Genomic DNA, 141,959 nt, shown 5'->3' with positions numbered 1-141,959 from the left:
ATTCAAGAGGTCACTGGATTTTATAAACACCCAAGATGTTCCCTTACTCCTGCCAGAGTCTAGAAATCGAAAGTTTTTCTAGACTCAAAATGTCAAGTGGTCAGATTGGGTTCATCCCGCCCATGTACCGCAGGATCGTATCTCAGCGCTGGGGCCACTTCCTCCTCGTGGATGACCCCTTCCTCCTCGCCCACAGACATGGCCGCCGTGGGGGCCCCAAATGGTGGTGAAGGACACGAGTGCCCAGGACACTCATCGTTGAACTTCTGCCTGGAAGCACAGAAGGCCGGCCCTCATCATGCAGAACCCGGTGGGTTCACCGAGACAACCCCAGAACGCTGCCTCAGGCAACTGGAGAGAGCTAGACATTGTGGCCTTCCCGCCCAGGGATCCGCAATTACCAAACAACATGGAAGTCGTTCCATGAATAGTTCAGTTAGGACACTCTCAGCGAGGCCAGAATTCATTCTCAAATCTTGCTTCTACTAGTAAGTGGTGTTAGGTAAGGAATATTCCGGTAATTTGGGGACTGGTTTCTTTCTTGTCTCTTCATTCACCTTCTGCAGTCAACCTCACCTGAAGACCGACCTTCCAGCAGCTCCTGGCCTTTTTCCTTCCCATCCAACAAAAACAGGGGCGTCTTTGTTTTAGCATTTCCGGCCAAAGGCTTGCTCTTCACTCCGATTGGCTGCTTAAAGTGCATGGTCACCCCCAAGCCAATCACTGTGCCCAGAGGGATGGAGTGCACTGATTGGGCCAGCCAGGTCCAGTGCTCAACATCGGGAGCTGGGAAGGAGGATCTACTTCCTCTGACCCAGGTGCCCCCCCACAGGGAGCAGCAGGGGTGGATGCCCGGAGCCACACAGGTGCTCATCACGTTCACTCTGCTCTGTGTGCCCGACACATTGGTCAGCAGCTCTATGAAGGCACCGGTCATCCTTTTCGATATTTTATTTTCGTGTCGGTGCCTCCCCAGAAAACTCCATGGGATCAGAGACTGTCTGCCTCAGATTGCGGTCTCATGAAGCAGTTCATATAGTTAGTGCTTAATAAAGTTTTGTTGATGTGAATTACGTTTTTAAAAAGGAAATGAAGAAAAAAAACTTGTTCTCATACTTTTAAATTCCCAAAGGGTCCAATTACGTTGTTTTCTGTACATTGTTTAATCCCTTCTCCAGTAAGCAAGGCTAATCTTGGGCCGAATCAAAGGCGGTCACGTGCAGTAACCTGAGACGGCTAGAACATTTTAGTCATTTATAAGCGGAGTCCGAGGCCCACTGCATTTTTGGTTAGTGAATGTGTGGATAGTTATAAATAGACACAGACAAACAGGAGGGCTGTGTGAGCCCGGTTGGCAGGGCCCCTGGCTTTGGGCCCCCCAAATATAGCCTGCTGACAATCTGCCACCGGCATTTTTTGCGCACAGTTCATCATTTCAAGCATTCTGAGCAGCCATTCCGGGTATTTGTTCAGCAGGACATTTTTTCCACTTTGCCTGTTGGCCAAATGTGTGGTATTTTTCTTTAAAAGAGAGATGAGAATCTCAGGCACAGATAAATATATCCCCTGGCACTTGACCGTAACAGAATTCTCTACAGAACTTCCGTCCCAGGTCCGAGGGATTGGCTGAAGTCTGGAAGCCCTGCAAGTCTCCCACACCCTCCCATCGCTCGAGCCAGTGGCGGGAACCCTGAGGAGAAGGCCCAGGCGTGGGCCACACACACTGTTTCCATCGAACAGAGACAGACAGAAGAGGGAGGGTCCGGGGAGTCTCTTGACAAGAGGTGGGGCTGTGGGAAGCCTTCACCTTTGAGCTGCCTGTTGACTGCATGTAGCTAGCCACGCGTACCGGAGCCCCCTACCGCCCCCCCCCCCCCCATCGGCGCCACACTGTTGTGCTGCCTGTGTTCCTCTCCCTTCCTCTCCAGGTCTTCAAACTCCTCCCAGCAGTCCCAGTCCACCCTCACTGCCGGGCTGGACGTGCCTGATTCGGTTGATCCAGACATTCTCCAACATGGCGTTGGTCCATGCCCAAAAGGTCAGCTGGACACAGAGTTCAAGGTCGGAGCAGACTTTCCCGTGGGCACCATGTAATCAGTGAGGGTTGAGACCCCTAGGCCAGACCACAGAAACCCATGCCACCCAGATGTGCTAGCGATATCCCGGGTGAGATATCACGTGGGGGTCAGCTTTCAAAAGAAAATAGTGTCGAGCGTCTTCAGTTAGCCCTTCGCCTTTGGCCTTGGCCTCCTCCTCCTGTCTCAGGTTTGGGGGGCAGAGGATGCTTAGAGGTGAGAACAAAGCACGGTGAGAACAAAGGCCACATCGTCCTGAGTAGCTGGAACAGTCCGAGGCTGTCTGCTTCCCTCTTTACAAACAGAAAAAGGAAAAAGAGCCCTCACCGATTTGGCTCCGTGGATAGAGCATCGGACTGAGGGTCCTGGGTTCGATTCTGGTCAAAGGCACATACCACCGTTGCAGGCTCCTAGGCCCTGATCGGGGGCATGTGGGAAGCAACCCATCGATGTGTCTCTCTCACATGGGTGTTTCTCTGTTTCTCCCTCTTCCTTCCACCCTCTCTAAAAATCAATGGAAAAAATATCCTTGGGTAAGGATTAAAATAATAATAATAATAATGATAATGAAAAAAGAAAAGGAAAAAAACAAACCTGTTTGAATAATTGACTACAGGCAGGTTTCTGCTGAGTATAGCAGAGCCCAGTCCTAGCCCGATTCCTGACGGTTATTTTTGTAGCTTCACGGGTATTGGCTTCTGATTGTAAATAACTTGGGGCAGAGGCTGCTTGATGACCCAGAGGCCACTGCTCAACCTTGCTGCTCTGCTGTCCCTGTTGTCATGCCCGCAGCGAGGATGGGTTGGGAGGGGGGCAATGGGAGCACCTGACTCTGGGAGACTGGAAGCAGGGCAAGGCGCACGCTCCTTTTTTGAAATGGGCACAAACGATAAAACCAGCCCCAGTTGGGCCACGGTCCTGGCTCTCGGCTCTGGGGTAATCCCAGCCCACCAGGCCAAGGCACTCCACTCGCCATTTTCTTTCTTCCAGGAGCTGGGAGCAGCCTGAGGCCACACCCGCTCTCCTGACTCAGCTCCACCCACCCTCCCTCTGCTCCGACGGGAGGAGCCTGGTGCTCCCGTGGCTTCAGCCAGGCCCAGGGCTCCACTAAACCACCCGGTCCAGAGGCGGCCAGGGCAGGGGGGGATCTGCTCGGGGAAGGGGCTCCCAGGGGCTCTGCGGAGCCTCGCGCCCCAGCACTGAGAACTGTGCTGTATCTGGTCACAGGGCTTCGGCTTTCAGCAGCTCGGGGCTTTGCAACAAAGGACAGTGGCTTTGCCAGGGACCCCAGCCTGAGTCACCGCTCTGGTGCTGGAGAGGAGACGGATCCGAGGCGACCTACGGGCAGGAACAACCTGGATTACTTTTATGATCTTTAATAATAGAGTGACGATCACACTTTCCCCCAAGAGCGTCTCCCCCCCGTATTAGCTCATTTAATGCTCACTCTGCCCTCTGAACCAGGAAAGGCTGGGGGTTATGTTCTCATGTAACGGAGGCTCAGGAAGCCCTGCTGACTTGTAGGATCGCACAGGAAGTCAGACATGGCTCTCCCACTAAAAGCAACACCGGCAGCAGCCCTGTCATCCGGGCCTGCAGCAGGAAACACGCTCCCACAGAGCTGAGTCACCGAGGATAAACCAACTGCTTACAGAGGTCTGCACAGCGTGGAGGGGGATCGGGATGCGGGAGGGAAGCATCCTGGGGCCGCAAGAGCCGGAAAGGGCCTGTGCCCACCGGCCCAGAGGGGCAGAGAGAGGAGCAGTTCCTGCAATCGGCTGAGAGCTGTGTCCACGGGAGAGGGCCACCACGCAGGAGCCACTGCCACCCCCAAGCCACGGACACCCCATGGCCGTTTCCTCCCGCCCCTCCCACTTCCTGCTGGGGCCTCGCATTGGCCAAGCCCACCTGGGAGCCAGAGGGTGTGCAGCGGTGAGGTCAGCTTCCCACATCTGAGAGCAGGTGGAGAAAAGTGGAGAGCGGATCTGGTGGGAAATGGAAAACGTCCAGCCATGATCTGCTGGGCACGTACCACGGGGCAGAAACTAGACCCGGTTGCGGGCTGGATCCCCCCACAGGGGGCCGTGCAGGAGGCAGCAGATCCATGTTCCACTCTCACATGGATGTTTCTCTCTCTCTCCCCTCCGCTTTATCTAAAAATCAATAGAAAATCTTTAAAAAAGAGCCTAAATATCACTAACTCCAGAGATTCTCAGGTTCACCCTGGCGAAATGGGGAATCAATGAGGAGAGTGTAGTGTCTTTTTCCAAAATCTGAACACATGCAGCTTAATCCCTGTCATTCTGGCTGGGAGTGGGTGCTGCTTCTTCACCCCTCCCCCCCTTTTCTTTATCTGTTGTCCAAATACCCTTTATGAAATAATGGGGAGGGTGCATTGAGTGTTGCCACGGGCTGGGCATAGTGCTAAAAGCTTTGCACAGTTTCTCTCATTTACCTTAAAAGGTAGATGCTATTATTAACCTAATTTTACTTCCAAAGAAACTAAGACGTAGAGACCCAGCTGGCACCGGTGCTGTCGGGCGGGCCACGGAGTCAGGACGGTAGGGCGCCATCTGACTTCATCACGCACCTGCCCCTGCAGAGCGAGGGCAGTTCATACATGTTTACGTCCCTGTCCCACAAAATTAACGTCTGGCAGCCTAGGTTGGGGCTTCATGCTTTAAAAAAAAACTAAAAAAAATAACCTGTGCCCAGCCAGCGTGGTTCAGTGGTTGAGCGTTGACCTATGAACCAGGAGGTCACGATTTGATTCCTGCTCAGGGCACATGCCTGGGTTTGGGCTCCATCCCCAGGGTGGGGCGTGCAGGAGGCAGCCAATCCAGGATTCCCTCTCATCATTGCTATTCCTCTCTCTCTCCCTCTCCCTTCCTCCCTGAAATCAATACAAATAAAAAATACAGCTTGTCCTGGTCTGGAGACCCAGGCCATTGAGATGCCCCCCTGCCCTGTTTGGCAGGTGCCAGGAGCGGCTGTGAGTCCCCCCAGGCCCCCCAGCAGGTGGGAAGCAAACTCAGACAAGGAGAGGGCTGGCCTGGCAGATTTCCAGCATTTGTGGGGCATGAAAACGTGAGCATTTCCTCCGGCCCGGACAATGGCGGCTTAGAGAAAGGGCCGCTGCCAGAAATACCTGCAGAAAACCATTCTTCCAGCCTCTGCTTCTCCAGGACATCCTGGCCTTGACACTGAGCTCTGCGGGCACCTCCGGGAATGCCTCCACATTCCTGAGCAGAGGGGCATTTCCAGGCCCGGCTGGCTGCTCCGGAGGCTGCCTCTCGGCAACAAAGGAGTATCTGGGGGCACTTCCTCCCCCTCCCCCTGCAGGTACCTCCTCCCACTCAAGGAGCTGCCTGCCAGTTGGCTGTCTCCTTGGTGAAGGTGAGATGGTTTCCATGGCAACAGCAAAGGAGCGCTTGCTGGTTTCCTCGGTGATGATGAGGAAGGTGAGGCAGTCAGGCTCATAGGGTCTGTCCCTGACCCCAGCTCCCACCCTGCAGAGGTCTCCCCCTGAGTGGCCTCCTGGGTTCGGGCCTTGTCTGACAACAATGACAGTTTTACAAGTGAGAGACTCTATCCAGGACAGTAGAGCAGTGCTCTGCGGAGGCTCTGGGTCCACAATGACTTGGTTTGGCCACATTATTTCACACTGTGGCTCCCCGTTTCCTCATCTGTAAAATGGGTCGAATAAGAAGCTCAACCTCTTATAGTTGTGAAGAAATAAATGAGAGTGGCAGTAAAGTGTCACTGTTATTAGTAGCCTAGAGGCCCGGTGCACAAAATTTGTGCACGGGTAGGGTCCCTAGGCCTGGCCAGCGATCAGGGCTGATCTGTGGGGCAACCAGAGGGGCAATCGGAGGGGGCCCCCACTGGCACCTGCCTTGGCCAGCCTGGCACTGCCTGCTCGCTGGCTCCGCCCCCCCACTGCTGCCACCGGCTGGGGGGAGCCCCCCCGCTGGCACCCACCTTGGCTGGCCTGGGGCCTGCAGGCTGGGGGCAGCTCCTGCATTGAGTGTCTGCCCCCTGGTGGTCAGTGCGCATCATAGTGACCAGTCATTCGCCATGTAGTCGATTTACATATTAGGCTTTCATTATAGTAGTATAGGATGGGAACTTGCATGATCACACACTGATTAGCCATTATTATTCCGGTGCAGAGAGAGAGGTAAGCAGGATTTATTAAGACCATTTTAGAGATGAGGAAGCTGGAGCGCAGTGAGTGACTGTCGGCGTGAGTCCCAGCATTGCGAAGAGGCAGGGCTGGAGCGAGACAGCAGATACTGGGACTCCCAGCTCTACTCCACTATCCCGTCCTCTTGCGCGGTAGACACCCACCACTTCCCTTGTTTCCCTGCTCAATCAAAGACCCTGAGCGCTAAGTAGCTCCTCCTTCCCCATGTCACCCTTGGTTTGTACCGTAAGCCTAGACCAAGTCAACACAAGCATGGTGGTCAGAGCAATTGATAAGCACAAGACAGGAATAGTGAATTAATTTAGTGAGGTCTTCCCACCCCATAAATGGCTGGGATCAGTCTAGCCAGGGGTGGGCAAACTTTTTGACTTGAGAGCCACAATGGCTTCTTAAACTGGACCGGAGGCCGGAACAAAAGCATGGATGGAGTGTTTGTGTGAACTAATATAAATTCAAAGTAAACATCATTACATAAAAGGGTACGGTCTTTTTTTTTTTTTTTTTAGTTTTATTCATTTCAAATGGGCCGGATCCCGCCCGCGGGCCGTAGTTTGCCCACGGCTGGTCTAGACTGAAGTCTGGAATGCTTCGGTTTCATTGACTGGTTTTGGCATCATGTAGCCTCTGATGGCATTCCTGAGTCATGCAATTAATGAATTACTGAGGTGTTACTCGTGTGATCTATCAGTCATTTAGGAGACAAAACACCTTTCTGGAAACATACTGCTGTAGAACCAACCAGTCTTGGAATCAAATCTTAAATTGCATTACAAACTAGCAAGGGGATTTTGCAGGGAGTTAATTAATCTCACCGAGCATCAGTTTTCAGGTCTGTAAAATGGACATATAATAATGTCTCCTGCAAAATTTGTTGTGAAGTTTAGAGATAAAGTGCCTGGTACATAAAAGTCATTTGACAACCGGTAGCCTCTCTTATTAAACACAGATGGTCGCCTCCCATTTCACAGTTCATTGTATTTTCACCTCTCGGTGGTCCTCTGTTGGGATGTATGATCCGTGAAGGCAAGACTGCACCCAGGTGAGCTCAGGAAACGTGTGCAGATGTCAGCAGAGGCTCTCGGTTGCCTCATTTGTGTTGCAGGGGTCCACGGGGGCCCCAGGATTTTAACCTGCAGCAGCACCATCGCTGCCTCTGTCGGGGAGCGCAGTGAGCTGCCTCGTTGGAATCTGCCACCGGGGGGTCTGCAAGGCTGGCTGGCAGTGCCCACTTCAGGGCTGTCCATCAGATCCACAGGGCGGGTCCTGGCTGCAGGCTTGCACTGCATGGTCATCCCCAGCATTCATGCCTAATTGCATCAGAGGTTAATATCCCACTAAAACCCACCAATAAAATTGTATCCCCAGGAATTTAGGATTGAGTCCAAGAAAGAGTTCAGTCAGTATCTTGATATGCTTATACAAGAAAGCCTGGAATGGACAATTGGTTATTTGCCATCATGAGGCACTTGGTCTGGAGAAAGATACACACACATGCACATGCATGCAGAAGCACACACACATATGCACATACACATATGCACACATGGACGCACACACACATGCACACAGACTGATAGACTGATGCACAGATGTAGAATTCAGGGACAGAGGTCCCAGAACATGCGTCTGATCCCTTGCTGGGTCCTCGCAACATTTCCGACCTTAGGTTGGGGTAACACCTTAAAATAATCTCCCCCCCGCTCCCCCCGCCTTTTCTGGCTTCTGTTGTTCGACTAGGTCCAGTTCATTTCTGTCACTTGCAACCAAAGAATCCTAAGCCATGTGCTCCCTTTCAGCAGGAGGCACAGTGCGGCGGGCAAGGCGGATACTGTGATCCCCCTGCAGGAGTTCAGCTGACCAAGGTCCTAGTCCTCAGACTTTCACTAATAATAATAAAGTAACTCCCACCTGCTGAGCAGAAGGGCCATGACCTTTTTTCATCTCAGATCCTCCGCAGCAAGAACACCCTGCAGAGGCAAGCAGACACCAGCTCCTAAGAGCCCAGCAACTGCATTTACTTAGCTCTTGTCTCCAGCCGATGCCTGGTCAGCTCACTCCCCTCTGGGGGCAGGAAGACTTGGAAAGCAGATGATGAAGTGCAGCCATGGCCTGGTTTTTGGACTAAATTTGTTGCTGTGGGAGTCGTGAGCAGCGCGTCCCTCTGGGCCGGAAGCTGTCCGATGACGGCTCCACCATCCATGAGAAGGTCATAGGGGTTTGGGGGGCCACAGAAGACCCGCCACCCTCAGGAGCCCCAGGACTGCGAATTCAGAAGCCGCCGAGGGGATGGCTTGGTGGCTGCGCCCCCGAAGCCAGAGGCGCACCATGGAGGGTGCGGTGGAGCGCTGGGAGAAGGGTGCTGGGAGAACAGGGCCGGGCAGGGCCGCTGGTCCAGGCCCTGAGGCTGTGCGGAGGAGGGAGGAGGCCGTGGTGCTGGCGGGGGCTGGCCCAGGAAGCAGGCCTGGAGAAGGGTTTACGGACAGGCTGTTTGTTAAGAGGCGTCACTGCCAGCCCGGCCGGTGTGGCTCAGGGGTTGAGCATCAACCTGTGAACCAGGAGGCCACAGTTCCATTCCCAGTCAGGGCACATGCCCGGTTTGTGGGCTCGATCCCCAGTGTGGGGCGTGCAGGAGGCAGCTGATCAGTGATTCTCTTTCATCATTGATGTTTCTATTTCCCTCTCATTTCCTTTCAGAAATCAATTATATATATATATATATACATATATATATATGTATATATATATATATATATATATATATATATATATATATTAAAGTGTCACTGGTACCCTCCCCTGGGAGGGGAGAGGAAGGAGCAGGATTGGGCAGAGGGAGAGGGGGCCGCAATGACCTTCATGGTCGTCTCCCTGTGGACAGAGCTGACCACACCTTTGTTCCATCCCCATTGGACGCAGCCAGCCCAGAAGGGCAGGCTCTGAAGGGGGACAGCCGAGTGTGTCTGATGACAGCGTTCCCGGCCACGACCAAGGCGAGTCCTCTGGGGAAGGGGTCTGGGTGATGCTTAAGTGTCCACTAATGGTCCCCGTGCAGAAGGCAGGGCACAACCCAGTCAGAGGGTCACAGAAGCCTGTCTAGCACGCTGTGCAGCTGTGCAGGGTGCTGTGGGCTCCGCCGCTATCCCTCTGAACCCACAGTTATGAGGCACTCACCCGTGCCAGCCTCGCCGAGCCCTCCATGAATCCAGGCCCTGTTCTCCGAGTCCTCAGTCCAGCGATGCACACACAGCAGCAGGGTCTTACCCACCCAGGTGTGAGAGGCATCAGCCCACGGAGGCGGGGGAGCCTAGGGTTTAACTAAACTAAGAGATAACATTTTTTAAAATATATTTTTATTGATTTCAGAGAGGAAGGGAGAGGGAGAGAGAGATAGAAACATCAATGACGAGAGAGAATCATTGACTGCTGCCTCCTGCATGTGGGGCAATCGAGCCTGCAAGCCAGGAATGTGCCGTGACCGGGAATCAAACCGTGACCTCCTGGTTCATAATAGATTGACACTCAGCCATGGAGCCACACTGGTTGGGCTCAGAGATAAAATTTTAACGGGTAGAATTGCCATCAAAATGGGCTGAGCAACATTGGGAAAAAAGAGAAGAAAAAGAATGCTGGTGGAGGGGTCGGAAAACCTGGATTTGAACCAGGCCCTGCTGCGGTGTGAGCGTGGTGAAGTCTCCGAGCCTCTCTGAGCAGAATCTGAAAGTGGCAACCCCAACACCTACCTTACGGGGTTGCTGGGAGATTAGGAAGCTAACACGCAGGGCAGGCACTGCCCATGGCAAATAGCGAGGGTGTGGAGGAGGCGGGCTGGGAGGAGGCAGGCTGTTTTGTTTGGCTTTCTCTCCCTGATCGCCACTCAGCCACTGTGCGTGTCGTAAAAGTTACTGTTCCAACCAGAAGGGCCATAAACTCTGTTTACTCGGCCGACTGAAGCCAGGTGCCAGGTGGGGGCCCACAGGACCCACGCTCGGGCTGAAACCTTTGGAACACAGGGTTTTTCCGCGTCTGGTGACGGCTGTTACCCTGGGCCTAGGGCCCTGGACGACCTGCACGTGGGTTTCTGGAGCCCTGGTTCACAGCTGGCCACGACCTGTTGGCACTCAGTCACCCTGAGCGGCACTGGCCAGGCAGCAGCCTTGTGAAATCAGGTGAGCAGCTAAGACCTGAAGTCCCAGCACACACACACACACACACTCACACACGCACACACACGCACACACGCACACACACTCACACACTCACACACACACATGCACACACACTCACACACTCACACACGCACACACACACACACACACGAGTCTTCCAATGGACAGATTTTCACAGATAGCCACCTGCAAAACCGGCAGAGGCTCAGATTTAAAAAAACACATACACACATGTAAGTGCATGGCTATGCATAGTGTGTGTGTGTGTGTGTGTGTGTGTGTGGTGTTTAATAACCTGTCAGCCATCCACACTGGGTCTGGCGGTGAGGCCCCTGGAGTGAGCGCCCGAGGCTCAGTGTAGGTGAAGCAGCGTCCTCCCTGGGCTCCTCCAGAGCTGTCCTAGCAGCACAGGGACATCAAAGGCAAGGCCCTCCGTGAGTTACGCTGTCCCCGGCGACCTCTGTCTTTCTGGAAACACCCCACCAGCCTCCTCTGCTGGAACAGCGCCCCGGTCTTGGGGAAAAGTGTGGTGCAGGCCACGCTGCATCCCATAGCCCCGTGTCTCCCTAACGGGGACACTCAGAGGAGGTTTGGCGGAGCTTCATCCCAGGGAAATGTCAGGCTCTTGCAAATCAATTTGCATGCATCCTTTCGTCTGAAAAAAAAAAAAAGAAGAAGAAGAAAAGAAAACTGTGTAACCCAATACTACGTTCCTCCCTTAGTTTTAGCTGCCAGGAAATTTAGACCCTAACTCGGGACCCTTTTACTACTATAGTAACCAGCGTTCAGGGTCGGTGGGCTCCCGGATGTCAGAGTCCCGAGACTCCTTAGAGAACATGGGGTCCCATGCGTACCTACGGGAAATCGGGGTCCCCAGGAAGACACTGGGCTTCTCTCAGGTGACCAGTCACCCTGCCTCCCTGACACAGTTCATTCCTAAGTGTGTCCCTTCGCATCCTTGATACTGGAAAGCTCCTTGATGAGCCCAGCCGGTGTGGCTCAGTGGTTCAGTGGCGACCTATGAACCAGGAGGTCACGGCTCCATTCCGGGCTGTGGGCTCAGCCGAGCGATGATTCTCTCTCATCATTGATGTTTCTATCTCTCTCTCCCTCTCCCTTCCTCTCTGAAATCAATAAAAAATATATTTTTAAAAATAAAGTAACAATTAAAAAGAGAAAGAAGAAAGGAAAGCTCCTTGCTGTCTTGCGGGAAGCATCGGGTGAGCACCCATCCGAGCTGGACAGAACAGGAGCAAGAGGAGGCCTTCTAGCCGCCCGAGCCTCAGCAAGGTGAGCATCCCCGCTCCCTGCGGAGCGGAGCCAGCGGCTGTGGACACTGGGGAGAGGTGAGCCCTGAGAGTGAGGGAGCTGGGCGTCGGGGGAAGGGCCTGGTCTTGCCTCTTGACTTTGAGTCGAGGTGTATTTAGCCCAGGAGATGGTGCAACAGAGAAGCAAGGGACATGCCAGCAGGTTTGGTTCCTGGGGTTGAAATTTGGTGCCACCCTGACAACTGGTAAGCCATGATCTGGTCCTCCAACCCTTGGTCCCCAAATGCTAGGTCAGGGGGGCAACAAATTGAGAGGCAGGGGAAGGGGATGGTGGGAGTGGGGGGCTGAAGCACAATAGAAATAATCAGGATGCTATAGAGAGGTTTTAAAAAAATAACTCATTTGCTTTTTTTCCCACTGTGTGTTTTCTTTTTTGAGATATATTTGACCTATAACATATTAGTTTCAGGAGTACAACCTAATGATTCGATGTACGTATACCTTAGGAACTGGTCACCACAATATATCTAGTTAACGCCCATCACGCCATGTGGTTACAAAATGTTTTTCTCTTATGAGGAGACTTCTGGGATCTAGGCTCCCAGCAACGTTCACATGTACAACATGGTCTGCCGGGGCAAGAGGTTAACAGTAAAGAATTATCCTATATAATAAAACCGTAATATGCAAATTGACCGAATGGCAGAGCAACGCACACTGACCACCAAGGGGCAGACGCTCAACGCAGAAACTTCCCTCAGCCCGCAGGCCCCAGGCCAGCCAAGGCGGGTGCCAGCAGGAATCCCCCTGCCCCCGCCCTCATCTCGCGTGCAGCGGCAGTGGCAGGAGCCTCTCCCGCCTCCAAGGCAGTGCTAAGGACCCCTCGGGCCTAAGAAGGCAGGCTGACATCCCCCGAGGGGTCCCGGACTGCGAGAGGGCACAGGTCGGGCTGAGGGACTCCCCCTCCCGGTGCACGAATGTTGTGCACCGGGCCTCTAGTCATTAAATAAAACTGACTGGAGCTGAGCACTTTTCACATATTATCACTTATTTCTCTTCCTGACTAAGTAGCATTAGAAACCTGGGGCTGGAGAAGTAAAAGAACTGCCCAGTGTCTCGTGGGTAATAAGTGGCTCCACCCACAGGGGAGACAGACTGAATACCTGCAGCCCCACAAGGCCAAACACTGAGAACCTCCTCCCCAATGGGATGGTACCCGGAGGCGGGGCCTGTGGGAGTGATCAGGTGGGAGGGTGGAGCCCTCAGGAATGGGAATGTGCTTATGCAGGAGACCCCTGAGAGCTCTCTCACCCCTTCCGCCACCTGAGGACGCAGCGAGAGGAAGTCCCTCCAAGCACCCGGAGGCGGGGTCCCACCAGACACCGACTCTGCAGAGCACCTTGATCTCGGCCGGCCAGCCTCCAGGGTGTGAGGGGACATGTCTGTGGGTGTGCTACCCGCCCATGGTGCTGTTACAGCAGCAGAACAGACTAAGACGTGGAGGCTCCATCCGGCTCTGAAACCTGTTCTCACTTTATGTGTTTATTTTTTAAACATTTTTATTAATCTCAGAGAGGAAGGGAGAAGGAGAGAGAGATAGAAAATCCATGATGAGAGAGAATCATAGATGGGCTGCCTCCTGCACGCCCCACACTGGGGATCGAGCCAGCAACCCGGGCGTGTGCCCTGACCAGGAATCCAACTGTGACCTCCTGGTTCCTAGGTCAACACTCAACCACTGAGCCACGCTGGCCGGGCTCCGTCCACTTTAGAGGAGAAGGAGACAGCCTGGGGGCAGGCGGCCCCTGCCCGGGACCCACGAGCCCATCCCCGACTCTCCCCATCAGAGCATTGAGTTCCCAGAAGGTCCCATGACGGTTTTGGGAAGGACATTTATCACAGCCACGAGCTGTGACAACAAACGAGGCTATTTCAGACGCCCCAAGGCCTGGAAAAGGCAGAGGGAGGAGGGAAGCTGAGTTTAGCTGGTTTATTTCTGTGAATAGGAGACTGACAGCCATAGAAATATTGCTGGGAGTTCAGAGAGTCTTGGAAAGGGAAATATTTGTGCTTTATCATGCGACCCAGAAACTCCGGCAAAGCGCTAATCTTGGGTGGATTCTGTCTGCTTAATAGGCAAACTAATAATAAAAACAGTGGGGGTGGGGGTGGGGTGGGGAGCATTTCGCCCGTGACGAGTCACTGGGCCCAGCCCTGAGACCACGCCTGCCTGCAGGCGCCCTTTCTGGGTGGCTCCGAGCACCGAGGGTGGCGACACGTTTCGTGGATGTTTGCAACCTGGAGGGGAACATGCAGTTCCCCAGGGAAGCTGGTGACCAGGCTCCTCGGAATCAGAATGTGTGCGGAGCCCTCCCCAGGCCAAGGATCCATTTCTTACCGAATCTGCTCATTTCCTTAAATGTCTCCTTCGCTAAAAACTCTGAGCTTGGGCAACAATGGCATGTTCAGTCACCATTACTCACGCCTGCCAGGGGAGCCTGGGACAGGAGTCAACCTGAGGCGGGGCAGGGGTCAGGGGCGCCCCGGGGCCAGGTGCAGCTGGGCCTGGGATCTCAGAGGCCGGATCCCCACATGCCCTCCAGCTCCCGGGCCCTGGGGTCTCAGGGACTGGCCCTTCGTTTTCTAAAGCTTTGTGCTCAAACATTCTTTAGCACAAATGTCCTAAGTGTCCAGCCAGCTGCAGTGGGCTCTGCAGAGAATTGCAAACTTGATGCACTTTCCCCCCAAGCTGTCTGGTGTCAGAGGAGGTTGTATGGAGATCGGGTGGGGAGGGCGGGGAGGGGCTGAGAGGCAGGGGTCACGGGATGGCTGCTGAGGGGCTGCTGTTCACCCTCATTCTCCGCCTTGAGCCCTCATGGTTTCCTTCCCAAGTGGCTTCCCAGCCACCGCACCATCCGCCCTCGCGCTTCCTACCAGCCCTGTGCACAGAGCCTGGAGGCACCGGGCAGACACAGGCTCCCTGGGGGGGAAGCGCGGGTCTCTGAGAAAAACTCTGGACTTGATTTTCCTGAGGTTGGTTGTTTCTCTTTCTCAACACCTATATCACTTTTTAAAAAGGAGTTGTATGAGATATAATTCACCTACCAGCAAATGTGCCCGTCTAAAGTGAATAGCTCGCCCTGGCTGGTTTGGCTCAGTGGAAAGCGTGTTGGCCGTGGACTGAAGTGTCTCGGGTTCGATTCTGGTCAAGAGCACATACAAAGGTTGCAAGCTCAATCCCTGGCTCTGGTCAGGGGCATGCGGGAGGCAACCAATCGATGTGCCTCTCTCACATCCATGTTTCTCTCTCTGTGTCACTCCCCTCCCTTCCACTCTTTCTAGAAATCAATGAAAAAATATCCTCGGGGGAGGATTAACAACAAAAATAATAGTAAAATAAAGTGTGTACCTCGGGGTTCAATGTCACCAGAGCTGTAAAGCCATCACCACCATCTGATTCCACAATGTTTCATGACCCAACAAGCAGTGCCTACCTGTCAGCAGGCAGCACCCACCCGCCTCCCCGGGCAGCCTTTCTATGGTCCTACAGGGACCGTCCTCCTTAGCTCCCAATCTGAACTGCAGGGGTGTGGGGATGGGAGTGTGGAACCTGCTTCCCGAAGGTTCTAGGGAAACTGCTGAAATGGGGAGGGGCTCTCCATGGCTCCCAGGCGCCCACGGTGGGTGCTGATGCTGCGCCCGTTGGAGAACAAGGGGTCCGAGCTACCTGGCTGCACGAGGGGCCTGAAGGAAAGGCCTCTGGGCCAACGTCCCTCACTGGAGCCTGACCTGAGGCCCAGCGTCCCGCCCTCGCCTCCTCCAGCGCCGACATGGACGAGGGTCTTTTGATCACAGAGACAAAGTCTCACTCAAACTGGCTTCAGCAGAAAAAGGGTGTCACTGGAGGCAGAGCTGGGGGCTCTCTCCCCCTCTCCCCCCAAGTTTGCAGTCCAGCCTCAGACAGCAACGGTGACCTGAGGAGGCCCAGGGCTCCTCTTCTGTGTCCATGAGGCCTGTTGCTGCAGGGGGGTGGGGGGCAGGCTCGGGGGGGGGGGGGTGCTGGAGAGCTGGACTGCCTCTTACCTGCAAAGAAGCTGACCTGGTGCCTTCGAAGCGGGAGGAAGCCCAGAGCTCGCAGACATTGCCGCTGCTCCACGGCCTCGCCGTCCTCCTCCGCTGGCTCTGGCTGGGGCACCTTCCGTGCCCTCCGCAGCCCTCCCTCTCGGTGAGTGGGAGAAAGGAGTCCTCTCCCTGCCCGGAGCCCTGTGCCCGCCCGGAGCTCTGCACACGCTGAGGCCTGGCTTTGCCCACCCAGGGCTGGCCTGGGCTACAGTGTCAGGGAGGCACCCAGGACCGGCCTCACAGGGGCCTTTTCATCTTCGTCTCTCTACATAGCAGCTGCTAGATATTTTCATTTAAAAAATTGTTTTAATCCTAATAGGTCATTGGGTTACATAAATGCAAGCCCTAATAGAACATTCTGTTACACAAAGATACAGGGATATTTCAGGGGCCAAAGGGCCGAGAGTCCCGGAACTAGACAGAGGGAAGCTGTCAGAGCCGTCTCGCTGGGTCCTGGGGGCATCGCCTGACGGTTCAGCGTTTGTCCCGAGTTCCGTGGCTCTGTTTGCACGTGGCAGCGTAGCGCCCCGCGCCCGCCAGTACGGGCCGCCCATCCCAGGGCCCAGCAGAAGATGAGAGGCATCAGCTCTGAATCAAGAATAGAAACTTTGAGCCCAGTCGGTGTGGCTCGGTGGTTGAGCTTCAACCCAGGAACCAAGGGGTCCTGGTTCGATTCCCGGTCAGAGCACATGCACGGCTTGCGGGCTCCATCCCCAGTAGGGGGCGCAGGAGGCAGCCGATCCATGATTCTCTCTCATCATTCATGTTTCTGTCTCTCCCTCCCTCCCTCCCTCTCCCTCTCTGAAGTCAATCAACTATATATATATATATATATATATATATATATATATATATACATATATATATATATATGGAGAGAGAGAGAGAGAGAGAGAGTAAGACCCAGGCTGGTGACCAGTCTTAGAGAAGTCGCCGCTGCCAGCTTGGCACTGACCCTGCAAAGCCAGCCGTGAGCTCAGGGCCCTCGGGGCCAGGAGGAGGAGGAGGGAGCTTGCAGCTCTGCTAGGGGGAGGCGCCCAGCACTGGGCAGCTGCAGGCACCCCGGCCGGAGGCTGCACCCAGCCCGGGTCAAGAGCCAGGGGGCAGCACATCCACCCCCTTGGAGAGGCGCCGGGCGATTCACAGGTTGTCCCTGAGACATTAATGGCCTTCAGTGCTCGGCAGTGAGATGCGCCCCGTGGAGGCCCGGCCGGCATAAATAGGCCCTTTTATTTCCCTGCCTTCACGCTCCCGAGAAAGAACAGCAGAGCCGGGAAGACGGACATTCCAGGGATGCCACAGAGAGACCTCAAAACAGCACAGGGCCCGTCTGCCGGAGGAAGCACTTCATGAGAGAGACGGCTGCAGAGGAGAGGGAGGGCCAGCCAGACGGGGAGGGCCCGGCCAGCTCACAGAGGGCGCCCGGCCAGGCCGGGCAGGGCAGGGCGTCCCCCCCACCCCGCGCCAGTGTGCCCCCCCTACGCCGTGGTTTCTCTCCTCTAAAACAGTGGGCTTTTGCATCATGTGTCCTTAGGAGTGGATTCCAAAGATATCTGGTTGCTCGAAAATCCACGGGTGTGTGGCTGGGATTAGTTCTAAGCAGAATTCTTTTTGAGCAAATAGGGTGTCTCTCCCAGTACATCTAGGATTGAGCCCTGCTTCTCGCCGTAGACTTATTTACTTGGTAGAAAAAAGAAAACTCTTTTTGGTCCTAAGGCGCATGGAGACACCAAGTTGCAAAAGAGGAAAGAGAAGTCCCCCTGGAGTGGGAGGTGGTCAAGTCCTCCTAGCTGACTGGCATCTCCATGAGATTGGCATCTCCGTGTGATTGGCATCTCCGTGTGACTGGCATCTCCGTGTGACTGGCATCTCCGTGTGACTGGCATCTCGGTGTGATTGGCATCTCCGTGTGATTGGCATCTCCGTGTGGTGCCTTTGGTTTGAGAACACAAAGGTGAAAACTCTGCCGATAGACTTTTTTATTTCTTTTTTAAAAACATATTTTTATTGATTTTAGAGAAGAAGGGAGAGATAGAAACATCAATGATGAAAGAGAGCCATTGATCAGCTGCCTCGTGCATGCCCCCCTCTGGGGCTGGAGCCCGCAACCCGGGCATGTGCCCTGACCGGGAATCGAACCGTGACCTCCTGGTTCATGGACCAACGCTCAAGCACTGAGCCACACCGGCCGGGCAGACATTTTTCTTAATAACACTCTACACACACACGCACGTGCACAGCCCAACCGCTTACTGAGTTTCAGTGAGTGGTACTTTTTCAGCCTGTTTCTCACCAAGTGCTGGCACGGGGATGTGTGCCCGCCGACGTGACGGGGGCCAGGGCTGAGGTTGGGAACAGCTGCTCCGCTGCCCCGGCTTTGCTCCTTTCCAGTCTCAGAAAACAGGGTGGGAAGTGGGGGTTACTGTGACGCGGTGGAAGAGGGGGCCACAGCGTGTGTGGGCCCGTGTCGCCTATTTTGGGATTGGGACTTCTGAGTCACCCTCTAAATTAGACGCAGGTGTTCTTGGCAGAACAGAGAGCTGAGTGCTGTGGCCGAGGGTCCCCCCCCCCACCCCGCCCGGCTCTGCTGTGTGAGGGTCCCAGAGAGGAAGAGATGGGAGGAGAAGCTCACAGGCGCTCTTAAGATTAGTCAGCACCCGAGGGACGTCTTTTTGAATTTTATTTAATTTATAGATTTTAGAGAGAAAGAAACATCAATTTGTTGTTCCGCTTATTGATGCATTCATTGGTTGCTTTCTGTATGTGCCCTGACTGGGGATCGAACCCACAACCTTGGATTATCCAGATAACATTCTAACCACCTGAGCTACCCGGCCAGGGCCCAGTGACATCTTGGCAAGGAACACGTTGTGGCCATTCTTTGCCAAGGTCTGATTTCAAATCCTGGGCCAAAAGCTTCCACTCCCTGATATATGGGGCAGCTCACGTAGCTGAAGTTTGTAGCCTATAAGAGTACTAACTCACAAACTGTAAGGTCGTTATACACCTGAAAGATGGGGAGTATTAAGTGCCCCACACGTAGTAGGTGCTTAACAAGTGATACATACTACTATTGGCATTCATTCTTCTTTTTAAAAAATATTTTTTTATTGATTTCAGAGAGGAAGGGAGAGGGAGAAAGAGAGGAACATCAATGATGAAAGAGAATCATTGATTGGCTGCCTCCTGCATACCCCCCACCGGGGATCGAGCCTGCAACCCAGGCATGTGCCTTGACTGGAATCGAACCTGGAACCCCTCAGTCTGCAGGCTGACGCTCCATCCACTGAACCAAACCAGCTAGGGCTGGCCCTGTGTGTTAGTTCTGTCTTCCATCCCACAGACCCTCCAGCTAGGCTCTTGGAGGCCAAGGACTGATTAATTCATCTCTGAAATCCTTGCAGGTGGGCATGGAGGCAGCCATCTGCAAATCCCCTGAGCTAACTCCCCTGCAGTGGCTCCCGCTGCCACCCTGACCCCAGCCTGACACACACCATGGCCTGTGTTTCAGACATTCCTCCCGCATCACGGTGACGGCCAGCAGAGCAAGAGACAGATAGGAAGGAAGAAGCAGACCCCAAGGGAAGCCCAGCCTGTTCCAGTTTAGGCGCCAAAGGCGTCAATGAAGGGGCGGCCTGGGGACGGATTCCCAGGGAGGAGTCGGGTGAGAGCTGCAGGGGCTCTGGTTCCGCCTGGGCAGATGCCCCGCCAGGCCAGCGGGGGCTGTGGGGGTCCGGGTGCAAGTCAGGCTGAGGGCGTGGGAGATAAGATCATGCTCATTCATTCAGTGCTGGGAGGACCTACTATGTGCTGAGCACTGGCCGAGGTGCCACAGGATGTGATGGAGAATGAGACAGAGTCCAGTGGGGATTTAGGGGGAAAAAAAGTTCATCATCAAAATCGCTGGGACACTAGGAGTCAGAGCGAAACACCCTTGTAGCCACAGGAGGTCAGGGAAAGGCGCTGCGGACGCAATAACCAGCTGGAGTGAGGTCAGCTTGGAGTCTGGCCAGAGGAGGAAGGACATTCCTGACGGAGAGAAGGGCGCTGGGAAGGCGGGGACCCTGGGTTGGAGCAGGGGAGTGGATACTTAGGGAGCTGGGGCTGGAGGGGACCTGCCCTGGGCGCCATGGAGGGAGTCTCCTGGGAGGGAGGGAGTGCATCCTCCCTGGGGTGACAGACACGCAGCACCCAGCCAGGAGCGGGGGGGTGGGGGGGGCGAGAAATGGCCGCCTCCCAGGAGAATGGGGGGGACCGGAAGGAGCAGCTTCATCCCGGCCCGCTCGCCAGGCCTGTTCTGAACTTGGGGCTCATTAAGGAAGCCGAGCCCTTTGGCCGTCCCCATGGCAGCCAGAGGCCCAGACACCGCAGACAGAGGCCGCGCTGGCACCAGGGTCAGACTCAGGGTCAGGCTCCAGCACCAGTTGGAAATGCCCTCATTCCAGGCCCGGCCGGCGTGGCTCTGTGGCTGAGCATCGACCTATGAACCAGGAGGTTGGGGTTCAATTCCCGGTCAGGGCACATGCCCGGGTTGGGGGTTTGATCCTGAGTAGGGGGCGTGCAGAATGCGGCCAATCACTGATTCTCTCTCATCATGTTTCTATCTCTGTCTCCCTCTCCCTTCCTCTCTGAAATCAACAAAAATATATTAACAACAAAAACCAAAAACATCGAGCCAGTCAGAAGTCAGGCATGTGGACCAGAGGGCGGGGGGACAGAGACGATGTCTGAGAGACGGTGACGGAAGCCTCTTTTACTCTGTGGCCCTGGGCACCCCCACTGGGCAGCTCAGAGGCGAGGACACCCACTCGGGCCTCCGGCTGCCTGGCTCACTGGCGTCCAGACGAAAGCGGAAAAAAGCGCAGACGACGGGGTTCCTGTTGCTGTTTCCTTACACTGTGTGCGCCTGTTCACTCCCAGAGGCCCTCGGGGACGCGGCCAGGCTGTGTCCAGGGCCCGGCCCCAGCCCTCGGCCACCCTGCGAGATGCCACGGCGGTGGTGACTTGGAAATCTGTTGCACGTCCCGCTTGGTTCAATGGAGGAGCCCCGCGTCCTGAACCCACCGCCGTGCACGGGTCCTCCCCGCGCAGGAGCGGCCTGGGCTTTGGTCAAGGGTGAGGGCGGGCACCTGGACGTCATGAGAACCTTCCAACCAGAAACTGCCCGCTGTGCCCCCGCCAGCCTCTGCCCTGGGCAGTGAGGGTTCACACACACACACACACACACACACGCACACATGTGCGCACACATGCATGCACACGCGCACACACGCATGCACACACGTGCACACACACACACATGCACACACGTGGGCGCTCACACACGCCATTCACCTCATTGACACGGGACCGCATTCATTCACCTCCTTCGAAGGCGACAAATGGTTCCTTTCCCACAGCAGGGAGCCCCCTTTAATGAGCCCTCTTTTTCTTTTTCAAATCAGACAAACAAGCACCTCCAATCACAGGAGCGGAGCCTGCGGCGTCCCAGTTCCTGCCTCACGGGAGTCGAGGTGCGGTAAGCGGCCCGTCTATTTCGGTTTCCCAGGGAAGCCCCGCTTCCTTTTGACTTCCTGTAAACAAAGGACAGCGGTGAGCTCGGGGATTAGATAACCCGGCCTTTAAAGTCAGTGCAGTTTATCTGCGTGGAGATCTAAGAGATGACCACACTTTTTCCAAAATGGGACTCCTTAGCTGACAACGAGCATAACGGCGACATCGCTTTATTGAGTCTTTGCTACGTAACAGGCACTGACTAAGCACTTAGCAGACATGAGAAATAGTGTTGGCTGGCTGCATCTATTTCGCCCAGAAATCCCACTCCTGCGAATCTATTGCAAAGAAAGAACATTGTCTAACTAAGGGGTATGCGTGTGTGTGTGTGTGCGCGTGTGAGTGTGCGCGCGTGTGTGTTAGCATTGTTCACAGCGGCAAAAGCCAGACACAAAGTGAATATCAGTAAACATAGGACCAGGTGAAGAAAGTGTGTTATTTTCACATCACGACGTGTGCAGCCATGAAAATCAGAGCTTTACCGGACGAGTAGGGATGTCCAGAAGGTGTTGGGAGAGAAAAGTCGGATGCATAGCATTCTACATAAGAGGATCTCTTTTTACAAATGACCAAAAAGCCTTTTGTGTGATCACGGATATTCACTGAAGTGTTTGTATCGTGGGCTTGTCTTACTGTGGCCTCATGGAAAAAAATATGGATGCACGTTCTCTGATTATCAGCATGCTTATGTGGATGGGCCGTCTGCCTGGGTTTGGCAAGGAGCTGTGCCGTGAGAGAGCCGACTGGAGGGGAGGGAGGTCTTTAGAAATATTTGGGCAAGAGAATCTTGAAGACAGTCTTTCTTCTAATCTGGGTGGGAGGAGAGGGGGGGTCTGGGCATTAAGCTTTGGATAGTAAGGAAGGATGCCTTTATTTCGTCTACCAAGCTGGAGACATGAGAAATGTCAATGACATGGACGTAGATACACATATGCGAATTACAAATCTGCCCATGACAGGCCATGCTTAAATCCACCCCTGGCTTCCCTTGGGGTGAAGTCTGCCCTCCTGACCACAGACCAACCCCCCCCCCCCCCCCCCCCCCCAGCATCCTGGGCGACACTCTAACCACGGAGATACATCAGCTAGGGCACTTTTTACTTCTTAACAAAATAACGAGGAGTCCATAAAATTGTATAGCTCTTCATAGTTTACAAAGTCCTGTAAAAAAAACAAAAACGGAGGAGCGATGTCTTTGTGGTTAAGCACCTGCCAAGATCGCTGGGCTCCGGCCCCAGGCCACACTGAGTCTGCCTCTGCCTCCGTGCCCTTTGCAGGGCACAGCGTCTGCCTGCAGACCGCAGGCAGCACAGTAACATGGTCAAATATTGATTCTAGGCTCACTCGTGGCAGCACTCGCATTTCTAATCAATAGCATCACTTCCTACTTCTAAGAATGTTCAGAAGGCAGAGACCAGACTTGTCAAACCTTGACAGCAGGGAGCCGATAAGATCTGAGGCAGCCTAGCCCGCGGGGAGAATCAGAAGGTCCTGTGTGCACACACCTCAAGCTGTCAGTGACTCTACTTGTGCAACGCTGGCTCTTTCCGTGCCCTTAAAGGTGTGGCTGTGGGCCTGGCCGGGGAGCTCGGTTGGTTACAGCGTCCTTCTGATACGCCCAGGTTGCGGGTTTGACCCCGGTCAGGGCACGTACAAGAATCAACCAATTAGTGCATAAATAAGTGGAACAACGAATCGATGTTTCTCTCTCTCTCTCTCTCTCTCTCTCTCTCTCTCTATCTCTCTCTCCGTCTCTCAAGTCAATTTTTAAAAATGTGAGTGTGGACAAAATAAGCAAACCCCTAACACACTATGTCTGAACTTAATAAATATTTGCCACTGAATTAATGTGCCTCACGTTAAAAAATTCTCATATAGTGTTTCCGCATTAGCCAATATTTCCATAGTATGATTGTTTAAAAATTAAATGTGTTTTCTAAATAATAAGTCTATTCCTTCATGCTGTCATTCAATGAAGAATGAATGCCCACTAGATGCCAGACACGTGGTTCCCCCACGACACAGCAGTGGACAAAACAAACCACCCCCTAACCTCGGGGAGTTTACATTCCTTTGGGGCAGGAGAGAAGTAACCAGGCAATGAGTAACATGTTATATTAGGTGATAACTGGTATGAAGAAAAATATAGTAGGAAAGGAAGCTAAGCCCGGCTGGTGTGGCTCAGTGGTTGAGCATCGACCTGTAAACCAGGAGGTCACGGTTCGATTCCTGATTCCCAGTCAGGGCACATGCCCGGGTTGCGGGCTCTATCCCCAGTAGGGGGTGTGCAGGAGGCAACTGATTGATGGTTCTCTCTCATCATTGATGTTACTATCTCTCTCCTTCTCCCTTCCTCTCTGAAATCAAGAAAGATTTTTTTTTAAAGAAGAAAGGAAGCTAAGGGGTGAGTGGGCTGCAATTCAAACCCAGGTGTTCGGGGAGGTGACATTTGAACAAAGAACTGATAACAAGAATGAACTGTGAGGATACCTGGGGGAAATCTCAACCTTCTGAACGAACACATAATTTTAAGAAGAACAACTTCCCAGGTGGCCTGTGCACACCTTGCCGCCTTCTAGGAGAGGGTGTGGCTGGTCTCCCGGGGCCTTGGCGAGTGGCAGTGACTGTGACTACCCGTGCTGGGCTGCGGCGTCCGCAGGGGTGGGGACCGCTGAGGTCGGGAGACTGTTTGCCCTCCACCCAATGGCCCGAATCTGTCTTCCTGTCGCCCTGATCCCGTGTCGCCATCAGCTACTGCTTCCTGCTGACTCAGGCGGTGTCTCTGCACCGCCACCCACCTACCATCTGCCGTGTCCTTATGTCCCTGCTGCGCTGGGACTGGGCCCAGGAGAAAAAGACTTGAGCAGAAGCCGCACCTTCAGAGCCGGGGTTTAGGGCACCCGTCCTGCCAGCCAGGTGGGACCTGTCGTGTTTGCGTCCTTGCGCTCCGTGCGCTTCCTGGCTCTGAGTGGCAGGTAATGGAACCCCTCACTTGGGAAATATCGCCAGTGAATGCCTCGTTTTCTTTCCTTTCAGGGCTCAGAGCAATTTTCTTTCTGATTTCAACAGATTTTCTTGCTACGAGGCAAGTAGACGCAGAAGTCCCACCCATGTGACTGAGACAGACTTGATGGAGGAATGTCTGCAAGAAGGTTCCCAGACAAGGGGAGGGGACCCAGAAATACAGCAGACAGGGCTGCCTTTATTGTTTTAACCAGCATGCCTCTTGCACACTACCCATCGACGGTCCCTTTCGTCTCTCTCTCTCTCTCTCTCTCTCTCTCTCTCTCTCTTTCTCTCTCTCTCTCCCTTCCTTCCTCCCTTGTTTTCCCCTCCCTCTCTCCCAAATCAATGGGAAAATATATCCTGGGGTGAGGATTAACAACAACAGCAACAAGTGGGGCTGAGTGTTGTCAGAGACCAGCCCGAGGCGGCCTTATCTGGATGCTAGAAAGTTTGGGGTTTAGCCCACCAGGCAGCGTTCCCCAGAGCACATTGGGGCGCTGCCGTTCTGAGGGGCATCGCTTGGAGTTGCTAAGCAACCAAAGGCTTTGGAAACATGCTGGGTTCCATGAGCCTGAACGGGTCCCTCGCCTCCCGGGCCTCTGGAACGAGGAGGGGCAGAGCAGGCTGTGTTCTCCAAACCCAAGTGACGCCCGGTTTCTGAGGAGCATCTCACAGGACGGGTGTCTCCGGGGGACCCTGCGGTGGCTCAACAGGGGGTTTCGCCCACATTTTGAGCTGCAGAAGGACAGCGAAAACAGAGGAGCATTTTAGAACGACTGCTGCTCAGCTGTGTGGGGTGTGGCTCAGGGGCCGGGGCCTCCCTGGGGGACACCCACCAGGGGTGACGAGCCCTGTTCCCGGCTGCTCGGCGAGGCTGGCTCATGTCTAGTGAGCCCTTCACAGAGGCCCAGCTTGACGGCCGGCTGGCGGGGACGCCCTTTCATCTCCGGCCAAAGCCACACACAGGCCCAGCGCTGAGCAGCTGCCTGGGCTCGGCCCCTGCTCTCCGAGAGGCCACGCAGGGGACAGGGGTCAAGAGAGGCGGAGGCAAAGTGATGTCAGGAGGGAGAGGCTACTAGAGTCACCGATGGGTCTAACGCCTCTAGTTGACATATGGGGAAACTGAGGCCGGAGAATGCAGGGACCTGCCTAAGCTCACACAGCTGCCGCATTTCCAAATAACCCCATGTGCCTTACAGTGGTTTTGTAGTATTGTTCTTCCTGTTCATTTTTATCATTTTTCCAAGTCTTTTGCCTTCATACCTAGCATCGTTCTTGCTCAAGGACCATTAACATTGTTTTCTTGGATGTACATTTTTGCAATATACCCGATGCATGAAAATTTGTGCAAGAGTAGACCTTCCTCCCCCTGGCAGCCGGCACTGGCTTCCCTCCAGCACCCAGGACCCAGTTGGTTTCCCTCCGGCCCTGGCTTCGTCAGGAAGGATGTCCGGAAGGACGGCTGGTCTAATTAGCATATTACCCTTTTATTAATATAGATATATATAAATTGATTTCAGAGAGGAAGGCATGTGCCCCTGACTGCAAGCGAACCTGGGACCCTTCAGTCCATAGGCCAACGCTCTAGCCACTGAGCCAAACCAGCTAAAGCTGCTATATATATATTTTAAAAACTCACTTTCTTTTGATTATCTTGCCTTTGACTTTCCTGCAAACTAACAGACTGTTAAATGCAAGTCGGATAATGACAGGAACAAGCCCTTTGCCAAGATTTGAAACAGTGCCCGAAATAACTCTTACCAAATGGCTTCCTCCCCCGATGCCTTTTCCCTCATCCTAATTGGACAAGTGACTTTCAAAGAAAGGAACGGCGAGAGGAACGGGGCAGCTGCCACCAGGAGATGCAGACAGGGACCTGGTGGCGAGTCGGAGGGGGGAGCAGAGGAGACTGTAAGCCTGAAGAAGTCCAAAGTCTTCCCTTTACAACACCGATTCCTCAACCTGGCGTTCAAGGTCCCGGAAGTCCCCACAGGCCACTTCTGTTCCAATCAGGTGTTTATTCTTAGTCACCAGGATTGGCTGACCTCCCCCTCCTCCTCCCCGCAGCCTCTGCTCACCGGGATGTCCTGCTGTCCAGCTCACTCGGTGCTCACGTGCTGCCTCTGCCCTGAGTTCTGGCGCTCCGACTGCGTCTCTCCAGAATGTTCATCCCTGTCCAAGCTGGACGGCCTCTCAGGGGTGAACTCGGACCCTTTGGTTTTATAGGAGAAAAAAATAGAGGCACAGAATGGGAACCTGAGTTGCCTGAGATCACACAATTAACAAAGGTTGAGCATCAACCTATGAACCAGGAGGTCACAGTTTGATTCCTGGTCAGGGAACATGACTGGGTTGCAGGCTTGATCCCCAGTGGGGCGTGCAGGAGGCAGCTAGGATGCCAGCTCTACCTCCAGACTCCAGTCCTGTGCTTTCTCCTGTACCGGGCGGCGTGCTTGCGTTATGGCCTTATGTTCAATCATCATGTTCATGCATCTGGTCAACCCCTCATTCTGCTCTGGGAATTCCCACCACTTCCAGCAACAGCGAGTGGTGATACTAGTGTTTCCCTGCCAGAGTTTCCGCTCTGCGGGCCCCTCCCAGCTCCCGGCTCCCAGCTCCCTGCTCCCTGCTCCCTGCTCCCAGCTCCCGAGGGCTGTGCTGCTGGGGAGCAGAGGAAAGAGGGGCCTGCACCTTCCTTCACGTGTGGCTCACATTATCTCTGCATCGGGCAATACACGGCAAAGTGTGAGTGGCTTTCCTTTCACGTCCTGCTGGGCTATAGCGAACAATTCTTGTGTGTGAACAGCCCAGCCTTGTTGAAACGCCGTCGGTGAGAATGTCGACAAGGAATGGAGAGACTTGAGGGATGTGGTCACTGGCTTTCAGCTTCTAGTGGTGCCACAATATACTGTGTGTGTATGTATATAATTTTTTTTTCTGGAAAAGTGCAAAAAAATTACAAAGGACTATCCCTTCTGTTTTTTGTTGTTTTGTTTCTTAATGCATCCACTTTTATCTGTCTTAAGATACATGTACAGTATTCAGATCTTCGTTACGTCATTGGTGAAGCCAGCAAAACCTGGAGGTCATCTCAACATGTCCCCTTCCCTCCTCTCCCAGGCCCAGAAATGGAGCTGGGAACACAAGCAAGACTCCAGAGAAAAGACTGCATGGGCGCCAGGAGTCGGATGTGCGTAGCGCCTCACACACATTTCCTTGTCTTACCGAGACCCAGCTCCGTGGGCGGTTAGCTTTTACAGGCGAGGAAGTGGAGTGCAGCCAGGCGGTGACTTGCCCACGGACACCGAGCCCCTCAGTGGTGGCGCCGAAGCCTGACTCCAGGTCTCCTGGGTCCAACCTCCATGGTCTCCGGTGGGCGCGGCTGCTCCGGGGAAGGAGGAACATGGTGACCTCTTCCGCGGTGATCAGACGGGAACCTCACCACCAGGCGCCCTCAGGTTCACCTGCTTCCAGGAACCACTACAGAAGGACCTGGAAGAAGTGGCCACAATGTCAGGGACAGAATCAAACGCCCGAAACCCGATTGGGCCACATTGCAGGGCTCTGGGCGCCAGTGCTTCCTGCAGCCAGAGGGGCTCGCAGCTTCCGTTCCTGGCCAACCACCTGCAGGTGCTGGGCTACCGGCCTGCGCCTTATGAAATGCCCTCGTTTGCCTAAAAAGAAAGGTTTTTCTCCTTGACCTCAGCCTGGGCCACCCTCTTCTCCTTTGTCCCAGTTTTCCCAGCTCTATTCATCCTTTTAGATTCCACCAGAATCATTACTTTTTAAAAAATATATACATATTTAAATATATTTTTATTGATTTCAGAGAGGAAGGGAGAGGGAGAGAGAATCATTGATAGGCTGCCTCCTGCACGCCCCCTACTGGGGATCAAGCCTCCAACCCAGGCCTCTACCCTGATCAGGAATGGAACCATGACCTTCTGGTTCATAGACTGATGTTCGACCACTGAGCCACCCCAGCCAGGCCAGAATTATTTCTTTCTTATACACTTCCCCTGATCTCCATCCGGACGAAGTCTCCCGTTATAATTTGCTTAGCCTCTTCCAGATTCCTTTGTAGTACTCACCACATTGGTAATTTCTTATTTGTATATTATTTGTGTCATGTCCGCCCCCTCCATTAGCTCATGAGCCTGCTAAGGGCCCACAGCATTTGTTTCTCTGCCGGTGACTGCGTTACCAGCCCCTAGAGAGCTTTGTTGGATGAATAACTGACCAAGTGCAAGAAGCAATGCCCGAGATCCTGTCATTTCTCCCAGGGGAGAGGAACCAGCCTTTAGGGACCACCTGTTCAATATGCCCAATGCTGCCCAAGCCTTCTCTTATGTGCTCCTCACAGAAACTCTGAGAGAGAAACAGAAGCTCAGAGAGGTGAGTTCATTTGCCTGCGGCCACACAGCTAGACAGGCACAGAGCCAGGCTTGGAACGAGGCTCTGTGACTCCCTCCAGGGTCCTCCTCATGACCTCTTGCTGCCTGTCCAAAGACATCCACCACCTGATGGGCCTGCGCTTGGACACGCGGTGAGCCCGCCTCCTCTGCCTCCACTTCCTGAAGACCCTGACGCCACTTAGAGGTCAAAGTGGTGAATGGAATGTCACCAGGGTAACCTCAGCCTTCGAGGTGCCACGCTAACGGCCAGGAGGTGTAAAGTGGTTCCTCATTTCACAAGGCAGGTGTTTGTGAAAACTGAGCGTCATCCCTACTCTATTGACCAACCACTTAACTACAGTTTTCTTCTTTGCAAGCTAAGTTTGTTTTCTTAAAAATATATTTTTATTGATTTCAGAAAGGACGGGAGAGGGAGAGAGAGATAGACACATCAATGATGAGAATCACTGATTGGCTGCCTCCGGCACACCTCCTCACTGAGATCGTCGAGCCTGAAACCCGGGCATGTGTCCTGACTAGGTCATCTCCTGGTTCATGGCTCAACACCCAACCACTGAGCCACACCGGCTGGGCTGTACCACAGCTTTTTTATCCACTCATCTGCTGATGGGCACTTGGGCTGTTTCCAGATGTTAACTACTGTAAATAACGCTGCTATGAACATAGGGGTGAATATATTGTTTCTGATTTGTGTTTCAGGATTCTTAGGATACATTCCTAGAAGTGGGGTCACTGGGTCAAATGGCAGTTCTATATTTTAAAAAATATATTTTTATTGATTTCAGAGAGGAAGGGAGAGGGAGAGAGAGATAGAAACATCAATGATGAGAGAGAGTCATTGATTGGCTGCCTCCTGCACGCCCCCTACTGGGGATTGAGTCCACAACCCAGACATGTGCCCTTGACGGGAGTTGAACCTGGGACCCTTCAGTCCACAGGCCGATGCTCTATCCAGCTACGGCCCATTTTTTATTTTTTGAGGAAACTCCATATATGTATATATTTTTGGAGTGACTTACCATTTACTTCCACGTATATTTGTGAGCTGTGACCAGCTCTGTCTCCGCTGGGAACCTTTCATAGTATCCTGGTGAATAATTTGTCTCGGACGCACCCAGTATCTTTTCATCTGGAGATCTTAAGGAGCCTTAATGACAACCACGCTTCATTACTGCAGCTTTGTGTGTGAAGAACCTGACTCACAGAGGGACACAGCAATTGTCTCATTCGGGCTGGGAGTTATTACCAGGACCATGAATGAAACGTAGGACAGAACTCTATTTCATAAACCATGAAGCCTGCACCCTTTATAGTAGTGGAGTTTACAAAAATAATGACACCTTTGAATTGAGAGTGCCTTCCTTTATCCTGCTGTTAAATCTTGGCTTGTGCGGGGCAGGAGCATCTTGCTACACCACCAGCTTGAGTTGCTCTGCAATGGGAAAAGCTGGTGCGTGTGTGGGTGATGCCCAGACCATTCAGAGTTCATTGTTTTCATTCATTAATTCACGTCTTCATTCCATTATTATATATCCGAGTCCCTATTACATCACTGGAAAATGGGCATAGTACCATTAACATTTGCAAAAGGCTGTTTGGAGAAGTAAGATAATTTCCATAAAGCACACTGCCCAGCACATAGTAAACCCTTTTACGTCATAATTATTGTTGTCATTAAGCAAGTAATTGCAAGTACCACATAAAGAGACACACAAAAAAAGGTCCATGTACAGCCCTGTTTATGGGAGCAGAGGGCAAGGTGGCATGTGAAGGGTGGGTTCATTCCTGGGCGAGACGTAGATGCCACAAACTAAAAACTGGAACAGAGCAGGTGGGGGGCTCAGGTAGACTGGAGAGGGAGCCCCGTTCTTTCAGCTTAAACTGGAAGTGCCCCCACAGCTAGGAAGTTGTTGCTGGGTGGTCGCTGTTAAATCAACACCAACCACTTCGAGATGAGCTGGGAATACAGAGAAAAGAAACAGACACAATCCATAGGAAAGGGGGTGGCACTTGCGAGGCCTGCGGATCCAGCCAGTTATGTAGAATGAAAGCCTGAGACCCAGGCCGGCCAGCCAGGTCAAACGCCCTCCGTTCTCTGTGCTCACTTCTCCACCCCTCGTCCTGAGTATCGGACAAAGTTTTTTGTCGCATTCCCACCCACCCCACCCTTGCTCGGGACACAGAAGGGACAGTGTTGAAAAGGAAGCCACCCCCCTGGGACAGAGCCGCAGAGCCGCAGAGGGACGGTGCTGAGAGGGGCAAGCACAGGAGACCCTCTCTCTGTGGCTCGTTGGGGATGAGAAGAGTCGATAGTGTTAGGAAACTGCCATTTCCTGTTGCAGTGCCGGTCCTCTGTGTGTTCTAAAATCCGGGTTTAAAATCCTTCCCGATCCGGACGCGAACCCCAGAAGATGTGAAGGGAAATGTTGGTAGATTTGAATTCATAAAAGGTAAAAACGTTTGTGTGACAGACGGTGCTGAAAAACAATTAAATAACAAACAACAGACTGGAAGAAAAAAAAATACTGCCATCTATGACATATATTTTAACATTCTACTGTAATAATGAGGAATATTCATAATGGATAAAGAGCTCCTATAAATTAGTAAAAAAAGGGAAATCCAATGAACAAAAGGTATACACAGGTAATTTCAGAAGAAATAGAAACATGAAATGCTCATTGCCAGCAGTCATTAAGGGAATACAAGCGAAAACAAGGTGCCAGTTTGTTTGCCCATGAAACTGGCACAATTTAAAGATTTACAATATTTAATATTGGCAAAGCTAGAGGGAAATTGGCAGTTTCTCTACTGAGGGTGGGAATATAAACTGGTGTAGTCTTTTAAAGGATAGTTTGATAGTATCTGTAACTATTTAAAGTATGCTACCCCTTTGTTGCAACAATTTCACTTTTTAAACATTTATTATTTTTATTGGTTTCAGAGAGGAAGGTAGAAGGATAGAGAGATAGAAACATCAATGATGAGAGAGAATCATGGATCGGCTGCCTCCTGCACACCCCACACTGGGGATCGAACCTGCAACCTGGGCATGTGCCCTGACCAGGAATCGAACCCTGACCTCCTGGTTCGTAGGTCGATACTCAACCACTGAGCCACACCATCTGGGCACAATAATTTCACTTTTAGGAGCCAATACTATTTACATATGTCCACCTGAAGGCAAAAATACAAGGATGCCAACTGCAACAATGTTTGTGACAGTAAGAAAATATTAATAATAACTAATATTTATTGAGGGCCAGTACTATTCTAAGCACTTTAAAACAAACATTATGAGGAAACGGAAACACACAGAGCTAGTGTTTGGTGGTGACAGGATTTTAACCCAGACACTTTATCTCCAGAGTTGGTTCTTAACTACTATGCTCTCTAATAGAGAGTGAAGAAGCCTATGCTACCTCCGTACCACACAATATCATACAGAAGTTAAAAAGAATGAAAAGAATGAGGCAGATTTCTGTGTGCAGACACAAAGGCATCTTTAAGACATATTATTAATCAAGGGAGAAAAATCAAGTTGCAAAACACTATGATATGGTATATGCCATGTATGTGGGGAAAAGATATATATGTGGGTACACAAATACCTATGTATGGGAATGATAGAAGTCTTGAATGATAAGAGAATGTATTGTATGTGTGGGGCGATGTGGGAGAGTAATTTTTAAGGTATGTTCTATATATTGCTGGTTTGAACTTTTACAAGAATGCATTTGTGATTACTTTATTCAAACAAGAACTGTTTTACTGACCAAGAATGAAATAAAATAAAATAAAAAGCATTTAACTCCTATCAAGAGGTTAGTTTTTTTTTTCTTCCACATAGACAATGGTGAGGTCTTGGATTAAAAATATCTTCTACACGATGGCTCTTTCTAACCTATGTAAACGATCAGTACAAGGTGTCCATTAGCTGTATCTTGCTGATCACTATTTTTTTTTCTTTCTACATAAAATTTTCATGTCCAGTATTTGGGTCCATGGCTTCCTGTTAGGCCACCAAGTTCCATAAACACATATAGGCCGTCACTGAAAACATTAGTTTGGAACCTGAGAACCACATGGTGTCCCTTCTGCTTTGCATGTTACGTTGTCGTTAGGAAAAAGGATCTGTAATTGTGGATTATCTCATTATTTTGCCTCAGTGCCTAAGCAGGATGTAAGCTCACTCTCCTTTTGGTGTGGTCTGTGGAGGTATGAATGAGTCACTTGACATAAAGACCTAAAGGACGTACCTTTTTTTTTTTTTTTAATCCTCACTGGAGGATATTTTTCCATTGAGTTTTAGAGAGAGTGGAAGGAAGGGGGGAGAGAGAGAAAGAAAGAGAGAGAGAGAGAGAGAGAGAGAGAGAGAAGAGAGCGAAACATGGAAACATCCATGTGAGAGTCACATCGATCGGTTGCCTCCCACACGCCCCTGGCTGGGGCTGGGATTGAATCTGCAACCCAGGTGCGTGCCCTTGACTGGAACTGAACCCGTGACTCTCCGGTGCATGGGCTGACTGACGCTCTAACCACTGAGCTAACAGGCCAGGGCAGGGGGGAAAAAAAAGCTGTTTTGGATCCCGCCAGGGCCTCCTCCTGCCTAAGTCCCAGTGAGGGTGGCTTTAACACAACACAAATAGGAGGCGCCTGGAACGCGTACTGATTAAAATGTTACTTTGACAAGGTCTGGGTTTAGAACTAAGTTGCCAAGTGCGGACTTATCTCTGGCATGCCATTGAGAATGGCTCTTAAGATTCACTACTTAGTGGGTATCAGATTGTAGCCTTTTTGGAGAGGCCCATCTAAGTTAATACAGTTTTTCAGTTATTGAAGTTTTAATGTTCTCTTGAGCGTCTTTACAGGAAAAAACATCCCACTTAAAAAACAACTGTATCCCCCTTCTGTTCTTACAGCTGCTCGTCTTACACGGTTTTAAATAGTGCCTACATTTCAGCATTGCTTGTTTTATTGAATCTTACTTCCGACACATCTTTCCGAGAGCTTGCCAGCATATCATGAGCTTGCCATGCCTCCCGCATCCGTGCCAGGACCCTCTCTGCTCATGTGGCGGAGCTGGTTTGGATTCCTCCCCAGGGGCTGGACCCCTGGGTCCATTCTGGTTTGGGCCATTCTGAATAGCCCCGCTATAAACATCTTTATCCAGTCCCCCCTCCTCCCTCCTTTCCCCCTTGGATCATTTCCTTAGAAATGTACTTCCTTAAATGGGTTTACTGGGTCAAAAGGGTTCAATGAACAGTTTTATAGCTCTTGGCACATATTTTTCCGATTGCGCCCTGGGTGGACCTGGCCAGTGGCACGGGCCAGGAATGTGGAGGAGCGGCCCCTATAACCGCCCCTCTTCCGCCCCCCAAAAGTCAAGGACCTGCGGAGGCCTTGCAGAGGGAAAGCGTTTTTGTTTTTCTGCTGCCCTGCGGTCTTGTGATTAGGGGTGCAGCCCGGCCGGGAGAGGGCTGCAGGGCAGGCGCAGAGCGCTTCTCGGGCTTCCAGGACGGGTGCCCCGGGGCCAGGGGAACGCGGCCAGGCCCGCCTGCCCCGGGACCAGCATTCCAGCCGCCGGCCCTCTCTCTTCCCGTTTCCGACTCCCACTGCACCCTCCCAGCCCTCCCGGGGCGATCTTCCCGGCCCGGGCAGGCCCCTCGCGAGCGCCGAGCTCGGCAGCGACTAGCAGCCGCTATGATTTTGGCGCGGGTGATGCAAGACCCGCATAGCTGCGCGCTGAGTCAGCCGGGCCGGCGGGGGGTGGGGGGCGCGGACCCAACCCCGCCACCTCCCCGCCCCGGGAACAGCGGCTGCGGGCCGGGTCGGGTCGGGCCGGGTCGGGCCGGTGGGGGTGGGCGGGCCGGCCTCTGAGCCTGCGGGAAGCCCGTCCGGGCCGGGTCTGGCGGGAGCGGAGCGGCCGGCCGGTCCGAGTCCGGGGCGCGTTCTCCCCTCCCCCGCGCGGAACTCGGCGGGTCAAGGCGGGCGGTGACCCCACACCCGGCCTTCTACCCTCGGAGAACGCAAAAAAGGGGAGGAGGCAGCGGGGGAGAAGGGAGGCTCGAAATGGAGAAACGCTCCGCGGGGAAGACCCGAGAAAACGAAAAAAAAAAAAGGAGGAAAGGGGGCGAGAGGCGGCGGCGGCCCGCGGACCGGGGCGAGGCGCGCGCGCACGCGCAGGGCGGGGCAGGACGGGGCGCGCGCACGCGCGGGGCGGGGCGGGGCCAGCGGCGGCGCGCGCGGGGCGGGGCGGGGCTAGCGGGCGCGCGCCGGCGGCCGCGGGCCGAGGGGCTTGTGGGTAGCGGCTGCGCGCGGCCGGAGACGGGCGCCGCGCGGGAGTGTGAGGGGGCAGCGGGCTGGTGGGACCGAGGCGTCCGCGGTCATGGGCGCGGGCTGGCGGCAGCCGTAGCGGTCTGACCTGGGCTGCAGCCTCCCGGAGCCGCAGAGGGCGGGGCTCCCGGGCCCCGCGGTGGCGGCGCCGCTTCCCCGCTCGCGCTCTCGGAGCCGGAGGGTGCGAGCTCGCGGCGGACGAGCGGACCGGGCGGCGCGAATCCGACTGAGGGGCGGGGACGCCGCCGCCTGCTCCTCGCCGCTCGGGCTGGGCCGTACCGGCCCCTAGGACAGCCCCAGGCCCCGGACCGGCGCTGAGACCCGCAGCCGGAGCTCGAGGCGGCGGTGGGCCCGGGCGGAGCCCCGCCCGGAGCCGGCGGTTCGGGGGCGGCGCTAGGCCCTGAGGCGGCCGGGCCGAGCGCGGGGAGCGGGAGTGCGGGCCCGGCGGCGGCATGAGCCGGCCCCCGCCGACGGGGAAAATGCCCGGCGCCCCCGAGGACGTGCCGGGGGACGGGGCGGGCGCGAGCCGCCAGAGGAAGCTGGAGGCGCTGATCCGGGACCCGCGCTCGCCCATCAACGTGGAGAGCTTGCTGGTAGGTGGCCCGGAGCCCTGCCCGCGATGGCTCGGACCCCCGTCCTCCCTCCGTCCACCTCTCGGTGCCCACCCATCCGTGGGGGAGGTCTCGCCCCACCCTGCCCCGCTTCCGGCAGCCGGGCCGAGCCGGGCCTGCGACCCTGCGCTTTGGCGACCAGGTTCCGGGAGGGGAGCCCACCTGGGAGCCCTCCTCGGACCCCCGGAGCTGGTGTCAGACCCGGCTGCCCCTTTCTGGGAGCGCGGGGAGGAAACACCCTTTTTCTCCTTCCCTCCCACCCGCTCGGCGTGGGGAGGTGGGGCGGCGAGTCGCCGCCCTGCACCCCCAGACCAGTCCGTGTGAGAGGGTGTCGCGCGGCGCGGGCCTTGGGTCCCGGCGGCGGGGAGAGCCGGCGCTGCCCCCGGTGGGAGCGCCCACCTGCCCGGGGTGCACGACAAAGAGCTGCCCTCGCGCTCTCCGCCGGGTTGCCTGTTCTCAGTTGCCTTGGAACATTCATAGTTGCAATTTCGTGCATGTTAATGTCTGTAAATTAGGTTTCCCGTCAGCCGTTCTCAACCTGGGGGTCGCGACCCCTTTGGGGGTCGAACGACCCTTCCACAGGGGTCGCCGAAGACCATCGGAAAACACATATATCATTACATATTGTTTTTGTGATTAATCACTATGCTTTCATTATGTTCAATTTGTAACGATGAAATTGGGGGTCACCACCACATGAGGAACTGTGTTAAAGGGTCGTGGCATTAGGAAGGTTGAGAACCACTGCCTGAGATGCTAGCGCCAGAGCCAGAGAGTCAATCTGGATTTCAGAGCGGAGCGAATCTTTTTCACTGTATCTCTCTCCCCCCGGGCCTGTGACATCCAGATGGGCAGCTCCTGATGAAGAAAGGACCGTGTTTTTACAGATTAGAAACGCACGGAGAAAGCGTGCCCCGTTCTCATTCTCTGAGGGTAGGCGGCGGTGCTGCACGGACCGTGGGGACGGGGTGGGGGCTTTTCCCGGGGAGGATGCGCTGCCTGTTAAATGAGCGCTGGAGGACCTGGGTCCGGGTGGTGAGCCTTACGTTGTTTTTACACAGCCTCTCCCAGGACTCCTGCTCAGTCCTCCTCCGGCTGGGAGAAGCCCAGGACTATCTGATGAGAAAAAAGGCGTCCCTCCCTTTCCAGGGACGGACTTTTCTTCAGAAGCAGTTGCTTGTTCTCTGAGGTTTCTGGACTCGTTTGCAGAGTGACTCAGTGCTGTTTGGCCAAAGTGCAGGAACGGGCCGGAGGGCGCACACCCAGCGCGCAGACTGGGATGTGCTACTGTCTGCTGTCAGGGCGGCCGACGTCTTCTTTCACTGGTTTTCACACGAGTGTGTTGGTGGTGTGTTTTCCTGGGGTCGTGACACCCTGGACAGCCTGTAGGCGTCTTCCGTTGGGGGAAGGATTGGCCAAAGCAGAGACTGGGCTTCACTCCCAGCATGTTCACTGTGGTATTTTGCTAGCAAAACTTTGACCTAAGGCCAGAAAGTTCAGTTAAAAATAGTACAGCAAATCTCAAGTATTCATCAGGTTCAATCCCAGAAAGAAATTTTTTATACTTCATTTTTGGGGTCTTTAACTGATGTTAGTGATAATTATTAGGGTTATTCTGAGCTTGAACCTAAGCTGTTTGTACATATAATATACATTCTCTTTTATTAAAGTGTTTTCTAAATTATCAAAATTAAGGTGGTTTTTAAATGAAACATTACACATGCTCAGGAAACAATTTGGTCCATTCATTTGATGAGCAGTGATCAATATGTACAGCCAACACACTTTTCACTTTGGTTAGGTGACATAGTACTGGTATGAGAGTTGACATCAGACTTTGTCATTGCTGTTTCTAGTTGTTTACAGGGCAGGGCAAAAGCAGGCTTACAGTTGTATGGGAAATAATACTATAAGTAATAAATAATAATACAAGAGTAAGCTCTTTTGTGTACTCACAATGTAAACCTGTTTTTGCCCCACCCTGTATAGTCTCCTCACATAGAGATAGCCATTGTTTAAGTTAACATTTTGCTATAAATTTATGTCTAAAAAAATTAAAATGTAAGAAAAGTAAAATTACACTGTACACATGCTTTGTCATTTTTTTTTAAATACTTAATGAATAGTAGAAACTTTCATGTAGTCAAATTTATCAGTCTTCTCATAGAGCAGTGATGGTGAACCTATGACATGCGTGTCAGAGGTGACACTCGAACTCATTTTTTTTTTTTTCTTTTTTACAGAGAGGAAGGGAGAGGGATAGAGAGTTAGAAACATCGATGAGAGAGAAACATCGATCAGCTGCCTCCTGCACACTCCCCACTGGGGATGTGCCCACAACCAAGGTACATGCCCTTGACTGGAATCGAACCTGGGACCCTTTATTCCGCAGGCCAACACTCTATCCACTGAGCCAAACCGGTTAGGGCAACAAACTCATTTTTTGGTTGATTTTTCTTTGTTAAATGGCATTTAAATATATAAAATAAATATCAAAAATATAAGTCTTTGTTTTACTATGGTTGCAAATATCAAAAAGTTTCTATATGTGACACAGCACCAGAGTTAAGTTAGGGTTTTTCAAAATGCTGACATGCCGAGCTCAAAAGGTTCGCCATCACTGTCATAGAGTGATTTCTGACTTAGATGTCATACTTAGGACATTCTCCATGACCGAGATTATGATATCATATACCTGAATTTTCTTTTAGTACTATAATGGTTTGTTTATTAATTAATTAATTAATTAATTTAATATGTGTTTATTGATTTTAGAGAGGGAGGATGGGAAGTACGTGCCCTTGACTGGGAATAGAACCTGTGACCTTTGGTTCACCGGAAACACTTTGGGACTAGGCTCCAGTCAACACTGGCCAGGGCTGATGGAAAGTATGAAGCAGGGATACAGAAATTTTATCAGAAGATTTGACTAAGTATTAGTATTAGAAACATCAATGGGAACCTCTGTTTATAACTGTGTTCTTGTCATAAAAATTTCTTTTTGGAGAGTGGTGTTTGGGGGTGGGGGAGAGAAAGAGTAATGATTATGGATTTGGTCTCCATTGGGGCCTCTTTGAGTTTCTTCAGGAAATACTATTCTACAGCTATATTTAAAATCCTATTCTGTGCTGACATTAAAAAACATATATGAGCTGTTAGTGATAAGGGTTACTGATGAAGAGAATGTAAGTGACTCAGAGCAATTTTATTATAGCTTTTGGGAAAAAACACAAAGTAACATTTCGCATTGGTAGGTTAGCTTATATGAAGCTTAATATTTAAATTGATGTGAAATCATGGTGATATTTGGAATTCTACTAAGTCTCTTCTTATTTATCCTTGATTGGAGTCATTCTCCTGTCCTTTCATCTGTACTCCCCCGCTCCCCTCTTTAAAGTATGATTAACCTATAGAGACGTATTTGTGAATTCTGCAGTTGGTTGTCCCAAATGATCCTCACTTATTTTTGGGAAAGCATTTGGGTCACAGTGGTTAGCATTTATCTTCACACACGTGTTTGTGTGACAAAATGGAAATATTAAGATTATTATTGGCCCATCATTGATAATCTTTTGGGGAATGTTTCTAAGTCCAAGAGTGTTACATGGTTTGTTGGTTCATTTTGGTGAGATGTGGGTTGTTCAGATATCAAAGGGCTTTACAATTGTTTCTTATAGTTAATTGATCACTTAGTAGTCAATGTCTAATTTCCTTTATTATTTTAAAGAGATTATAGACTTGGAACTAATTTCTAACAATTCATTATTGGGGTTGTTTTTTATGCCATAGAAATGAATAGCAGAGCCTCCTCCTGAATGCTTTATGTAGATGGAAACAGAAAGCAGGGTTGGTTTCATCTTAATGACCTGGGTGATTGTGATGAGGAATGCTTAATATATTAAGTGTTGTCTTCTTATATACACACTTCTTGTTTTTCTTTTAGTTTGTTTAATGGGTTGAACACAGGCTCTTTTAGGAGATGTATCTTTTTTTGTCTTCCTATTGTTGTGTCCTGTAAATATTTGTTGAATGAACTAACAATTCTTTTTTAAGTAACAGGAGTTACCTGTAGAAATATATCCCTGCTTGAAGAGATATTTATGTACTTCCCAAATAAACATTTTGATCTATGTTCACTTATTTCTTACCTATAGGAAGACAGATAAGTAAACATCTGTATATACAGAGAGGGTAGGTTTGGGTGGTAGAATTAATTGGAGGTCAAGCAGGAAAAAAAATTGTGATTTGGATATTTTCTGGATTGTGCTGCAACAGTTTGTCTTGGGAAAGGATTTAAGCTAATTTTATTTAGTGTTATAGGTGAAGTAAAAACACCTTGTGTGGTGGACTGTATAGCCTTTATTGTTTATAATGTGTCATCTGCTCCCTCTACCCCCTAACTTTTCTTCTGGTTAAACATATCCAGTTCCTTATATACTTAGGTGATGTCTGTGTTGAAACCGTACTTCATGAGTAAGAGCAGATGAAATGCTGGTGGTGTAGTCACAGGATGAAATTCTTTAAAATGGCATATTGGCTGTTATTAATAATAAGGCAGTATTTCAAAGTAAAACCAACCCCAACGGACATGAGAGATTTTGATGAGAAGTCAAAAGTGTTATTATAAGTCAGTATGAATGAACTGTTTTGAAAATGTATCAGATATTATCAAGCATTCAGATTGTTAGCAGTTTGTTTTGTTTTAATCCTCACCTGAGGATTTGTTTTATTGATTTTAGAGAGAAAAGAAGGAAGGGGGGGGGGGCGGGGGAAGGAGGGAGGGAGCGAGAGTGACAGCGAGAGAGAAACATCAATGTGAGAGAGAAACATTGATGTAAGAGAAAAACATCGATTGGCCCGGGCACTAGCAGTTTTATTTAGCTTTAAAATGCAGTGGTGGGCAAAAGTAGGTTTTTATGGGTCATTTGAGCAGTGAGAGAAATTTTAGGACATAATTCCTTTAAAATTTAAGATGCCTAAATGTATTTAAAAACAACTAGAAACATTTTTGGTTGCAGTGATATTTATTTTTCTAAAAGGAACGTGCACTAGCACAGTTGTCATGAACTTTGAGGCCTGCAAAATCCAGTGGAATGTGTTTTTGTATGTGAAGCCTCTGCAGAAGTATTTAAAATATTAAATGTCTGAATATTAGTATGACTTTGAAAAATGTTTCACCATTTTGGAATAACGTTATTGTAAAGTTACATTTGTGGCACTTTGGACTTTTATACATTTGAAAATATGTAGCCATATTTTGTGTTACATAGTGAATTAAATTCAGGTTGAAGTTGAATGGTTAAAAATGACTAGTTTGCCTTTGTTGAAAGAATCAAGATTTAAAAATGTTTTCTTTGTATGAACCATTAGATTTCATCAAGTGCTAACAGGTCATACAATCAGCATCTATGGGAATTAGTACAGATTAGAGGAAAAATATATTAAAATAATGTTTTTCTTTCAAGAAAGTGAGATACCTAGTCAGAAACTGGGAAAAGAGATAATGCAAAATATAAAGTTAGTGTTAATAACAATATTGCAACTATTCTAAATTTAGAAACATTTGTTTGAATATTCAGAGTTGCTTTTAAATATCTAGAACAGGGACTTTGAATTTTTGAATTTTGGCTTCTTAATGATTATATTTCTTAAAATAGAATCACTGAAATTAATGTCAAATAAATAATGATGAACTTTTCTCTGAACTTTAGATGCATGCTATGATCCTATATTGCATTCAATAGGAAATATTTTTTTGGTCTTACATTCAAAAAAGGTAATTGTAAAGGCATTTTAATTGAGTAAATGCATTGAAAAAGTTTTCCTATTGGATTGAAATAAAAAGAACACTGTGTTTGTGTGTGTGTGTGTGTGTGTGTGTGTGTATGTGTGTGTTTAAAAACGTAATTTAATACCAATGTAGTTTATATCCTGGCTCTTTTTAAGTTAAGATTTTAAAAAATCTATATCTGCTAAATCCAGTAACTTAGGCAGTGATTTCCAAACTTTGGTATACATAGATCTCATCTGGAGATCTTTTAGAAATATTAAAGACTAGCTTTCACCCCCAGATATCCTATATAATAAAGAAATAATATGCAAATTGACTATCACACCCTCACAAGATGGCTGCCTACAACCAGGCCGTCAGGGATGTTAGTGAAGGACAACCAAATGACTGAACAAGCAGGCTGCGTGGGGCGACCAGGCCGGCAGGGTGGTTAGTGAGGGACGACCAAACGACTGAACAACAGGCTGCGTGGGGCGACCAGGCTGGCAGGGGGTGCAGTTGGGGGCGACCAGGCCTGCAGGGGCGGGCAGTTAGGGGCGACCAGGATGGCAGGGGGGTGGTTGGGGGTGATTAGGCTGGCAGGGGGAGCAGTGAGGGGCAACTAGGCCGGCGGGGGGGGGGGGCAGTTGGGGGTGACCAGGCCGGCGGGGGCGGGGGGGGCGTTAGGAGCAATCAGGCCAGCATGCAGAGGCAGTGAGGGGGTGGCGATCAGGCTGGCGGGGGGCGGGGAAGTTAGGGGCGACCAGGCCTGCAGAGGGGGGCAGTTGGGGCCATTAGGCTGGCAGGAGGGGCAGTGAGGGATGACTAGGATGGTGGGGGGGGGCAGTTGGGGGCGACCAGGCTGGCAGGGGGGGCAGTAAGGGGTGACCAGGCTGGGGGGGGGCAGTTAGGAGCAACCAGGCTGACAGGGAGGGGGGCAGTTGGGGGCGCCCTGGCCGGCAGCGGGGGCAGTTAGGGGCGACCAGGCTGGCAGGGAGGGCAGTTAGGGGCGACCAGGCCAGCATGCAGAGGCAGTGAGGTGTGATCAGGCCGGTGGGGGCGGGGGCAGTTAGGGGCGACCAGGCAGGAAGGCAGGTGAGCGATTAGGAGCCAACGGTCCAGGATTGTGAGAGGGATGTCCGACTGTCGGTTTAGGGCCTAAACCGGCAGTCAGACATCCCCCAAGGGGTCCCAGATTGGAGAGGTTGCGGGCTGGGCTGAGGGACACACTCCCCCCCCCCCCCCCCCCCCGCCCATGCACGAATTTTATGCACCGGGCCTCTAGTTCTAATATAATTGCTATGTGATGTGACCTGGGGATTAGGAGTTTTAAGATTTTCACAGGTGATTCTCAAGTGCATGAAAGTGTGGGAACCACTGAGCTGAGGGGTGCAATATTGTAATTCAAAGATTGGTGGTGGGGGCGGTGTGTGTCCCAAATGTATCTGAGAAAAGGAGAACACTCATTTTTTTCTTCCTTTATTTTTGTGGTACACTGAGGCTTGGATGAAGCCAGAAAGTCAGAATTATCTGATGGAAGCCAGAATCACACTTAGGATGCTTGGTGGAAATGGTGTCAGATCTTTTGATTTAGATGGTCTGTGGGGCCAGGAATTTGCATTTAAACAAGCATCTCAAATGATTCTGATGCAGTCATCTACAGGTCACAGTTTGGGAAACACTGTAGGTGTTGTTTCTTTCTTGTACTGACTGATTGATAAAACCAGAAACAAATACTAGTTAAGATCTCTTTGGCACACAGAATTATGTATGTGGAAAAGGCTAGCATATGGAGAGAGATGCAAGATTTTCTGAACTATCAAGGGTCATTACATTTTATATCTTCTTTTAGTGCTCAGTAGGAATCAGACCAAGGCTCTTTTTCTTATTTTAGGAGAAAATTTAATTTGACAAGCTTTTATGAAAAGAGAATCAGACAAGATATACACCAAATAGAAATGAAAAAACTTTTTTATTGTGGCAAAATACAATATACACTTTCAATATAGAAATGTTATTACATTTTATCCTTCTGTGAAAAATATAGTGTGCAGAGACTTATTGGCCTGGAAATATATAATTTTGTTGTTTCACATTTAATAAATGGCAATGGGAAAATAGTGATAGCTTGTTTAATCATTAACAGTTGATATAATTTAGAAAAGCATTGTCTTTCAGAGCATAGCATTTAAAGCAGGATGGTATGTGTATAAATGTTATTGTGCCTGTGTTTAAAAAATAATAAAATAATTCAAAAATTAAAAGTAAGCAAAAAATGTAAAATGTTCAAAACCCTTATATTAAACTATTTTGAAATTTTATTTTCAAAGCAGCTTTTAAGTTACTGTTACATTACATAATCATTAACATGCTACTGTTTAGATTTTTTAACATTCGTATTTTCTGCAATTATTTTTTCACATCATTTAAAATTAAGAGATGACCAAACGATTTATAGGCAATAAACTATTCATATTTTTCATCTTCTAAAGTATTTGTGTATCAGATTTTCTGCTCTTTGGCCATCTTAATTTTGGTGGTTAAGGGGTGTGCACATATTTCAGAAATTTGAAAATTAAAATTTACATTTATTAATTCTTGTGATAATAGTTATGAGTTGTAGTTTTTGTCTTTTTAAATATTTGATATATTTACCAACTCACTTTTTGAAGACCTTATCTTGTGGCTAATAAAATTGCATATACTGCCCTGACTGGTTTGGCTCAGTGGATAGAGCGTCGGCCTTTGGACTGAAAGGTCCCAGGTTCGGTTCCAGTCAAGGGCATGTACCTTGGTTGTGGGCACATCTCCAGTGTGGGGTGTGCAGGAAGCAGCTGATCGGTGTTTCTCTCTCATCAATGTTTCTAACTCTCTATCCTTCTCCCTTCCTCTCTGTAAAAAATCAATCAAATATATTTTTTAAAAATTGCATGTACTGTGGCCAATCAGTATTTATGATATAGTAAGAGGATCTTTATAGATTTGTGACAGTTTATCTTTTTAAATGTATCAATTCTTTCCAAATTATTGATGAATAGAAAAGTAACTAAAATGTGAAACATTTGAAACTAGGTGGCTCTTTTTTCAATGACTTAATAAACTTCTGCAGTTATCTTTAGAAGACTTTTACATGTTCTAACATTTCATTAGAAGTGCTTTTCTGATTTAGAAACATTTTACAGTCTGGTGATTAGAATCCCTATTCCATAACACTTCAATGTACAAGATGTGCCAGTATCCTATCTAATAGTAGACTAACATGGTAATTGACTGTACCTTTGCTACGCATACCATTGCTAACCAGCATGATATGCAAATTAACCGCCAACAAAGATGGCAGCTAATTTCCATACTGCAGGCAGGATGGGACAGCGCCATCCCGCCTGCCCCACCGCCATCCGGGCCTGCTATTTGCCACCTGAGGCGGTGGGGCGGGACAGTGCCATCCTGCCTGCCCTGCCGCCATCCGGGCCTGCTATCTGTGACCCGGGGTGTCCGGCGTCCCATGTGCGACCCCACCCGGGGTGGCCGGGCAGGGCAGCAGCGATCCGCCGGCCTGCCCGGGTGCCCCGTGTGCAACCCGGCCCGGGGCAGCCGGGCAGGGCAGCAAAGGCTTGAAGGCGGCTCTGGCCAGAGCGAAGGCCTGGGTCCCAGGTGCCGGAGGAAAACCGGTGCTGGCAGCCAGGGGAAGGGAAAATTTATTGCACGAATCTTTTCGTGCAACAGGCCTCTAGTTTTAAAATATTTGACCAAATGCAATTTAATCTGATACTTCATGATTTGTTATGGCATGTCCATACTAAAATATTCTAAGGAATTATTTCTGCCTATAGCTTAAATGGAATATATAATTCATGATTGCAACATTTAAAATTTGAGTATATGCTTTGTTAATGTTTAGGCTAAAGAAGAATTTAGTCATAAAAGAGAGATGATATGGTATAAAAGAATGAGAAAACGCACTGAAAGGATTTGCTGGTAGTTCTAAAACACAGTTTCTTCTGCAACCATATATTTTTGTAAATAGGGGAAACTGTAATATTACAAATTGAAGGCATTGCTGAAAACAGATTTCTTTTCCATATTTGAGACATTTCCATAATAGGAGAACAACGGATGATACAAATAAAAACTAAATTTAGAACTAATAAAAGGAAAGTCTAATACAAAATTAGCTTATGAAATTTCCCTTTGAGGAAAGTCATAATGTAAAACACTGAATAAATTTGTAAAAAGTTAATTACTAATTTTTTGAGGGGTGGATTGAGAAGAGGTGATTATTATAAGTTTTAGCATAGGGAAGTTTTGTCTTTCAAGATGATGTGGTGACTGTAACTTCCTAGTATAGTGTTTTACTGTGCTTTTTTTCCCTCTTATAAACAAAATTCTTTACTTTGGTTCAAGTTACAACACATCTACTAAATAAAAGTTTAAAAATTCGAACAATGGCTTGCTTATTTCAAATCATTTTTATAAATAAAATTCCATTAAAATAAGCCCAAATAGATCTTGTTTAAACTGTGTTAGTTAACGTGAAAATATAAGTTAATTATTTTTCTTAAAGATTTTTTGGGGGTGGGGGATAGTAAAGATGGATAAAAATGAAGGGAAATGACTTGATTATTTTCTAGAGTATTTTAAAAAGAGAAGCAGAGTAGTATAATGGAAAGAACAGTGACTTTGGAGTCAGAAGAGCTAAGACTGGTATTTAGTTGTATTAATTATCTTTTTGACTGTAAGTGACATCTTATAAGTCTATATGTGTCTGCCTCAAGATGTGGATTTGAATCCAGTGAGAAACTATACATGCTAGTGTTTTATAAACTGAACCGAACTTGAGCTTTTTGCATCCTGTTGAAGAATTACTTGTAAAACAGCACACGCTGCATATGCCTGTAAGTGCCTTTGAAAAGGTATCTGCAGACAGAATCAAGCTTCTGATGTTAACCTGCTTTTCCCTCAGAGAGGTAGCATGATGCTTGGCACATACTAGGTTCTCTAAAGTATAAAAGCAATGAATGAAAGTTAGTTGACATTTTTATTTTTTAGTTCACTGAGAATAATTAGTTGAATATTGGCTTATATTCATTTTTTGGATTAGTCTGTTACTTTCCAAACGTTACTTTTTCCTGGCTAAAGTTTATTCTTTTTGAGTTGTCATGATTTTCAACAATCAAAACAGAATCTGGTGTTCTTATTAATATAAAGTTTTAGGAATCCTAATATATAAATATAAGGAAAATTCACAATAGAATTTTTAAACCTTTGCATTCACTTGCAAAAATGTTAATCATGCTTCATATAAGGCTTGAAGGAGCTCTTGGGTTGTACCAACCGTTCTTATCTACGGCTGAATTAAGCAACTTTTGTCCTACATTTAGTAAGAAAGGTAAGTTTTGGAACAACTATGAAGAATAGTTTGGAAGATGCAAACTGCTTATGTTATGCTGTCTTACCTCTGATACAGATTTGGTCTTTAGGCATACCAGGATAATTGTAGTTTTATCGTGTAGAAAAATATATACAAATATTGTATGTGATATGATCGGTCTGCATTGATGGCCATTGCAGTGATCAGTAACTTTAGATTTTTTGGATCATGTAATTTTAAAGCTGATTTTAGAGTTTAGGATTTGGTAACAGAGCTGGGTCTTAAGTCTTTTGCCAACCATTTAATATTCTCATGGGATTAGAATTTGTACTTCTATAGGCTAGGAAAAACTGGATTAGTACCCAGTATAATTAATATGAATATGGGGAGAAGCCCATTGGTAGCCACTGTTACGGTGATACACACTTTTTCTGTTGTGGCGTTTATGAATTAAGAAATGCATTTTATCTACTACTATTTTTTTTTTTTTACTTTTTTAAAAAATTGTTTTATTGCTTAAAGTATTACAAAGAGTATTATATATGTCTCCTTTTTTTTTCTCCCCTTGACCTTCCCCTAGCCTCCCATACCCCCCAGTGTCTTGTGTCCATTGGTTATGCTTATATGCATGCATACAAGTCCTTCGGTTGATCTCTTACCCACCCCCCAACCCTCCCCAGCCTTCCCGCTGTAGTTTGACAGTCTGTTCGATGTTGCTCTGCCTCTGTATCTATTTTTGTTCATCAGTTTATAATGGTCTTAATTATCCATAAATGAGTGAGATCATGTGCTATTTTTCTTTCATTGACTGGCTTATTTCACTTAACATAATGTTCTCCAGTTCCATCCATGCTGTTGCAAATGGTAAGAATTCCTTCTTTTTTACAGCAGCATAGTATTCCATTGTGTAGATGTACCACAGTTTTCTAATCCATTCATCTACTGATGGGCACTTAGGCTGTTTCCAGATCTTAGCTATGGTAAATTGTGCTGCTATGAACATAGGGGTGCATATATCCTTTCTGATTGGTGTTTCTGTTTTCTTGGGATATATTCTTAGAAGTGGGATCACTGGGTCAAATGGGAGTTCCATTTTTAACTTTTTGAGGAAACTCCATACTGTCTTCCATAGTGGCTGCACCAGTCTGCATTCTCACCAGCAGTGCACAAGTGTTCCTTTTTCTCCACATCCTCTCCAGCACTTGTCGTTTGTTGATTTGTTGATGATGGCCATTCTGACAGGTGTGAGATGGTACCTCATTGTTGTTTTGATTTGCATCTCTAGGATGATTAGTGACTTTGAGCATGTTTTCATATGTCTCTTGGCTTTCTGAATGTCCTCTTTTGAAAAGTGTCTATTTAGGTCCTTTGCCCATTTTTTGATTGGATTGTTTATCTTCCATTTGTTAAGTTGTATGAGTTAGTTCCCTATAAATGTTGGAGATTAAACCCTTATCGGTGATAACATTGGCAAATAGGTTCTCACATGCAGTGGGCTTTCTTATTGTTTTGTTGATGGTTTCTTTTGCTGTGCAGAAGCTTTTTATTTTGATGTAGTCCCATTTGTTTATTTTCTCTTTAGTTTCCAATGCCCTAGGAGCTGTATCGGTGAAGAAATTGCTTCGGCATATGTCTGAGATGTTGTTGCCTTTGGATTCCTCTAGTATTTTTATGGTTTCCCGTGTTACATTTAAGTCCTTTATCCATTTTGAGTTTATTTTTGTGTAGGGTGTAAGTTGGTAGTCTAGTTTCATTTTTTTGCATGTATCTGTCCAATTTTCCCAACACCATTTATTGAAGAGACTGTCTTGACTCCATTGTATGTTCTTGCCTCCTTTGTCAAATATTAATTGAGCATATTGGTTCGGGTCGATTTCTGGGCTCTCTGTTCTATTCCATTGATCTATATGTCTGTTCTTGTGCCAGTACCAGGCAGTTTTGAGAACAGTGGCTTTGTAATACAGCTTGATATCTGGTATTGAGATCCCACCTACTTTGTTCTTCTTTCTCAGGATCGCTGCAGTTATCTACTATTCTTTAAAAGTGTATTTCAGTGGTTTTTAGAATAGAGACTTCAGTGGAGATTGCTTTCTCTTTTGTGGTTTGTCTATGCTTACATGCCTATCTCTCTGTCTCCTTCATTAGAAATAAAGGAAGGGGTTGGGTTTGTCTGGAAGACCCTTAAGATCACGAGAAAATATCAGGGCAAAGTCTTGGTGGGGTTTATGACTCGTGAATGATGGGCTTTGGGCTTCTTCAGAGATGTGAAAAGAAAGAGAGTAAGCAGGACCAGGGGTAGAGGCAAACATCCTTTGGCTTATAACTGAATACCATGTATCTTTGCTTTTATCTCTACCTGGAATGATCCCTCTCCTCTGCTTTGTCAGCTTACAAAAAACAAACTTCATGTTTTAAGTTACAAAAGTAATACATGACTATTTTAAAAATTGAAAGTTACAGAAATGTACATAACATATAAGTTCTCTTCTTAGCCTTCTCTTGATGTCAATCTTTGGCGACAACCACTTTGTAACCTGTAGTGTACCACTTTCCTTTTTCTATATAACAACATAATGATATACCCATTTTCATTGCATATAAAAAACACTAATATATGTAGGCTGTTTATTTAACCCTTTGCACTCCGAACCATTCTGGACATTGGCTACCAGCTACTCGACGCTACTTTGCGGCGGAAACGTGCATTTACAGACCCTCGTATTATTTAGTATAATTTTGGAACCAAGTAACGTATTATAATGATATTGGACTTATATGAATTGGGTGACATCGAGGAATGTATATTTGCAAAAAACCAATATTTTATTGTTTATAATTTTGTACAGTATGATAAGTTTTGTAACACTCCCCAATATGCATTGCAGGCTAATTAGTGCATGTTTGACAGTAATAAGTGGTTTGACGCCTGCCACCAGGTGTTTTCCTGTTAGAACACACAATGCAGTCCCGTTTTCTTTGTCCCACATCGGGAATATGTAGTTTATTGTTTAATCCGACACAAAACCCACTGACATTTCTTGTATATATCTTAGTAATTTACGATATTTTGATTTAATTTCTTGTGCCATTTCAAGATAAAACTTCAGGGAAACACGCATGTCTCAAAAAGTTGCGTTGAAATAACTCAATTCCCCATAATCACTAATAAACTGCAATGTCCCCTGAGAGGGGACAGCGGAGTGCAAAGGGTTAAATACCAAAATGCAAATATACCATATCTATTGTTCTGTATTTGCTTTTTTTTGTGTGTGTGTGTGTATTTGCTTTTTAAATTTATTTTTGAGGTCTAGTTAGACTTATTTCACCTACTTGTTTTTAAGGGCTGTGGAGTGTTCCATTATCTGGATTTACCATAATTTATTTTAATATAAGAATATTGATAGGCATTCAGGTTGTTTTCAGTTATAAACATTGCTGCAGTGAACATAATTGTAAATATTTTTGTGCGTATATGTGAATATTGTATTATGATTATTTACTTACTAGAGGCCCAGTGCACGAATTTGTGCATGGGTGGGGTCCCTCAGCCTGGCCAGCGATCTGGGCCGATGGGGGCTGTCTCACCCAGTCCCGATCAGGGCTGGCCGGCCGGGGGGAGGGAACGCAGGAGGTTGGCTATGGTAGTGCACTGACTACCAGGGGGCAGCTACTGCGTTGAGCATCTGCCCCCGGGTGGTCAGTGCGTCATAGCGACCGGTCGACTGGTCACTTAGGCTTTTATATATATAGATACTCTAGGAAGTCCTCTAGGGTTGTGAACATGTAGTATTCACTTTTAAAAACTTTTACATCTCAGTTAATTGTCAATATGGGGCCTAAACCTTCTAGGTTTTAGAGTAATGGGGCATAATGCTTTAAATATTATTTCTTTTTTTCTTTCAGTTTTATTGATATATAATGGATATATAGCATTGTATAAGTTTAAGGTCCACAGCATAATGACTTGAGTTACATATGTTGCAAAATGATTACCACAATAAGTTTAGTTAATATCCATCATCTCATGTAGTTATGTAGTAGTCATCTTTATATCTCTTCCCAGTATCTAGCACAGAGCCTATAACACTTAGTATGGGTTTAGGAAACTTTTCAAGTAGTTAGTCTGATTTCCAATTGGACATCTATATGTAAAGTTTGTTGCTTCCTCCTTTTTGGGGGAGGGAGAAGGTTGGCTCTTAACTTAATGGTAGTAGTTCTAGTTCTATCCTTTCATTTTACAAATGAGGAATCAAGTCTAAAAGAGGAATGTCTTATTTGGTTATGAGATGTTTTTATTTCTTTGCCACACCATATTAGGTGTTACAAAACATAGCAAAGTTCCAAATTGGGGTCACTTAGGGTCAAGAACAAATGTTGATTTCTACAATTTTAGGTAGAGGGTGAGCATTTTTTAGTTCTTAACAGACTAGGGCCAACAAGTGAGGCTTTTGCCGGGTGGCCTTAGCATGTAGACTTAAGCCAGCACAATTCATTCAAACTTCATTTGGCTCTTTCCAAAGAGGTATGAGTCTTCTAATCATAATTATCCCAGGCACTGGCTGACTCCTGAGAGGGCTGATGTCTTTTCTTCCAAAGAACTCTTGAAACCTATCCAGTAGCCACTTTCCCATGAAGTGACCTCACCAAATCTCATTTCATTGTTGCCTTTTCCTGCCCAAGATACAAGCCCTTAATGCACTTCTCATCTTACTCTTGTTCCCCACCTGTTCTTCCCCTCTTTTTCAAACATCTCTCACCCTTGTTCTAAGGTTAACATAATTGCATCTTCAAACTCTACTGAATGTTACTTTATATTTGCTTAAATAGCACCTATCTTTCTCCTGAGGGGAAGCCCTCTCTAGTGGAACTTGTACCGTCTTTTACTCTCTACATGCATATCTCAGTCTAGGAACGGCTAGCAGGGGGTTTCTTTCTTTCTTTGCACCATCATGCCTGTACTAGTAAAACCTTCCTGTTAAAATTCCTGTTGAGTCTCATGTAGTTGGAATATACGTCTCTTGCTGGTTGAAGACATGGCCTTCTGGCAGTGTGTTTCTTTCCATTCACGGTTATGCCACCATTCCAGGTGAATTCAGTGGTTATGTAAACAGAGTACCCAGGACCCTGGCTTCACAGTTTTCTCATTTCTAGTGGTTTTTATCTTCATTTACTTCCATGAAGCTACTCGGACCTCACCAAAAATCAGCTTTACCTTTGAGATTATTGAACAGTAGAGGCCCAGCGCACGAAATTGTATGGGTAGTATCCCTAGGGCCTAGCCTCCTGCAGTCAGGGCCATCTTCTGCCCGTTCGCCAGTCCCCAGGCCAAACGCTGCCTCTGCCGCCGGGCTGTCAGGCCATTGGGATTACCAGCTCATCCCCGGCTGCTCAGGGGCTCAGGGCTGTGGGAAAGCAGGTGCCGGCGAATTCACCTCCATGCATGTGCAGCAGGCTGGCCGCTGATGGAATGTGCTGCCCGCTCGGGCCGCTCACGCTGTCGCCGCTGCTGCTGCCACCGCTGCTGCTGGGGCTTGAGGTGCTGACAGAAGCTGCGGGGCGCACCCGTGACCTACCCGCCCTCGCGTGAGTAGCCCGAGTGGGCAGTGCATTCCATCAGTGGCCAGGCTGGCACACACGCATGGAGGTGAATTCGCTGGCACCTGCTTTCCCGCAGGCCTGAGCCCCTGAGCAGCCGGGGATGAGCTGGTGATCCCAATGGCCTGACAGCCAGCGCGATCCTCCTGCCACCCACCCCGATTCCCCGTTCACCATCGCTGATCCATTGGAACCTGTGGGCCAGGGGCAGGGACCAAGAGGTCAGCCGTTCAGCCAGCTTGCTAGTCCCTAGTCCCCAGTCCCCAGTCCCGCCCCGCCTCACTCGCGGGCGGGGAGAGTGGGGCGGGACCGAGAGGTGCTCAATGTACCTCATGGTGACCGGTTGCTTGGTTGTCACGGACACTGGCTTTTTATATATATAGATTCTGCTCCTGACACTATTCTTTTTTCTAAACCTATTCATTGATGCTTTTGAGATTTGTAGTTCTTTGACACCTCTGTCCACCAAATGCTTCCTGTGTAAATAGGTAAGAATTCCTTGTCCATCACTTCTTACCTCTTGCCAGACTTCTCTAGGCACTGGCTGACTCCTGAGAGTTTCCTTACCTTATTGAATTTCTATCATATGCATCTGGCAAAACCTAGATTTTGGATCAGTTTGTCTCTCTGGCCTACATAAGAGGAGCTTGTTGAGCACTAATGGAGAGAAATCACACAAGTACCCAGATTAGTGGTGCTTCAAACTCATGGTCTTCAGTTCTTGCATGAGCTGAAAGAATGTATACAATGCTATATATCCATTATTTCTATTGGGGCTATTTTAAACATTCTTTTCTTTCTTTAAACTTAACAAACAAAGTATTCTCCACAGATGGTATTTCTACTTCATGAGAAAATAGAAGCCATCAAAAAGAGATCCCTTAAATTTCCTGTTACTTGACTCACCAGTTTATTATCTCCTCTGTACCATTTGTTCTTCCTTTTCCTTCTGTTTTAGTGGATGAGATCCCATATTTTTGTCTCAGGCTGATTCTCCCACTGTGCTTTGTCTGTTTGTCTTTAATCTTTCCCTTAATTCTGATTCTTTCTCATCTTGCTAAACTTGTTCAAATGCCTCATCTAAAACAAAAACCAATAACCAAATTACCCCCAGAAAGAAATATCAATTCTTTCTAGCTTCTGCCCACTCCCCTTATCAGCAAAAATATAACAAGAATCATATGTTGTATATAACAGACACTTAGTGATTACAACCTGGTACCTTCTTCAGGTTGCAATCTGGTTGGCTACATTTCAGATACTCAACAGATGTGCTATTTCTGTGTTGTTCAATATGGTAGCCCTGAGTCACATGCGACTATTGAGCAATTGAATTAGCCATGTGTAGTTAACAGCTATCATATTGGGCAGAGGTATATTTCTATACATTCTGAGACAGCTCTCTTTTTAAAAAAAATTACTGAATACAACTACTCTCAACTGGTAACAAACTTAAAAACTTGAAAAAGTAGATAAGTACTGTAAAAGCAGAGAGAAAAAAAATACAACATATATCCAATATCAAAGGTTGGTGAGAAGGGAGGCAGTGGATAGGTTTTAAAGCTCAAGAAAATTCAGAATTTATACAGCATTTGTATATATAATATTACCAGTTTTAAATGGTTTTCCTTGTTAAATTTACATCCATACATTGTCACTAAATAAAAAAAGCATGCTAAATTTATAAAAGAATAAAAGTAGCATTGTGAAATTCTATAGCATAAGTGAACATGTGACCAACTGGGAATGGCAAATTCTTCCGTAGTATTTAATTTCCTGTACTCCAAAAAAAGGAAAGACTCGACAAACTACAAGGTTACACAAACAAGGACTTATTCTCAATGGTTCTGGCATCTGTCTCTCCCACCAGTGAATTTCTCTTTCAGGTATGCAATCAGTTCTGATTTCACATAAGAGATAACAGGTAAAACAGGTTCTAAAACACCCAGGGTTTAAAATTATTTTGCCATAACCGATTATAAAAATTAAATTTCTTCAAAAAGTAAATGTTTTATGTGATTATGTACTTTAAGTAATTCTTGGCACTCTCATGACCTAGGATGTGATGTTAGTCCTGTGACTGCTATTATGCCACTGTAAAACAGTAAGAGTAGGCTAAAACAAAATAATAAGAATAACCACCAAAAATACATCAAAATTTCTTAATGAATTAAGAGATTTAGAATTGACTAGAAGAATCAAGCTGTTTTCCTCAGATCCTAAGCACAACAAGTTAAAACTAATCATACCTAGTAACGGCCGGCGTGGCTCAGTGGTTGAGCATCGACCTATGATCCAGGAGGTCAACTGTTGGATTCCTTGTCAGGGTACATGCCTGGGTGGAAGGTTTGACCCCAGTGGGGGGCGTGCAGGAGGCAGCCAATCTATGGTTCTCTCTCATCATTGATGTTTCTATCTCTCCCTTTGCTGCTTCTCTGAAATCAATTAAAAAAATAAAGACAAATAAAGAACTAATTAATATCTAAAACTAAATCTTCAATTGATGAAGGACACTAGCATAGTTAAAAGACTTAAGGAAAGGCTAGGTTGAGGTCTTCAGTATAACCATCATTGATGGTTGTGTTGACCGTGAGCCTACAGTTAATGGTGGTTTTCAACTTTGCAGATTCAGAAGTTTAACTTCTCATTCTTCTTATTAATGAGCAAACAAAAATAAGTACCCTGAAACAATTACTTTAGTCACTTGTGTAGAGCACCTTCTAAGTAAAGAGATTAGTTTATCAATCAGAAGGTGTCTCAAGAATAAAGTTTTAAAACAAAGGTATTAGGAAAGTCATGGTTTAGTGAGAAAAGTGTGTGATTTGGAGTTAGAAAGACTTGAAATGGAATATGAACTCTACCACCACTACCAACTTACATAACTTCTTAACCTCAATAGGATCAGTAAACAGAAAATATTACAACATTGCAGGATTGTTACAAAAAAAGGCATGCTAGATTTATAAATGTTTGCTTATAGAAATCTCTTTTAAAATAATATTGCCTGTCATTTTGGTTACAGTTATGCAAGAAAGGAAGGTCAGTTGTATTATTTGGTGGCATAGGAGAAAAAAGCATTTATAAAATGAGATGCTACTGTTTGGCCACTTCATATGTAGAAACCGTAAGATCATTTTGCATACTTTTGGATTATACTTCTTTCTTAAATATGAACTATTTAGTATGTTTTCAGTACGTTTCTTGAGATCATTGTGGTTAGCTTTAACTATACTCTTGGTAGTTTTTCAAGGAAATGGGGTAGTAAAATATGAAACCTCGATTATATGTCCCTTGGTTTGCACCACCGACTTTATTTGAATTACTTTATCTTTTTTTCCTGGAGAAAATTTGCTTTCTCTGTGTATCTATATTTTTCAGTCAAGTCTGTTACAGTTAATTCCTATTTGTCAGCATTTGGATTGTTTCTACTGTATTTCTCACATGCTGTTTATAGATATTTTCTTGTTATATTAGCTGGCTGCAGTGTTACAGCATTACTTTCTGCTGGAAATAGGTTTGCTCACTAAGCTCCTTAGAGCCAGGAACATGAGCTCATTCATTTATGCTGGAGACATATTTGTTGGCCTGATTTCCCAGAGCTATCAGATTAACGGTAGAGTTCTTTTTACCTGTTTCAATATTCCCTTGCTATGATTGGAAAGTGAACTTATTTTGTAATTGTACCTTAAGTCCTTTGTGTTCCAAGTATTTTGTGTACATTGTCATTTAATAAATATTTATTTAGCACCTACCGCATGCCAGGCCCTGGCTCCAGCCCTGGATTAGGCCCTGGGAATGTATCAGTGAACCAGAATTCCCTGCCATCAGTTTACATTTTAATGGGGAGCTGGAGAATAATAAAAAATTAAGTTAATTGTATGTAAGATGATGATTTATGGTAAGGAGAAAAAAAGTAAAAAAGAAAGATATGACTCTAAACTTGAGAGTTCTCAACCTTTCTAATGCCGCGACCCTTTAATACAGTTCCTCATGTTGTGGTAACCCCCAACCATAAAAATATTTTCGTTGCTACTTCATAACTGTAATTTTGCTACTGTTATGAATCGTAATGTAAATACCTGATATGCAGGATGTATTTTCAGGGGTCGCGACCCACAGGTTGAGAACCGCTGCAAGGGGTTCACAGTTAAGATATTAAGGTATTCCTGAAAAGGTGACTTTTAAGTAAAGACCTGGTGGAAGTAGGAGAGCTAGCCATACAAATACATAGATGTGAGCATTTCAGACAGAAGGAAATAGCAAATTCAAAGGCCCTAAGTCAGGAACATACCTTGGTGTGATTTAAAAACAAAACCCAACTTTTTATTGGAAAGAATTTCAAATTTACAGAAAAGTTTTTTAAAAATTCTGTATACACTTTGCTTAAAGACCTCATTCAAGTTTTGTTAATTGCCCAAATAGCAACATTCTTTAGGTCAAAAATATCTAATCCAGGATCACCCATTGCATCCAGCTCTCATGTTTCTTTAATCTCCTTGGATTTTTCATGCTGTTCACAGTTTTGAAGATTACAAGCTACTCATTTTGTAGAATATCCCTCAGTTTGGGTTTGTTTAATGTTGCTTGATGATTAGACCCAAAATAATGTGGTTTTGGCTACAATTTCACAGACGTGATTTGTTCTTAATGAATCCTATTTGGTGGCATACAATTTACTTCATTAGGTAGTGTTAACTTTGATTACTTAATTAAAAGTGATGCCTACCAAGTTTCTATTATTCCTGCTATTCCTTTGTAATTAGTAAGTATTTTAGTGGGGAGTTTCTTTGAGACTATGTAAAATTGTGTTTCTATTTATATATTTACCCACTAGTTTAAGTATCCATTGATGTTTTTCAACTAAATTAATTTTTACCAAGATGGTTGACAAATACAGTGGGGCCTTGACTTATGAGTGTCCCGACTAACGAGTTTTTTGGTATACGAACCATCTCTCGGCCGATTTATTGCTTTGAGTTGCGAGCTAAAATTCGGGGTACGAGCCAGCTTCAGATACCCTACCGCTAGTTGGCGCAGCGAACGTCACAGTGAATGCCACAACATCAGCCCAGCATCACGTGTCTCACTCCTTCACTTTATGATTTGACATATGAGTAATTTGAGTTACGAGCTCCGTCACGGAACGAATTAAACTCGTAAGTCAAGGCTCCACTGTAGTGATATTTTGACTCAAATATTCCTTCTACATGTATTGGCATTTTACTGTAAGAAAGAGAATTAATTAACAAATTCATTTACATCAGGAATTCTTGTTTTATTCAATGGGTTATATTCCATTATTATCATTATTTATTTTAATACTCAAATTGTCCCAAATTTGCCACTGGGAGCCCTTTCAAGCTGGCTTATATGTCCTTTTGACATGTTGCCATCAACCTTTGTGTACTTCTTTACTTTTTAAGAAAACTTTTATCTTGGAATAATTATAAGTTCATAGGAAGTTGCAAAAATAATACAGAATAGTTCTGTGTATCCTTCCCCCAATTTCTCCCAATGCTTATATCTAACATATAGTACATAACCCAAATCAGGATATTGGCACTGATGCACTGTATATGTTTAGTTCTATGTCATTTTATCCCCCATGCACCTCCTTAACTTTGGGCACAAGATGCTATAGATTTTCCTGTTCAGTTCTGGAATTGGCCATTTCTCCAAGGAGCCCTAATTTCTTTTAGTGGAGAGTGCTATTTCAAAATCGCAATCTGGGTACTAGGTGGGTTCACTGCTGTTGGAGTGTCTCTGTACTTAAGACCCACACAGGCACCTACATCTGAATATCTATATCTTTATATATTGAAAACCATAAATTTAGACTGCTACCTCCAATTTCAGGCCAACACCATGTGTTCATTCTAGCTGCACTCACCCATATTTGTACTTCTCCCAGTAGTAAGAGCTGGCATCTGGTTATCATATAGTTACTAATTTGCTCAGTTCCTCCATATATAGCCAGCTCCCCACCCCATAGGACTGTGGTGCTGCTCAGATGTTCCTTCTTGTGAAGGCTGCAACTGAGTTACCTTTCTACTCCATTCCCACTTACTCCTTGTGTAGGCCCCCTGTTGAGATTTTAAAAGATTTGGAAGGCCAGTGTAGCTGGAGTAAAATGAATGAGAAAGAAAGTAATAGGGGTTGAGGTTTGACAGTTAATTAAGTGGACAAGGGCTGATCATAAAGAGCCTCATAGGTTATAGCTGGGGATTTCTGCTTCACTCTCAATGATGTAAAAGCCATTGGAGGTTTTGAACACAGGAGTGATGGGATCATCTCTGTTGCATTGAAAATAATCTGGAGGGGAAGGGAAGGGCTAAGCTGCAAGTAGGGAGACATGATAGTAGGCTTTTGCAGTAATTCAAGTAAAATGATGAAGTCTTAAACTAGGGTGGTGGTAGCGAGGGTAGTGAAAACTGGTGGAATTCTGAATTTATTTTTAAGATAATGCTGGCAGGATATGTAGGTGCTTGGATTTAGGTTCTTGAGGGAGAGAAAAAGTCAAGGTTGATACCAAAGATGTTGGCCTGAGTATTTGGAAGGGTGAAATTGGCATTAACAGAGATGTGGAAGACTGAAGGGTGAAGTGGTTGCCGTGGAAATGGATAGGGCACAGTTTTGGACATCAGCATTTGAAATATTTATTAGGCATTGAGATAAGCTGGATGGCACATAGGCAAGAGGAGATAAGGGTCTAGAATTCAGGATTTTAGGTATCTGGGATAGAGATAATGAATTTGGAAGCCATCAGCACTTAGAGGCAAGATGAGATTTCTCATGGAATGAGTGGATTTGAAAGAGAAGAGACCCAAGGACTGAGGAGAAAACCAGCAAAGAAGACTGAAAAAGGGCAAACCATGTGAATGCATTGTCATCACAGTCAACTGAAGAAAGATTTTCAAGAAGTAGATAGTGAAGGACTGATTGTTTATAGGTCAAGTAAAACGTGGACTGAGAAATAATCATTGGTTTCCCAGTGTGGAGGTCATTGGTAGACTTGAGAAGAACAGTTTAGATAGTTTGGTTATGGATGTGGTGGTGGGAAAGGGAGAAAACTGATTGGAGTTAGTTCCAATGAGATAGGAGGAGAAAAGCTAAAAACAGTATAAATAATCTCTTTCAAGGAATTTCCCTATCATAGGTTCTTGCAGTGGTTCTCAACCTTCCTAATGCCACGACCCTTTAATACAGTTCCGCATGTTGTGGTGACCCCCAACCAATAAAATTATTTTCATTGCTACTTCATAACTGTAATTTTGCTACTGTTATGAATCGTAATGTAAATATCTGATATGCAGGATGTATTTTCATTGTTCGTGACCCACAGGTTGAGAACCGCTGCAAGGGAAAGGGAGAAATGATATGATAGCTGTATGGGAAGTGGAATCAAAGGGATTTTATTTTTTTAAGGGTAAGAGAAATAACATGCCAGTGGCAGTAATCATGTAGAGAGAGAATAAGAGATGAGGAGATGATGGGATGGCTATGGTAGGGGACAGAAGAATTGCTGTAGTGTTGTCTTCTAGTAGGCAAGAGGGGAGGAGAGATTGTGCACAGGTGGAGAGATTGGTTGTGGCTAGCACTATAATAGGAGGAAAGAAAGTAAAATATATGGATACAGATGTAGGAATATAGACATTTGGTATGAGAACTTGTACAAGTTCTTAATGAGATAAGAAGTCGGGACTATAGCTGAGAATGAGATTAGGAGAGGAGATTTTTGAGGTTTGATGAAAAAAATTTGAGTAGAATGGGAGAGAAAATGGACCAGGGAAATAGTCTAGGATTGCCAGTCAGCTAAGAGTCACTTGAACATGGTTGTGTCCTTTTCTTAAGTCAGATTTAGCTCTAGGAAGTTCAAATACTAAGTAGAAAGATAATTGGATTTAACCAATGATGTGCTTTTTCAGAAGAGTATGATTAAATGAGAAGAACAAAAGAGTAAGTGCAGGGCAGTGATTATTATGATTGACTGGAATTTAAGTATATAAAGAGTCAAACAGTCTGGCCACTGTGGCTCAGTGGTTGAGCATCAACCCGGGAACCAAGAGGTCACTGGTTCATTTCCTGGTCAGGACACATACCTGAGTTGTCAGGGTACATGCCCAGGTTGTGGGCTCCATCTCCAGTAGAAGGTGTGCAGGAGGCAGCCAATGGATGTTTCTCTCTCATCGATATTTCTCTCTTTCTATCCTTCTCCCTTCCTGTCTAAAATCAGTAAAAACATATTTTTAAAAAAGAGTATAACATAGGAGGGGGTGGTAAAAGACAATGGAAAATGATAAGGTTTGGATTGAAGGTTCCTGGTGAGTCAAGAGATTGTTGGAGTTGAAGTATTAGAGTGAGCTGCAAATATAAGAAGGTGATGATCAATGAGTAGAATGTTTAAAATTGACATTATGCAGGTTGCAGTTATTGGACCACAGGAGTGAGTGTCCATAATATTAGAGATTAAGATATCACTGTTCTCTGTCTCCTACAAATCATGTGTTTCCCCCTCCTTTCTCCAGAGTTCTCAAGTAAATGTTGCTTCTGCCCAAAACTTAAATCTTTATTGCGATCTTTATAGGAATTTAAAATAGGATATGTTTCAGTAGAGATAAGGAGAGCTGTAAGTTCTACATGAAATGTTTTTAAAGTATGAATTTGTTAAGGTGTGTTCTCTAATACCTTAGATCTTGTTCACTTAGATTTTACTATATTTTTCAAGATTTTTAGGTTGCTTTGAATTTTTGCTCTTGTAAATAATGTTGCTCAAAATGCTTATGTGTTGTATGCAATCTCTCCCAGATTTTAATTTGCTGAAATAAAATTTCAAGCTATATAAAATTGAAGTAAGATTGAAAAGAGTTTTAAAAATTGATTACAATCTAAGTACATTTATAACAAAAGGAGGTAGCAACTAGTACTTTTCAGACTTACCTTTATTTAATTTGGCTTCATAAACAATACTTGATTAGTTGCCAGACTAGCACTGTGGTAAAGATATTGGGAATAAAAACTTAAAAAGTAAAATAGCTTGCTTGCTTGCTTGCTTTCTTTCTTTCTTTCTTTCTTTCTTTCTTTCTTTCTTTCTATTAAATCTTTATTGTTCAGATTATTATATTTGTTCCTCTTCCCCCCCCCCCATAACTCCCCTCCACCCAGTTCCCACCCCACCCTCTGCCCTCACTCCCCACCCACTGTCCTCTTTCATAGGTGCGTGATTTTTGTCCAGTCTCTTCCCGCATCCCCCACACCCCTTTCCCCCCCAAGAATAGTCAGTCCATTCCCTTTCTATGCCCCTGATTCTATTATAATCACCAGTTCATTCTGTTCATCAGATTATTTATTCACTTGATTTTTAGATTCACTTGTTGATAGATGTGTATTTGTTGTTCATAATTTGTATCTTTACCTTTTTCTTCTTCTTCCTCTTCTTAAAGGATACCTTTTAGCATTTCATATAATACTGGTTTGGTGGTGATGAACTCCTTTAGCTTTTTCTTATCTGTGAAGCTCTTTATCTGACCTTCAATTCTGAATGATAGCTTTGCTGGATAAAGTAATCTTGGTTGTAGGTTCTTGGCATTCATCACTTTGAATATTTCTTGCCACTCCCTTCTGGCCTGCAAAGTTTCTGTTGAGAAATCAGCTGACAGTCTTATGGGTACTCCCTTGTAGGTAACTGCCTTTCTTTCTCTTGCTGCTTTTAAGAGTCTCTCTTTGTCTTTTGCTCTTGGCATTTTAATTATGATGTGTCTTGGTGTGGTCCTCTTTGGATTCCTTTTGTTTGGGGTTCTCTGCGCTTCCTGGACTTGTAAGTCTATTTCTTTCACCAGGTAGGGGAAGTTTTCTGTCATTATTTCTTCAAATAGGTTTTCAATATTTTGCCCTCTCTCTTCTTCTGGCACCTCTATATTTTGGATGTGGGTACGCTTGAAGCTGTCCCAGAGGCTCCTTACACTACCTTTGTATTTTTGGATTCTTTTTTCATTTTGCTTTTCCAGTTGGGTGTTTTTTGCTTCTTCGTATTTCAAATCTTTGACTTGATTCTTGCGCTCCTCTGGTCTGCTGTTGGGAGTCTGTATAATATTCTTTATTTCAGTCAGTGTATGCTTAATTTCTAGTTGGTCCTTTATCACAACATCGAGGGTTTCACTAGATTTCTTGAGGATCTCACTACATTTATCGGCGGTTTCTAGAAAATTGTTGAAAAACCTTAAAAGTGTGGTTTTGAACTCTATATCCAGTATTTTGCTTTCCTCCGTTTCTGTCATTTGTGTCCTGTTTCTTTGTCTCCGCATTTTTTATGCTTCCTTGTGTTGATAAAGTGGTTTTCTGTGCTAAGTGTCCTCTGGGACCCAGTGGTTCAGCCTCCCCAATTACCTGAGGAGGACACTCTTGGTGCTCCCCCTTCTGGTCTTTGTGCACAGTCTTATAGTTAAGCCTTGATTGTTGTAAGTAACACTAGGAGGGATTGGCCTCCAGGCCAATTGGCTGTGAGAATCAGCTGTGTCTGCAGTGGGAGAACTTCTGTCCTGGAGCTCTAGGGAGGAGCTAAGCTAGCCTCTGCCTGAGGCTATCCAGCAAAACGCCTCTGTTCAAGGCTTGGGTGGGACGGGTCCCAAGGGATCAACAGGGCGGGCGGAGTGAGCAGTTATGGCTGATCTCAGTCCTGCCTTCAGAGGCCCCGCTTCTCAGTGTCCCAGAAATTGCTGCAAGTACCTCCGAGAGAAAGCTGCCCTCGAGTTCCGACCGATGCCAGACAGTCTCGCTTCTCCCGTATGAGTCTAGGTCCCCAGAGACTCTCCCGGAACTAGAGCTCAGAGCCTGAGACTCCCTCCGGATTGAAAAAGACAACCGCGCCCTCAGCCGCCAGCCCGTTCCGAGTGCGCCTCTGTACCTTAGTATTTTACTTCCGCACCGCACCTCCTCTGAGTCTTGGTATGCTTTTCTCTTTCCTTCTAGTTGTAGAATTTCCACTCAGCCAGCCTTCCTGTGGTTCTGGGTGATGTCCGTTCTGTCTTTTAGTTGTATTTTTGAAGTGGTTGTGCGAGGCAGCAAACTCCGGTGTTTACCTATGCCGCCATCTTGGTTTCCTCAATAGTTTTCTTTATGGAACACATTAAATTAGTGAGGAAATGGGTTTTGACTTAATCTGTTAGTATCAAAGATGTCCTGATAGATTTAGATGTTAAAGTTAAATTAAAAACCCTTTAAACTCTACATCTCTTTAATTACTTAATCCTTAAATGCAAAGTTTGTATTTAGGTAATATTGAAAATAATGGAAATAATAATAACCAACATTTGTTGAGTGATTGATCTTATTTGAGGGACTTTTTGTAGAAAAAAACTGAAATTTAACTTCACAACTTGTGGAAAATGGTTTTCTACAATTAGGTTCTGGTGGGTGGAAATCATATGGGCAGACTTCTAGTTATAAAATGAAAGAGAAGGTTCTGTTGGTTTAATGATCTGAACAATTGACTGGAAACTGGTTTGGAGGACTGTGTTTTGTAATGTTGTAGAAATGTAACCAAGTTGTTTTACCTTCTGTAAACAAAGCACTAGTAAATAAAACTTTGTTCATCTGTTTACTTTCAAAATTAAAAAAAGGCCGGACCAGCTCTATTGTCAAAGTGGCTTCCTCCCTCCCCACACACAGAGATAATAAGCAAATGTTGTTTTGTGTTGATGGTCGGCATCATCCTCAACATCCTTACTTACTAACAGACTTTTCAGTAAAAGCCATTTTTCTTTTTATTTCCCCCCCCCTCCCTTTGGCTCAAAATTTTTCTTTTAAGTAATCCAGTCTTCTCTGGAGTGCCTCTTTGATGGAGCACAGTATAAACAGACCTTGCCACCAGTGTCCTTAAAATATGGATGTTGAAACCACTTGGCTGAAGAAAATGATGCCGGTGAACTGTGTCATTATTGTAATATCAAAATACTGAGACCATGTAATTTTATTAATATTAATGCTTGTAATAATGGCTTATGCCTTATCAATTTAAATTTTTCTTCCTCTGGAGATTAATGGAGGCATAGAAGAATGCTTTTCACATGAAAGCACCTTTCTTTGATTTGAAAATTTAATACAGAGTATAAATATGGATATATCTAAAAATATAAATGTTTTGGATTTCACATTTAAAATGTTTTTAAAATATCAAAATGATACCACTAAAGATATATTGCTATTTGGTACTTAAAAATATCCTGGTATGATAAAATGCTGGAATCTTTGAAAAGCAGTTCAGCTGTTATGGAGATGGGAATTGTGGGCATCGGGTGGGAGATAGCCTCAAAATGAATTAACAATCTTAACTTGACTGGAAGTTGGATATTTATTACTTTTAATGTATTTTTCTTTCAGTTAAGGAGAATCTAGAGATTGTTTTATGTGTCTAAATCATTTTAATTGCAATTGAAAATATTTATAGTTTATTGTTAGTACCTTTGCCATTCTGTTTTTAAAGAATGTTTTTATAAAGTATTGACATTTTTTAAAGAATGAAAAATTTATGAAGTATAACTGAATGGTAAAATATACTATGTGCAGCCCTAGCCGGTTTGGCTCAGTGGATAGAGTGTCGGCCTGTGGACAGAAGGGTTCCAGGTTTGATTCCGGTCAAGAGCACATGTCCAGGTTGTGGCTTGATCCCCAGTAGGGAGCTTGCAGGAGGTAGCCGATCAGTGATTCTCTCTCATCATTGGTGTTTCTATCTTTCTCTTCCTCTCCCTTCCTCTCTGAAATCAATAAAAATAAATTAAAAAAATATATAGTATGTGCGATTCTTCTAGAACTAGTAACTTAAAGACCCGTTACCTTTCTAAGTTTTGCATGTGATTTTCCCCCAACCCAGACCCCTAAAAGGTCTCTTTATTGTTGTGTTGCTGTTTTTTCCTGCAATCCTCCAGCTTACTTCTTTACCCTTCCAAGCTCCCGTTGGTGTTAGTCAGGTCATTGAGACTAGGGAGATGAATTAAGTATATTGGACCTTTTAAGATTTAGGTACTATCCTGCCAGTCATTTCCTAATAGCATGATCTTGGGCAAGTCTAAGTCACTTAATCTAAGCCTTATTTTGTTTATTTTTAAAATGAATATATTTTATCCTGCCCTCCTCAGAGTTACTTGAGGATGAGACAATATATACGATAGTGCTTTAGAAACATGGTTTCCTACACAAGCACATCCACTGAGTAATTTGTTTCTTAGTTTTTTCACCCCCACCAAGTTATATGTATATGCTTTTTCCTATTTTGATTATAGATTTAATCTGTTTTAAAAAAATATTTTTATTGATTTCAGAGAGGATGGGAGAGGGGGAGAGAGATAGAAACATCAATGATGAGAGAGAATCATTGATTGGCTGCCTCCTGCATGCCCCACACTTTGGGTTGAGCCCGCAACCTGGGCATGTGCCCTGACAAGGAACCAAACCGTTTCTTCCTGGTTCATAGGTCAACACTCAACCACTGAGCCACGCTGATCGGGCAATTTAATGCATTCTTGTAGAAAGTCTGAAAAATATAGAAAACTTAAAGAAGAAAATAGAAATCTGAAAAATGCATCATCCCGTTTTCATATTTTTATGGGAAATTTAGTTTTGAGGCTGAGTTTCCTGAAGGTGAGGATAGTTGGTGTATTACTTATTTTTGAATTTTCTATTCTTTGCACTAGGCACAAAATTAATGATTGTTGAGTGAATGGCAACTTCCTTAATCTGGGTATATTTCTTAAAGTCAAAAGCTTGGTGAAATTTTACTGGGCATTTGAAGAGAAAAGACATCTAACCAACAAAAATAATAGTGGGTGCATATTTTAAAATAACTGTTTCTTTTGGCTAAAAGATCAAAGGAAAACATGTTAGGGTCAATCTTAATAGTCTTTGACCAAGTTAGGAAATCAGTTAAAGATATTAGATATTGATCCACTTTGCAGTTTTATATCAAAATGGGTTGACATTTATTCAGCGAGAATAACATATGATAAAATGTAAAGACCTTTTTTTTTAAATGCTTGGAAATTGTAACAATTTTCTTTTTCCTTTTTAAATTTTTTATTAAATAGGATGGCTTAAATTCCTTGGTCCTTGATTTGGATTTTCCTGCTTTGAGGAAAAACAAGAATATAGATAATTTCTTAAATAGATGTAAGTATGTTAAACTTCATATTTGATCCCGTGACTATACTTTGATGAGAGATTTATGTTTGATTAACATTATTAAAGTCCATATAAACTTACTGACTTATTAAACTTAAGTAATTTTTAGCTTGCCACTTTAATATACTTTTATTGATTTCAGAGAGGAAGTGGGAGAGAGAGAGAGAGAGAGAAAGAAACATCAATGATGAGAGAGAATCATTGATCGGCTGCCTCCTGCACACCCCACACTGAGAGTCGAGCCTGAAAGCTGGGCATGTGCCCTGACTGAGAATTGAACTGTGACCTCCTGGTTCATAGGTCGATGCTCAACCACTGAACCACACCGGCTGGGCTAAATACTAATATTCTTTATTTTCAAAGCAAAACTGCAGGACCAATTGTAGCATATAATGTAGGTAAAGTTCAAGATTTTGTATAAATTGTTAAGACTAGTGGTTTTCAGGACAGGTTATTTATGGCAGTTTCAAGAGAAGTTTTAAATTAATATTAACAACACTAAGACCTCTACATTATCCGGGAGACTTAATGAGCTTTATGTTTGCATAAATGTAGACATTTCAATCTAGTTAGTGAAAGATAATGTAATAATTATTGCCATATAAGTGGTAACTCTTAATATTTTGTTGGTATTGTTGTTGATGTGAAGGTGTAAATGAAGTTGAATTCTAAGAATAAGAAATTTTTAAAATAACTAATACATATGTTATATCAACACAGTAAGCTCTTTAATTTGGAATTGTCAGAGACTGGACTGTTTTCCTAATTCCACAATCTTGTCTATAGTTACCATATCTATAATATGTGGTTACTAAAGAAGCAGGCTTCCAAAAATTCATTGCTAAGATTAGCCCTGCAAGTAATTTTATAGCAACTTTCTTTCATGACTTAGAATGCACTCAGGATCGCTTGGGTCATTACTGTCTCAGCTGTCATCTAACTTGCCAAGCAACAGAGTCAGAAACAGAATAGCTTAACTGCTACTTTTTGGTAGTAGTGTTTGTTTATATATGTTAATAAACCATAGCGTTTTGATTCTTTGACGTGAAGTTAATGTGTATCTTAGATTTTTAAATAGCAACCTTTAAAAACTGACAGATATAGCTGAAAACTAAGCCAAATTTCTTGGAATAAAAATTTGTTTACAAATATGCTGATTATTTTAAAATATTCTTTATAAATGTGATTAACATTACAAATATGGTGACCTTTTTATTGTAGATGAGAAAATTGTGAAAAAAATCAGAGGTTTGCAGATGAAGGCAGAAGACTACGAGGTTGTAAAAGTTATTGGAAGAGGTGCTTTTGGCGAAGTCCAGTTGGTAAGAAAATATTAGTATTGTTCTTATTATTTTGACGACATAGTTTGTGAAGCATTATCAGTAGTCCTGGAGTAGATCTAATTTCTTTGCCCAGCCAGGCCAGAGTTAGCTTTCTGAGGTTGGTCAAGTCGTTTCATCTCTGAGAGCCTCAGTGTGTTCATCTATAAAAGGAGGCAGTCCTATATAATAAAAGCCTAATATGCAAATTGTTCGACCGGGAGTTTGGCCACTTGCTATGATATGCGCTGACCACCAGGGGGCGAAGCAGACCATGGCTGTTGTTGGCGACGTGGCACTGGCAATGGGCGGCAGTGGAAGTCACTGCCAGCCCCGATGGGCCCTGATGAGAGCGGGACTATGGCGGGATGGTGGAGTAGATGAGCGAGTGGCGCCAGGCAAAGGCGGGTGTGAGCGGGGGCCTGATCGCCCTGCTGATTGCCCCACAAATGGCAACCAGCGGTGGGGGGCAAGGCCGCCACCTGGCTCCCAGGTGCTGAGGGAGCTGGGCGGGGGGCCTGGCCCCGACCAATCATCCTGTAGGCAGGATGGCGGAGCAGGTGAGGCGGCAGCACCAGGCCACAGCGGGGTGCCAGGCGGGGCTGCGAGCCTGGAGGTATGAGCTGGGTCCCAATCCCCGCAGGCCACCCGAAGGGCCCCATCCGTGCACGAATTCGTGCACCGGGCCTCTAGTTGTGCTGTAAACACCAGGTCTCTTACCAGCTCTGAAACAATGAGATTTAGAAGAAGGCTTCACACATGATCTCCTAGTGAATATTCCACCAGAACTACTGTGTTTTATTTATATGGTCAGATTAATAGCATCTCTGCTTAATTAACTAAGGTTTATTCAGATATATGAGAAGCCCAGCAAAGACACTTTAATAACTGAAATTTATCTTTACAAGGCAAAGTGGTACCAACTAGAAATATTGTAAATGTTTGTAATAAATATTTCATTTATAGTATTAAATGAGAAACTATAATAATATTCCTGTTTCTATCACCTGTGTATGAAACTTCTCTGTGTCCTTACAGTTTAATTATGAACTCAAATTCTGTATTTTACTCAATAGTGTTTTATTCTTCTTGACTGAGCACTGAGAAAAGCTGTGATTACTATGTACCAGCCCAGGTTTCTCTAGGAACAAGTCATGACAGACTAATGTTTGTCTTTTCCTTCCCTTTTATTACCTCTTTCTTTGATATATTTATTGAATTTATAGATCAGAGTAGTGTAATAGCTGTAATATGTATCTGTAATAGATTTGAAAAAGTCTGACATACATGAGGATGTTAAGGAGAAATGTTAATAAGCATATGGGTAGGCAGCTTTATACTAATTTAATCTATATTCTAATGAGCCTGATGAAGACATGAATGGTACCTTGGACAGAGATCCCCAGGGACAGGTTCTAGGGTTCTCTACTCTCTTATTAAATATTTTATTAATAAATTTTATGGAGGCAGTGGTGGAATGTTGAATAATTTTGCAAATGAGCTAAACCTGAAATAATTTTAGATGATGAGCCCAAATCCAGAAGTCATCAGTTGGGGAGATAATTGGCTAGATAGAAGTGAAATTTAACCAGAGTAATGATCTATAGTGGGATTTGAAGAACTCAGGAATAGATTGCTTAATAGTAATTATGGATGAAAGAACAATTTTCCTTGAATGTTCAGACACAGTCACATTCTGAGGTACTGCAGGTTAGGCCTTCAAAATATGACCTTGGTGGTGGTGGTGGGGGGAAACAATACATAACTCATCCCATAAAAGCTATAGGTACTAGAGTCCCGGTGCATGAAATTCGTGCATGGGTAGGGTCCCTAGGCCTGGCTGGTGATCAGGGCTGATTGGGGCCTTCCTTCATTCCGCGCTGCCTCCTGGTGATCAGCGCACATCATAGCGAGCAATCAAACTCTCAGTCTCCCTGTGGAACTCCCAAGGGGACACTTTGCATATTAGCCTTTTATATATATAGATGTTGGGATGACCTTCAGTGACATCAACCCTTTTGACCACAGTATAAATGCTTCCTTGTTTGTTTTTTAGTTTTGTGGGTTTTTTTTTACTAATTTATCTTGGATATAACCCTCTTTACTTTGAAAAAGAAGGTTAGAAATTCTAGCCTTGTGAAGGTTTTCTTAAGGTAAATATGGCTTTCATATAGAATATACATTGTTCTTCAAATATTCCTTTGGTTAATTGATTAACATGTTTATTGAATGTCAGGTACCATTTTAAGTGCTAGCAGTACATTATATAGGTCAGTGATGGCGAATCTTTTGAGCTCGGCATGTCAGCATTTTGAAAAACCCTAAGTTAACTCTGGTGCCGTGTCACATAGAGAAATTTTTTGATATTTGCAACCATAGTAAAACAAAGACTTATATTTTTGATATTTATTTTATATATTTAAATGCCATTTAACGAAGAAAAATCAACCAAAAAAATGAGTTCACATGTCATAGGTTCGCCACCACTGATATAGGTGCTCACACAAGGCACCTGCATTCAAAGAGCTTTTATTTTGACCTGGTCAGTATAATAGTTTCAAAACGAAACTGTGGTCTAAGTTCTAAAAATAGTTCTAAATTAACCTTTTGAAAACATAATGCATAAATATTAGGAACTAAAGGCCCGATGCATGAAATTCGTGCAAGGGGCTGAGCCCTTGCAGCCTTGGCCGGCCCTCGCAGCCTCGGCTTCGTCTGGAATGTCATCCGGCTGTTCGGTCTAATTAGCATATTAGCTCTTTATTATATAGGATTACTTATATGATTGTTTATTTGGAGGTGGTATAAGAAAGTTTTCATGGTTAGCAGTAGAAATATTTTTAGCATTTTTATTTTTGAAGTCATATCTTATTTTTGGCATTTGGGAACCTTATATTTAGCTAGTTTTGTGATATTGCCTACTCCACTTGTTCTTCAGAAAAGTGTTAGGTGACATTAAATTTTTCCTGATGGTTGTTTTATTTAAAACTACACAAATTAGTATATGAATGCATTCTTACTCTCAACATTCTAAATTATTTAGGATTAGGTAGAATGCATTGATAATTGGAAACATTTGGGGATGTTGGAAAATTTGTGTCAAATTATTTTCAGTGGATATTTATATTTTATCCTAATTACTTTTACTTGAGGAAAGTTGAAACCTTTTCCTATTATTTAGAATGATTTCAAAAGCTTTTGTCTAAAAATGTTTCAGGAGATCTAGGTCACTTTAGGATTTTCCATGCATGTCTCTAGTTACATGTACGAATGTTTTACCTACTTAAAAAAAATTTTTTTTAAAGAAATACATATTAGCCCTAGCCGCTTTGGCTCAGTGAATAGAGTGTCGGCCTGTAGTCTGAAAGGTCCCAGGTTTGATTCCGGTAAAGGGCACATGCCCGGGTTGCAGCTTGATCCCCAGGTGTGCAGGAGGCAGCCAATCAATGATTATCATCATTGATGTTTCTGTCTCCCTCTCCCTTCCTCTCTGAAATCAATAAAAATATATTTTAAAAAAAGAAATACTTATTAGCTGTAGAAAATACAAATCACCCAGAATTCCATCAGCTGAGATGAAACCACTGTTAACTCTTTTTTTAGGGAGAGAAAGAAACATCAGTGATGAGAGAATCATGGATCGGCTGCCTCCTGCATGGGGATTGAGCCTGCAACCCGGGCATGTGTCCTTGACCAGATCGAACCTGGGACCCTTCAGTCCGCAGGCGGATGCTCTGTCCACTGAGCCAAACCAGCTAGGACAGTGGTCGCCAAACCGCGGCTTGCGAGCCACAGGCGGCTCCTTGGCCCCTTGAGTGTGACTCTTCCACAAAATACCATGTGCGGGTGCGCACGTACAGTGCGATTGAAACTTTGTGGCCCATGCGCAGAAGTCGGTTTTCAGAAAGGAGATAGACAAAACAAGTATACAAGACGAGTGTGGATGGGAGAGTTGGAAGGGGTCAACCTCAGCGAACGTACCTCAATCAGATGGAGGACATTTTTAGCAAAGGCCAGCTTAAGAGTACCCTAATTAAGTTAATAACAATGTACCTACCTATATAGTTTAAGTTTAAAAATTTGGCTCTCAAAAGAAATTTCAATCGTTGTACTGTTGATATTTGGCTCTGTTGACTAATGAGTTTGTTGACCACTGAGCTAGGACTACTGTTAACTCTTTTGGCCCTTGCCCTAGCTGGTTTGGCTCAGTGGATAGAGAGTCGGCCCTTGAACTGACCAGTCACTATGATGTGCACTGACCACCAGGGGGCAGTTGCTTCAACCGGTAGGTTAGCTTGCTGCTGGGGTCCGTCCTATCGTGACTGGGTGAGACGGGCTGGACATGCCCTGGAGCCCTCCTGTAGTACCTCCCTGGCCAGCCAACCTCCTGCGGTCCTTCCCCGGCTGGCCGGCCAACCTCCCACAGTCCCTCCCTGGCTGGCCGGCTGTGATTGCTGGCCCGGCCGAGGGACCCCACCTGTACACGAATAGTTATAAAATTATCCACTTTGAATGTTGATTTATGTTACCTTTGTAAAATCTGGAGCAATTACACAGATATCAACTGCATCATTATCAACCATGAGTTACTATAAGTGAACAACTCATAATGTTCTCCAAAACCACTATTATATTGCAATGTCATTATGGCATAAATAAAGGACTTTCAGCAATAGCCTGTGTGCCCTGGTATATATAGACCCCAAATATTCTTCTATATAATAAAGAGGTAATATGCAAATTGACCCTCACACCGTAACACCGTCACAAGATGGTGGCGTGCACAGCGGGGGCGGGGCCGGCGGCTGCTCCACGTGGCTTCCGCTGGGGTTCCTGCAGCCTCGCGGGGCTGCGAGGGTCCCAGCGGCCGCTTTGCACGGCTTCTGCTGGGGTTTCTGTGGCCCCGCGGCCACTCCACGCCTCCTGGAGGCGGGGCATCGGGCGGCACTCCAGGACTTGGGGCCATCCCTTGGTGCGGCAGCCAAACAGGGCAGGACTCTGGGACTCGGGGCAGTCCCATGGTGGGGGCGGGGGGTTTTGGGGGAGGGGTCCCAGGTCTCGTGTGATTTCATGTGACAGGTCACTAGTCCTATATAATAAAAGGCTAATATTCAAATCAACCGAACAGTGGAACAACCGGTCACTATGGCATGCACTGACCACCAGGGGGCAGATGCTCAACGCAGGAACTGCCCCTTGGTGATCAGTGCACTACCACAAGGGGAGCGCTGCTCAGCCAGAAGCCAGGCTCACAGCAGCAGCGGTGACGGGAGCCTCTCCCGCCTCCGCGGCAGCGCTAAGGATATCTGACTGCTGGCTTAGGCCCGCTTCCTGAGGGCTCCCAGACTGGGAGAGGGCGCAGGCTGGGCTGAGGGACTCCCCCCTCCATCCACCCCCCCCTCGAGTGCACGACTTTTGGGCACCAGGCCTCTAATTCACCTATAAAAGATTAAACATACCAATAGTTAACTATTTTTTAAATTAAATATTGTTGAAAGTATTACATATGTTCCCCTTTTTCCCCCATTGACTCCTTCTAGCCCACCCACACCCCCCGCCCCAGGCCTTCACCACTCTATTTCTGTGTCCATGGGTTATGCATATACCAGTATGCCTACAATTCTTTGGCTAATCTCTTCCTACCCATCCACCCTCTTCCGCCTTCCCTCTGAGATTCTGTCATCTATTCTATGCTTCTGTCTCTGGATCTGTTTTGTTCCTCAGTTTATTTTGTTCATTAGATTCCACATATAAGTGAGATCATGTGATACTTGTCTTTCTCTGGCTGGCTTATTTTGCTTAGCATAATGCTCTCCAGGCCCCTCCATGTTGTGTTAAAGGGTAAGGGATCCTTCTTTTTTATGGCTGCGTAATATTCCATGGGATAAATGTACCACAGCTTTTTTACCCACTCATCTACTGATGGGCACTTGGGCTGTTTCCAGATCTTAGTTATTGTAAATTGTGCTGCTGTGAACAAAGAGGTGCATACATCCTTTCTGATTGGTGTTTCAGGTTTCTTAGGATATCTTTCTAGAAGTGGGATCACTGGGTCAAATGGCAGTTCCATATTTAATTTTTTGAGGAAACTCCATACTGTTTTCCATAATGGCTGAACCAGTCTGCATTCCTACCAGCAGTGTACTGGAGTTCTTTTTTCTCTACATTCTTGCTAGCACTTGTCATTTGTTGATTTGTTGATGGTAGCCATTCTAGCGGGTGTGAGGTGATACTTCATTATCATTTTAATTTGCATTTCTCTGATAATCAGTGACTTTGAACATTTTTTCATATATCTCTTGGCCATCTGCATGTCCACTTTGAAGAAGTGTCTGTTTAGGTCCTTTGATGATTTTTTTTTTAATGTGCCTCAGTCATGAAACAGCTCTGGCTACCGACACAGGCATCAAGCTAGGATGAACTAAGGACTGTACATCTGCTTTGTCCCTGATTGATATAAGAGCAACACCACCAATCAGGTGTCTCCTTGCCCATCGCCAGGGGGTCCTTTGCCCATTTTTAAATTGGATTGTTTGTCTTCCTTTTGTTAATTTGTATGAGTTCCTTATATATTTTGGATATTAGCCCTTTATCAGATGTATCATTGCAAAATATGTTCTCCCATTCAGTGGGCTCCCTTTTCATTTTGTTGAGGTTTCTTTTGCTGTGTAGAAGCTTTTTGTTTTTAATTATTTTTTTTACCAGCTGACAAATACCTTTTAATTTCTGTTCATAACTGTACCTTACAGCAGAATTCTTAAAATTCTTTTATGGTCTGAGTCAAGCATAAATTAATTGATGGACTCAATGTTATATGGAATGCTTTTTCTAATGAAGTTAGGAAACACTCAAAATTTAGTTTGTAGTGAAGGGTTGAAGAGTGGCATAAATGTGGAAGAGGGAGTACCTTAGCAACCTTTTTAACATCATTTTAAATATTTTTTAAAACAACATATAACAGCAGTGCTGAAATGAGCATTTGCTTTGAGATAATTTGCTAATTCAACATAAATCAATTAAACATCTAGTCTATCTGCTGTGGAAGGTATTTCTAGTTTTAAGGCTAGGATCCTTTACCCCTTAATCTACCTACCCATGTTTTCATATTGCTTTCCCATGCATTTATTTTCAGCACTCTATAAATGTTATAACACTAAATCAAAGGAATTGTTATTCCAGTTTAATAAGTTAATATAGAAGATGGATGTAATCTTTGACCCTCATCATAATTTATTTGGCTCTTTGCATGTATGAGTCGATTCTTTTCATGTACAGTTACAGTATATCAAAGTAGTTCAAGGATAAGTGATATAACCTATTGATGTAATAACCTTTATACTTGTAATTTGATTAGGCAGTTTTCATTCTGCGGCTGTATTTTCTTTGTAGCCATATCAAAGTTTTGTTTACTTCTTATATCAAGTACTGAGGGGATATTAAAATTTCCAGTTGAAATCATGGATTTGTCTTTTTTGTTTTTCTTTAATTCTGTCAATTTTTGCTTCATGGATTTTCAAGCTCATTTATTAATGCATACATTTTTAGAATTTTTATGTCTTCCTGATGTGTTATACCAGTGATGGCGAACCTTTTGAGCTCGGTGTGTCAGCATTTTGAAAAACCCTAACTTAACTCTGGTGCTGTGTCACATATAGAAATTTTTTGATATTTGCAACCATAGTAAAACAAAGACTTATATTTTTGATATTTATTTTATATATTTAAATGCCCTTTAACAAAGAAAAATCAACCAAAAAAGTGACTTCGCGTGTCACCTCTGACACGCGTGTCATAGGTTCGCCATCACTGTGTTATACTCTTCTCTGAATTACCCTTTTATTCTCTTTGTTTTGAAGTCTACTTTGTGTGTTATTAATATTGCTCTGTCCACTTTATTTATTTACACACACACACACACACACACACACTAGAGGCCCAGTGCACGAAATTCTTGCACTTGGGGGAGGGGGTGGTCCCTCAGCCTGGCCTGTGCCACTCGCAGTGCAGAGAGCGGGCCTAAGCTGGCAGTTGGACATCTTTAGCGCTGCCACGAAGGCTGCTGCGGTTGCCAGCCGTGAGCATGGCTTCTGGCTGAGCTTCACTCCCCCTGTGAGACTGCACTGACCACCAGGGGGCAGCTCCTGCATTGAGTGGGATCGGGGTCAAAACAGGCTCTCTGACATCCCCCTAGGGGTCTCGGATTGCGAGAGGGTGCAGAGGGACCCCACCGATGCAGGATCACCGGGCCAGGGAGGGATGCAGGAGGTTGGCCAGCCGGGGAGGGACCACTGGAGGGCTCCAGGGCTCAGTCCTGATTGGCCAGACCCCAGCAGCAAGCTAACCTACCAGTTAGAGTGTCTTCCCCCTGGTGGTCAGTACATGTCATAGCAACTGATCGACTCTCTGCCCCCTGGTGGTCAGTGTATGTCATAGCAAGCAGTTGAGAGGCCTTAGCATATTACGCTTTGATTGGTTGAACGGACGACTGGACACAGCATATTAAGCTTTTATTATATAGGATTTTTAGTGATTGCAGAGAGGCAGGGAGAGGGAGAGAGAGATGGAAACATCAATGATGAGAGAAAATCATCAATCATCTGCCTCCTGCACGCCCCCTACTGGGGATCAAGCCCACAATCCAGGCATGTGCCCTTAATCGGAATTGAACCTGGGATCCTTCAGTCCATAGCCCAACGCTCTATCCACTGAGTCAAACCAGCTAGGGCTCTGTCTACTTTCTTTCTTTACTGTTTGCATGGTATATCTTTTTTCATCTTTTCATTTTCAACCTTCTTGGTCTTATATTTAAAATGTATAAGGTTAGGTTTTGCTTTTTAATTAATTCTTATAAATTTGGCTATGAATTGGAGTGTTTCGTCCATTTATATTGACACATATTTTAGATGGTTTTAAATGGCCTTGCAGGCCCCTGAATCTTTGTTTATTTTAATGTATTCGTTTTTCTCTTTATTCTTCAGATTGATTTGTGTTCATTGGTTCCTTCCATTTCCATTCTCTGTTTAGCCTTTCCAATGAATTTTCCATTTTAGTTTTTTTCAGTTATAGAATTTCCAGCTGGTTCTTTTTTTGTAGTTTTCATTTCTCTGTAGATATTTCCTTTTGTTCATTGAAGGCTATTTTTAAAATTTTTAAGTATTTGCTAGCTAAGTCCAACATCTATTGGGGTTTTCTATTAACTGCTTTTTTTTTTTTTTTTTTTTTGAGGATGAGTCTTTTCCTCTTTGCCTATCAAGTAATTTTTAAAGTTATATACTGGTCCTCGTCAATATGTGATGGAGACTTTGGATTTTTTTGTTTTTCTTTGATGTTTATTTTTATTCTAACAGGCTCTCCAGTTGCTGATCACCCTTACCTTGTGCAGGCGTAGTTTTATACTTTATACGTAAATGTAGATGTGTGAAAGACCAAGTTGTTTTCCACATTCTTTTCATTGGCAAGAGTGAACCTCTCAACTCTAATCCGCTTTTGTTCTTTTAGGGCATGGTATTATTAAGCTTTGTTAGGGAGTTCTAGAGTAGGCCTTGGTTTAGAGTATGGTTCCTCCTCCTAATTTTACCTGGATGTCCAAAAAAGGTTTCTCCACTCTTTGTGACTGGAAATCAAACGTCCCTCCAATGCTGTCTAAATTGTAGTGTCTCTGTTCTGCTACCAGCCCCGTAGCAGTTGCTATCTGTAAACCTTTGGTACTTTCTCTTTGGATAGTACCCTTAGCCAAGGACTCACATGGTATTTCTAGGGACCTCCCTCTGCATAACTCTTTACTTTCCTCTTTTCTTGCTAGCATAATCCTTGTGCCTCGCCTGTCTTGAACTCTGATCTCTGCTTCCTCAACTCAGCAGGACCACTATGCTTAGCTTAGGTGATCACTTGTATGCTGGTTGAGATAGTGTTTGGGTAATTATGGTGTTGACTTGGTGAATTTCTCTTCTCTCAGGAATTGTAGTCTTGTGCTGCCTATTTGACAAAGTCTGAAAGCAGTTGGTTCACATGTTTTACTGTTTGGATGGTTGCTTACAGTGGGAAGGCTAGCAGGTACTAGTTACTCTACCCTGGCCAGAAGTGCATGGTTCTGAGTGATAACATATTTGTATTTATTGTTTCATGCTAAGACCGTCTATCTCTTCTGTCAGTGATATGTTCAGGTCCATTCAACCAGTAACATTTCTTATGTAGGTTGAGGGAGTTCTCTTTACTAAAGAGGTACAGCACTGTATAATTTTCTAAAGTTTTATTGCATTTTATAAAGTATCAGATCTGTAAAATCTCATATCTTTGTTAGGGAGAACATAAGCATTCCTTTGGTTGACCTTATTTTAATCAATATAATAAAAATATTGATTCTGTATGTGGATAGTACTTAATGAAAAATAACTAGAAATATTACCTGTTACTTTCTTATAACTGGAAATTATTTAGAGTTTGGCCAATTATCAAATACAAAAATTTCCCCCAGACATTTATTTATTCATCAAATATTTAGTGAGAGTCTCTATTCTGTTATTAACCCTATAGCAGTCACTCTCTGGTAAATCTTTGGTACTTTCTGGAAATATTACCTATTGATTATTTTCTGATAACTGGAAATTCATAGTTTGGCCAGCAATATAATATAATTTTTTTCACAGACATTACTTTTTTCATTAAATATTTAGTGAGTGTCTATTTTAATTGCCAGTGATGACATTGTACTTGGCACTGAGAGTACAATGGAGAATAAAACAGGCATGAATAACCTTTACCTTCATTGAGCTTACATTCTAATATGGGAGACACAATAAATAAAAGGAAACAACATCAAAAAATTATTAAGTATGGTATCTGCTAGGAAGGAAACATGTAGAGTTCTAGGGTAGGGAACAATGAATTCCTACTTTGGATAGGGTGGTCATCCATTTGAGGGGTTTATATTTCAGCTGAGTGAAGAAGGGCACATGTGGGAGGCAACCAGTCGACATGTCTCTCTCACATCAATGTCTCTGTCTCTCTCTTTCCCCCCTCTCTTTCTCTCTTCTTCCCCCGTTCTACTCTAAAAATCAATGGAGCGGAACCGGTTTGGCTCAGTGGATAGAGCGTCGGCCTGTGGACTGGGGGGGTCCCGGGTTCGATTCCGGTCAAGGGCATGTACCTTGGTTGCGGGCACATCCCCAGTGGGGGGCGTGCAGGAGGCAGCTGATCGATGTTTCTAACTCTCTATCCCTCTCCCTTCTACTCTGTAAAAAATCAATAAAATAGCCAAAACCGGTTTGGCTCAGTGGATAGAGCATCGGCCTGCGGACTGAAAGGTCACAGGTTCGATTCCGGTCAAGGGCATGTACCTGGGTTGTGGGCACATCCCCAGTAGGAGATGTGCAGGAGGCAGCTGATCGATGTTTCTCTCTCATCGATGTTTCTAACTCTCTATCCCTCTCCCTTCCTCTCTGTAAAAAATCAATAAAATATAATTTAAAAAAAAACCAATAAAATATATTAAAAAAATAAAAATAAAATAAAAATCAATGGAAAAAATATCCTCAGGTGAGGAGTAGCAAAAGAAAGTTATGTCTTTACTTTTTATTAGTTAGCTGAGGATCATTTTGTTTTGTAACTAAAGTCTCTTAATAGCATTATAATGATTTGTTCACCTTTCTAGTAAAATTAAAATATTAATAATTTTTGTGTTTTAAAAAACAATAGGTTCGTCATAAAGCATCACAGAAGGTTTATGCTATGAAGCTTCTTAGTAAGTTTGAAATGATAAAAAGATCAGATTCTGCTTTTTTCTGGGAAGAAAGAGATATTATGGCCTTTGCCAACAGTCCCTGGGTGGTTCAGGTAAGCATACTAACTTTTATAAGTTTATTTACTTCTTTTATAAGTGCTTATCATTCTTAATTATTGATTTTGTGTGCTAAATATCTTACATTTCTTTTACATAGTGACAGTGCAGTTATTTTTAATAAGATCTGATTTAATACGCTTGTTTAATGTTCCTAAGTAGTATGTCATACAGACATGATATACAATACTTACATTTGTGTATGGAAGCAAGTATTACTTGCAACTTTTTCTTTTTTAATTCCTTTATAAAGAATTGTGTTGGGTTGATTAAAAGTATGCCTACTCTTTGTTGTGATTTATGTAATAAAAACAATAATCGGACTATCTTAAAGGAAAAAAAGACTTCATGCAACAAGGATTTTGAAAATTCTGTTTCTACAGTCCTTTATATATTACCTATAATGTAAGACAGTCTTGACGTTCCTAATTCAGCCTCATATTTGACTCTTAAGTAAGGAACAGATGTTCTATTTTATCTTCTTTTCAATTATATTCCTCACCAGCTTTGTTTGTCTAAAGATTTTTTATACTAATATCTAATTTTACAAACATTTTGAACAAATGTCATGAGTAAAGTTAGGTATATACCAATGCATGTTCAGAATGCTTAAATGATCTGGGAGTTTGATATCTTGCTTGTGGAAGGCAATTTGGATGTAAAAAATATTGCCACATTGATGAATATGTCATTTAAAAACTTATTATTATTGCTTTTTTAAACTATGTTGAGCCTCAACCCTTCTCCTTTTTTATTATATTCAGTGAATAGAAATTCTGATAATGTGCAGCTAAAACTGATATATGATTATAGCAAGTCATATATCATGGTAATTTACCTGACTAAGGAATAATTGTAATAAATTATTCCATTTTTAGCTTTAAATTGCTTTCATAGTATCAGAATTATTGACATTTCTAGTTTATAATTTTATAAATTGATATCTTTAATCTTTAATTCTGCTAAATGGACCTTTACAACGTGTTCACTGGTATTGTGTGCTTGTGGTTATTGGAATGTCAGTGCTCCTGGGCATTTTCAGTGGATTGAGTCTGTGTACACACACACACCGCTGTTTTTTTCTCTGTCCATTGTAGATATTGAAAATCATAAGTTCACATTGATGATTCTTAATCTAACTCCATAGGGTTCATTTTAGTTTTATTCCTCTTTGTATTTGTGACCTTTTTTCTCCGGTTGTGCGAAATGAGGCTTCCATTACCTTTAATACATTTAAATAGTTGATCAGTCCACCTGGTGCAACCTGCATAACCAGTGTCTATTTTTGCTGCCCCGATCTCCTCCATGAACCCCCACCCTCTTTTCTCTACTTGGGCTCTGATTCTTCCTTCCTGGATATCTCGTCCCTTCTCATCCCTTTTAGGCTCTCATATCCCATGTCAGACTGCCCCTCTGCCTGGATGTCTTCATCACCCTGCTTGGGCCTTAGTAACCCATGGCAGCCATCCTCATGCAGGAACAGTCCTCCTTACACTGTAGAGCTCTGATACCGATGTGCAGCTCATCTTTCGACTCCTTTAATAACATGTTTTGATGAATAGAAATGTATAACTCTGATGTAGTACAATTTTATAAAAGTTTTATGATGAATAACCTTTGGTGCATTTAAGAATTTTTTTAAAAATAAATATTTTATTGATTTTTTACAGAGAGGAAGGGAGAGGGATAGAGAGTTAGAAACATCGATGAGAGAGAAACATCGATCAGCTGTCTCCTGCACAGCCCCTACTGGGGATGTGCCGAAACCAAGGTACATGCCCTTGACCGGAATCGAACCTGGGACCTTTAATTTTGCAGGCCGACGCTCTATCCACTGAGCCAAACCGGTTACGGCAAGAACTTTTTTTATTATCTTGATAATATACTACCTTAAATTTGATGAAGATAATCTGTTATGTTATTTTGTTTTAACTTTTTAAATTGATTTCAGAGGGAAGGGGTGGGGGTGGAGGAGAGAGAGGGGGAAACAACAGTGATGAGAATCATTGATTGGCTGCCTCTTGCACGCCCCCCCTGGGGACTGAGCTCGCAACCTAGGCATGTGCCCTTGACTGGAATTGAACCCAGGACCCTTCAGTCCGCAGGCGAACGCTCTATCCACTGAGCCAAACCAGCTAGGGCTATGTTATCTTTTTGACTTTTTATTTTTTGCCTGTGATCACACCAGGATTAATTTTTTAAAATAGGGTGTTACATAAGGATTATGGGTGTGTGTTTTTGATGTTTGTTTTTTTAAGAGAGAGTGGAAGAGAGAAGGAAAGACAGAGAGAAACATCAGTGTGAGAGAAACACATCCATGGGTTGCCTCCTGCACAAGCCCTGAACAGGGCCCAGGCCAGGGAGGAGCCTGCAACTGAGGTACATGCCCTTGACTGGAATCGAACCCGGAACCCTTGGGTCCACAGGCCGACACTATCCACTGAGCCAAACTGGGTAGGGCAAGGATTATATTTTATTTGTTTCCTTGTGGATATCTAGTTGTTCCAACATCACATTGGGAAAAAAACAAAAACAATTTTCCTTTTCCTATTGGTATAGTTTGCCTCCTTTTGTAATACAATTGTCCATGTATGCATGGGTCTATATTGGGGTTTTCTGTTCCATTTAGTTGTTTTATTTGTCTATTCTTGCCACCAAGTACCACAGTATTTTAATTAGTTCTGTTTAAATTGTTTGATATTGATTGAGCTTTTTAGATCTATGGGCTTAGAGATTTCATAAAATTTGGAAAAATTTTGGCCATTATTTCTTCAAGTATTTTTTTTCTGTCTCAGCTCTATCATACATAACTCTCAGCCTCTTTCTCAGACTTGAGTTACACGTATATAATCTGCTTGGTGTTGCCCAGATAGTCTCTTTATTTGTTGTTGTTGTTTTTTCTCGTCTTTTGTTGTTGTTGCTCTGGTGTGCCTCATTTTGTATTATTTGTTTGAGCTATGTCTTTAAGTTAACTTATCTTTTCTGCTACAGTGTTCATTCTAACTTTAATCCCATCCTACCTGGCTTCTTCATTTAGCAAAATTGTTATTGAGATTTATCCATGATGCAGTATATCAGTAATTCACTCCTTTTTAATGCTAAATACTATTCCATTACATGATACATGGTCACTTGTTTATCCATTCGTCTGTTCAAGGGCATTTGAGTTGTTTCCAGTTTTGTCCCTTGTGAGTAAAGCTGCGTTAAGTTCCTTGCAGATCAACTCGTGTAATTCAGTGATGTTTTTAGGAAATTTGCAGTTGTACACCTATCACTGAAATCTGATTTTAAAACATTTTTACTATCTCCAGATGATAACTTGTACCCATTTAGAGTTATTTTCCATCTTCCTCCCAGCCCCAGGCAACCACTAATGTGCTTACTGTCTCTATAGATTTGCCTTTTCTGGACATTTCAGGTAAATGGAATCATACAGTAGTTGTCTTTTGGATCTGGTCTGTTTGCCTTTGCATACTGTTTTAAAGTTCATACATAGTGTAGTATGTGTTGTACTTCATTTCTTTTTAGTGCTAAATAATATTCCATTGTATGGTATGGAATAGTAAAGAATATATTCTCTTTGTCCCCAGTTCCTAACACAGAACTTTTAAAATTGCTTGAATTTCCAGAGTGATAGGAGTGTCTTTGTTATGTTAATGAGGCAACTCCTGGTAGCCTTTTGATAGCTTTGAGATGAGATTGGTTGCCAGGAAGTACAAGCTGCTCAACCTCCAGGGAGGGGAAGAGAGTTGAAGGTTGAGTTTAATCACATGGCAATGATTTATTTAATGATGCCTATGTAATGAGACCCTAATTAAAATTCTGGACATTGGCACTCAGTGGAGCTTCCTGATTGGTTAACACATTGATGTGCAGAGTGTGATGCACCCTAATTCCACAAGGAAAAGGCACAGAAGCTGTGTACTGTCTCCCAGACTTCACCCTATGTGCATCCTTGATAATAAACTGTGATCATAAGTATAGTGCTTCCCTCTAAGTTCTGTGAGTCATCCTGGTGAATTATTGAACTGTAGGGGGTTATGAAACTCCTGAATTTTTAGTCCTTTAGTCAGAAATGCAGGCCTGGGGACTCTGGAAGTATGACTAATGTTTGAAGTGAGGGCAGTCTTGTAGAAGACTGAGCTCTTGTGGGATCTGATGCTAACTCTAGGTGTTTAGCATCAGAATTGTATTGCAATATACCTGGTTGGATGGAAACACAGTATATGCATAATACTCAGTTTTGTTTGTCCCATTTACTGATTGATGGACATTTGAATTGTTTCAACTTTGGGACTGTTATAAATAGTGAACATTTGCATACAAGTCTTTCATGTCATTTGTCTAGACCAGTGATGGCGAACCTTTTGAGCTCGGCGTGCCAGCATTTTGAAAAACCCTAACTTAACTCTGGTGCCGTGTGTCACATATAGAAATTTTTTGATATTTGCAACTATAGTAAAACAAAGACTTACATTTTTGATATTTATTTTATATATTTAAATGCCATTTAACAAATAAAAATCAACCAAAAAAATGAGTTTGCGTGTCACCTCTGACACGCGTGTCATAGGTTCGCCGTCACTGGTCTAGACAGAGCATAAAAACTGCAAGATGAAGCATATCAGGGTTTAAAAAAACAACTAAAAGAAAACCCAGAGAGAATATCAGTTACCCTAGGACAACACCAAACAGATTATATATGTATAACTACAGTCTGAGAAAGGGACTGGGGCAGAAGCTGAGAGAGAAAAAAATAATTGAAGATATAGTGGCCAAAAGTTTTCCAAATTTGATGAAATCTATAAACCCGTAGATCTAAGAACCTTAATCAATATCAAGCAAGTTAAACAGAACTAATAAAAACACTGTGGTACCTGGTGGCAAGAATAAAAAAACAACAACAATTACATGGAATAGAAAACCCCAATATAGACTCATGCAAATATGGGCAATTTTGTTGTTTCTTGAATTGCTTTATCTGTATGTCATGGTATTGGTTTTTCTAAAATGTTGATTTCTTGGTTTTGTGCTCTTTGTGGAAACCTTTTCTGTTTGCAATTGCTTGCTTCTGGGTGGAGTGGAACATGTTTTAGGACAGAATATGGATAGCTTTCCTTCTGAATTTGTGATTTCTCTGTCTCTTGGAAGTTAGTAGCAACCTAGCTTGGTGTATTATTTCTCTGGTCCCAGTGTCACTATTTTAGTGTGGATGCAGGTAGCACTGCCACTTGCTGCTTATTATGAGCAAGAAGATGGAGAAGGGAAGAGAGGAGAAGGACCTGTCCCAAATGTGGCTACCAACTGCTCCCTCTCCCAGTGGAATGGAGCTCGCTCCCTCTTCTTGTGGCCATTGAATCTGGTATCTTTTAGGTTTTTCTAAACTGCGCCTACCTCCCCAGCTCCCTTCTTTGTGAGTTATGTGCAATAATTTGTTGTTTGTCTTATTCTTTTTCTCTTTTAAAAATATTTCTATTTAAATAGATTCCTATATTTTCCAAGAGGGAAAATGATATATTTATACATATTTTGTTAGTAAGTATGATGAAGATACCCATGTTAAAGTTTTGTCTGTTAACTATTTTTCCCTTAAAGATGTCCAAATCTAAAATCAAACATTTCATAAAATTCAAGCTGGTTTTGGATATAAAGTAATCTGTCTTTTTTTCAATAGTAAAAACAGTTTTGGGGTTTTGTTCTGTTTATGGTTTGAGTTTTCTTTCTTCTTAAAAATTCTTTTCCTTCCCATTTTATTTTTCAGCTCTTTTGTGCCTTTCAAGATGATAAGTATCTGTACATGGTAATGGAGTACATGCCTGGTGGAGACCTTGTAAACCTTATGAGTAACTATGATGTACCTGAAAAATGGGCCAAATTTTATACTGCTGAAGTTGTTCTCGCTCTGGATGCCATACACTCCATGGGTTTAATTCACAGAGATGTAAAGCCTGACAACATGCTTTTGGATAAACATGGACATCTAAAATTAGCAGATTTTGGCACATGTATGAAGATGGATGAAGTAAGTTATAAGCAAGTAAAAAAATGCTGGGTTGTTTTTTAGAAACAAAAATAAAAGAAACACTTCAAATTGGGATTTTATAGTTTTAAACAAAGATAAATTTAATTTTGCTTACTGTGTATGACTCAGTGCATTTGTCCACTCTCCTGCCCAAGCTATGTCAGCAGTGAAGTTCTGTTGGTAGCATTTTATATCACTTATATGAATAATAAATGAATTATTTGCATTTATGTGTGTGTGTGTGTTTACACGCATCTTTTTCTCTTTATCTCTGCTATTTACCCAGACAGGCATGGTGCATTGTGATACAGCAGTTGGAACACCTGATTATATATCACCCGAGGTTCTAAAATCACAAGGGGGTGATGGTTACTATGGGCGAGAATGTGACTGGTGGTCTGTGGGTGTTTTCCTTTTTGAGATGCTGGTGGGTAAGTAAATATTTAACATTCTTTTTCAAAACCCATCTTATAACACTTTAGTTCTAGTTCACAAATTTGGGACTATAAGGAAATTAATTGCATGTGTCCTAGGGAAGAAGTAGAATTTATGAAAACTTTGAATTAGTAATGTCTGATATGACAGATTATTAATTGGAGAATTAAAACCAAACCTTATACTGCCAAGTTGAGTAGAATAGGAAAGAAAAGGAAAGTATGCTGCTAGGAAATATTCCTCAAGTAGACCTTTTGGAAATTGCTTTTGATGACCATCCAGTGTATGTAGCATTGATCTTGCTATATGCTTAGTATTATGGCATAGTATGACCTACTTTGTTTTAGACCTTTGTCTTTGTAGTGTGTCTCTTTGTATTCACCATATGTTTCCAGGTAAACAGTCCATTCTCCCCACCTCTGGCCCGATCTGATGATGCATTAGGTGTGTCTTGTAATCATTTGAAAGTAGAATATATTCTATTATTTGTGTAGATTCTCCAAACGATTTAGAAAATAATGTATTTTGTAGGAAGTCTCATAGCTCATTTGAAGAGACTTAAATTTCTGCTACTGTTTTCAACTCTGAAAGCTAAATTTAATGAGTTTGAATGACATTGATTTGCAGTATTCTGAGCTTGCTCTGGTGCTTGCTCAGGTTGGTTGGCACTGGAGTTCATTTAAAGGATTCTGTTGCAATTAAAAATGGCACTAGAAGCCCAGCTGGTCTGGCTCAGTGGTTGAGCATCCATCCAGGAGCCAAGAGGTTACAGTTCGATTCCAGGTCAGGGCACATGCCTGGGTTGTGGGCTTGATCCCTAGTAGTGGGTATGCAGGAGGCAGCCAATCCTTGATGTCCTTCTCTCATCATTGTTTCTCTCTATCCCTCTCTCTTCCCTTAAAAAAAATCAATAAAAACATACTTTTAAAAATGTCACTAGAGCCATGGCCGGTTTGGCTCAGTGGATAGAGCATCGGCCTGCGGACTGAAGGGTCCTGGGTTTGATTCCGGTCAAGGGCATGTACCTTGGTTGCGGGCAAATCCCCAGTAGGGGGTGTGCAGGAGGCAGCTGATCGATGTTTCTCTCTCATTGATGTTTCTAGCTCTCTGTCTCTCTCTCCCTTCCTCTCTGTAAAAAATCAATAAAATATATTTAATAAAATAAAATAAAATGTCACTAAAAGAATCAAATTCAAAGCTTTCCTCCGTGCCCCTTTGAAAACAAATAAAAACTACTTACCTGAATACCCCCTTTGAAGTTTTGGATTGGCTGCTTGGGAAAGTCTGTCTTATACTAAAGTGACTTGTAGTTGAAGTATTCTAGCAGGACATTTAACCCAGTGGCTTTAGATGAGTACTGGCCAAAATGATACTTTTCAGCATTTTCTGTCTTTACACTTGTTTGAATATCTCTTTATCATAGTCATTAGTCAGCAGGAACACTGCACTGGGAGACCATTTCTGCCATTTTTAACTCTAGATTTGTGCCATTGTAGGCAAATCACATGTCATCTTCTGGGCCCGGCTTCCTCGTATCTATAATAATAAAAGCGTAATATGCTAATTAGACCAGACAGCTGAACAACCTTCCCGATGAAGCTGGGGCTGCAAGGGCTGAGCCCCTTGCATGAATTTCGTGCATCGGGCCTCTAGTATAAAATAATAGGGCTGACCCTGGCCAGTGTTGTTCAGTGGTTGGGGTGTCACCCCAAGTACTGAAGGGTCTCAGGTTTGATTTCTGGTTAAGGGCATATGCCTGGGTTGCGGATTCGTTCCCTGTCTCCTGGTCAGGGGGTGTGCAGGAGGCAACCAGTCAAAGTGTCTCTCTCACATCAATGTTTCTCTTTTTGTTCCTCTCTCCCTCCCTCCTACCTTTTCTGAAAAGCAGTGGGAAAAATATTCTCTGGTGAGGATGACTAGATAGATAGATAGATAGATAGATAGATAGATAGATAGAGCTGTTCTAATTCTTAGAGCTGCACTGTCTAGTCCAGTGGTTCTCAACCTTCTGGCCCTTTAAATACAGTTCCTCATGTTGTGACCCAACCATAAAATTATTTTCATTGCTACTTCATAACTGTAATGTTGCTACTGTTATGAATCGTAATGTAAATATCTGATATGCAGGATGGTCTTAGGCGACCCCTGTGAAAGGGTCATTCGACCGCCAAAGGGGTCGCGACCCACAGATTGAGAACCGCTGGTCTAGTCTGTCATGATGAAAATGGTTTATATCTGCGTCCACTGTTCTAGGCACTGGCCACATCGAGCACTAGAAATATGCTTGGTGAACTAAGGAAGTGAATTTTTCATTTGTTGAGTTGCAGTTAATTTAAATTGGTGCATGTGACTAGTATAACAAGAGTTCTAGAGAATAATCTCAAAAAGCTGATCCATGATCTAGCTTAAGCATTAGACAGGACTCTGATCTGACCTCACTTAGTAATATTTTTCTTTAATTATTTAGTAAATTGTTTCCTGTCCCATTATTTAAAACTCCCTACAAAATTCTAGAGTTATACTTAGCATTGATTTTTTTACTCATAAGGGTTGATGATTCATTGGTATGGTTAAAATTTAAATATATTGGTGTGTACCTTTTTGTTTTGTCTGAAACTTCTGGCCCATAACCATTTTTTCATGCATGTGTCAAATTTAAACTTAATATACTTAAATATTAGATGAAAAGTGTTTAATTTGCTTTCTCTATTACACTCAATGTCTTATTTCTTGGAATTTTAGGGGATACTCCATTTTATGCAGATTCACTTGTAGGAACATATAGCAAAATTATGGATCATAAAAACTCACTATGTTTCCCTGAAGATGCAGAAATTTCTAAACATGCAAAGAATCTCATCTGCGCCTTCCTAACAGAGAGGTAATATACATTGAATGTCTTTATAGAGATGGCTCCTTTTACTTTTAAATTTGTAGAAATGAAACTTATTTACGTATGAAATCATTCTCCTTATCTAAATGCATTTAATTCTGGATTAGCCTTTTTTTTTTTTTTTTTTTTTTTTTTACTACTAAGCGTGGTGTTGGGTTACTCTTAATCATTTTGTATGTGCAGCCTAATTGTAATTTAACTCTAACCTTAACCCTCATGTCTAAAAAGAAAAAAATAGAACTTTGTAAAATAATGCATTTGAGAGAAATAAAACTTTTGTATTATTCACATTTCCTCTAAGGTGGCTTGAGCCATGTTACCTTTGATTGTACAGTTTTTGTAAGGAGTATTTTGTGCAGATAAATACTAAACAGGTTATAATCTTAAAAACTGAGCTGGGAGTGCCTCCTTTCCAACCCGTTTTTATTTGCATTTGAATATGAGCAAGTCTGTCCTAGTAATTCTATATTTCTTAAAACAAAATAGATGAACAGCATTTTGAAAACCTGCCTCAAAGAGAACAACTAGAAAGTTCTTAAGAGTTTCTTCCTTGGCCTCTCCATTCAATTCTTCTCTGGTTTCTCTTCTATATTTGTGAGTCATCATATCAAAGCACCAACACATACAAGAGGGTACTTGCTCCCCCATCCAAATTTGACTTACTAGCTTTATGGTCTTAAGGATATTATTTTACTCTTCTTGGAAATAATTTTATTCATCCATAAAATCATGGGATCAGAATAGATTAAAGTAAGGGCATTTGTAGCTCTAAAATGCTATGATTCCTTATGTTTGTTAGCTAGTTGCTATTATAAGAAATTCTATAGTGACTATCCTCATACAATCATCTTTGCATACTTTTTGTAGGATAAATCTTAAAGATGGAATTCTGGGAATTGAGTGATGTTGCAAAATTGACCTAGAGAAGCCACATCAGGGAATATTTTCAACAGTAATTTTTCCTCATTCTCATCAAACTGAATATTATGAATTTTTTCCTTTTTCCATCTGAAGCAAGAAAAGTTATTTTTATTGTTCCTCATTAAAGAGGTTAATCATTTTTACATGTTTACCAATCATTTGTAGAATGAAACTTTAAGATTTGTTAATTATATGATTAATGTACAATCCATGCTGTTAAACTCAAAACAAAACCTGTATCATGTTTTGACTTGATGGGATGATCATAATTTGTGCTGAAAGATCAAATATAAAATAGGGTATAGCATATGTTATTGAAATGAGTATCATTCATGAAAGATTTGTCTTAGCAATTTATTGGGAGGGAGGTTGCAGTAAAGAATGATTGTAGGTAGAGAAAAGATATTTTGAAAATAATTTAATGCCATTAGTGTGGCTAGGAGCACTTCCCTCTAAAGTTTACAGTTTTTTCTCTTAAACATAACTCCAAGGCATATAAAAAAAACAAGTACTTTTTATTTTCAGTCTATTTTATTTTTATTTTTCATACAGTCTTAATTGAAGACTCAAAGGGTCAACGAATGAAATTAACTTTTTTTGTATTCAGAGATATAATTTATCAGAGTAAATATGGATAGCTTCAAATATAAAATGTGATTTCTTTTTAAGAAGGGGAGAGATTTTTAAAATAATGGTTTTATTGGAAAGGTTTTGATAATTGTTCTGGGCCAAAAGTTAGATCTTCATCCATTTTGTGTCTTAAAGTTGGTTATGCAATTTTGACACACGTAGGGGAATTTTTTTATTTGAAAGTCTCATGTGTATTTTTTGTTTGGCACAAACTACTGATTGAAATATATTTCACTTTCCATGGCATTTCCTATATACACTACAGTCTTCTTTATCTATAGAGATTATATACTATAAAATTGAGATTGCTTTTTCTTGAGAAACATTTATGCTATACTTTTAAAAAAGATATCTCAAACTCATTTGTGATCCTTATGTTGATTATTGTCTAGATAAAAGGTTAATGTTCTCGTCTTTTCATAACCTTTTTACATAATCTTTAACTGCATCGTAGGGAGGTACGACTTGGGAGAAATGGGGTAGAAGAAATCAAACAACATCCTTTCTTTAAGAATGATCAATGGAATTGGGATAACATAAGAGAGAGTAAGTCAATACATTTAAATATTTCCATTCCACATTTTAAATTGATTCTTAATTTGAATTAACAAGCATATTTCATATACTTAATGCTAATTTTAAAATTGAGAGTTCCATTTCATATTTGTTCAATGGCAATATTTATAACTAAATTCATATTACCTCAGTATTTTAGCAAACTAAGCATACGATAAATATGTATTTATTAGCAATATTTCCCAATACTTTTATAAAAACATAGGTTTCTTTATTTTTCATGTTAAATTTGATGGTTCTCAATAATTTGCAGAAAGGAGAAATATAAACTTTTAATTTGAAGAGTAAGAAATACTTAAAGAATATAGAAAAATGAAAACCAAAGAATGTATATGCAACATATTGCTGTTTGTAATTTAATGCCTAGAGTAATATCATATTGCTTTTTTTGTTTAATTGATTTACCTGTATTTAAAACTGCTTTTAGTATATGTGCTGCTGAAGCGAGCACTAAAACTGCTTTAAGGTAGTAATAAAATACTTAAAAATTTTAATTCTTTGAAACGATAAAATGTTACTAAAATTTTCTATAGTAAATCACAGATATGTTATTAATTATATATTATTGTTCAGCATGTTAATATTAATATAATATATTGTTCATAAAGCAAAACAAAATAGGGGTAGTTCATTTTTTTATTATGAGTGAAATAATTTCTTTCTTTTAATAGCGGCAGCTCCAGTAGTACCTGAACTCAGCAGTGACATAGACAGCAGCAATTTTGATGATATTGAAGATGATAAAGGAGATGTAGAAACCTTCCCAATTCCTAAAGCTTTTGTGGGAAATCAGCTGCCTTTTATAGGATTTACCTACTACAGAGAAAATTTGTATGTGATTTGTTTGTTACATTTTTATTGTTTCAGAGTCTAGCTATAAAACATTGTCTTACTTTGGGACTGGATTATTTTTAAAAGTATTAATTTGTTTTAAACTTTTTCTAAAAGGACTATCAAAAGAGTTATTTTTAATTTCATTTTATTTTATTTCTCTGATGCTATATGATATTCATTTACAAATGAATGCAAGGCAATGCTCTATATTATTTTGGGCTACAGGTAAGACCAAATACCTGCTTTTGAAGATTGTCAACTAATGAGGGATATGAAAAGGTTATATACTCATAATGAAGGGTAGAATGTGATATTTGCTCTAAGAAAGGGACCCAAAAAATCTAAGATGCTTTGGAAGAAAAATAAAAGTCATGCTTGTTTGGGTTGAGGGTAGGGAGAAGTTAGGCAAGACCTCAAGGCAGAGATGGCATGTTAGCCAAATTTAAAGATAAGAAAGGGTTTTTTGAGTGGCCGAGATGTGGGGAGGTGAGTAGTGGAAGCAAAGTTTGGAATGTAAGCATACATTGAGAGCAGAGTAGTGTAATCCAGTGGGGCTCAAACATAGGATATATATGACTGGCTTATGACCATTTGGGGGACTTGATAAGACTATGGTTTTCTTGCCCAAATCCATCTAGCACAGAGCCTGGCACAGGTCATTCAATACATGTTGGTTGACTGAAGTGATTTTTGGGGGGTAAGATTAGAGAATAGATGGAAGTTGGAGTTTAAGGGGAAGAATAACGCAACAGATGATTGTTGTGTGCTAAGGGACTTTTGCCTTTATAGGCAGTGAGGAGCCACTGAAGTGTTAAATAGTTGAGTGAAGCATTGAAGACATTGGAGAAACGCTTTGTCCTTCCATGTGTAATGATGAGGGTGACCAACCATTATGATTTGCCCAGGACTAAGTAGTTTCCTAGCATGTGGCGTGGGACTTTCATCCTAAAACATTTTTCTCTTTAAAACTTATAAAATCCAGGCAAACCAGGAAGAATTGGTCACCCTGTTACTACAAGAATTGGTCACCCTGTTACCAGTAGTGTTCTCAAAACTATCGTAATGCTGACTAAAATGAAAGTATCCATGCCAGGAGAATCCCACGAATGTTTATAGGCAGTGAGGAAGGACCCAATTAAGAGAGAGATTGACAAAAGTGATCATTTTATGTGTTAAGCCCTGGAGATCAAGAGATGTTATCTTTGAAAAGGAGGACAGATGTCTCTTTCTAGAAAATGTCTAGAAAAGAAGAATAAAATAGTTACAGAACTTGAGATGAAGAGGAAGCAAGTATAGTTTCATTTAGAGACTCCAATCTCAACAGTGTTAAGTAACAGAATATCTGGTAAGAGTGAGAGGCAAGAAAAGTTTAGCATTTTATTTTTTATTATTTTAAATAGATTTCTTTATTGATTTCAGAGAGAGTGAGAGAGAGAAACATCAATGATGAGAATCATTGATCGGCTGCCTCCAGCATGTCCCCTACTGGAGATCGAGCCCGAAAGCCAGGCATGTGCCCTTGGCTGGAATCGAACCTGGGACTCTTCAGTCCGCATGCCAACACTCTATATCCACTGAGCTAAACCAGCTAGGGCAAGTTTAGCATTTTAAATGATTGAAACAGTCTAAATATCCAGAGGGGAAAATGTTGCTTCATTTAAAATAAATTGAAGTGGAAAGACAGAGATCTTTGTGATTATAATTTAATTCTGAGAAGAAGTTGGTATTAGAAAATTGATTAAAATTACATGTAAAATAATTTATTTTCCTGCCTTTTCTTCTAGGTTATTAAGTGACTTTCCATCTTGTAGAGAAAATGATTCAATACAAACAAGGAAAAATGAAGTATGTACAAATTTTACTTCTCTATTTTAATCACATGTCCAAATATTTTAGTAATGTCCATGCATTTTTAAAAGATTCTTTGATGCTACTTTTTGAATCATTAGATGGTATTCCTTATTGCAATATAGTTCAGCATAATATTGAACTAATTAATTTCTTTGACAAATGTCATTGTGTAAGATACAATGGCTAGTAGAACAATGAATTATACATGGCTTTGGGCTTAGTTTTAATACCAAACATGACAGTAGGTTATTGAACAGCTATACTACCAGTTATAAAATGTTATAATCTTAGTTCTATAAAAGTACAGAAAATAAGTTGTAAAAGTACAGAAATAGTGGAGAGATTCAAATTTTGAGTATTTAGCAATGAATTCATATAAAGGATAATTTTATCAAACAGTTACAGTATTTTGTGAGGCTAACCATTTTTCTCTTCAAAACTTATAAATCTAAAATATTTGGTTGAATAATTTTGGTACAATTTGTGTTTTAGGAATTTGATAAAGCAAAACAAGCATTTTAATATTTTGTTTTTCTTTCTTTCTTTGTTTTAAATAGGAAAGTCAAGAGGTATGTTGATGTCATATATCTTGAAAAACTGAGACAACAGACTCATTACTCTAGCAGTGTTTTGATATAGCCTTATTCCACTTAGCATTTGGAACACTACATCTCCCAAGACAGAAGTTCTCAACCTTTTTTCTACCAAGTATCCCTTTTATTATTGCTCCTATGGATCTGTCATTTAAAATGTATATTATGTATTTTTATGATTTCATTTATCAAAGACATAATTGGCAGCAATTAGCATGTGAAAACTAGTGTGATCAAATTATATTAATGCAATAGTAATTACATTTGACTAGTTCATTGGTCTGTATATTCTTATTAGGGGGAGAATATAGTTTTGTTTAAGGTATATGAAATTTTTTAAAAACCATGGAGAACCTAATCACTAGAAAGAATAGTGGGAAGAATTTTGGCCTTGGAATCTCAAAGACTTAGGTTGAGTTTTTTTGTTCTGCCACTTATTAACTATGTTGTCTTGGCCCAATTATTCATCCTTTTTGGATTTTAGTTTCTTTATTGAGTAGATATAGTACTACCATCTTTTTAGGGCTTTTTTTTAGGATTAATGAAACCACATTTGTCAAGTGCCTGCCACTGTTCCTAAGGCATGAAAGGAACTCAAAAGTTAAAGCCTTTATAAAAGTAATAATGCTCCAAAAGTGGATTATTTAATACTTTCTGTAACTTTAGTTTGCTTACAGTCTGACAGATGTAGCCTAGAAAGATTTTTAAAGAATGACAAGATGGCCCAGCCCATGTGGCTTGGTTGATTGTCGACCTATGAACCAGGAGATCACAGTTCATTCCAGGTCGGGGCACATGCCTGGATTGTGGGCTTGATCCCTTATAGGGGGCGTGCAGGAGACAGCCGATCAATGATTCTCTCTCATCATTGATGTTTCTACCTCTCCCTCTCCCTTCCTCTGAAATAAAAAAAAAAAATATTTTTAAAAAGAATGACAAGATGACTTGTAACTCATTATTTGTCATTTACTCAATAAAATTATTGATTATAACTCTTTACAGTATGGTGCCCAGCACTGTAGAAAGATATAAAGAAGAGCTTATATTCTTATTTTTAAGAATACTAGTATATTTGAGCATGCTCAATCAAATTTTCTGAATATTTGTTTTGTATATAGACCTTTTATAAGCACAAATGGTAACAGTATTTTTACATAAATAGTCTGCAGAAGAACAGTGGAGGTTATCCTTTATTCCTAATGAATGAGAAACTTGTGTCAGAAGGTTCTTATTCACATGTTTACATAGTGTGGTCATACAGACATGTTTACTGTCCTAGACAGAAAGTAAGAGATGGGGGATTGCCCCCTGTCAATAAAAGCCACATTAGAAGGTATAAATATGGTACCACTATAGAGGAGATTAAATTAAGTTAAAAGAAAAGAGAAGCTTATCATTGTTTTCTTTAAGCCTCTCATCTTTTAAGTGTGACCAAATTTTATAATTATAATTTCTTTTCTGACAGATTCAGAAAAAACTATACACATTAGAAGAACACCTTAGCACTGAGATACAAGCAAAAGAGGAAATAGAGCAGAAGTGCAGGTATATTTTGTAGATAATTGAATAGTATATTATAAAATTTAAGTTTAAACATATTACTAAAAATGTAATTATATGATTATTTTTAAATTTATAGTAAATTATTTTATTGTAAATTAGGAGTAATTTTATTTACAGTTTCTTTTGAAATTCTTTAGATCTGTTAATACTCGCCTAGAGAAAGTAGCAAAGGAGCTAGAAGAAGAGGTAAAGTTGCTCTACAGTTTTATTAACATTTTTGTTTATAAAAAGTTTTGATTCCTAGTGTTCTCTTGGTACCATATTAATATACATCTTGGTTTATGATAAAATCTACCTGTAGCATGGGTGGATAGGACTAAAATTATAGGATAATCATGATAATAGGCTTCATTTTTGTTGTGTTTTTGCAAAACTTGAGTTAATTTAGTATGTGTAGATATTTAAAGTAAAAAAAAAATTGCATTTGTATTAATGACATGGCTTAAAAACAGAAAGTGACCATTGTTTCTTTTTTAAAATTTTTATTCATAACATTTTTGACCCATGCTTTTATCACGTAAAAATGGTTCAGTGGTGACAGAATGTTATCAAAGTTTGACTTTGAATAGTAAACAAAACACTTACAGTGTTAAGAGTAGTGTACTATTTTTAAAATATGAAAAACAGTATTGCAGTTTTAATAATATAGCAGTTACAGCTTTTATTTATGTTTTCTTATCTGCTTGAAATAACTGAAATAGTTTTTGTTTTATTATAATTTTTATACATGCTTTTTTCTGATAATAACTTGAAGCACTATTTCAGATTACCTTAAGGAAAAATGTGGAATCAACATTAAGACAATTAGAAAGAGAAAAGGCGCTTCTTCAGCACAAAAATGCAGAATATCAGCGGAAAGCTGATCATGAAGCAGACAAGAAACGAAATTTGGAAAATGATGGTTTGTGGTATAGAATATTAAATACCAAGAAAAAAATTAAGTGTGTGTGTATGTGTGTGTTGTGTTGACTCTTGCCACTGAAATGCTTTTTATCATAGTTAACAGTTTAAAAGATCAACTCGAAGATTTGAAAAAAAGAAATCAGAACTCTCAAATATCCACCGAGAAAGTGAATCAGCTCCAGAGACAAGTAAGTTGATCTCAGTTTGTAATAAGGATATTGAATTTCATTTATGACTCCCCATTAACAGTTTTAATTATCAGTGTTACAAGAGGATTTTACCTCTAATTTTAAAGTGAAATCATTAAGAAGTATTTTTAGGTATTTGTTTATTTTAAATACTTTGTAATGGGGTAAGAAATTGAGGTATTTTCATCATATACACCTATATTTGTTTGTTGTTTGATTTGAATGGAATGACAGCTGGATGAAACCAATGCTTTGCTGCGAACAGAATCTGATGCTGCAGCCCGGTTAAGAAAAAGCCAGGCAGAAAGTTCAAAACAGATTCAGCAGTTGGAATCTAACAATAGAGATCTACAAGATAAAAATTGCCTGTTGGAGACTGCCAAGTTAAAACTTGAAAAGGAATTTATCAATCTTCAGTCGGTTCTAGAATCTGAAAGGAGGGACCGAACCCATGGATCAGAGATAATTAATGATTTACAAGGTATTAACATAGATATTGCACTTGAATTCATCTTAATGATTTATATTTTGGAAATAACTTTAGATGATGGATAATGTACTGGAGTAGCACATTTCTGAATATGTAAAGTTAGGGTATTAGAAGTACATTAATATGAAATTTTGTGAGCAAAAGATTTACTTTCAAATAGTTTGAACTATTTTAAGTATCAAGCTGCCTCCCAGGGTAGTAGATTGGGTTCCAGTTGCATTAACTATAAAGCAATATCTCAACTGTATCATCTGTACCAACAATTATAAAACTTCTGCTCATAAATACCAATTTCAAAGTATGAGGTGACATCCAGATTTTTTACTCTTAACATATGTATATACTAGAGGCCCGGTGCACAAAAATTTGTGCACAAGGGGGTGGGGGGGGGGGGGCCCTCAGCCCGGCCTGTGCCCATTCACAGTCCAGGACCCCTTGGGGGATGTCCACCTGTCGACTTAGGCCCACTCCCCGGGGGATCAGGCCTAAGCTTGCAGTCAGACATCCTTCTGGCAGCCAGGGAGCCCTCAGGGGATGTCTGACTAAAGGCTTAGGCCCCCAAGGGATCGGGTCTAAACCGTTAGTTGGACATTCTTAGTGCTGCCACGGAGGTGGGAGAGGCTTCTGCCACCACCACTGCACTGGCCAGCCATGAGCCAGCTTCTGGCTGAGTGCCACTCCCCATATGGAAGTGCACTGACCACTAGGGGGCAGCTCCAGCATTGAGCGTCTGCCCCCTGATGGCCAGTGCGCATCATAGCAACCGATCATTCTGCTGTTCAGTCAATGTGCATATTGGCCTTTTATTATTATTATATAGGATGTCCCTATTTCCCCCCTTTTGCCCCCTCTACCCAGCTCTTGCCCCCCACTTCTCTCTGGCCATCACCATACTGTTGTCTGTGTCCATGGGTTGTGCATATATTTTCTTTGGCTAATCCCTTCTTTAAATTCACTTCTTAAAATTTTTATTTTCAGATAAATGCTTATAACTGCACTATTATATATTTTCTATTATATCATTTAGAATTAAGATATTTTTTAATTGAACCCTTGTAAATTTTAACACAATTTAATAAATTATGCTAGAAGCAATTAGGAGATTTTTAATGTAATGCAGATACATTTCAATTAATATTTCATTAATTTTTAATTTTTTAATATTTTAATTTGAAATAATCTCATACATGTAAAAAAACTATAAAATACTACAGCATATTTTTTAAAAAATATATTTTATTGATTTTTACAGAGAGGAAGGGAGACGAATAGAGAGTTAGAAATATCGATGAGAGAGAAACATCGATCAGCTGCCTCCTGCACAGCCCATACTGGGGATGTGCCCGCAAGCAAGGTACATGCCCTTGGCCGGAATCGAACTCGGGACCCTTCAGTCCGCAGGCCGACGCTCTATCCACTGAGCCAAACCGGTTAGGGCACTACAGCATATTATATGTACCCTTCACCCAATTTCTTAGGTGTTAATAATTTAAACATAACCATTATACAACTAACAAAATTTGGAATATATTTTTCTTATAATCTCTTTAATGTTACTTAATCCACTTACTTTGTTTTTGTTAATCTTCACCCAAGGATATTTTTCCATTGAATTTTAGAGAGAGTGAAGGGAAAGGGAGAGACACATTGATTGGTTGCCTCCTGTACATGCTTTGATAGGGACTGGGGATCAAGCCAGCAACTGACGTACATGTCCTTGACTGGAATCGAACCTGGGACCCTTCAGTCCACGGGCTAATGCTCTATCCACTGAGTAAAACAGGCTGCAGCTTAATTCATTTACTTTTAATCTATATGTGTCTTTATATTTAAAGTGGGTTTTGTTTTTGATTCACCCTCATAATCTTTTAATTGGTGCATTTATGCCACTGACTTTCAGAGTGCTTACTGATAGAGTTACTACCATATCAGGCGGCTTCTGGGGCTTCTGGGGCCGGCCTGCCTTGGATGGCGGCGCTCTGGCAGCTCGCGCTGTCCCACCCTGCTGCAGTATGCAAATTAGCCGCCATCTTTGTTGGCGGTTAATTCGCATATCGCGCTGATTAGCCAATGGGAGGCGTGGCGAAGGTACAGTCAATTACCATGTTTGTCTATTATTAGATAGGATACACGTACACACTTTGTGGATTTATTGTTCCTTTAAATGTTGCAATATTAGGTAGAATATCTGGCCTAGAAGAAGATGTAAAGAATGGCAAAATCTTATTAACAAAAGTTGAGATGGAGAAGAGACAACTTCAGGAGAGATTCACTGATTTGGAAAAGGTAAAACATTAATCTTTATATTTGTGTAAGAGTTTCAGATTGGAAAACTTATTCTAAAATAAGAGAAACCATTTATTTCTGCATACTTATGGATTCTTATATTTAGACTTGGTTCTGTAGACTAGGGATTTATATATATATATATATTTTTTTCTATATATATGTTTTTTAATCTTCACCTGAGAGCATGTTTCCATTGATTTTAGAGAGAGAGGATGGGAGAGAGAGAGAGAGAAACATCGATGTGACAGAGATGCATCAGTTGGTTGCCTCCAGTACGCATCCCAGTGGGGAATCAAACCCCAACTTGGGTATGTGCCCTGTCTGGGAATTGAGCCTGCAACCTTTTGGTGTATGGGACAACTCTCTAATCAATTGAGCCACACTGGCCAGGGCAGAATATATAGTTCTTAAGGCTTGCCATAGCCCTACATAAGCAGCTCTTAGTATGTTAGATGCTTAGGGAGGGACTCTCCTGGAGTGTGTATAATGAGGATGCTTCTCTCTAGGGGTCCAAGGAAAACTCAAATTTTCACTTATAACATGTCATAAAAATTATACATAGTTACGACTTTTGGCATTCAGAAGTTTTTCTTTAAAAATACTATAAGCTAGGGATAATTTCTAGACTCTGTGAAGTTAATAGTTTATTCTGTTTATTCATTTTAAGTATTTAGTATGTTATATGTGGTAGAAATATCAGGATGCAGTCTGTACTTTAATAATTTTACAGTCTAATTGGTAATTTCTAAAGTAATAGTAACTCACAGAGATAATTATAAGGCAGTATGGTAAATAGAATGATAGAGGTATGGACAAGGGATGGAGTAGGTGCACAGGATGAATTCCTGACCTGACGGCAGGATTGGTTGACAGGGCACATTGTGAGTTGGGGAGGAAAGCATGAGCAAGGCACAGAGGGTGGAAAATAAAAAAGGTCTAGTCTGTTTATTTAAGTATAAACTGTTCAATATTTCTGGAGTATAGAGCAGGGGCAACAAATTTCAGTCTTTTAAGGGAAAGACAGTAAATACTTTAGGCTTTGTGGGCTTTAATGTCTCTGTTGCAACTACCCAGTTTTGCTGCAATACATAAAGGAGTGGGCGTGGTTGTGTCCAATGAAATTTTTAAAAAATGGCAGGCCAATAAAGTCCTCCTGTAAGAGTGAGAATTTAGTGGCTAGAGTGAGGCTAGAGAGCTAGGCATGAGCTAGATCATGCAAGATTTTGAATATTCTGTTAAGAAACTTCGTTTCTTTAAGTAATGGACTGGCCACTGAAGAGCCTTTTTTTTTTCCTTTTAATTGATTTTGGAGAGGGAGAAAGAGAGAAACATCAGTGATAAAGAGAATCATTGATTGGCTGCCTCCTGCACGCTCCCCCGACTGGGGATCAAGCCCGCAACCCAGGCATATGCCCCTCATCGGAATCGAATCTGGGGTCCTTCGGTCTGCAGGCCCACGCTCTATCCACTGGACCAAACTGGCTAGGGCGCCACTGAAGATCTTTAAGTTGGTAGATCACTGTATATCAGGAGAACAGATTTGAAGAGGATAAGACAAGTCAGACTCTTTCAGTATTTAGATAATGGAGACTTTTCTAGTGCAGTGGTTAAAAGGATGGGAACTAGAGGTGAATCTGAGAAATATTTAGTAAAGGAATATTTGGCAGCAATTAGTAATTGGTTAGATGTGGCATGTGAGTAGTAAGTACTCAAGGATGAGTTCAGGTTCCTACTTTGTGAAGAAATACGGAATAGTGCCATTAATTTATTTTAAAGAAAGGAAAAACAGCTCTTTTAGAGGAAACAATGATAAATCAATTTTAGTCCTAAGTGTGAGGAGCATGTGAAACAGCCAAATTAGGATATCTATAAAGCAGTAAGTTATGGTAATAGAAGCTAGAATTATTTGCAAGTCATCGATATAGAAGTAGCTAAAATCATGCAAATGGAAGAGCCCATCTGGGAAGAATTTGTTTAGAGCAGTAGTTTTTCAGGACAGAGACTTGTGAATTATTAGTTTGAAAAAATTATTTCAGCATTAAATATTTTACTTAAAACACAAAAGAAATATATATATTTATGATACAAACTATAGAAAACATAATTAGGAAATCTTTCGAGGGTATATAGAAAATAAACTGATTTCTGTTATTAAAGATTCTCAACTTAAAACATGTCTCCTACATATTGAAGGTAAGTGTGAATGGTAGAGGATCCTGAGATCTTTTAAGATAGAGCAAAAGGAAACATTTGATATGTTTGAAAAGTTTAAGATATAATAATATAGGAAGAGGAGAAGCATTGGCTAAAGAACACTGCCTCCAGCAAACACCAATGTTTAAGCAGTAATTTGGGGGTAAACTTCACAAGCAACAGAAAAGATGAGAGCAGAATGGGGAGAACCAAGTGAATTCAGTGTCAGTTAGGTCAAGGAAATTAGGTCAAGGAAATAGTTTCAAGGGCAACAGTGAGTTCAAGTGAGATAAAGACTAAAAAGTGTCTGTTGAATTTGATATTGAAAATATCATTGGTCACTTTATTGAGATCAAACCATCTCAATACAGATCTCAGAATAGTAGAGCGGAGTTGTGGGAGGTTAATATAGTGGGAAGAGAACTGATAGAGTTATGTAGATTACTTATACAAGCAATTTTAATGAATAGAAAAGGGGAAATATTGGACATTCTTGATAAGTCTATTTAAAAAACCTTTGTAACTTTTTGAAATTGTCAACAGTCTATTTGTTGATAGCTGCCATTTTCATCTTTAATAGGAAAAGAACAACATGGAGATAGATATGACATATCAACTAAAAGTTATACAGCAGAGCTTAGAACAAGAAGAAGCTGAGCATAAAACTACAAAAGCACGGCTGGCAGATAAAAATAAGATTTATGAATCTATTGAAGAAGCTAAATCAGAAGCCATGAAAGGTATGCATTTTTATAAGAGGGTTTTCTAGCATCATCTTACTACGAATTGATTCTGTATTCAGTTCTTTGGTTTTGAAAATATTTGTTTATATTTTATTGCCAAATACTGGAGGAGAAACACTATTAGGGAAGCTTTACATATATAACTCCACCTTCCCCTTTAGCAATAATTTCTAAGACAGGAAGGCCCCCAAAAATTACTAGATCAAAGAGAAATTACTATTTTCATGATATCGGTAGTGACAGGCATGCAGAATGTGAAGTTCTCAGATTTGGCGGGGGGGCGGAGGGGTATGCTTTTTTTTAATACTTAGTTTAACATTTCATTGGCTTATGTTTCTTGCCACTTTCTTCAAGATAAAGATTTTAAAGTAATAGCTGAGCTAACTAGAATAGAAGCTCACTAAGTATTTTGAGCTCTGGCATGATGAAGATATTAGTTAGATTTGGTCAAAACCTTACAATACTAATGAATATAGGGTAAGATTAACAAAATTAACTTTTTCATAAACCAGCTTGTATCTTGGAATTGTTTTAGGCTAATTACTTGTTTTCCAAACTGTGTTTATAATTATGATGGATTTGCAATTACAAAGGAAATCAATATTCTTATGAAAGATTCTTAAAACTCTTAATAGAAACTTTATTTCATATTGAAATATAACATTTATGAGTAACTTAGCAAAAAATAGGCTTATAATTATTTAATGTATTCATGGTGGAGATTTTTTGCTTGATATTTAAGGCACTAATTCAGGATGATAAGAGATGAAATGGCTGTTTTTCTGTCTGTGGTCTAGAAGACAGATAAGAATTTCTTTTGGAGTATAATTTGGTGCAATAAAATGCAAACATTTTTTACATTTGTAGTGCACAACGTGTGACTATCACCCAAAACAAGGTATAGAATCTGTCTTTTCATCACCTCAACAAATCCACGTATCACTTACGCCTCTTTTTATTTTTTCTCTGCCTACATTAGGGTGATTGTTCTTTAAAAATGTGTATATTCATTCATAGGTTATTCTCTGAACTGATGAAAATAAATTCAGTATAATAATAACTGCCATTTTTTTCAAACTCCTTGTTATAACACTAACATAAGATGCATGATGACGTTAGTATTTGAAGGAGTGCACAAAACTTAAATGTTATAGGTGGTAATCAAACCTGGCTCTAAAGCCTTGGATCTTCCCACTGCAGATCATTGCCTCCGTTGATTAAGAATATGACTTCGCCATCAATGAATTACTAGCTCTGTGACTTTGTCTGGTTACATAACTATCTGTGCCTTGTTTCCTACAAAGGGGCAATAAAAGTATTAGGTTGTTGTGAAAACCAAGTTCAGTGATACATGAAAAGTGCTTAGAAATGCTAGCTATTAATAGCATGTGAAGAATAGTTTCATTTTCCACACTTTTGAAGACAGTTCATTAAAAACTGAACATTCATAGGTTTAATTTTTACTTAACATAACTTTATAGTAAATGATAATTAGATGTTCAGCATTAGATAGGAAGGAGCAGAGGAACCTAGTTGGATTTGAACAGATTTTCAAGTATAAAAAAGTAAGTAAAGATTAATCATAGTCCTAGTAATCAATGTTATACTTTTATATTTTCTCAATTTTGTATAGTTTTGCTTTTTTCTTTTAAAAAATAATTATGAACATTTCCTTAAGTCATTAGAAACTCTTCTTAAACAGTGAGCACTTATTAAGTGTTTGCCATAGTTCAGGCAACATTTAAGTGCTATACATACATTAACTAAAAATCTGTATAATGTCCCTGTGAGGGTAGGTATTATCACCATTCTAGACATAAGGAAACTGAGCCTCAGATAGGTTAATTAACTTGACCAGTCAAATAATTAGAAAGTGTCAGGGCCAGGGTTTAAACTCAAAGAGTTTGGTTCCAGAGCCCTGTCCTTGACCACCTCCCTAAAACATAGTTGTTATCCTCTGCCTGGTAATATGCTAGTATGGAAAGAGCCACAGAGGTAATGGACTCTACCTTAATGTTTGAAGATAAGACAAGTAACACTGAGGGGCACAGAATAGCAGGGGGGAAAAATCTTTATTTAAAAGATATAAGTATCTTTTTTTATCCTCACTCGAGGATAGGTTTATTGATTTTTATTTTTTTTAGAGAGAGAGAGACAGAGAGAGAGAGAACACGAAACAGATGTTCTCAAGAGAAAAACATTGATTGCCCCAACTGGGGATGGAACCCTGAAAGAAACCTAAGTATATGCCCTCCTAAGTATGTGCCCTGACCGGGAATCAAAACTGTAACCTTTTGGTGTATGGGATGACGCTCCAACCAACCGAGCCACCCAGCCAGGGCTAAAAGATATAAGTATCTTTTAGAACCATAAATAAAGGTAGAATTATTTTATTTCCATTAGAACACATATAATATTACAGAATGTGGTAAATTTTTGTATCCTGTAAATGAAATACCTAATTTTCAAGCATGAAATTGTTGACATTTCCAATACGTTAACAGGAGTGATGAAAATATTAAACAGGATTTAAAAATATTTTTAAGGAGCATCATTTACTATAATTTTTATTAGCACTACATCATGTATTTGATATGCTTCTTTTGTTTATATATTCATGGTTATGTTTATTTTGTGGCAATAGAAATGGAAAAAAAGCTCTTGGAGGAAAGGACTTTAAAACAGAAAGTGGAGAACCTGTTGCTGGAAGCTGAGAAAAAATGCTCTATATTAGACTGTGACCTGAAACAGTCACAGCAGAAAGTAAATGAACTCCTTAAACAGAAAGATGTGCTCAATGAAGATGTAAGTATGTTTCTAATAAATAATATATTATTTAATGAATTAATAGTAAACTAGGCTTATTTGTAAAGGAACAATGATGATTTCATAATGTAAAATTTTTTTCCTATAAAATAACATTTTATAACCTTTAAATTTTACTGAATTTGGATAATATACTAAACAAATAATAATTTTTAAAACTGTAAAGTTATTTTTAATGTAAAAGCCATATTTTATTTTTTAAAACATTATCAAAAATATTTTACTGTGAAATGAATTCACTGCCTGAGGGCAAAAATCTGTTTTGCATCATCATATATGCTGCAAACTTATTGATAAGAAAAATCAAAATAATTTACTTACATACCAAGTACACAATTTATTTTTTTAGGTTAGAAACTTGACATTAAAAATAGAGCAGGAAACTCAAAAGCGCTGCCTCACACAAAATGACTTGAAGATGCAAACACAGCAAGTTAACACACTAAAAATGTCAGAAAAGCAGTTAAAACAAGAGAATAATCATCTCATGGAAATGAAAATGAACTTGGAAAAACAGAATGCTGAACTTCGAAAGTAAGTTAATTGTTTGAGACAAAGTTTTACTAATATGCACAACTATCCACATGTAAATTACCTTAATTTTGGTTTATCTGAGGATTTTTTTGGACCATTTTATTTTCTTGACCATGTTTTTTATTGTTGTTGTATCAGTGGTGTGTAGAGTGCCACTGTTGTTCTTTAAGAAGATTACTAGTATATTTGCTTCCCCAGCAGTGTTACTACCACCACCTTATTGTGATGCAGTGACAGAGAGCGGTGGTATGGGAGCGGAAGAAAACGTATGGGGTTTTCACCCCGTGCTCCTAAGATTCCTCTTGGGACTGTCTCTCAAGCTTACTTCCCGTGTATTCTTTGTTTGTCCCTTAGTACCTAGGACTTGGAAATGTTTCACTGTTAAGGAAATACCATATAAATTTTTAAAGCTCTTCTTAAGGATATAGTCTAGTGCCCTATTTATTAGAAGCTAGAAAACATTAAGATACGTTTTTGAAAAATTATAATTTTTGTTTTTTTAATAAGCCTAGAATTAGGCTTGCTTTTAATTTAATTTTTTATTTAACTTTATTTCTTTATTGAAAATTAACATACAAACAGAAAAAGTACACAAATAAGTGTAGAACTTACTGCGTTTTTGTAAAGTGTTTACAAATCTTTGCATTTACCATCACATTTAGCTATAAAACCCTGCACTCCTAATGTCCACTTAGGCCCTCTCCCAGTCACTTCTTAACTCATATAAGATAACCAATTTGGGGGTGCTCTTTTAATTCTAAAACTTGGTTGGCATAAGTGGCTGATTAACAGTGCATGTATGAAAATATGTAATTTTTGTTACTGGTTTAATATAGCACTATTTGGTCTCAGAACCCCTTTATACTCTTAAAAATTATTGAGGGCCAAAGAATGTTTGTTTATGTGAGTTACATCTAATGATTTTTTTTCTTAGAAATTAAAACCATTTTAAAACATAAAAGCATACATTTCATTAGCTGTTGGAGTGTTGACATCATGATATCTTTTACCCTCAAGAAAAGTCCATATACAACTAGTGAGAGAATGGGAGTTAAAAAGAAAACACACCAATGAGCCCTAGTTGGTTTGGCTCAGTGGATAGAGCTTTGGTCCTCGAACTGAAGGGTCCTGGGTTCAATTCCAGTCAAGGGCTTGTATCTCGATTGCAGCCCTGGTTGGGCACGTGTGGGAGATAATCCATGTGACTATCTCACATCGATGTGACCCCCCCCCCCCCCCGCCCTTCCACTCTAAAAAAAGAGTCAATGGAAAAATATACTTGGGTGAGGATTGAGAAAACAAACACAATGATGCTTATTTATTAGTGTTATGAAAATGATGCCTTCCTGGATTGTCTGAAAGGGTCTCAGGGACTTCCTGGGTGTCCCCAGAACACATTGGAAGAGTCACTGGCTTAATATGTGTATAACTTATTTAAACATTTGACTTAATGTTACCACAGAGAACGTCAAGATGCAGACGGGCAAATGAAAGAGCTCCAAGATCAGCTTGAAGCAGAACAGTATTTCTCAGTAAGTTCCAGGCACATTCATTAAAAAATTATTGAACTAAGAATATTTTTGCTGCAGAGCCAGGAGAATGATTCTTGCCTTTAGAATAGTTTCTATTATCATTGTTAGAAAAATAGTTCTAAGCACATGCCCATACTTTATGAAGTTGATTAAAAGCATTGCTTTTAGAGGAAGACTGTGAAAGAAATAAAATTGTCATTTTAACATTTGTACTTTTTTGAGCTCAGTTTTAAAATATGAAATAGTATATGTCACCTCTGTTTCATTGATTTAAGCCAACAAAATTTCTTGTTTAAGTTAGTAATGTTTTTTTGCCTCTTTATCCCTATCAGTCTATATCATTTAATGAGAAATCTCAGTATGATATTCTGTTGAAAATCACACTTCTAAATTATTAGCTGAACTTTATTGGTTAATTGGTTGATTATATGAAAATCAAAAAGCGTATTAAACTATTAATTTGCTCAGGGGCTCAACATTTCTCAGTGTTATTAATATATTTGTATGTATCAACTTTTTGTCTGGGTAGTTTTTTGAATGTAGAACTATTCTTGATGATGATGATGATATATGTCTGTTATATTTTGCTGTTTAGACTCTCTATAAAACACAGGTTAGGGAACTTAAAGAAGAGTGTGAAGAAAAGACCAAACTTTGTAAAGAATTACAGCAGAAGAAACAGGAATTACAGGATGAAAGGTAAGGACAGGGTCCTGTCTCTTGTTCATAACCACATGCCCTGCCCCTAGAAGAGTGCCTGCTATACTCGAAATAAAAATTGTTGATGAAGTGAATTAGACGTAAACTTTGACTTCAGAGTGAAAATTGAAGATGCTATGTCTCTAAAATGTAGGGACTCCTTGGCTGCTCAACTGGAGATCACCTTGACCAAAGCAGATTCTGAGCAGCTGGCTCGTTCAATTGCTGAAGAACAGTATTCTGATTTGGAAAAAGAGAAAATCATGAAAGAGCTGGAGATCAAAGAGATGATGGCTCGGCATAAACAGGAACTCAGTGAAAAAGATGCTACAATTGCATCTGTAAGTAAAATTCTTGGTTCATTTTTTATTATAATTAAATTACCATATCATAAATCTTCCTTACAAGGTCTAGAAAAATAACATAAATCAAATGAAACATTGTACATGTTGGCTAGGAGATTTTCCATCCACTTAACTGTCTGCTTCTAGTGTTGTTTCCACTGATCACACTGGCAGAAATTAAGTACCTTAACTAATTTTAAATGTTTGAAGGATGTTTGGAAAATGGCATTTGTATTTACTGCTATGGGGAGTGTAGATTTAGTATGGCATAGAATAGGATTATAAATAGTATGGCAGTTTCCAGTAATTTTTAAAAAAATATATTTTATTGATTTTTTACAGAGAGGAAGGGAGACGAATAGAGAGTTAGAAACATTGACGAGAGAGAAACATCGATCAGCTGCCTCCTGCACATCTCCTACTGGGGATGTGCCCGCAGCCAAGGTACATGTCCTTGACCGGAGTCGAACCTGGGACCCTTGAGTCCGCAGGTCAACGCTCTATCCACTGAGCCAAACCAGTTAGGGCAGTAAATTTTAAATATTTATATTATCCAAAGAAAGTCAACATTAAGATAAATATGCTAGAGGAATTCAGGCACAATACTCATAGCAGTAAGTATATTTGTAATAGCAAAAATTCAAATGTCTTATCAATAGAGGAATGAGTGGATGGATGAAGTGTGGTAGAATATGGAACTATGTCAGTTAAAATGAATTAATTAGGTCTCTGTATCAACAACTAAATATAATATCAAGTGAAAGTAGGTACAGAAAGATAAATACAGCACGGTGCTACTTATGGACAATTTAAAATCACATGAAAATCCACTATATATTATTTCATGTATATATAATGAAAGTACACAATTGTGAATGAAGGATGAACACACAGTTCACAGTGAGAATTCCTTCAGGAAGAATAGGATTTGGCGAGAATACAAAAGGACATCAACTTTAGTAAAATTTTATGTTCTGTTTTAAAATAATGTTCTGAAAGAAGTACTGCACTTTTAACTTTTGTTTATTCTGCACGGTGCAATGCAGAGCTTTGTTACAGTATTTGCGCTTTTTTTAAGTTTATTAAATTTTTTCTCATTAAAAATACTGCTGAGGATATTTAGGAAGAGGGCATTTTTTTGGCTTCCTGGGGTGCATATGAAGTATATTATGGTTTAAGTTTTCTTCAAAAGTGAAGTTTGGTAAGGTAGTGCAAAGACAGGAAGTTTAGAGATAGATGTACTTAGAAAAACAGGAGTTTTAGTAACAGTCTAGGATATTTTCATTTTGAATTCTTGCTTGATAACTTAAATTTTTAATTCCTTAGCTTGAAGAAACTAATAGGACATTAACTAGTGATGTTGCCAATCTTGCAAATGAGAAAGAAGAATTAAATAACAAATTGAAAGATGTCCAAGAACGTATGTATTAACAAAGAATGTTAATTTTAAATATACCTAATGGTGGTCAGTGGCTTAGTTATCAATATAATGGTGACATTTTTGTGTGTTTCAGAACTGTCAAGGTTGAAAGATGAAGAGATAAGTGCAGCAGCTATTAAAGCACAATTTGAGAAGCAGTTATTAACAGAGAGAACACTCAAAACGCAAGTATGTGTAGTAAACTCTAAATAGGACTTTGAAATTTTTTTAGTTTGTCTTTTCTCCTTGACTTCTGGCGTTACACATTAGCTGTAGCTGTCAGTGAATGTATCAGTATTTATGAACAGTCCTAGTTATCTGACTTTTGCCAAGGTAATAGAAGTTAGATTTGATTAACATTGTTTAGTTCAATATTTATTAAAGTTTTTGTTAATTTTTCCATATGGAATCACATTCCCTCCTAATTTTTTATTATAATCTGATAAGTTTTTTTCTGCTTTTTAAGAAACTTTAGAGAATGACCATTTGCTGACAGCCTAAAAAAGGGTCATTCTGAAAAAGATACCTGTGATATTGACCATCCTTCTGTCAACTCTCATGGTGGTGTAGACAGCACCAATACTTTTGAGTCCCACATGTTTTGCTCTGTGCTTGGACGTGTATTTTATTAATGGAGTACAACTGCCAAATTCTCTTCCAGATCAAAGAAGATCTGCCTAGTAAAAGTCTGTCTTAAAACCAAAAACTCAAATTGGAAGAAAGTGACATCAGATCAGACCTATAAGCATTTTAAATCACAGTTCTCTGAAAACATGAATGAAAAACTAGTAGAATAGAGGTTGGGGAAGGATAACGAGTAATGAAAGGAGGTGTGTTTCCTAATCTGTAAGGTGTTTCTTTGTGGCCCTGTGTATAGGGAAGGAGATCATTAGTGGCTATATAATTTGCTATTGGTGAGTTACCACGAAACCACCAATGTAATGTATTTTTTGTTTACATATTTTTATTTTTATGTTTTTAAGGCTGTGAATAAGTTGGCTGAGATCATGAATCGAAAAGAACCTATCAAGCGTGGTAGTGACACAGATGTGCGGAGAAAAGAGAAGGAGAATAGAAAGCTACATATGGAGCTGAAATCGGAACGTGAAAAATTGACCCAGCAGATGATCAAGTATCAGAAAGAACTGAATGAGATGCAGGCTGTAAGGATACCTTTGGAATTCTAGTTTAAAGACTTCTTTTTTAAGAAGTAGAATTACTTTCATGTCTGTATATATTTTATTGGTTATAGAACATTTATATTAATAATTACTGGACTAAGAAGTAAAATTATGAGATACATGGCATCCAGTTAATTTGATACAATTTAATTCCTCATAGCAAATAGCTGAAGAGAGCCAGATTCGCATTGAACTGCAGATGACACTGGACAGTAAAGACAGTGACATTGAGCAGCTGCGGTCACAGCTCCAGGCCTTACATATGGGCATGGACAGTTCCAGTACAGGCAGTGGACCAGGGGATGCTGAGGCAGATGATGGATTTCCAGGTACAACAAACTTGTTTTCAGCCCTATCTTTATTTTTATTAAAAGCCTTTTGTCTTAAATATAAACCTGTTGATTATTTAAACCCTGTGACTGACTTTGTTCTTGAGGAAAAGTGTTTGTCATTTCTTTAAGGCAGAAACCTACTCCTTGGAGTAGGGATTCAAACAACAGTTTTAACTTATTTTACTTAGTGATCTTTGACAACATCCTTCATTAAAAATGCAAAAGAAAGTTTCACATATTTAGATATTTAAATTAGCTCATTATATATTATAGGCAGCTCTCTTGAAACTTTCATTTTATTTTCTCTTAACTCTTTTCTGCATTCTTACTTTCTTTATGTTGGGTGTTTAGTTCATATCACTCAATCACACACTATGGAATCCATGTCATTCACCTACCAACGTTCCTCTACCTCTCTCAATATTGCCACTAAGCCTTCCAGTTCTCATGTGCTTCTTGACTCTGGTTCTGACTCAGAAGAAGAATCTTTGCCTTACTTACCTATTTCATCGGAACCTAATGATACAGGTGATAGCCTGAAAATCTTCACCTTTGAGGTTTTTCTGACTACCCTTAATTTTAGTCCTTGTGAAAAACTTTTAACTAATATTCACTAACAAATTGCTCTAGTCCCAGTTAAAAAGAGACTCCTGCATGGACAAAGAGTTTGTTTTGGGGGGCATTTGCACTTGGCATTGCTGTGACAATTGATAGACTTATTTAGTCAGCTTACAAGAAATGAGACAGTACTTTGTATCATTTAAGGGCATTTGGTTTCACTGCCTGTTTCAGCCATTTTCAACCAAGAAGAAACTCTTTTTGAGGCTTCATATCAAGAGTGATAGTACTGAAAAAGCATGTAGACTGTCTCAGAGAACGCGTTTGGGTTTTTATCAACTGCTTGCCTAGGCAACATTTTGCTTGGCCTTAAAAGAGAGTATAAAACAATTTGACCTGATCCTTGCTCTTATCGTTTAAATGAAGAAACAGGATAGAAAATACATGAAATTATGTTTAACACAAAGTTAGTCTGGGTACAAAAACATGTAATGTAAATGCCACAGGAAATTAATGTATGAGCAGTTGAATGTAAGGTAAAATTTAGTCTCTTATTAGTTGAATTCAAAGTAAAATAACTATAGTTACTTACATTGTCACCACATTTCCCAGGTATATAATATAAATCATAAGTGATCCTGTTGAAGTTGTTTTAGAGCTTAGCAATAAAATTATTTCAGTCTTATGCATAATGTTAGATGTCATCTGACTTAGTCCCTTAAGCTGGCATAGGACCATGTCCAGACAGTTGAGCACGTGGGCTCTTTTTTAATGACAGCATTTCTTTCTGTTCAGACAGTTTGGAAGGGTGTTGATGTCAGAGAGTATATAGGCGCTGGAGTCAGAGAGTATATAGGCGCTGGAGTCTCTGTGTGACCTTTCTATGGGGTGGTAAGACTTAAGAAAGTTTAGGTAAAGCATCTAGCACGGATTCAGACATGTAGTAGATGTTAAACAAGTGATAGCTACTTTTATTAATAGAGTAATATCCAAAAATGCTTATTTCACTTAATTATTTTATTGAAAGATGCTGATCAAATGCCAGTAGAACAAATTATAAGGATTCAGTCTTTACTAGAATTTTATTGATTTTGATATTTTGGAATTTAGAAATCATGTGGTTGTATTGCTATGCATTAATCAATTTTAATCTATAATTTACATAATTTTATTTAATTTTATTATAGCCATTCTAAAAGTTAATTTTCTCTGAACATGCAATTACTCCCTTAAAATGTTTTCTTTTCGAAGAAAATGTGCAGTATATCTGTAATGAGGCCTCCTTCCAAAGGAAAAACCAAGGGTTCTAGTACAGGTGTATAGTGAGAATAAAGAGCTGCTTCTCTTCTTTGCAGCTTTTCTGCTGAACTGTGCAAATGCATGAATTCAATCAGCAGGGCATTTGACTTGATAAACTATAGGATATATATTTCCAATGTCATATAACCTGGATTTTGTTTTGCATTGCATAACTTGCTTTTACTGATCCCGCATTGTTATTATATCCTAGATAATGAGCAGTGGTAAATTCTGAAGGATATAATTGATTTGTTTTGTGACTTTTATATTAAAATATTGTTAAATTTCTCATTTTCTTAGAATTGTTATATTTATCCTCCTATGTGTATTTATAGAATCAAGACTAGAGGGATGGCTTTCATTACCTGTGAGAAACAACACTAAGAAGTTTGGATGGGTTAGAAAGGTAATTGGTACTTTTCATTGTGGTTTAGCTACATACAGCCATTTCATTTTTGTAGGTATAAAGAACATATAAGTAATATAACTAAAACATTCAGACACATAAAACTTTTTTGCACTGTCTGATTTGGAATGACATGGTTTTATATATCTTTGTGAAAAATAACTTTTGTCATTAATATATTGTTAATAATAAAATAGGTTTTGGTGGGAAAACAAATCTGGATATGACAGACCCATTTATTTATTTTCCTCTGTTACTATGATTATTGATGTTACGTTCGTCTTTGAGGTGTCTTAGTTCATTGAAGCTTGTATACCGCAACTCGGTAGCTTATGAAAAACAGAAACTTATTTCTCACAGTTCTGGAGGCTGGAAGTCCAGAGTGCCGGCCTGTTTGGGTTCTGGTAAAGTCCTTCTCTCAGGTTGCACAGTTCCTGTTGTGTCCTCGCGTGGTAGAAAGGGCTGGGTCCTCTCTGGAACTCCATTAATCGCATTCATGAGGACTTTGCTCTCATGACCTAGTCACTTCTCCAGAGGCCCATATCATCCCATTAGGAATTAGGATTTAACATATGAACTTGGGGGGAACATAAACATTCAAACCATAGCTACAGGTTGGCAACCTATGTTATTGGATCTTAAGCTGAATCAGTCCAAAAAAATATTTGAGTTCATTTTCAATTTGCTTATTTAAGTTATATACAAACAAAATTTCTCATTATCTTAGGGAAAACTTTTCTAAGGGTATATTAAGAACTTTTTAGTTATTTAACGTAGGTTTTTATATGATTTTTATTGCTGATAGAGAATTTATTTTCAAAGAAAATAAGATACATATCAATTTTAAACATTAATTTCTTCCCTTCCTCTTTTTAACAGTATGTGATCGTAAGCAGTAAGAAGATTCTTTTCTATGACAGTGAACAAGATAAAGAACATTCTAATCCATACATGGTTTTAGATATAGAGTAAGTGTTTTTATTAGAATATTTAGGAACCTCATTTTTTAAAGTATAAGAGAGTAACATGACATTTTTTGTCAAATTAGTGCATGTATTAGTCACGTGGTATGTCTATTTACTCATATAGTATAGCTGCTGCTGGACTATTGTTACATTTTCTTATATTTGCTTCATGTAGATGGACGTCTGAGATGTAAGTTAGCTAAGACATTTTTATTTCATGGGTCTTTACTAGTTGTTTTCTGAAATGAATTAGAAAGTTTTATGACTTACTAAAATTTTCTCCAAGTCTCAAGGAGTGATTGATGTAATAGAATTAGCAAGATATTCTCTCTGACCTTCTAACATGGGTCAAAGTAGTCAGTTTTAACTTCTGACTAGTATAGGATAACTAATGTAATTTGACCTTTTGCTAATAGTTTATTTCTTTATTAAAAATCTTTTACAGCAAGTTGTTTCATGTCCGACCAGTTACACAGACAGATGTATATAGAGCAGATGCTAAAGAAATTCCAAGGATATTTCAGGTAAACATAGTTTTATTTCGTTTTTGGATGGTTGGTTTGTTTTTTGTTTTTTTTCTTTCACCTTTAGAGATTCTAAGAGTGACATAACATAACGATTTTTCTTATTCTTGGGCTATCTTCAGATTACCTTTAAATTTTAGTTCCATTTAAAGGTCGTTCATTCTTTTGTGATTTTCACGCCTATTCTGTTTGGATATATCTTCATTTCTCTCTCCATTTTACATTTTAAAGTCTGTAGTGTATTTATATCATATTTCTGGCCTTTGCTATTCTTTTGTTCAAGGTTGCTTATGACATTTTTTTAAGCATAAACTTTCTTCTTCTGTTGGTGGTTTTATGCTCAGCTCTCTAGGAAGTGAAAAAAGTTGCTTGTGAAGTTAAAATGTGAACCCAGTAGCCCTTTCCTTCTGATTTAAAGTGAAGCCTAATTCTTCTTTTTACTACTTCCATCTTAAGATTGGTCAGACCAGCCTTAGCCAGTTTGGCTCAATGGATAGAGCATCAGCCTGTGGACCAATGGGTCCTGGGTTTGATTCTAGTCAAGGGCACGTACTTTGGTGGCAGTCTCCTCTACGGCCTGGGCCCTGGTCAGGGCACGCGCAGGAGGCAACCAGTCGATGTGTGTTTCTTTCACATCAATGTTTCTCTCTGTCTTTTCCTCTCTCTTCCATTCTCCCTAAAAATCAATAGAAAAATATCCTCGGGTGAGGATTAACAACAACAAAATTAAAATTTCTTAAAAAAAATTTAGACCACCAGTTAGTTATTGATGAGCTCCTTCTGTGTAAAAGCCATTATGTTTGGTGTACTATGGGGAAATTATTTTCTGGTGCTTATCATGTTTATTTGGAGTATATCATACATCTTTTCCTTTTTTCTTCCTTACCTCTCCAAACACAAGTCTTTTCAGTTATAGCTGTGTTTACAATTATCACCAGTTGTCTATTTTTGAAAATCATAAAAGCATCAAGTCATATAATTGCCACATCACTTCAGGTGATTTATTTTGAATACTCCCTCCCAGAAAAACTTTCTAACACCCATCATGTGCAAATTTACCTCTTGCTAGCCTGTTCTGCTAAGACTGCTGAACATAGTAAGATATCATGGAGAAAAAAAGAGGCACCATTTGAACAGGAATGACTCTTTTGAAATTAACCAAAGTGACTATATAATGACTTCTCATATAAGCTCTTTATGAGATAGAATCTACTGATGTTAGAACATCAGGTGCATTTTCTTCTTATTGAATAACTTAGGTTAATTTTATTTATGCTATAAGAATTGTTAGTATTTAAAAAATAGCTTTTGTTTAGAAATCACTCATTGTGCTTTTTGGTATTTATAGATTCTGTATGCCAATGAAGGAGAAAGTAAGAAGGAACAAGAATTTCCAGTGGAGCCAGTGGGAGAAAAGTCAAATTATATTTGCCACAAAGGACATGAATTTATTCCTACTCTCTATCATTTTCCAACCAACTGTGAGGCTTGTATGAAGCCATTGTGGCATATGTTCAAACCTCCTCCTGCTTTGGAATGCCGTCGCTGCCATATTAAATGTCATAAAGACCACATGGACAAAAAGGAAGAGATTATAGCACCTTGCAAAGGTAAATAGTAAATTACTTGCTCCGTCAGTATTATTTATGTCCATATCATTTTAAACACATTAATATTTTTCAAATATTTTTATAGTCTACTATGATATTTCAACGGCAAAGAATCTGTTGGTATTAGCAAACTCTACAGAAGAGCAGCAAAAGTGGGTTAGTCGGTTGGTGAAAAAGATACCTAAAAAGCCTCCAGCTCCAGACCCTTTTGCACGGTCATCTCCTAGAACTTCAATGAAGATACAACAGAACCAGTCCATTAGACGGCCAAGTCGACAGCTTGCCCCGAATAAACCAAGGTAATAGCTAAAAATGTGGTAAAGATGAAAATATTTTTAGAAATATTTTACTATTCATATTCAAACTACAAATTTTTCTAATTACAATTTTCTTTTCCTTGATATTTTAATGAATTATGGAATACCAAATCTTTGAAACTATTTAAGCATGCATGTCTCATTCATTGATTTAGGTGAATGTAATATAAATTTATTTACTAAATCACATATATTACACTCAACCAAAAATATTTAAAGGGCTAATTTTTTGCCATGTTTAGGTCTATAATCATAGCATTCTAGGGGTGGATAAGCACATTGACCAACTTCGTGCTTTAGTAGACAGGACGCACACACAGCTCCAAGTGTCAGGTACGCACATTGTGTTTGATATTGCAAACTTCTAAACCTCTTTCATATTAGATAACTTGGGAGGTAGGACTGAAATCTTAATTCAAATTTAAGATTAAAACAATAATTTGTCTTTTATTTAAAGGGCAATATAGATCAGCTTTAAAAATGCAGATATTAACAGATATTAACATGGGTGAAGTGGACATTCCTTGTAATTGAGGTGGAGTTGGGAATATGGCGTAAGTTCAGAGAGGATCATTAATGCACAAAAATATTTTTGGGGAATCACTTTTATATGGCGACAGTATAGTAATGTAGTTCTTTATTCAGAATAAGCCATGTCTTGTCTTACTAGATACAGCATTGATAAATATTGCTATTTATTAAACTGAACATGAAGAGTTGGTTAGCTAAAGGCTATACTTAGATCAGGTGTCTAATTTCAGGTACCCTTTTTGTTCCCTAACACAGGACCTTCAGTATATGAATAATGATGTTCATTGGCTGTGCTATCAGAAATCTTTTCATTCTAACCACAGACATCTTATATGAAACTTTTCTTAAAACTAATATCGCAAGGAAATAATTTAGAATGACAAAGGTAGAATTGGTGTTTCAGCAGTGAAAATGTTGAATTTTTATGTGAGGTATGCTAAAAATATTACAAAATTAGTGATTATATGATAGTAATTAAGCTGAAGAAGCTTAAAGAATTCAGAGACATTCAATGTCATTTCCGTGTGCCATGTACCAAACATCTAAAAACTATTAAATTTCTAGTATTAACATTATAGAACTATTAGTGTATTAATGGCATTTTAATACGCTATATCATGTTCTACAGCTTTTGGGGTGCTTCCATATATAATTTAACGATGTATTCTTTAATTTGATCTTTAAAATACTCCTATGGGGTAGATTTGGTATTATCTTTTTCTTTTTTTTAAAATATTTTATTGATTTCAGAGAGGAAGGGAGAGGGAGAGAGAGATAGAAACATCAATTATGAGAGAGAATCATTGATCGGCTGCGTCCTGTGCTTCCCACACTGGGATCAAGCCTGCAACTGAGGCATGTGCCCTGATGGGGAATTGAACTGTGACCTCCTGGTTTATAGGTCGGCACTCAACCACTGAGCCACGCCAGATGGGTGGTATTATCTTTCTTTATGATTTAGACTCTAGAAGGACAAATAATTGGTTTAGTTTCAGGACTGTAGGAGCAGTAGTCTTCTTTATATTTTTTATTCTTTTGTCCTGTTGGACAAGTTAATGATGTCACTACATATGATAACCCATAGAGTTAATTTATATAAAGAAGCAATTTCCAGACAATATGAGGCATACTTCACTTCCATAACCGTTTCTCGTTCACTGACTTTCCTTTTCCTCCCCTCCTCCCCCAATTCAGCATCATTGTCTATTTGAAGGCACCTTTACTTTTGATTTTTGTTGCTTTTTGTTTTGTTTTAGTTCTCGCCCTGCCCTTCGAATCATTCTTCATTGATTTTTTAATACATTTTGCGTAGCCAACAGTAAGTAATAGGGATTTCTTTCTCTCACAACTATGCATGTAGATAAAACTAATAGCAAAACTGACTGTAAAATGCATAGGGTATTTTTGTGAAAAAATTTTAATCTAATATACTCTGACATTTTAAATGTAAAGATGGGCACATTTAAAATATGATTTTGTTTTTTATTATGCCTCTGCAACAATATTTTCATTGTTTTTAACATCTATGCCTCCATTGCTTCATTAACTCATAAAATTGTATATATCTTGTCTTATGTGAATAACCGTATAGTTTGCACTCATTTTTTGGGTGTCACATTTTGAGAGTAGCACAAATTGGAGGGTGTACAGAAGAGAATAACTGAGGTAGTAGTGGTTCGTTTGAAAGTATTACACATGTAGCAAGGAAAAAATTAAGGGTAGTTTTCTGAAAAAGAAATTATTTGAAAGGATGGGAGATTATAAATAGCAACGAAGATTTAGAGCAAGAACCAAGCAGAAAGGCACGTTTTTAACTTTGGAAGGGAGAGCTATCAGACAATCAGAGCTCTGAATTGGGAAGAATAGGGTTTATAAACTGTTTACCTGATTTAGATGCTGCTTGGCAATGCTGTTAGAGTGCCGTGCTCCTCAGTCTGTCGTATGCGCAGTCTGACATCAAGCAGCACAGCTCCAGCTCGAGCCAAGCATTGACTAGATGGCCTTTAATATTCTACTAATTTATAACATATTCCTATAGAGAGGTGGAGAGAGCTGTTAAAAGATCATCTAAGCCCTAGCTGGTTTGGTTCAGTGGATAGAGCATCCGCCTGCGAACTGAAAGGTCCCAGGTTCGATTCCAGTCAAGGGCACATGCCCGGGTTGTGGGCTCGATCCCCAGTGGGGGGCATGCAGGAGGCAGCTGATCAATGATTCTCTCTCATCATTGATGTTTCTATCTCTCCCTCTCTCTTCCTCTCTGAAATCAATAAAAAATTTTAAAAAATCATCTAAGAAAACTTAGGAACAGAATTTCTGGTGTATATCAGCAGTAATTAAATATCTAGCTCTTTATTTGTATTTATTTAATAATAGTCCTGGCACTAGTCAGTGTAGCTTTAGTTTAATTTATATGGTGTCTTTTTTAAAACAAATGTTTGGCTTTGTTAGATAGCATCATACACTAAAGCAGAATACCCATAAATACATCTAATTTTTTTTTAAGATTTTTTAAATTGATTTTTGGAGAGTGACATGGAGAGAGAGAGAGAGAGAGAGAGAGAGAGAGAGAGAGAGAGAGAGAGAGAGATGAGAGCAAGACATCAATCAGCTGCCTCCTGCATGTGCTCTACCAGGAATCAAGCCTGCAACCCTGACTGGGAATAGAAACAGCAACCTTTTGGTTCACCGGATGAGTTCAACTGAACCAGCCAGTTTTAAAAGTTTTTAAAAACTTTTTTTTCAGTGTTTGTGTTGTTAACAACTACACTATTACATTTTCCCCTTGACTTCTGTGGCATTCCTGGTTCTGACTCTCCTATTTGCAGCACTTCCCTTTTTTCTGTGGTGAGTGTTTTAAAGTAATATAATTAAATGGTGTTAGCTGTTATTATTATTAATAGTTTTGAGGGCATATTATATGCCAAGTATCTTCTTCTTTAACTGTACTAACTTATCCTCAAAACCAACCTGTGGTTTAGCTATTAATTTCTCCAGTTCACAGATGAGAGACTGAGACCCAGGAGCATTGTGTGCCTAAGGTCACACAGCTGAGTGGCAGAGCCAAGAGTTCAGATGCAAGTCTCATTCCCAATTCCACTTCTCACCTGTAATGCTCCAGTGCTTCACAGTCATTCGAGGAGAAATAAATTGACAGCTTATGAATGTATAGAAATGCTATTCCAGAGAAATGTTTTCGTGGTAATTTTGAATTAAAAGTAAAATACTGTGTTGGAAAATTAGGAAATTTGTGAGTAAAGTGCTGACTTTTGATGAAGATAGTTGGGGAGATCCTAATTTGTTTGACTGCCAGACACAAAATACTGGTCTCTGCTGAGGACCATTTCTCTTTAATTAGTTTTCTTTTAAAGATTTTTTTTAAACATAAATTTATTGGGGTGACATTGGTTAATAGGCTCATATAGGTTTCAAGTGTAGATTTCTATGATGTAAGGTCTATATATTGCACTGTGTGTCCACCCTCAAAATCAAATCTTCCATCACCATGTAGTAGGCCCTTTCACACCACCAAAGATCTTTTGTTAAAAATGCAATATTTAAGCCTTAAAGAAAAGTGTAAAGCAAAAACTCAAACAAATTCTCTTCCAGTTTTATGAAGTAAGGCATTGCAAACACAATTTTAAACTTGGAGTGGAGGGAGCTATTACGTCATTATTATCTTTGTGGGTTTTTTTCCATTTCTAAATATCAGCAAATTAACAGTAATTTTTTGGAAAAAGTTAATAAGGTTATATACAATTTGAAGTGTCAAAAAAAATCCATAAATGAATTAGAAGAAATAATGTATCTGATTTTAGATTGGAGAATTTTCTAAGATAAAAACAAAGGAAGAAAAGAAAGCTACAAATTGACTAACCAAAAATAAAGCCTCGTAAATTTTAAAAACACCGTCTATGTGCAATATTTTATATATATATATATATATATATATATATATATATATATTTCTCAAAGAAATCATTAAGAAAAAGGAGGTTGCCTCTTCCCAATATAAAAATTAGTGAGGAATATGCAGGCATTGCCATAAAGATGAAAAAGTGCAACCTGGTTATTAAGCGAAGAAATTTAAATTAAAACTAAAATGTTAAAGTCATTTTCACCTGCCAAACTGGTATGGGTTAAGAAACTTAGTATTGGCAGGGTGTGAAGAAATGGGGACCCTCATGTTCTGCTAGTAGAACACAGAATTAAATGTACCCTTTCTGAAGCAGTCTTTGGCAGCAAGTTTCACAGGCCTGAAGTGATTAATTAAATGAATGAGATAGACATTTAAACAGATACTTACAATAAGTTTAAATATAGTTTTTCTAATATTATTCTGCATTGAGCCCATTTTTTTAATAGAGTAATTTGAGTTGGTTTGTTTACTTTTAAATTAGGGTAATCATCCATCAACCTGCTCTGTCAGTGATTCTCAGAGCCAACCAACTGCATCAGTATTTATCTCGGGATTTAATTTAAAATGCAAATATTTGCCCTCCTTTTGTTCAGTCCAATTATATCAGAATCTCCTGGGATATGTCCTGGGAATATATATTATAAATGGCATTGGGAAAATCACATATACTAAAATTTAAGAACACAGGACAATGATCACAGATGAGACTTTAGGGACCAGATGACTTCCTTGACATAAGTTGATGCATGAACAAAAGCTATTCCTATTTTTAAAATAAAGATGATTGCAATATTTTAGATTATTGGATTGGATTGGAAAGAAGACCACATATATCTCTGCTGTAAGTCCATTTTCTTGAGCCAAGATAAGTTGCTAATGTTGCTTACATACCTGTGGATTTTCCCTCGTCTGTAGTTTTTCATGGAGCGCATAACTGTTGGTGACCCATTGAGCAAGTAGGGTCCTACTGGAATGGAGAAAGCTACATTCTGAAGACTACTTCCTATCTTTGTCTTCAGTTCTCTGGTATTCTAGAAAGCATACCTGGCCAACATGATTATATACATTTTTATGAAAGAGAAAGATTTCCTGGCTGTTTCCATCTTGATCGTGTTATTGATGGAGGGAAAGTAAACATGCTCATGCACATTCAAAGTGTGATTTCTAGATCATAATTTATGAAACTGCCATTCCTAAAGAGTATTCTTAAAGTATAAATTTGCAAACCTCCCATTACAGATTGCTTGATTTGGCATTTAAAGATTGGGATTGGTCATTTGATGATGTTGATGGTGGTGATGATGATGACGATGTTTTTGATTTCTGAAGAAATAAATGGGGTAAATCAAAAAGTGAAAAATGAGTTATTTTAGAATTTTCAAGTAGCGCATGCGGTTTGCACTTGGGTTTTCATTATTTTTTGCTACTTTTGAAATTTTATTAATTTTTTAATAGTATATATTTGAAAAGTAGTTTTCAAAAAAGTTCCTAACAAATTTTTATGTTAAGTAGAAAAGTGAAATGCTATGTTCAGATTCTTTTTTGGCTATATACTTTTCAATACAATTGGAATTATAATTTTTTATCTTAGGAACAAAACATGTAGAAATAACAAAAGCAGCTAAATATGGTACTTTCTGTTTATTCCAAAGAAGCCATATTCAGAGAAGTACAATTTACAATGTTTTCAAGTTTCTACAACTGTATTAGTTTGTGAACATAGCATGAGGTTCCTTTCTCCCTCCATCCTCTCTCCTTCCTTCCCTGCCTTCCTCCTCTTTCCTTTCTAACTGCAAGAATTGAAACCGTTAAAACTTTGTAAGTCTAATAAGTTCTGTGAAATAGTTGTTTCTGATCTGGGCTTCTTTGTGATGCTGTGAAATGTTTGCTTTTTGGAAATGTAATGTTTCTCTTGCTGAAGGATGCCAATGATATGGTGTGAGAGTTCTTGTGCTTTTAGAAAATGTAAAATAGTTTGGTTAATAGTGGCTGGAGTAGATTTGAATGAAAATTTAACCTGAGTTAAATGTTTTGCATGGGATGGATTTGAAAAGAGGTCTATCTTAATCTAAGTAAGCACATTGCAAAATATACTTAAATCAGGTAATATTGGGGATCTGTTTATAACAAGGATATAAAGAACATTTTATTTACTACAATGTGTATGTTTCCATTTCATAGATTTTAAGGGTCAAATAGTCAAGTAAGTCCTGGTCCATGAGTCCACTGTTCTTTCAGCTACATGAGGCAGCTAGCAGTTAAACTCTAAGTCAAATTTATGTTCACATGAGTTATTCAGTGACATATTGTCTAAACCTGACAGTCAGTTAACTGTATTAAAACTGTGTGTCATGTTTGTAGGCAATATGGGAAAATATGAAAAAGACTATAATTGCATGTACCTAAAAATAAAAAAAGTAGCACGGTAAATATGTTTTATGCATGAATTAGGTGTTAAAACTATTGTAGTTGGAAGACTATCTAGTTTAATGGTGTACATGGAATGCTTAACAATCTCTTATTATTTCACTGTCTCAGCTAACTTTATTTTTCCTTTCTTTGCAGCTAACTGCCTTCTATGAATGCAGTCATTATTCAAGGTGATCCTATTCTTCCAGTTAAAACAAGACTGAAATATGATGGCCCAAAATTTATTGAAAAGCTGTATTTTCCTGAGAGACTGATACACACACATACATATTCCCTTTATTCCTGCAATATAAATTATAAATCTTGGAGAGATTTTTCTAGGCTCCTTTGGAACAACAGGTTGAACCAGCGGAGATTGGTTAATAGAGTAAGAACATCATACGCAACTCTTCCAAAAGCTCCATAAAGCTCTCTTGGCGGTCACTCACACCCACACTCCATGGCACAGAGGGTTGAGAAGAGTCAAAGGAGTCATCTGTTCAGCTTCAGCAGAGAGGTTTCACCAGCATGTTCGCCGGAAGAATCGGAACGGATTTCACTACAGTGATACAGACTGCATCTTTAAGAAGTGACCATTATACTGTGTGTGTGTGTGTGTGTGTGTGTGTGTGTGTGTGTACATATACATGTACACACACATATATAGTACTGTAATACTGCAAGAGGGTTTTTTAACTTCCCACTTTATTTTTTATACTCATTAATCAGATATCATTACTTACTACAGTTGCAACTATGCACTTGTATAAAGCCATAACATTGGGGTTATAGCACTCATTTGTGTGGACCTGGTGGAGCTGCATGTTCATGTTGCTGTAACAGAAACTTTGAACTTAATTATATCGGTTTCCTAATGCTTCATGATAGGCAACTTTATCCATTTTGAATGCCTTAATTTAATTTTTTCCAAGTCTCAGCCCTTTTCTGTATTAAAAACAAGTGTTTACCAACTCTTAGAATGCAAATTTGCTTTGCAGAAGAAGATAGTGCACTATTTTTACATATAATAGTTATCAATGTCAGCCTATTTTGATTGTCTAACAATTTTTTAAAGTATGGTGATAGAAACAATAATGGGTAGTATTAGAACTAATATATCTTGTATGTATATCTATTATCCATCCAAGCCTTTTTACAGACCTCAGTATTAGTGTGTGACTATGAAATGTTTTCTTTGCTTGGAATTTGCTGACTACCCTAGATATGTTTTTATTTCTGGTAAGGATATTTGTGACTATTTTTACATTTCACACTCAACATTCAAAAATTATCTCAAATATAAAGAAAACTAAAATATACTCTAGATATATTTTAAGTATTGACATGTGATCCCTTATCCACACAATTGTGTATGGCAATATTTCAGTATTGGGTTGTGAAAACTGGTGCCTAGGAAGAAGTGGCCTCAAAGGCACTTAACTTTTTATTTAAATGCTGTTAGAATTGCAGCACATGCAGGACCATTCCTGCTGCATTTCTCATCCCACAGAAGTCTATGTTTTTTACTGTGACAGTATGCATCAGTGAGAAGCATCAGGTAAAAAATTGTGTAGTCTTTTATCAGTCTCAATATACGTAAACACATACAGTTTGGTGTGATACTGAAATACAGCATCTGATATTTCAATGAAGGAACTAAGACAGTTTTCATTGTTCCCTGGGGGGTCAGTGTGGAGAAGTTTAAAGTTAGGTCCCCAGTTACAGATACTGTTGTGGAAACGGAAGAGTGGCCTGTGGCTACCGATGTCCTGAACCGGAATCTCGTTCCTCTTCCAGTGTCCGGTCTGCACTCCCTCATGCTGCCTGTGCTGAAACTAGGCAGCAGGCGGCAGGCGGCCCCTCGCAGGTGTGTGCTGCGGTCCTGGTTTGGGGGCACAGATTTTTTTTAAAGTAAGATTTTAAAATGAAAAATATATAAAATTTATATAGAATAAATATTTCCACTCATTAGACTTGTTAAAAGGAGACTGAATTAATATTTTATATAAAGATTTTGTTACACTATGGGAGGTTCTATCATATTATTCTGAATTGGAGAGTATATATATATATTTTTAATAAACTTTATTAAGGTAAAATAATTTGAAGTTTACACATGAATAATTGAAATATTTGAGTAAAAATGGCAAAAGTTTAAATTTTGAATGCTGTATATAATAGAGAATATGGAGAATCATGGTGTGATGCAACTATACAAGAAAGATCAATGTGACTGTTGGGGATTGGGGGAAGATAATCTAAGGGGTGAACCAAATCTCTCCCATGGAGATTATTCACATTATGTGGTTTGACATAAGAATTTATAAAGCTGTCCAGCTAACAGAAATGTGCTTAATAAAAGATTCTGACCTTGGGTAAGAATTTGCTTTTTACCCTGTTGCTGGTTTCATGTACGAACATGAATGATGCATGCTCCTACCCAAATGTTCTCTTCCCAGCACTCACTCAATGTGACACTGACTTGGTGTAACAGCCAGATTTTGTGCCAGCTTCTCTTTTTCTGGAGGCTCCAAAGCTTCCAAGATAAATAAAAGACCAAAAGTTGCTTCTTTCCTCACACCTGATTTCTCCTAGAGCCATAAATACCTCCTATTGAGAACTAAGAAGTAGTGAATACTGGGATTTTCTTAGAGTTTTGTACTTTCGTGGGGATAAGTGAGACAAGTAGAAGTAAAACTGGTATTACTGTTGAAAATTGGTGTATAGTGAATTTTTGAAAAGTATTTAAATTGTTATCTAGAAGCAAGAATTTTTTTTTAAAATCTGAACATTGAAAATGCTGTAGCCAAAGGATAAGTGTCCCAGTCAATCCAAAATATAGGTGAGTGTCTACAGCTGGCCTCGCTGGGTACAGGAGTCTGGCTCGCAGGCGCGTTCTGTCTGCCTGGGTCCTGGAGGAGCGCTCGGCGGCCAGACCCCGTTGCAGAAGTGCTGCGGCTGCTGCTAATCTGGTCTAGGACCCTGGTGGCCACCAGGCCTTGGCACCACGTGCCCTTGTGGAGCTGCTCCAAGAAGCCTGTTTCTATACTCCGACGGGAGGAAGTCACACCTGAGCTGCTCCGCATGCACTGACACTGCTACTGACTCCCGTCCTCCGGGTAGGCTTCAGCTTCCGCAGGTGGGGAGATGCCGCGGCTGTTCGTTAGGGAAGCACTTTGAGGAGTGGCGCTGTGTGACAGTGCCGGGTGTTAAGCTGGGGGGACGTCACGTCGGCTCCTTGGTTCCCTTCCCCATAATGAGTTTTGTTTGAAGTTGTACTAAGTTGAACTGCATGGTTTAGATAATCAAATATTTGATCAGCTGTCCCCTTTGAACAAAAATCATATCCCCCTGATTTTCTTTCTTTTAAATTTGCTGCATCTTTGTAGTAATGTAATTGTATTTTATGCCTGCTTTTTATATTAAAAAATAAATAATTAAGACATAAGCATTTTTATACTTTTCCTGTGAAATACTCCTGGCATGCTGCAACCTGAAATTTACTCCCAAAATTTGCCTTCCCTAAAAAGATGGGTATAGCCAACAAGTCATAACTAAACGTAACCATTGTACACCGTAAGCATCTGTACATACAAGCGACCAGCCTTCCCCACACACCACGTGCGTCTATAGGAAGAAAATATTTTCCCTAAGTGGCAGCCCTGACCAACTTTAAAATCATTTTTCGTGAGAATTTTCAGCTAAAAATATTCAAGAACAACCGAATTGTGAGTAATATATTTATTTTTATAATATTCATTGCAAATTTAGTTACTTTTTTATTTATTTTTTTTAAATGTATTTTATTGATTTTTTACAGAGAGGAAGGGAGAGGGAGAGTTAGAAACATTGATGAGAGAGAAATGTCGACCAGCTGCCTCCTGCACACCCCCTACTGGGGATGTGCCCGCAACCAAGGTACATGCCCTTGACCAGAATCAGACCTGGGACCCTTGAGTCCGCAGGCCGACGCTCTATCCACTGAGCCAAACCGGTTAGGGCTAGTTGTTGTTTTTTTAAATTCAAAATATTGTGGCATGTGGGGATGGTTTCCGTTTTGGATGCATTGTAGTTAACTGGTTAAAGACTTGTGAATCTTCGGCCCCGTCGTTTATGCATGGAGAAATACAAAAGGTAGAGTTTCACCCAGGAGTCTGTCTCTAATTTGATGTTGGCATTTTAAGGGGCGTGCAAACCCCCACTCTTGTGTTGAGGATAGAGGAGAGCCAGGGTGCCTGTGTTGTCAGACTAGTGTGTTGACAGGTGGTTTCCAGGAAGCATTTCTCTGGTAATCAGTGCGTTCTTTCCTGGACATGGCTTGGCTCTAACCTGGGCCAGGTCGCTCACCGAGCTGAGTGCCTTCATCTGCAAAATGGAGATGGTTTACTGCCAGGGTCCTTGTGGGATTAGCTCGGAAACTGCTGTGGAGGGTCTGAAATGGCTCAAACATTTATTCCCTTCCCTTGGATGGAGACTGCCCTCCAAGGGGGCAAATTAAAGGAGTGACTTTAAACCAGCGGTTCTCAACCTGTGGGTCGTGACCCCTTTGGCGGTCGAACGACCCTTTCACAGGGGTCGCCTAAGACCATCCTGCATATCAGATATTTACATGACGATTCCTAACAGTAGCAACATTACAGTTATGAAGTAGCAACGAAAATAATTTTATGGTTGGGTCACAACATGAGGAACTGTATTTAAAGGGCCAGAAGGTTGAGAACCACTGCTTAAACAATGATAAAGTACTAATAAGAAAAGTATGTGTAAATATTTGTTGGACTAAAGTCACAATTTGTATGTATACCAACAGATTGTAACTGCACACGAGAAAGGATTTACTTGGATTTTTAAAAAGTGACAACTATGATCTAAGAACTACAGAATGAATGATGTTATTTTTAGATGCCATGTTTCTGTTCCTGCTGTTCCCAAGCAGTCGTTCTAAAGGGATTAACCACAATCTGTATTTTTTAATGGCACTTTACATAACTGAAAACTAATCACATTGAAACAGTTTTAAGACTCAGCAGATTTTAAAATTTGAAAGTTTATTTTACACAGGAAACCAAAACATCTAATAAGCATCATTTACTTACTGCATATATGTATATACACACCAAAATAATGCCATTCAGTTATAAGGGGAAAAGGAGTTTTTTAAGTGTTAGGCTTTATAAACTTTTATAGAAAAATACCATGTATAATAATAATCTTGTCATGTTTAGAATGATACTGTAATGAGAATAGAATCCATAAGGATTGCCAGAACTCAGCAATACCCTTTACTACATATATTTTCAATACACAAAACCTGGTCGAGATAAGCTGTATTTTGTACCAAATTCTAAGAATGGTTAATTGCATGGCTGTGGCCTCTATAAAAATGACAGCATTGCCCGGCCAGTGTGACTCAGTGGTTAAGCGTTATTCTATGAACCAGGAGGTCACTGTTCGATTTCTGGTTAGGGCACATGCCTGGGTTGCAGGCTTGATCCCCAGAAAGAGGCATGCAAGAGGCAGCCAATCAATGAAATGATTCTCTCTCATTATTGATGTTTCTACATCTCCCTCTCCAGAATCAATAATATATATATATACATATATATATATATATGTATGTATATGTACTAATATATATATACACACACACACACATATATATATATATATATATATATATATATTAAAAGCAGTTTTAAAAAGCAGCATTGTGCTTAAATCAGAACGTGAATTGCTTCATCACAGAGATTGCATCCAATAGTACATTTTGTTAGGAATTACTTAAAGGCACAGTATGAAGTTAAAGGACTGCTTTGGCATATGAATTCAAGCCAGTTACATTTTTGCTTGCCCTGATAGACTTGTGACACGTAAGCAGGTATTATACTGTATTATGATACAATAAAGCCATCCTGTCATATCTGTTGCAATTAGACACTAGTCCCAGAAAGTGAACCCCTAGTAATTGATTACAACTCTTCTGACCGAGCAAAACCCACTTGATGCTCATTTTTTCTGTGGAGAGGACTTACTTCTTAAAATATTCTGAAAGCTGAAAAATAGATGTAGTCAGCTCTTTGGAGAGAACTTAATCATGACTTTTAAGAGGCAAAGCAATCTCAAAATGGTTGTTGGATGGTTTCCATTAACCACCAACCTTCTCAACACTGCAGATGTCTGTGTCCCAACTTGACCTAGTAAAGTGGGGGGTGGGGGGAGGTCATTTTTAAACACGTGTTTGAATGGCTCTTTCAAGTCTAAAATACCTTTGGCTCCAGAGTTTCAGAAATGATTGACTAATTTATAAAAGACCTTGATTTAGCAATGAGCTCTTCTTTCCTTTGGTTCAGTCACTCCAAAATCCACTTTGTGTGTCAGAATTACCCATCCATCATTCAGCCTTTACACCCGTCTTCCGGTAGCGGAGGACTGTCGCTGTCACCCACAGGTTTAAAGCCAGCGTGACCACAAAACGTATAAGGACTGAAGGCAGCCAAGAAGAGAAAAAGTATACGTTAAATACTGTTTTCACATCAGAGAACAAAAGCATTCTGCTCTAAAAGCCTAAACAAAGCCCCACACACCCCTCCCCTCAAAGAAACGAGACTTAGAACTACAGATCATGAGAACTTTTGAACAACTTTGGTCCCACATGTGGTTCCAAATACTTCTGGGAAAATGATCTTCCCATCATGACTACCATTGGCCACTTGGCCTGACTTCATGAATAATAATTTCTCATCTTCAGTGTTTAACTTGGAGGAATCTGGCTCTGGCTGATAAGAAGTATTACAACTGTTCACTCCCCTTTAGTCATATTTTTAAGTCTTGAGGGCAGTGAGGGGCATCTCAGAACACCGCATGGGAAGGAAAGGTGTGGAGCACTCTCTTAAGGTCAACCTGAAAAAATGCACGACGTCAAAGCCCAGTCTATACTGAGGTAACCATGGAAACATGGCTCTCAAAAAAAGTGCTGGTGGCGGAGCACTCCTGGGAAAGAAGACTGATGAGGTCTGCCTGGGTGTAAGCCGCTTACTAGTATGCGGTATTAATGAGCTGAACGGGTTTTCAAAGGTCATCTCCAGATACAGGGATCACTTTCTGGGGCAGGTGTCACCTTAGGCGGCCTCGGGTGTCACAAAACAAGTGAGAACGTTCTCAATCTTTAAACTTAATTCTCAATGGCAGGTGGTTCTGTTAGGTTATGGTTTGGCCCTTCTTTCTGCGCAGGGACTTCGGTCCTGTGAGGAAGGCCTGCCTCCTTCCCTTTCCTCTCTTGGCCCAAGTTGGTGCTTCGACCACAGCGCGCTCACTCCCTCACTCCCTCTCAGAGCGACAAAGTGCCCGCGACAAACCCCATCTGTTGTAAACATTTCCCAAAACGTTTGTACAGGCACAGTTTGGGAGTTAAAAACTCTGAGGGTAACCCACGCATTTTCTCCATCACAGGAACCCTTTTAAGAAAAGCAAGGACATGGAGTCAAAAGATTCTGTCCCTCCCCTGCTTTCAAGGGCCTCCGCTGCTGTGGGCTGTTTGAGGGGCTGGACCATCATGACACCACCTTCCCTGCCCTCCTCAGGCGCCCCGTGCGCAGTCCCACCCTTCTGACACTCCCAGGCCCGGCCTTGCGTCCTCTCTGCTCTGGAGCTCACGCTGCTGCTTGTAGCAGTCTCCCCACCTCCTCCAGGTCGCCCATCTTCAAGCGGACCTTCCCAGCTTCCTCCAACCCGGGCAGGCTCCCTGCGGGTGCCCATCCCGTCCTACTCTTTCAAACACAGTTCACAGGATTTTTCAGTAGCTAAGTGTGTGGTTGCTTTCCTGTCCACTTCACTGGCCGTGCGGACGCTCACAAAGATAGGAACTGACTACCGGCCACCACAAAGGAGATGCTCAGTACAAACACGGTGACTGGCGGAGACCAGGAGTGTGTGCCTGGCCTCTACATGCATCACACAGGGAGCCGGGGACCCGCTAAGGACATGGACAGACCAGGAGTGTGTGCCTGGCCTCTACATGCATCACACAGGGAGCCGGGGACCCGCTAAGGACATGGGCAGACCAGGAGTGTGTGCCTGGCCTCTACATGCATCACACAGGGAGCCGGGGACCCGCTAAGGACATGGACAGACCAGGAGTGTGTGCCTGGCCTCTACATGCATCACACAGGGAGCCGGGGACCCGCTAAGGACATGGGCAGACCAGGAGTGTGTGCCTGGCCTCTACATGCATCACACAGGGAGCCGGGGACCCGCTGACATGGGCAGACCAGGAGTGTATGCCTGGCCTCTACATGCATCACACAGGGAGCCGGGGACCCGCTAAGGACATGGGCAGACCAGGAGTATATGCCTGGCCTCTACATGCATCACACAGGGAGCCGGGGAGCCGGGGACCCGCTAAGGACATGGGCAGACCAGGAGTATATGCCTGGCCTCTACATGCATCACACAGGGAGCCGGGGACCCGCTAAGGACATGGACAGACCAGGAGTGTGTGCCTGGCCTCTACATGCATCACACAGGGAGCCGGGGACCCGCTAAGGACATGGGCAGACCAGGAGTGTGTGCCTGGCCTCTACATGCATCACACAGGGAGCCGGGGACCCGCTAAGGACATGGGCAGACCAGGAGTGTGTGCCTGGCCTCTACATGCATCACACAGGGAGCCAGGGACCTGCTAAGGACATGGACAAACGAAGGCGGCAAAAGGCATATTGAAAAAGGAAGCGGCAGAAAAATATTTTGCTTACTTGTGAGGTCATTGGTGGTCATTAAGGTGGTTATTATTCTTGCTGCAACAGAAGATTTTCGGCAATAAATACCAACTCGCTTCTCAGACAGTTTGGTATTTAGCGAATGTCTTCCCACTTTAAAGACAGGACTTGGTGCTCACTGTTCCTGAAAGACTTGGCTGGCACAGAACACTCACTAGCGCTGCATTTCATAAAGCAGCAAAGCCAGCCAGGCCCCGGCCGAGCTCCCCTTCCGCTCTGTGGCAACTCACACTTCCCCACCCCAAACCCAACTTTTTGAAAATCTCATTTACACAATAAGCCCCTGAAAAGGTTCACTGAAAGGCTCCCACTAACTAAAATCCATTTTAAATCACTGAAGTCTACCCCCTTATTTTATAAATAAAGGAAACGGAGCCCCCACTTCCCCCAGGCGGATGCGGGATTCGGGGAAGGAGTCTGTTCTTACTGGCGCTGGTGTAGGAAGCCAGGCCCCAGGTCAGCGCGCTCACCGCCCCCGAGTCTCGTGTCTTCCACAGGCACTGCAGCTGCACAAACTTACTGGCTGCGCTGATGAAAGTACATAAATTCTGTGGCAGGTAAAACGGGAGAAAGTTAGGAGTCCCCTCGTGAGAAAGGAGCACCAGAGACGGAAGGCCACCATTTGAAGCCACCATTTCAGGTGAGCGAATAGCCCATCTGTGCCAGGGCAAGACCCAGGTTAGTGTTAACCCGCCATCTCCTCTGCTGGGTGAGCAGCCGCCTGAAGCTGGTGAGAAGATGAGGGTAAGAGAAGTCACTGCTTGGCCAGGAGGCTCATCAGCCCCCACCCGCAATAAAAAAGAGATGCCCAGCCGGCTGGCTTAGCTCAGTGGTTGAGTATCAAACCTATGAACCAAGAGGTCACCGGTTCAATTCCCAGTCACAGGCCCGGGTTGTGGGCTCGATCCCCAGTGTGGGGCGTGCAGGAGGCAGCCGATCCATGATTCTCTCATCATTGATGTTTCTCTCTCCCTCTCCCTTCCTCTCTGAGATCGATTTTAAAAAAGATATTGAAGAAAAGAGGGAGAGACTTTACTGTGTTTCAGAGCCCAGGGAGGGTCAGGCCGCTTGGAGCTACAGGCTCAGAGAGTCACAGCAGCGGCTGGGGCGTCACCTCTGGACTTCTGGCTCCTGTAATGAGCCCACGTGGTGACGCACCAGGCCCTGCACCCCTGCCAGGAGGCTGACCCGCTGGCCTGCTGCCTGGCTGCGCCCACCCAGCGCCTCTACAAACCCACTTCAGCTGCGGGTGGAGTAGAGCATTTCCTTTGGGGACATAACCAAGGCCGGGACAATCTCATGATACAGATTCAACTGCCGGTGGTCCGGTTTCTCTGTCACAGAGTCCAACCCAGAACGGGACTGGAAGGAAGAAGGGTGCTTAGATGTTGGGGGGAAGAGGGGAAATGCATGGGTTGGGTGTGGCAGGCAGTGACATGTGCCTTCTCTTCCCCTGGGTGGAAACCTCCACTCTGTCACCTGGAGAGATCTGTGGTCATCTGTGGTCACCTGACCCCCATCAGCATCCTATTCCCACAGCATGCGCATTTGGGCCCTTAACTACGAAGGAAAAAAGTACTAGTACCCCCTTCTAAGGAGGACAAAAAGAATGCGTAAGTGGCCAATATGTAATGACTAACCCGACCGGAAGCTCTTTAACTTCTGCTCAGGTCCCAGTCTGGTTCTCCAGGGCGCAAAAAGGGAAGTAAAACACTTCCCAGCGTGGACGTGGGAATGCTGGCTCCCTGTCTGGAGAGCCCTGCCCCTTCTCCCCACCACCCTTCGGTGCAGGTGGAAATGAGCAGGTTGAACATTCGATCTATCAGGTGCTCGCCGGGGCCGGTGACAGGGAGAGGAGAGTGGCAGGCTGCTGTCTCGGGCGGCACTCACCATGGCCAGGTCTATGATCCACTTCTGCAGGGTGAGGAGGAACCAGGACGTCACAAATCTTACCAAATGTTAAGGAAGTGGCTTCCCTTGCGGCTCCGGCAGCCCTGCCAGTGCCGTGGAAACTACCCCAGACCCCGGTGAGAACTTGGTAGACTTGGAAAAGACAAGGTCGGCTCCCAGTGCCCGCAAAGCCAGGCCGCCAAAGCACAGCAGCAGCTTATGGGAGAAGGCACAGAGCCCCGCGCACTCGGCCTGCTGCCGGGTTGGGAATTCCCAGGGGATTTTAGCTTCCGGCTTCATTCCCGACCCTGCAAACGTTGCCCACGTGATGTCCCGAGTTCAGCTCTTACAAGGGGCCAACATTATAAAGCAGGCACGTCCTGCAAACCCATGTCACGTGAAACTCTTTCCCCTCCTCACCAGCCCCTGCGTGAAAATGGGGGTGACAGCAGCGGGCAGCAGAGCTGGCCGACAGAAGGAATAGACAGCTCAGCTAGGGAAGCTGGACAAGCAGGAGGGGCGTGGCCAGGCCCTGAGCACTGCCAGGACCTCTGCTGTGACCACGGGCAAGTTCAGTCCTGTCTCTCCACCTTGGTTTGCTCATCTGCAAAATGGACTTAACATTCTTTGCCCCCTCTCCCTACTCAATGCTTTGTGGCTCATTGTAGGGACCCAACAGGTTGCTGTGAGTATAATTAAGAACATTATTTAAATGAAGGGACTGAAACAGACAATGTTCTGTGCTAAAAGTCAGTAGACCAGCTCCTAGCAACCTGGGCAACACTAGAAAGACAGCCTGAATCCAGGTGGATGAAAGCTGGCTCCGTTTTAAAAAAGAACATTTGCAGTAATTTTTGTCCAATATTCTACCACTGCACCTCATTCCATTCATCCCTGATAGACATTTTATAAAACTTGACCTACACTAGCCACTACCGAGACTAGAGATGACTTTTCTGTAGGGTGGCCAGATTTAGCAAATAAAAATACAGGGCACCCAGTTAAGTGTGAATTTCAGATCCTAAACAATTGATTTGTGTAATTACGTCCCCTGCAATATTTGGGACATATTTGTGCTAGAAAGTCATTCATTACCAAGGTGGCAACCCTACTTACTTAGGTGCCGTATGTCACAGCCGACAGGAGGCGGTGACGAACATCCCGCTGACATTCCAGAGGTGCCGAGGGCACCCCGATTTTGGAATCTGCAGCCCCCCCACTGGCACAAAGGGAAGTTGTTGTATTTTATTTAAATAGTACATCACGCCACGCTTTTCATCGTCAGAGTACTCTGTGCTCAAAAACCTTTCGGCAGCTGGGGCTAAGCTTGAAGCGCCCAAGGGCAGGAGGACTGTGCGATCCCTGGGTTTGCAGAGGGAAACTGAGTCGGGGGAAACTCGATCAAACAGCAGAGGGTCGGGACTGTGCACACCCAGCTCCACTCTGCAGAGGGGCTTCTAGAAAAACAGCCACGACGACTGTGCCAGGCCCTCAGCCTGTCCTCTGCTCCCGGGACTTGCTAGTTCCCTCAAAAACCCTGAAGGGGCATCGTTGTCCCACCTCACAGACGGGCAGCGGCAGCTTAGAGGGGTACGGGCCATGGCCAGGGCTGCCCAGGCGGAGCGGGCTCAAGGCACTCGGGGCAGACAGGCCAGCAGCACCACCCCCTCTCCTCTCTGGGAAAGACCAGGTCACAACTCCCAGGTGTGGCAGGTTTAACCGACTGCCCATCAAAGGCTTGCCTGGCCCTTTAAGGTGTGAAAGTCAACAGGAGAGCGAGTTTTTACAGAGTTGAAAGCCAGGACCTGGCTCAGGGAAGATGGGGCGTGTCTGTGTGAGGACCGCACCCCCACTGAGACCCTCTTGAAGTTTGCACGAGGGGCCTGACCTTGACCTTGAGCAAGCTAACAGGTGGCCAGGTGTGTCAGCGCACTGTGTTAATGTCAGACATTCTCATCACGTGACTTAGATTCTGTGGGGACATCTCCCCCTAAAGAAAAGTTAGAGCTGGTAGCAGGGGGGCTTCTGCTCAGCAGGCCCAGCAGGGAGCTCCCAATCCACCTCCCACCCGGCCAGCTGGCCCAATGGGCGCCCTGGCCTGGGCGGGGAGGGCACCTCTGGGCGGTGGAGACCTTGGCTCGCATGGAGTCTGCCTTTGGGATTCTTTTTAGCGCCACCAAAAAGGCACGGTGGGTAACGGCCACCCTCCCATGCAGAAGGATACAGGGCGACGTAGGGCGCCGCCCAGTACACGTTCCCGTTGAAACGGAACACGCAGAGCAGCAGGATGAAATCTGGGGGGAAAGGCTCCGTGTGAGAGGGAGGCGGGGCCCAGGGCGGTGACGGGGAGGGGGGAGGGCTGGGGGGAAGAGGGGAGAGCTGGGGGGAAGGGGGAAGGGGGAGGGGGAGGGCTCCTCACCTTGTGCGATGAGAATGGGGTACTCCAGATAGGTCAGCAGCGGGTACTCGTAGTAAACCTGGTACCGGAGGAACACCAGGAACCTGGGGAGAGGGAGGGCACCCCTGAACTCGCTGACCCGACAGGGAGGCCAGTCGCACCCAGAATGGCTGCAGCCCGAAGGTGTGAGGAGGAAGATGGAACACAGGATGGAATGTTCATGTCATGATCTCCGCGGGTTTTGGAGCATCCCTCCCGGCTGGGTTCTGGGTGTAACCCGCACGGGCATTAGGATGGTCGCTTACAATGATTTTTACGGAGGTCAGTGAGCTGACCAGGATTGGAGATGGACAGGTCTGCTGTCCCCAAAGCTGGAAGTCTGCTGGACAGCTGTTCCAGTAACAGCAAAAGTGACAGCAGCGGTCTGTCCGACCCCACCCTGATCCCCAAACCACCCCCCTCCCCGGCAGTTCCGGGGTCCTCTCTGTGCCCAGTCCTCTCACTGGCATCTCTGTGCACCAGCCTCCACGCATGATCCCTGCCGGACCCTTAGACCAGCCACCCCGCTCCACGCCCACCCCAGGCTCCGGGGCCAGACGGCTGGTTTTTGCTCAGGAAACTGTTAGGTAAGGTGACAGGGGAGGGCCTGGGTGAAGGTCAAGCCCTGGCCTCCTTTATCTAGGGAAGCCAGGCAGGGAGTGGGCAGGCTCCTGGCTCTACGGGCACCTGCCAGTCTTCCTCCCGGTGCAGGGCTCACTCATCTCCCCGCCCAGGGGGTAGGGTCCCTCACCCTCCCCTCTGCCAAGCCTTTCCAGACAGAGCCTCTCATTGGCTGGGCCCCTCACCCTCCACACCCCCCCACCCCCCCACCTCCCCCCCACCCCCGCTCCTCTGCCGCCCTCCTTCCCAGACTGGAATCCCCACCCGGATCCCGGGGGTGCCCCACGGCTGCCCCTCCTGGAGCGCTGGTGCCAGGGCAGGCCCTCAGAGCCTCCGGGGAGATGGGAGCGGGGTGGGCAGGAGAGAAGGGGGAGCGAGGGCCCAGCCAAAGGGAGGGCTAGGCCGCTAGGTTTCCTGTGTCAGGTTGTCCCCCTCATTCCAATCTTCCCGGCCAAGTCCTCCTAGTCTGCGACTTCCTGTCGGTCTTTAGACACGGAGTCAGGGCCCCCACCCCGATTCTGATGGGTGAACCTTCATCTCCGGGAGCGGCCTCTGCTGGTCTCCCCACCCTTCAACCCAGTGTCCCTCCTCCACGGCCTCCAAAGAGCCCCCCATTCTCCCCATCCGCCCCACCCCAGCCCAAAACGTGGAGTTTTAAAGTCCCAGGGTCCTCGGAAAAGTGCAACCCCTCATCTTACAGGCGAGGAAACCGAGGTCTGAGGGGGCGGGGGTTGGGGGTGATGTTCAGTCAGACCCCTGGAGGAGGGGTTCTGGGAGACGCATCCTGCGGCCGGTCCGCCCTGCGAACCTCGCAGGGGCGCTGCGATGCCCGGCACGCGGACAAAGCGGGGCGTGGCCCGGGCCTGGGGGGGGGGGCGGGGGCGGTCATTCCCGGCGGCGGGTGGCGCCGCTCACGCCAGCATCGCCCAGGCCCGCGGGGTGCGGTGTCCGGACACTCCCCCGGCTCAGGGACGCTCGCCAGGCGAGAACGATTTCAGCTCCAGTGGAACCCGAGCCACCGCGGAGGTGCGGCCGCGGGGACCTGGACGCCGCTGGGTGACAGGTGACGGCACCGGAGAGCCTGCAGGTGCAGCGGCCTGGCTCACGGCCACAGCCGCTTCCGTCACTCACGGGAGTGAGAGATGGTTGACTGGGTGCCGGTTTCCTCATCTGCAACGTGGGTGTGCGCGCTCGGGTCCTTCCACGCAGGTGGCTGGGCAGCAAATCACGAGGGGCAGTGATGCCCGGGAGGCGCCCTCCCCGCGGTCAGGGGCTCTCCCCGCACCCCCCACCTCCCCGGGCTCTCGGGGCTCCCGAGGCAGAGGCGGGGGAGGAAGGCCCGGCCGCCAGGGCGCTTACCCCGCCAGCTCCAGCAGCAGGCTCGGGAGGCTGAGGCCCCGCGCGCTGCGCGCCGCCAGCAGGGCGGAGATCTGCGGCAGCTTGAGCGCCGCGCACAGGATCAGGGTGCTCCAGTTGCAGAACCACAGCAGCGCCGAACCCATGGCGCCGGCCGCTCGGGGTCGGGGCGCGGGCTCCGCGGATCCCGCCGCAGCGCGAGGGGGAGCGGCTCCGCGCTCCGATGCTGGGCTGGCCCAGTCCTTCCGCCTTCCCTGGCCTCAGGCCTCCGCCGGTGCCCCGGCCCCGCCCGAGCCCGCCCAGTCGGGGTCCGCCCCGCCCGAGCCCGCCCAGTCGGTCGGGGTCCGCCCCGCCCGAGCCCGCCCAGTCGGTCCGGGTTGGCGCTCCCGCCCGGACTGCCCCGCCCAGCTAGAGTCCACTCCTTCCACCCGGCCCCGCCCCTCCCTGTCTGGCCGCGCCCACCCAGAGACCCAATTGGCCTGGGACGCCACGCCCACGTCCAAATGGCCCAATCCTCTTCCACCCCGCTCCCGGGTCGCCCCGCCCAGGCCTCAATGAGTCAGCCCTGCTCTGGGCCGGCTACGCCCGCTGCTGATTCACTTTTCCGCGTCTAGTCCACCCGCGCAGTGCTGAGCCCCGAGACCGCCTCCCCCAGCCCCGCCTTCCACCCGCGCAGTGCTGAGCCCCGAGACCGCCTCCCCCAGCCCCGCCTTCCACCCGCGCAGTGCTGAGCCCCGAGACCGCCTCCCCCAGCCCCGCCTTCCACCCGCGCGGTGCTGAGCCCCGAGACCGCCTCCCCCAGCCCCGCCTTCCACCCGCGCAGTGCTGAGCCCCGAGGCCGCCTCCCCCAGCCCCGCCTTCCACCCGCGCGGTGCTGAGCCCCGAGACCGCCTCCCCCAGCCCCGCCTTCTCCCGCGCAGTGCTGAGCCCCGAGACCGCCTCCCCCAGCCCCGCCTTCCACCCGCGCAGTGCTGAGCCCCGAGGCCGCCTCCCCCAGCCCCGCCTTCCACCCGCGCAGTGCTGAGCCCCGAGACCGCCTCCCCCAGCCCCGCCTTCTCCCGGGCTGGATGGGCAGACCCCGAAGGGCAGACGGGCACCCCTCGCAGGTGTCTGACCGGTGGGCTCAGGCCAAACCTGGGTTTAGCAACCTCCCTACTTGGGTTCAGGTCAGGAAAGAATTCAGAGGCAAGACCCAAACTATAAGAGAACATTTATTGGGTAAATCACAGAAGTACAAGAAGTAATTCCTAGAAGAAATGGGCTTAGGAAATGAGTTATGGAGGTAAAGGAAGGGCCCTTGGAACTTGGGAGTGAGGAAGCTAATGATAAAGTGGGGGGGGGGGGGCGGTATCCCCGGAGGGAAGGGAAGGGAAGGGAGAGGAAAGGTATGGGCGCGCTCCAGGGAGGGGGGCACACTGGTTCCTCCCTCCTACTGGTTTTAAGGGCGGAGATTGTAGGCAGCTCCCAGGGAAGATCTATAGAATTTCCTGCGGTTTTCTAGGTGGGTCCTTAAAGAGTTGTGGTCCCCACTGATTGGCCGGCACCTGGGCAGGGGGTCACTATTCCATGCAGCTGGTCCTGAGGTCAGCCGTGGCTGGTTTGGTTGCTTATCTGGGCCCAGAGCTGCAATACAACTGAGGCCTGGATGTTATCTTCGGGAGGAAAGGTCAGGGGGTCTAAACCGAGTGACCAGGATAGCTAGGGAAGGAAAGGCCACCCTGGGGGCGAGGCCCCACCCTACCACTGATTGTCCCTTGCTAGGCACCTGGGCCTTCCGCCTGGGCGACCTTCCTACCAGGCCCTCACACCTGTCTAACTGCCGACAGCAGATGGACCGTTTTGTCGGGATTTTTCACTTCCTAAAAGTGTTTTTCTTTGGTTTTCTGACTACTTGTTGCAGAGATTAAAGCTTGTAACGACCTTTACTACCCGCCTTTGTAGATGCGCATCCTCCTCCCTTTACAGACGGGGAAACAGGCCTGGGGAAGCTGGGGGACTCACAGTCCTGGGGGGACAGAGACTCCCCCGGGTGAGAATGGGAGCGCCCCTGCCCCGGAAACCTCCTCCCTGGGGGCTAGGGCCTTCGACGGGAACCCGCCCCCACCCACACCTTGCGCTGCGGCACTCCACAGTGGACATTTTTCTTAAGGCGGGAAAGGAGACTTCTGTTGATAAAAGAAGGCAACTTAGATGGCACAAAAGGAAGGGTGGGCATTTTTCAAACTCAAAATTGCATGGGTATTGATCCAGATTATGAAGCAGAAAAAAGCACACAATGCAATGCCAGCAGGATGGCTGGCTTTGTGCTCCGGACCTCAGCCTCTCTGTGCCCCAGCCTCCCTCCCTCCCCCTCCCTCCTCCCTCCCTCCCCCTCCTCCCTCCTCCCTCCTTCCTCCTCCTTCCTCCACCGGGCCTCCCCTGGCCTCCCCTGGCCATCGTCCTCTCCCTCTGGGAAAAAAAGAGCTGGTTTCGAGTCCTCCTTCCAAAGCTAAAGGAGAACAGGATGTTTAGAAGGAAACTTTTAAGAGGAAAACA

The 141,959-nt window shown here is 42.9% G+C and overlaps 2 protein-coding genes and 1 pseudogene across 3 annotated transcripts; 1 reads left to right on the top strand and 2 right to left on the bottom strand.

The window, feature by feature from the left end:
- Positions 1 to 35,154: 35,154 nt before the first annotated feature.
- Positions 35,155 to 127,797, top strand: ROCK2 (Rho associated coiled-coil containing protein kinase 2). Its single transcript, XM_070428685.1, has 34 exons — positions 35,155 to 35,741; positions 66,571 to 66,652; positions 67,886 to 67,986; positions 79,678 to 79,815; positions 85,581 to 85,841; positions 86,128 to 86,272; positions 89,019 to 89,157; positions 91,175 to 91,266; positions 91,968 to 92,127; positions 93,915 to 93,975; positions 94,539 to 94,550; positions 96,040 to 96,119; positions 96,275 to 96,323; positions 96,903 to 97,038; positions 97,137 to 97,228; positions 97,463 to 97,709; positions 99,898 to 100,004; positions 102,781 to 102,940; positions 105,588 to 105,748; positions 106,119 to 106,303; positions 107,766 to 107,835; positions 108,431 to 108,534; positions 108,689 to 108,875; positions 110,205 to 110,298; positions 110,393 to 110,487; positions 111,282 to 111,461; positions 111,640 to 111,808; positions 114,004 to 114,074; positions 114,954 to 115,042; positions 115,485 to 115,563; positions 116,912 to 117,173; positions 117,259 to 117,472; positions 123,177 to 123,277; positions 124,503 to 127,797. Exons 1-33 carry the CDS (start codon positions 35,601 to 35,603, stop codon positions 123,262 to 123,264), a joined length of 4,251 nt encoding a protein of 1,416 aa, XP_070284786.1. The 5' UTR covers positions 35,155 to 35,600; the 3' UTR covers positions 123,265 to 123,277; positions 124,503 to 127,797.
- LOC139020259 (small nucleolar RNA SNORA48) lies at positions 74,345 to 74,489 on the bottom strand (annotated as a pseudogene).
- Positions 127,798 to 129,377: 1,580 nt separating the features above from the next.
- SLC66A3 (solute carrier family 66 member 3) lies at positions 129,378 to 139,683 on the bottom strand. 2 transcript variants are annotated; one of them, XM_070428683.1, is made up of 7 exons: positions 139,428 to 139,683; positions 137,430 to 137,512; positions 137,235 to 137,304; positions 135,011 to 135,068; positions 133,548 to 133,668; positions 133,097 to 133,138; positions 129,378 to 130,829 (listed from the first exon to the last, which is right to left on the bottom strand). In XM_070428683.1, the coding sequence occupies exons 1-7, from the start codon at positions 139,568 to 139,570 to the stop codon at positions 130,738 to 130,740; spliced, it is 609 nt and encodes a 202-aa protein (XP_070284784.1). In that variant the 5' UTR covers positions 139,571 to 139,683; the 3' UTR covers positions 129,378 to 130,737. The 2 variants fall into 2 exon arrangements, with proteins under 2 accessions (XP_070284784.1, XP_070284785.1); XM_070428684.1 differs by lacking the exon at positions 133,548 to 133,668 and having other exon boundaries at positions 130,784 to 130,829.
- Between the last annotated feature and the right edge of the window lie 2,276 nt (positions 139,684 to 141,959).

This window comes from Myotis yumanensis, unplaced genomic scaffold (genome assembly GCF_028538775.1).
Source record: "Myotis yumanensis isolate MYYU_CA2020_CCGP unplaced genomic scaffold, mMyoYum1.0.hap1 SCAF_11, whole genome shotgun sequence".
In the NCBI taxonomy this organism is placed as follows: domain Eukaryota; kingdom Metazoa; phylum Chordata; class Mammalia; order Chiroptera; family Vespertilionidae; genus Myotis; species Myotis yumanensis.
This window is presented reverse-complemented; position numbering and strand designations above follow the sequence as displayed.

Coding starts and splice junctions, on each gene's coding strand:
- ROCK2 (XM_070428685.1), top strand. CDS start 35,601: ATGAGCCGGCCCCCGCCGACGGGGAAAATGCCCGGCGCCCCCGAGGAC. Junction 89,158..91,174: donor TGCGCCTTCCTAACAGAGAG/GTAATATACATT, acceptor ACTGCATCGTAG/GGAGGTACGACTTGGGAGAA. Junction 111,809..114,003: donor GGCAGATGATGGATTTCCAG/GTACAACAAACT, acceptor GTGTATTTATAG/AATCAAGACTAGAGGGATGG.
- SLC66A3 (XM_070428683.1), bottom strand. CDS start 139,570: ATGGGTTCGGCGCTGCTGTGGTTCTGCAACTGGAGCACCCTGATCCTG. Junction 135,069..137,234: donor GCGGCGCCCTACGTCGCCCT/GTATCCTTCTGC, acceptor ACATTTGGTAAG/ATTTGTGACGTCCTGGTTCC. Junction 133,139..133,547: donor GGCTTCCTACACCAGCGCCA/GTAAGAACAGAC, acceptor CTTCTGTTGCAG/CAAGAATAATAACCACCTTA.